Below are 144179 nucleotides of genomic sequence, written 5' to 3' on the forward strand. Positions count from 1 at the left end.
AAAGAATATTAGTAAATCTAAAAAAGGATACAACAATTACGTCCTTAAAAAAGCTTGAAACTGGTGTGTCACATGTGGTTCACTTTACTATTTTACTTGTGGTACTTTCCAGTGTGAAATATTGCCAAATTGCTACATTTTAGATAGCTCTGGCTAACGCGACACAACCAGAAATCGATTTACAGACTCTTGTAATAAATGCAGAAGATGGCAGTGTTTGATGCATTTCTGGATAGTGGGAGGAAGTGGAGACATGTCATCCATCTTTATACACAGTCTATGATTGGAACTCATATGAAATCAAACAGTGATATGTAATTACACTATGAACTCATAATTTAGAATTTTGTTTCAAATTGGTAGTAAAATCGATCTGGAAATCCTCCCATGCGGAGAGACATCTGAAGAAGTAGACGGACACGTGGAGCATTTATAAATCTTATTATTCAACAATATTCACATTACAACATCAACACTGCTCTGCTAGTGACAGGTTCTAATAATCCCAATATATTGTATAGTTACGTTGTAATACATTGTCGAGAGGCACTTCCAGTAAGTCTGGCAATAGAGGAGCTACAGTTTTGTGTCTAAATTACAAAACAGTAAAAATAAATATTTTCTAAAAGTTTTTTGTTATAATATACTTTTGAATCTGTACAGCATATACTTTTTTATACAAAGTCAAACAATATCTAGAAATAAAATGTCATATATTCCACTTAAACAAATACTGGTGAAACACACAATTTCCCCATCCTGTAAGTATTGCTACATGTGTTAAGTGCAAGATATTGGAGAGAAGAAAAGAATTGAGTGTGTGAAGCGCCTGCTATAGTAGATAAAAACATACCAGCCTTATTTGTCTCAGCCTTAAAGGTGGTGAACATTTTTTTGTTTTGGTTTCCTTTGTGACAAACAAGAAAAGCTGATGAATATCTCATTCAAACAATGTATAGGTACATACATCTACGTGGAAATGTTATGGCACAGACGCATAGCTCCCTTTTCAAATGGATGGAACAACAAACAATACAAAAAAGAAATGTTTTTGGTTCAAACCATCAAAAAGAAAGTACAAGGGCTTCAGTCTGAGAACAGAACGTTTGGTCAGTCCCATTGTAGTGCTACTGCTGCCTATTGACACGGCATTAAAACAACACACAGTCAAGACGTGGACAACCCATGAGCTCCGGTCCGTTAGATGAACGCTAACATGAACCTTGTGTTGCTTTGTCTTTGCACGAGAACAAAGTGTATTCATATACAGACACTCACCAGGTTCTGGATGACACTGACGAAAAAAGAAGTTGCATGAAACATGCTCCTTTTTATTAGGGCTCGTTTTGTGCAAATCTCAAAAAAACCACAGAGTTCAAAAAGTTTCTTTGGTTTGCACAAGTTAATCCAGTGTGCAGCAATCCCCTTCTTCTCGATCTTTACCAGAAAGCACTGATACTGGCTTTAATCAGAGCGGAAGTTGTAAAGGCTGGACTTTCAGGCCAGGTTTCATAAAGCAAGAGAAAGTTGCTTATGATTCGTAAAAAACATAAACCAGTGTACTTGTGGTGACATAGACCAAAAAGCCAACAAATGCTGTTCGCTTTTATGCAATTTTGTTTCAGAGTCTTGATCTAATCTACATTATTTGGATTTAAAAAAAATATTTTATGGGTCTCAGCTCATTTATTACAAATCAGTTGCTGTTTACTTTAACACATCTAACCATGGGTGCAGACCATGCAGGCAACTTTTTAAAATCATGTGATCCATCAAGTCTGCATCATTTTGCTGACTGAACCAACACAAGTTTTGTGGGAATGCTAATAACTTTCCATACTGTACAGAAATCCTAAGAAACCAATGGATGGGTTTAACATCTAAAGCTGATCAGCCTGCATTTAAAAATGGCCAGCAATTATGTTTAACATACAGTATATGTAGTTATGAAGCCCAAAACTGCAAAAACACTGCAATGGTAATAACCTGAAACCTGTTCCTAATGGATTGAGGGTATCAGTTTACCACTCCCCTACAACTTACTCCAATCACTCTAAATAACTGCACACGCAACCTCCAATAGTTTCAATCGATTATGACAAAAAAAGCCACTTCGAAATTCTATCACAGCTTTGATTAAGTCTCTTTGATTGCTGCGCTGTAGTGTAGAAACGTATTGAGGCAGGGCTATGAGTGGAGATCAGAGGCAGGAAGCGTTTTTTTTACGAACTTGATCCCCTGTGAGCTTTATTTTCTCTGATCACAGAACTCATGCAAGAGAGCTGAGGGGAGTCTGAGAACAAATGTCCAAACAAAGAGGTGGAGCATGTGACAGTACATGTGTTAGATGTGAGAAACAAAATCCATTGCATAAGTATGCACACTGAGTGAGGCAACGATATACTGTATTTACAGTGCATGGAGCTCAAGCTCCTTCATGTCAGCTCAAATGCCTTTTGGAGGCAGGAGGTTTAGAGAGATTTTTTACAGTCGTGGTTATTTTTAGAGTAACTGAAGTTTCAAAAATGCTCAAGTAAAATGTCCTACATGACCCGGAGCCATGTGGTTCTGTCGCGTCTCGGCTGATGTTTACGGCTAAATGTGCACTTGTTATGACAGGCCAAAGCAAGGGGAAGCTACTGGAAGACATCAGGTCAAGGAGGGGACATGTAGATCCGAGTATGACTTATTGCATACGCAACAAATACACGTTTGTGTGGGCAGGTACGATACGCATTGTTTCAGGGGTCAGACATCACTTTGGGTTTCCCTTTCTTTTGTCACCAAGCAACTTTAAACCAGGCCTTGCTGTCTGATTCACATCAACACTGGAGGTCCTTGTACTTTTAATTGTGTATTATGCTGGATTACAGTTTCCTTTGTTGTCTGCGATAGCGCCCGTAAATTAAAATGAACCAATAAACCGACTTTCAACACCTATTAAGAGCTCTCAACACGATACTGAAACATGAACGATAAGCTCAGGCTTTGGTCAGCACAGGTTTTCTTTTTCATAGCAGTAAAAACAGGTTGAACCACTGCACCCTTCCAGGGAGTAAGCAGTCAAGGGCATTATGTTGCACAGTTTAACCCTCCTTTGCACAATGGGCATTTTGATAACAGTGCAATGGATACAGCTGAGGATTTAGACAGTATTAACGTTAGCAAAAACTCTAATTGAGTTAAGAAATTGGGTCACAGCATGAAAAGTTCAGCCAGTATAAACAGTGTCTGCAAACACCTGCCTAATAGATTGCTTAGTCTGCTTTTACTTTTTTACTGATCACTGCTACTTAAATGCCTCTGACAACTAGTACTCCTGCGGATACAACCACACCCTTTCTGCTTTACTTATCCACCTCACCTCTTCTGTGAGACTTTGGCAGCCCCCTCTAGTACAGGCTGTCCAAGAAACTCTTTCAATTGTATTAACACGTGTCTTTGTTCGCTTTGTGGTTTTGATACAAAGAATCCGGAAATCTTTGGATCTACATCCATAAAGTGCCACTGCTGCTTAACGGTGTCAAATCAAATATACAGCACTGCAGGTCCCTGTAATACATTTTCTCCAACTTGGAAACATAGATCATCACATGATACTGAATCCGACTAAACTGGCTCGTCTTCAAAGAGTTACACCTCGAGGAATCTGCTGAAAAAGATCTAAGACCCCTCTGACCCCTCATAAGCAGCTACACATCAAGCTAAAAGGCTTCTTCTTCCTCTCCTCCTCCTCCTCTTACATTACTAAGCCTCATTAGCCAGGCTGCTCTCCTGGTTTACACTTTTCCTCCATCCCCACCAATCGGATCTGAACACGTCATAGCAGAGAGTGACACCACCTGTTAAGCTGCGTCACCAGTGAGGCAGAGAAACCGTCCAGAGGTGTACAGTGCAGACGTCATCGTCAATTGTGCAATTCTTACTTCTCTGTTTCTGCCTTTTGTTGCCTTACTCTTTTCATATGACTTTTTGTGCAACTAACCACTGAAAGATTGAATTATTTGGATTTGATTGCTCTACTCTGGTGCCACCCCTCGGCTGAATGTTGCTGAATTACCTGTTGTCTTGTTCTTAATATGTAGAAGGGAAATTCTGGAGAATTTTCAGACCCAATTGTTTATATGCAAACGGTTTATATGTGCCTGTGGGTGTGTCATCATGGCAAAATGTGGTCCTGGAGACCGATAAGTAGCAGGAGCTGCCACAGAGGGGGTTTTGAGCACTTTGGCACATATTTATATGTCTGTCTGTCTGTGGACAGATTCTGAAAAAGTGTCACAACTATGCAAGACACACTGACGACACTTTCAGTTGTGTAGTTATGTTCAAACAGAAGGCCAAGTTCCAAGATCAGTGTCGTCCAATTCATGAGCAGTGAGTTCACGTAGCAATAACTGCTGAGTAATAAACACTGAGAAGTTATGGGTCGTAAGTCAGACCTGGTGTGATCGGTAGATGTTGAGTTTTTTTGTCTTGATGTAAATCCTCTCGGGTAATTTTGAGCTGTGAGTCAGCGCTGGCCTGGCCCACTATGGCTTACTGGATTACTCACTTTCTGAAGCATTTGGCCTAAATACCAGGTTAGAAATTATAAAGAATTCTTGCCCAGCAGTGAGGACATTAGTTTAAAGATTAAGCAAACAACTTGTAAAGTGACATAAAACCCATTACCCTACTATACCTACAAATGTTTCTTGTATATTTGAATGTGATTAACAGCATAAGCTGCTGTGTTATAGTTTGTGGAAAATATGAAATAAAATGTTTACAGTGTAATCTGGTCATTAATTGCGGTTCTTTCGTTGTGCACAAAGGAAACAATGGATTTAGGGACATTGGTAAAATGAATTGCATCTCAAACTGCACAGAAAGAAAATCCTGAAGCAGTCACAAGTAAATGGGAAGGACGCTATAAGTCCCCCTTTAGTTTTTTTTAGTTTTTCTCTACAGGTCTCTTCCTTCCTGAGTTGTGTGTCCTGGAAACATGTAGGTGTACTGGACCGACTTTGATTAACAAAAGACAGAGAGAAAACATGCAACTGAGAACAAACATTGTTTGACATGAACAAAACATTGTTTTCAATGTTTTTCCTTGAGCGAAAATAAAGCTTTTATAGCAATAGGGTTCTTTGTTAAGCTTCCCACCAGTTCTGTGTGTGAGTTGTGTTTCTAGTGCAGCATTGTGTGTGTGTCTGTGAAACTCGTGTGGGTGTACGTCTGCATACACAATGCACTACAGCCGCCTCTTCTTTTTCCCGTCTTACCTCTGAAGCTTTTTTCCCCTGGCTTTCATCCCATTGTCCTCAAGGAGAAGGGGCTTGTTGCACATCCTCATCTAGATGGCATTAGACATGGGCTACACAGTGTGCTGATAGCAGGAGAGCAACAAGAAGGGTGGGATTGGGGAGTGGGAGGGGGTGCGGGTTGGTGACAGTGTTTTACTAACTGGTGGAGTGAAGGAGTGAATCAGCATGGTTGGCTCATAGTGCAGGATGGGCAGCCTGGGCGAGGGCAGGGCACCAGATCCAGACTAAAACAAACACGACAACAAATATGAATACAGTCCCAATCATTCTCTTTTTTTCTTTTTCAACTTATTTGCCTCTCAGTCATATCCTTGAACCCTGTGTTTGTTAGGCACATATTACCCAAAACATCTTCTACAGTGTTGTGTCAAAGTGATGTGCTGGCTACCATATCAAGAGTTTAGTTACGTAAGAAACAAACATTTTTTTAGACAATGTTCAGATTCCTAGTTTAAAAGGAGGTCCAAGTCTGTAATATCACTCCGGTTCTTCCTCTTTTTCCCCTGAAGTCTTTGATTGCTGAAGGATTTCCTCTTCGTCCAAAGCCGGCACCTCTTCCCTTTCATCAAGGCCGTCGGTCGACTCCTCCTCTTTGCTTGCTTGCTCTTCCTCTTCCTCATGAATGGCTGTGATTGGAACGGCGGGGCAGCGGTTTGGGTCCTCTTTCTGCGCCTCCTCCTGGGCCTCTGCAGAAATCACTTTCTTCCACATTTCGTGGTTTTCCAAAAGATGCTGTGTGATCTGGCAAAACACTTTCCTCCTCTTCATCTTTTTGTTTTCTTGTTGCTCTGTTAGACACAAAACCAACAGCATTATACAAAGAACGACCTTGTTTGCTTTATTACAGTTCGATGAAAGGATACCACTCTTGTGTCTGTACATTAACTTATTTCGCCAACAGGAAATAGCTTGTCTATAAAGTATGCAAAAACGTAAAAAAAGTTAAACATGTGGTGGTGTAGGTTATATGCTATTCCTTGGCTGGGCCAGTGACAATGACTGCTGAGATATTGTAAGAATTGGAGGTTGCTGTTTTTGCATTAAGCTTTAATTTTTTGCCAAACCTTCAAACAACAGGAACTGTTTCCCCTCAGTTTTCAGTATTATGCTAAGCTAACTGTCTTGTAGTTACAGCTCCACAATGTGTAGACTTTATATTTAGATGGACGACATGACGGCACAGTGAAGCCAAAGTATCTGCAGCTGTGCACACCAGAGTGTCAGGAGTGGGAGACAGAGAAAAGAGAAAATGACGACAGAAAATGTTAACGAAAACTTGAGCGACAGCGTTACCGAATAAGACACCCCAAGGGACACAGACCAAGGCTCAAAAGACCAGGACATTGTTGAAAAGAGGGGTCTGAGGAATTCGGTAGTGTGGAGATATTTATTTTGGCTATTAAGTCTGACAGGAAGCAGAGTAGCGCGCACTGCAAATTGTATCGAAAGCATGTTCCAACAGACAGGTAATACCACTAATCTGTTTTACCATTTGAAGCAGAAATGACAAAGAGTAATTTGATTAATTTCGTGATAGATATCGACTGATATGAAAAATAATTATCGTGATAAGATTTTTTCCCGTATTGCCCACCCCCAACTGCGTAAACTCTGGCTCCAAATGATGCCAACAGTGCAAGACGGCAGCTTATCTTGGATATATTGGCCTCATTTCTGGATAGAGGGAGGATGTGGAGACACGTCTTCAATCTTCATATACAGATACTTGTGTACCACAGATTGAAATGAGAGTGGAATCATTCATCTCATTCAACTCTCGGGAAGAAAATGATTAAAAATGAAATGATAAACGTCATCTTTAAATTGGCCCCTCAGTATCTGAGCAACATAACGATCAATGCAATCTCTGTTGGCAGCTTTTCCAAATGTAACGCAGCTGTATATTGTGATTCCAGTGGAAAATATGCCTACCAAAAATATAAATAAAACCCATTATATCTATTAACAATGATCAGAGACGGTCTGTAAGAATAAAATACTCTTTACTCTTCAGCAGCTGGCCTCGGATGAGAACCAGTTAGAGCGATACACAATGTAATGCATCATGAATAATGATTGTGTGGATATCGGCGCTCTCTTGCACATGAATGCTTTGAAACCACCTTTTCATATTCAATAAGTAACAATACGCCCTAATGTTCCATTTAGAAATGAATTGTGGTTCTCATGGTGAATAAAGCAGAGGTCAAACGGGGCAATTCCTGGAAATGGCTTCACAGGGACTTAAGAATTTGATCTTGTCCCTAAGAAACCTAAGAAAGAGCTTCAACAACAATGCTGATTTTGAGCCATTACTTGACCTTAATTTTACCCCAAAAGACAACAAAAACAAAAACTCTCCAGGTCTTCAAATCTACCCAGGTCTCACCAAGCAACAGTGATGTAGTCTGAATAAATTCTCACTTATGGCACATGCAACTCAACATAATCAGCAAAATATTGTCTGCAACGTGTATACTTAAGAGGTTGACATACGGGATGTGTCCAAACTCGATGCGTCCTCGTCTGCTGTATCTTCCTCGTCTTCCTCATCTTCCTCGTCTTCCTCTGTATCTTGTTCTTCCTTCGCCTCTTCCGGCTCCATCGGTCCCTCAGGTGGGTCGACCCAACGTCCCGGCATAAGAGCAGCAGAGTCGTAGGAAGAGCACAGAGGTCCAACTATGTGAGTGATGAACGACTCCTGTAGTTTAGCGAGCTGCGGAGCTGAGTGGTCCATGAATGGGCTGATGGGAAGACCCAGGTTTGCTTCTTCATCACCCTAGAATGGTACGAACATAGCAAAATGTCAAAATATAAATTGAAAAATTGTTCCTTGTTCAAGCAGATTGTGTATTTCAAATAAAGATTAGGGGGAAAAAATGATCACATGTATTGTTAGTGAATGACTACTAAGACCACTGATGGGTTGGAGGCACTTCTGGGGGTAAGCAGATATCAGCTAGGGCCAGTGCCCCCCTGGCCCCACCCCTGGTTCTGCCAGTGCTTCCTTCATAATTTTAATGTTGTTCTTTTATCTGTTTTCTTCATTAAATCGCTGACTAGGATCTGGCTTTTCTGTGATTTGCTATCTGTTCACTCATATTTTTTTTTGTGAATCACCTTGTAACTCTGGCTTTGAAAGGCAACGCTGTTGAATTAAAAGTTTATTATTTTTATTATTTCGCCCAACCCAACTTTTTTAGCCTTCTGTTTCAACCCAGTTAAAGCCACTACAAACAGCCTAAATCTCATTGGATCTTATATGATTTTTTTCAATTACTTGTATTTGTTTTTCCTGATGATGGAAACTTTAAAATCTTTCATGAACAATATGACAGATACATGTATGTGTACACTCAAGTGGTTTGAATGCAGATATACAGTTTGTCCCCTGTTACAACTCCTCTGGCAGGCACAGAAAGTCCCACATCCTCTGCTTCTGAGCGCAGCCTCCTCCTGAAAGTAGGTCAGGACGACTACAAATAGAAAATAACATCAATGGCTGATCTGCAGATATCAATCACATAATTCAGACTGTCTGCAGAGATTTGTTACCGTGATATAAATCTCATTATTTGCAGCGAAAAGGTCACCATTAATAAACGCAGGAGCACATTCTGATTGATTGTCTTTTACCACCACGTAACAGCCCCTCCACAATATATCAGAGGTTTGTAATGGAGGCCAAAATGGAATTATGCTCTTCCTGCCACGTCCTTGGGTTATTTGTGATTCACATTTTAGCCTTGTTTTCTATTTAAAGCTAAAGCTATGATAAGCACAGCCAAGATTATTGGAACCTCATCTCTGGGTTTATTCTGCTGCTAAAACCTGGGAACATTTATTTAAGCTTCAAAATGATCATTGCTGGTTCCACCACTGTTAATAGACGGTATGAATTTCGATTTTCTCCACAAATTGTAAAGTAATGAATCTGTCGAATTTTTCCCAACAGAGGCACTTTTTAAATGTTGGGATATTTTCCCTTTTTGAGTTTGTATTGGCACGTTTTGTGGCAGTCATGTATGTAAGTGCATCTGTGTATGTTTTCTAATGTTAGCACTTTCGAAGCTATTCAGTAGGAGGACAAAAGGGGCAAGGGCTTAAATTGCTATGGTAACCAGAAACCGTGCGTGCGTGCGTGTGTGTGTGCATGTAGCAAGAGATTGCTAATTGAATTGAATTTTAAACTTGTGAATTTCAGAGCATCGTGTGTGTACTGACAATCCCCAGTAACATCTTTGTGATTTTCCTCTGTGTGACTGTGAATGAACGCTGTCAAGGACGACCTATTTAGGTCAGCCACTTTCCCTCTGAAGAGGCCAACATATACACTGCTCTCTTTCACGCTTCCCACCCTCCTTCACTCCTGCTCATAGGATAGACTGTACATACTTCTCAAAGCTATTATGCTTAGCTGAATGCTAAGTAACTTATGCTGCAGTCCTTGCATCTATGCACAAATACAAAGGCTTTAAAGCTTGAATAACACTGAGGAAAAAAAATACGCATGAGTTTCAATTATGGCTTAAAAGTCTCAAATTAGTGCTATTCATTATTCAACATGTGGTTGCTAGGCGAGTAATCATATCTCTGTGGCTAATCAGATCTTATCTTTATCGACTGTATGAGCTGACCAGTCAGAGGCATTGTTAGTTAGGAGCAGGATTTGTTGCCAGGCATCCGTCTGCGATAGTTTCTAACAAATTAATGAGCCCTTAGCTAAGTGTTTTGACCATTCTCTTCCTGCATAACACCCGACTGAATGGTCCTTGGTCAAGAAATGAAAGACCATTTTGCAGCAATGCTGCCATCCAAGTGACTGTATCCTATGACCCCTGTAGAAGGAGGAAGGCAAAAGGATGAAAAGCTTGTTGTCTTCTATCTATCTCTCTATCTCTTTACCTATCCTTATCGGACTGTCGTATTAGACTGCATTTGTTTGAACTGTACCCAATAAACTTCCAAATTATCACAATCTTCTGCTGTGAATGTAACTAATTTCTTACAGTGTTTAGTCCAACGAATTCCAATCTATTGATGTTCTGTCTGTCTACATGCTCCAAAGTTTAAATGTGATGCTTTATTTCTCTCGGGACCACCCAGAAACTATTATTTTATATGAAATTACTGTTATTTTTATTACGTACTTGTTCGTAGAACTCGTTGACGATCCCCTCTGTCCACTGCAGGTGCAGGTCCTTACACTTCAGTGGTCCATTCACATCAGCCAGCTTGATGCACATCTGGCACACCAGCAATCGATCGTTCTCGTTGGTCCAGTCGATGCAAGACAGGCCTTCATCACCCACCTGGGGGTGCACGTATGTGTAAGAAAAAAAAAAAAGACCATTGGTAGTTTCTTTCCTCTAAATATTACACAGGAAAACAGGTTGAGATATCAAATGAAACTACGACAGCGGGATGATGGATGGATAGATTTTAATTCAGTACCTTTGCATTGAACTCTGCGAGGAAGTCAAAGTGCTTTTTGAGGTCGGTGGCCAGGATGGCTTCAATGACGAGAAAGCGGAAGCGCTTGAACTCCACGTGTTCGAGGTTGATGAGGAAGTTGTACTCGGGTCGAGACATGAACAGGTTCCAAGCTGAAGCTGCATGATGGTTTTCCAAGACCGATCGGTCGTTGTATAGAAGAGCCTGCAGGGGGAGAGGAGAAATCACCATTCACTTTTGTTTGGAGTTTGATTTCAGATGAAAAAGAAAAAAAAGAAGATTTAAATCACAGTGTGAAAGCTTTAAACTACTCTCCTGCTGCTCTGATTTTGTGTGGAATGGTTTTCTTACTCTGACTCTAATGCTGTATATTTGTATGCTGCCTTAAAATTGCCTTTGCACATAATACAACTCTGCCTCATTCACATGTGTCCATACGTGTGATAGATATGCAGCAAAGAATTACAATAGTTTGCTTCACTTATCCTGCTGCGACACACAGATACAGACAAACTCGTAGCTCGAATCAGCGAACAAAGGAGGTCTGTTGCTTAGCAATGCAACCGGACATTTCATAACAGAAACTGTATTTTCATGAGCTTAACATGTTTAAATGAATAATTATTTGATGCAGAGCTGAAGCCTGATGTCTTTGACTGCTGATGCATATCAGGCAGAGTCTGGATGTATCTATTTGATTCACCCATTACATTAGATGAATATTTTCTGCAATTAAGTCAGGTTGGCGTGTTTATTGGGTTGGAGTCACTTGTTGGTGGAAGTTTATATCCAGGATTACTCAAAAACTACTGGACGGATTAGTATGAAACTTTGTGGAACGGTGTGTTATGGGTCAGGAGGGAACCCATTAAAGTTTGTTGTGGATCCGGACCAAGTGGGTATAAATTCGTGCTGATCCCCAAAAAACTGGATCTAGTGGCTGTAAATGTGGTTTCATAGGGTTGTAGGATATTTTTCAGCCACTGTACAGTAACAAACGGAGCAAGAAACCTGTAACCACCACCCATGTGTAGACAAACATGTAATGTGGGCTCTGCTATAAGGCTTGTTTTAATTTAAGGAGACTGTTAGGCCTCAAGATATTTGCTCTATTAAGTGCAATTCTAGTTCATGCCTGAGATTGTGTAAAGTGGCTATACGTTCACTTTATTCACGTAATACACAGATTTATTGTTGGTTGACTGAAGTTGCAGCCGGTTAATTAAACTTAACAAAAATGTAATGAATTTATCATTCAGTTCATCAGTCAGAACACACTGTGTTATGTTTATTTACCTGTGGTGCACTGGTAGCGACTAGAAAAGCGTTGGTTCTCCCAGGATGGTCGTAGTCGTGCATGGCAGCAGCTACATACAGGGCCATGAGCTCCAGGCCGGGGATGAGGCCCGACAGGGAGCCGCAGCCTTCCTCCGGCTCAGGGTTCATCTTGGACACCAGGAAGCCAGTGGCCCCAGGTCTAATGCCGTTGTCTGAGTCTGTGGACAGAGAGACAGCACAAACCAATCCTGAGTCAGGAATGGGGCTCTCTGCTTAGACGCTGCCACTTCATTATTTACAAACTAGAGTAAAGGTGCCACTAGTCTATTTTATTCAGGAATGACCGGTCAGCATTTTCGCTTGTTTCACCTGGTCAGACGTTTTCATCGATGGTGTATTGTCTGTAAAATGTGTCACCATAATATCGAATGGCAACAGGACCAAACATTTCTGCAGTTGTGATGTGAGAGTGTGTGTAGCAGGACAGTTTGCTTTTACACTGTAAAAATACATATAAAGCAGAAACATTGACAAGGTTCTGGGTCAGGAACCATGAGGACGACTAAATGTAACCTTTAATAATTCAACTGTTGGGGACCGTTGTGTTATTTCTTCTACTTCTCATTTCTCACTCACGTTTATTTATGCACTTTTCCCCACCAGTTTTTTTTGACAAAGTTGAAATATGATATGACTGCCCTAGTATATGTTTTATCCGGCACATGTATTATCTCACAACTCAACTTCCGCACTCAATGTATGTAGGACGAAAAAAGACCTGAAAACCACAAAGTCATTTGACAAATCAACTTCAAACATGAGCTTTGATTTGTTTTCATTTTTATAATTATTTTTTTGGGGTGTCTTTTGACTCTTTTTAGAAATTGAAACAAGAGAGGCATGACAGGAAAAGTTAAAGGGGATAATAAATAAAGGTTCCTGGCTAAATCTGACCTTTTGTGGTCCACGGTTGGCATCTTAACCCCTAGTCCACAGGGGTGCACTGAGGTTGTGTTTGTTACGACAGGAAACCGTGATTACAAAACAAACTGATTCATGATTTACAAAACTAGAAAAAATGAAATGCTTTGCTAGAATCTAACAGAATGGAAACAAAATTTAAACGAGGGATCAATTTTGATGTTTAGTCATGAAAAGCCTCAGTGTGGATAAAATCCTCACCAGTGTGGATCCCATTCTCAGTGAGCAGGGTGGGCAGGCCCGGCACAGCCTGAGTGGTGAGGTACCAAACAGCATGCAGCACATCAGTGGCATGAATCCTGTTGTGATCTGGGGAGGGTAAAATACATGTTAATTTACAGCACTAGAGGGCGGTAAGACCACTGAGATGAAATATATATGATGCCACCACTAATGAAGTTGTAAAAGCTCTAAGTGAAAGTAGTAAACAGAATCTAACTATAGGCTTCTTTGTACAGGAGACTGGTTAAAATACACATGATGAAAAAAATTGTTTCAGAAATATAGTTGCTTTCCCAAAAGTATAAAACTGGTTATAACAGCTACAGTATAAAAAAATTATTCATTGTTTATTCAAAAATGTGCAGATCATGTAAAAAAAATACTACTGACTATTATTAATTATTCATACTTTGGTTTTACGCTGTTATTCAAAATGTCTTTAATAAGAAACAAGGTTTTGCATGGTCTAAAAACATATTAACAGCTTATGGTACATGTCAACTACATCTTCAGTCACAACATGAATTGAAAAAAAATATTTTAAACACCAACATTTAACCATCAGGATACTTTACATCCCTGTCAAGCTGATATAAGGCTTATTCGTGTTCGTGCTGCTTTATTTCATTGACTAAGCAACACGTCCACCTTGTGGCAGGTGAGGTTAATACTGGGCATCAATAATTCACTTGAACATTTGATAAGCCGGTGGATCCTCTACTCACAGGGGATGTCCCTGTATCCGTTCTCCAAAGCGTGGAAGTAGTTCATGAACTCTTGTATAGGGATCCTGAAGGTCTCAAACAGACCTGTGTCCTCAAAGAGCCGATAGGAAACCTGAGACATAAGAGAGGACCGTCGTCACTACTGAGGGTCAAGAAACATCTCGTGTTGAATTCACCAATTTATTTAAGCGTTTGCACAAACTATATTTACCTAAATTCATATATATATTCTAAGTTTAGTGGACAGATTTTTTGTAAATTGTACTGATTATAGTAAGTGATTCAACATTTAGTTTAAAAACATGTAGGGTTCAATAACGGATTAAAATCTGTTGAATAAACCAGATTGAAACATGCAACATTTACACGGGGTCAAAATCCATTTTTATATGTAGTGTTATTGGAGTACTGAGCAGTACTCGTATGACTGCTCAGTAGTCCGCTAACATGTATGACTAATCAGTAATCCAGTAACATGTCTGACTTTCCTTTATGGTCTGGTGCAGGGCCTGTCTGTGGATTTCTAGACACTCAGTCCTTATTGTAGTTTTTATGGCTTCAGAGAGTAGTGATCTCTATCTCTTTTTCTATTCTCTGGTGCTGTTGCAACTCTCTCTACTGCCTGCATTGATGGGTTGTATCTCTGCAACATTAAACCGCTAAATACATGGATGAGACAAATTTGCGTAAGTATTGTTTTTTCTGTATTGACTCTGTATTGATATGTTTCCATTAAAGAGAGGTCATTGGGGTTGTGACATCCCTAATTGTCCTCTACCTGACTGAGGATGCAGCCTGTCTTGCCGTGCGTCTTCTCCACCAGACTGAAAATTGGAAAGTTCCAGTTGTTGAGTTGACTAATCAGAGGCTCCAGACCCGGCATCACCGGAGTCTCCAGGGCCAAGATCGGCTTGTCCTGTCCGGTAAAGGCAGGAGGTGCAGAGGAGAGAGGTCAGAGAGGTACAGGATATTATCTGCAGGTGCAATAAAAGAAACTAAACTAAAATCATGATTTTCAGTCACCGCAAATGCACTATACTGCTGGGTTTCTAACAGTAAGGAAAAGCACAGCAAAATGTCAACGTAATAATATATATAGTAAACATCACTGTAAAATGTCCTAATTCGCTCCTATTGAGAAGGAAACACATCTTCTTTCTGCAGAAACCCTTTGTCTTTATTTCTTGTGGATCTATGGAGGGACTTACAGCAAATTAAAGCTCATAATAGAAAACGGAAACTTATATTCTCTAAACCGAATTAAGCCTGTTTGTTTCATCGTCTACCACTGGTGATGGCAGGAGTGGATGGAGAACTACGCCCTCTGTTGGATACTCTCTGCATCCTTCCCTTGCTTCTGGCAGCTTCTTGCCTCCTTCTCCCTCCTCTTCGTTCTGTGCAAAGTCGCTGCTGTCACTGTGGTTGGTCTCGTAGGTGCTGTCATAGGTGCTGTCGTAGTCGGATGACGCTACTGCACGCTCATCTGGGGGAAACATTACACGTGTTGGAAATTTGCAATTTAATGTAACTGTATTTGTGATTATGCAAAATTACTACGAGGATCGGGATGAGTGAATCCAACTATGAGGTGATCAAACTATAAGATGGGAAATAGTCTTTTATCACTGAGGTAAAAGTCTGGAAGTTTCATAAATTCAATCATATTGTTCTCATTCTCATTATCTACTCACCACTCTGCCGATGGAAGGGTGGGTGAAGTGTTTGAGTCCACAAAACACTTTTGGAGTTTCAGGGGTAAACAGTGTTGTAGCCAAAAAAAACATAAAATGCCTCCACACTGCTCCTGTCGTGTCATCCAAGTGTCGGTAAGCCCCGACATTCAAATTCGACTCGAAACGGTGTAATTTACACCATATCTTAAGCCCAAATGTCCGCTGTTATCCTCCTTTTAGTTACTGCAGTAACTAGGACACTTGGATGACACCACAGGAGCAGAATGGAGGCATTTAATGTTTTTTTCTGTTGTTTTTTTCGTTTGAAAAAGTGGTCGCCATTTACTACAATTGTCTTGGATATGGCTGGATTTTGGCAACGCTGTTCACCCCTGAAGCTCCAAAAGGGATTTGTGGACTTAAACACTTCACCCCCCCATCGGCATAGTGGTGAGTAGATAATGAGTGAATTTGACTTTTTGGCTGAACTATCCCTTTAACAATGTTAGATTGGGTGCTTTTTGACATGTCACTAATTTCACAGAGAAAAAATATCCGCCATGTTTAGAGAACTGATATTTATGAGTGTGTGTAATTTGGTGCGACCCAAATAAAAATCCAGATCTAGTGAATTTAAATATAGTTTAATAATGGGACTGTTGGGCCTCGGTGAAGGTATGAACTCTACTGAAGTTATCATTGCAGCTGAAATAGACAGAAATGTGTAATAATGACTCGACGCGTTGAGCTTGCAGGTTGCCCTCTGCTGTTTACCTGGATGAGGTATTCTGTCCCCTTTGTCGACAGAATCTACCCTGTGGTTTAGGCGATTGTTGAACGGCCTGCCACAGCTGATGGAGACAGAGCAGAGAATCCCTGACACGTTCAGACATCAAATTCTGACCAATTTCTCTAATCTGATAATTCAAACAGCTCCTGTCCTCACAATACAGACACTGGAGTGACTCACTCACGTACAAACAGATGCTTTAAAAGCCATGTTAGTGAATTTAATATTGAAGATGTTATAGTGTGATTGGATGTAGTACGTTACCTGCCGCAGAGTGATGGAGGCCGCCAGTGAGGGGTGGTGGAGCTTGGGGCGCTCTGGCTGTGAGTTAAGGCTCTGTGATGGCTCTTGGGGGCCACAGAGCCAGGGGGGCACTCGGTTAGCGGCCCAGCCGGCTCAGGAAGCTGCACTGAACATGTCTTTAACGTAGGACTGGAGGCGGGCGTGCCCTGGACGGGAGGAGACGGGCACGGAGAGCCCAGAGGTGATACGTTGGAGGGAGGGAAACCTGGAAAAAAGAGTTTCCAATTTACAAAATAAAAATAAAATAATCCTTATACCTTACTCACTACACACTTATACTGAGTGGGAATTAGGTATGCACACACACCGGGTCTTCCCATTGGTTTGCTGTAGAGGTGGTTGGAGGTGACGGAGGCAGCACAGGAGGCCGACATGGAGCGGCTCTTTGAGATGGTCATCATCACTGAGTTGTTCCACGATTCACTGGTTTGATGTAAAGAAAACAGATAAATAAAGGTAATTGTGTTGGTCTTGTTACAGTAAATGTGTGTGGACCAGTCAGTCAGTGTCGTTACCTGTCTGTGGTGTGTTTGATGCTGGCTGAGCGGTCTCGGCGTACAGGGCCCGGCTCGATGGTGGGCAGCCCTGTGGCTGAGGTGGTTGTGGTCCACGTTGATGAGATTCTCCTCAGCAAGCCTGGGGGCAGGCTCCGCCTGAGACGCTGGAATGCAGATGCACAAAGAACATGTGTATACACATTCACAAGTTTCTCAGACATGGACGAGGCAAGAGGACCACTATGACTGTGCATCGGCACTCGACAGAATCCCAGACTTGAGGACATTTTTGATGCCAAGTGACAAACAGTTGTGCGACAGAGTATTATGGCCACTGAAAGGGGAAATAAATCTGACATTACAAAAAATAGTCATCATTTTAGTCTACGTGTCATGTTTGACGGGGGATATCAGAAGCCTGTGTTCAAATGAGAAATGTGGAACATCTTGTTAAGTTATACTTTAGAATATGTTTCACAAATATCTAAATACTTAGTTAAATTGCTTGTGGAGGAGGAAATGATTATGACTGTTGACATCTGTGTGACACTTATTTCATATTTTCAAGTGTGTCTTTGCACATATTATTCTTCTAAATCTCCAACTAATACAAGGCACAATGTTTGCATGTCTGCATGTCTTCATACTAACAGCCTGTGATGTAAAAATAATAAATGAGCATATTACAATTTCTGTGCAGAAAAAAATCCTACTGGTCTTTTTCCACTTCTGCTCAAATTCCTTTATATTCACTTCTTAGTTAATTATTATAAAAAATTTTAAAACACTTTTTTATTATTTGTATAGCCCATATTCACGTCCTCTATCCTTTAAAGAAAAGCTACCATTCAAGTTAGTGATTCATAAAAGCAACAATCTCATGCTCCAGGATGGATGAAAGAAGACAGAATGGTGAACAGAAAGGAGACCTGTTCATTTCCCCGGTGGTGTCAGTCTATTCAGAGTTGTACATTTTATTGTAAAGCCATAAACTAAACTCAGTTATTTGTCAGCTTGTATCTTTTCACAGTCGGTTGAATTTTCTAAAAGGGACACACACACACACAAGCAGATCACAGGGAGAGAGTGGAATATAGAGGGCAGCAGAGGATTAAATATCACAGACTGCAGAATGAAAAATGATCATTCCATCATTCTTGATCTATTTACTTTTTGAGCGTACATACACACGTGACCCCACATGGGCTTTTCTCCTGCAGTGAAGCAAATCAAATCAAACGTCTCTAATAGTGAGTGTAAGAATGACAGGAGGAGAGAGAGAGACTGGCAGGGCACATGGTGGTGATCAATCACTGTGAACATCTTCTGCCATTCTGAATTCATTTATGGTGCGCTAATGCACTTTAAAGTGCAGATCTAAACCACTGCACTGCATCATTATGCAACAATAAAGTAGCTGACAAAAATAAAAGCAGCCCTGATGTTCACTATGATGGATTGCTGCATGTTAATCTCAACTGCTTTATTCCCTTAATATGATGAAATGAATATCTTATGACACTTGTGGAGAATTTGTGGCAGTTATATGAAATCATATAAACCTGTGCAGCAGAGGGTGGTCGCATGTTTGGCTGCCACGTGGCAGCTGCCACGTCAGCTAAATGTAATGTAATCCAATGTAAATGTAATGCTATGAACTAGACAAATAGACAGCAGTGGTGGAGGAAGTACTCAAACATTTGACCTTTTACATTAAGAAAAAGTACTAATAAACTGGAAAACAAATTCAGTAAAAGAAAAAGTACCACATTCACTTCTGCTTGACTAAAAGTAAGCAAGTCCTTGCTTTTAACTGCACTGAAAGTATTAAAAGTAAAAGTACATGACGAGTGTAGTCTATTTTCTAACCTGCTGCTGCATGAGGCGGGGTCTAATGATACCTGCCCTCTAATGCACCAATTCCCCTCTCATTATTGATTACTTATAGGAATATCAAAAATAATGTGACAGAAAGCTTTGTAAAAATGTAAAGGAGAGAGTACAGATATTTGCTGATATAGTGGAGGGAAAGTGAAAAGTACCTGAAAATAAATCTACTTAGAAAAAATACATGATAATATTAAAATCTATTATCTATAATAGCACTTCAAGTTACTAAGTGCTTCACAAATCAAATACACACAAGTAAAAACACAAAAAACAAGATAAAAACTAATCTAGACTCCCATTACAATAATACAATTTAGAATTGGTTAAAATCAGAGAATGTGGTATGACATAGTATGTTTTATGCTTTGGTTCATAGGAAGCTACTGTCTCAGCCTGTCGTATTTCCTCAGGCAGGGTGTTTCAGAGCCTCAAAGCTCTTCTTTCAAAAAGCTCTTCTTTTTCTATTTAGGCCTGTAATATGAGATAAAAGCATATAAAATAGTTTCTGTATCTTTAAAATGTAATATCGGACAAATGTAACAAATGATGGGAAAAGACACGTGAAAGCCAAATGACACTGCTGAAAGGAACTGAAGTACAAGCCACAGAAATTGTTCTCTGTGCTCTTTCATCAAGAAATGAAATGAAATGCTTTGCTGTCCTGTAAAGCTCAATTGAAATCTGCTATTTCTGTCCCCACCTCGAAAGGCACAACAGGGCGGCACAAGCGAGTTGAATCACCAACTCGCCAATGAGCTGAAATGTGGCAGCGTTTCATCGAGTTCAACTACATGGGCCGAGCGTTCAGGCAGCGTTAAAGCTGCTAGTCACTTTTCCTGGTAGACTATCCTGCATTGCATCACACGCTTTATTTAGTTTCCTTGCTGCCTTAAGTGCCTGCATACATTTTGAAGCAGCAGCCTTGTTAAACATTCAAAGCCCTCTGGAAGCCAGTGCGTCATTGTTTGCTACATTAGAGCCACACACTAAGGCAGCTGTGTGTGTATGCAGGGAGAGGTATACGTGTGTGTGTGTGTGTGTGTGTGTGTGTGTGTGTGTGTGTGTGTGTGTGTGTGTGTGTGTGTGTGTGTGTGTGTGTGTGTGTGTGTGTGTGTGTGTGTGTGTGTGTGTGTGTGTGTGTGTGTGTGTGTGTGTGTGTGTGTGTGTGGTGTGTGCGCACACACACACACACAGCAGAAGTCTTTTCCACTTCTGCTCAAATTCCTTTATATTCACTTCTTAGTTAATTATTATAAAAAATTTTAAAACACTTTTTTATTATTTGTATAGCCCATATTCACGTCCTCTATCCTTTAAAGAAAAGCTACCATTCAAGTTAGTGATTCATAAAAGCAACAATCTCATGCTCCAGGATGGATGAAAGAAGACAGAATGGTGAACAGAAAGGAGACCTGTTCATTTCCCCGGTGGTGTCAGTCTATTCAGAGTTGTACATTTTATTGTAAAGCCATAAACTAAACTCAGTTATTTGTCAGCTTGTATCTTTTCACAGTCGGTTGAATTTTCTAAAAGGGACACACACACACACAAGCAGATCACAGGGAGAGAGTGGAATATAGAGGGCAGCAGAGGATTAAATATCACAGACTGCAGAATGAAAAATGATCATTCCATCATTCTTGATCTATTTACTTTTTGAGCGTACATACACACGTGACCCCACATGGGCTTTTCTCCTGCAGTGAAGCAAATCAAATCAAACGTCTCTAATAGTGAGTGTAAGAATGACAGGAGGGAGAGAGAGAGACTGGCAGGGCACATGGTGGTGATCAATCACTGTGAACATCTTCTGCCATTCTGAATTCAATTATGGTGCGCTAATGCACTTTAAAGTGCAGATCTAAACCACTGCACTGCATCATTATGCAACAATAAAGTAGCTGACAAAAATAAAAGCAGCCCTGATGTTCACTATGATGGATTGCTGCATGTTAATCTCAACTGCTTTATTCCCTTAATATGATGAAATGAATATCTTATGACACTTGTGGAGAATTTGTGGCAGTTATATGAAATCATATAAACCTGTGCAGCAGAGGGTGGTCGCATGTTTGGCTGCCACGTGGCAGCTGCCACGTCAGCTAAATGTAATGTAATCCAATGTAAATGTAATGCTATGAACTAGACAAATAGACAGCAGTGGTGGAGGAAGTACTCAAACATTTGACCTTTTACATTAAGAAAAAGTACTAATAAACTGGAAAACAAATTCAGTAAAAGAAAAAGTACCACATTCACTTCTGCTTGACTAAAAGTAAGCAAGTCCTTGCTTTTAACTGCACTGAAAGTATTAAAAGTAAAAGTACATGACGAGTGTAGTCTATTTTCTAACCTGCTGCTGCATGAGGCGGGGTCTAATGATACCTGCCCTCTAATGCACCAATTCCCCTCTCATTATTGATTACTTATAGGAATATCAAAAATAATGTGACAGAAAGCTTTGTAAAAATGTAAAGGAGAGAGTACAGATATTTGCTGATATAGTGGAGGGAAAGTGAAAAGTACCTGAAAATAAATCTACTTAGAAAAAATACATGATAATATTAAAATCTATTATCTATAATAGCACTTCAAGTTACTAAGTGCTTCACAAATCAAATACACACAAGTAAAAACACAAAAAACAAGATAAAAACTAATCTAGACTCCCATTACAATAATACAATTTAGAATTGGTTAAAATCAGAGAATGTGGTATGACATAGTATGTTTTATGCTTTGGTTCATAGGAAGCTACTGTCTCAGCCTGTCGTATTTCCTCAGGCAGGGTGTTTCAGAGCCTCAAAGCTCTTCTTTCAAAAAGCTCTTCTTTTTCTATTTAGGCCTGTAATATGAGATAAAAGCATATAAAATAGTTTCTGTATCTTTAAAATGTAATATCGGACAAATGTAACAAATGATGGGAAAAGACACGTGAAAGCCAAATGACACTGCTGAAAGGAACTGAAGTACAAGCCACAGAAATTGTTCTCTGTGCTCTTTCATCAAGAAATGAAATGAAATGCTTTGCTGTCCTGTAAAGCTCAATTGAAATCTGCTATTTCTGTCCCCACCTCGAAGACGCACAACAGGGCGGCACAAGCGAGTTGAATCACCAACTCGCCAATGAGCTGAAATGTGGCAGCGTTTCATCGAGTTCAACTACATGGGCCGAGCGTTCAGGCAGCGTTAAAGCTGCTAGTCACTTTTCCTGGTAGACTATCCTGCATTGCATCACACGCTTTATTTAGTTTCCTTGCTGCCTTAAGTGCCTGCATACATTTTGAAGCAGCAGCCTTGTTAAACATTCAAAGCCCTCTGGAAGCCAGTGCGTCATTGTTTGCTACATTAGAGCCACACACTAAGGCAGCTGTGTGTGTATGCAGGAGAGGTATACGTGTGTGTGTGTGTGTGTGTGTGTGTGTGTGTGTGTGTGTGTGTGTGTGTGTGTGTGTGTGTGTGTGTGTGTGTGTGTGTGTGTGTGTGTGTGTGTGTGTGTGTGTGTGTGTGTGTGTGTGTTGGCATATATAGCATTACACAACAAAACTAAAACCTAACGTTATATACCGTCACTTATTGAGAATATTTTAATTTGCTGTTTAAGTAAAACAGAACTTCCTACCTGGAAACATTATTTTACTTTAAAGGGCCACTCCATTGACTATATATAGACATAAACGACATGACAGCTCCCAAAAGTGAAGCTAAATCATCTTGATCACCCCCTGGTGGTTGGCTGCAGTATGGGTCTAAAACCTTGCCTCCTTTATGTGACTGGATGGGACATGGATCAAACCAAAAAGTCAATATATACATTAAATAAGTTGTTCTCAAATATGGTTACTGTCAATTTAGGTAGTTCTTCTCACATTGCTGTTTGTTTTTCTGGAAAGTTTGTTTTTAATTAGTTATTTTATGCCATAAAAAAATGGGGTGAAACATCATGATTGACAGCTGAGACTGACCAGAGATAAATTGAGTCTCTGGCTCCACATGACATCAAAAGCACAACATTGCCGTGCCTGTGTCCTGGACATATTTTAGCTTTGTTTTTGTGCAGCAGGAAGAAGTTAATTTTACAGATTAAAGATTAAAGACAAAAAATGTTTTACAGGACAACTGCATATGTGAAACAAAAGGTTGACTAAAGCTTTTTGGGCTCTAGGGGGAGCTGTGTGAAGTGAGATGAATTGCTCTGGTTACGCTACAAGTTTTAAATGAATGAGTTTTACAGAGAAGCGAGTTTAGCAATGTAACAAGCTCCTCATCTCTGTTTCAGACTATCTGCGCGAGAGGGCATAGCCGCTACTAGATAACACATCCATATCTCTGACTGTCAGTGATCAAGTTGCACTGTGGGTAATGTAGGCACCAGGTTTTATGAAGGCAGAAAGCAGCCACTCTTTCTGTAAATAAATGCTTCCCGTTAGCTGGTGAGTGGACTTACAGTTTACATCCTTTGTCTTTGGAATTTGAAATTGTGGTTCAGCCAAGTATTTCAAACAACCTATAAAAGAAATGGTAAGAAACAAAAAAAAAAACATTTACCTTTGGGATGGCCAGTCTCTCTGCTTTGTCGGGCCCCTCCTCAGAGTCGGAGCAGGCTTGTGTGTCGGCAGGGATGCGAGGCCGGTGCAGCGGCTGGAGGCTGATCTGGGTGCTAAGGAGGTTGCTGACGGCCTTCAGAGAGCTGCAGGTGTTGGGGGGCAGTGAGGGGTCGGCCAGCAGGTCTGAGATCAAACCGTGGGCCTCACCCATCACGGCGATGTCCACTACCACACTGGTGCCCGACGACTAGAGAAGGGGAGGAAGAGAAGGACAATGAGTTAATCCTCTGTGATGTCATGCGATGATGACGCAGTAAACCGACGTCACCCCACACTACCACGCACACGTCAATGAGAAAGAGGACGTTGTACTGGAGATGTGTGTGTGTGTGTGTGTGTGTGTGTGTGTGTGTGTGTGTGTCTTTATTCTGAATTAAACATCTTACAGTAGAAAATAAATCTATTAACATATCGGGACATCTACGTTGAATATACAAGATTAATAAGGAGTAGTGAAAGTGTTATATATATTAAACATTACTCATATATATGCTACTATATCATATAAGAAAACTCAGCTGTCAAAGATCCATCATATTGACTGTTAAACCCAGAGGCCCGTCCACGTCAAAGGTCAACCCTGTTTGGTTGATGTCAATGTTGATGTTAATGTCAACATGTGCTAATCATCAGCTTCTTAAGCTTCTAATCAATTACAACACTCTGTGAGACACATGTACCCGCCCCCAATGCAATCATCAAATACTATACACACACACACGGACACACACTGAACGTTTACTCATCAGTGTGGCTGCATTTAGTTAAATAAACGTTATAAGCAGTTTGCATATCACATCGTGCGGATCATCTTTGCAGATCATCTAAAACTTGTTTATGTTAGGATGTGTTTGAAGCTTTGAGTGTGAACATATCAGAATTGCTTAATATGTTTGTTCTAATACTTTATTTAAACTCATTATATATATTGCGGATATTACCTTTTTATGTTAGAATGAATTAAGGCTAATAAGTCTACCAGGTAGAGTTTACTCAGTGCACTGTGGCTGATTAAATCTAGAGATAACATGAAGATCCCTCCTGATCGATCGATCAATTTGCTCAAGGTTCAATTTCAGTCGACCAAGGTTTTCTGTAGTTGACCTTAGCTCTATTTTTAAAATGTCACTTATTTACTGTCAGTAATGTGGAAATGTCATGAATGGTCACAGACTGACTCACTGTGGTTCAACACATGAAGCTGAGAGCAGACCAGAATATCACTGTAACTACAAAGAAAACGGAGTAAAGCTGGATTCAGTGAACTACACACTAGTGTCTAACTATGTTACTATAGTAACTATGATTTAAGGTGTAGACAAACCCCCAAAACCTTACAAGGCCAAAAATACTCATGTGGGACTAAACTGGCTGAATGAATGTATTTACACAATTTACACTTCTCTGCAGCAAAGTCTGTGGAAAGAGTTCTCCAGTGAACGATGGATGAACTGCTACAAAGTATTAATATAAAACTCATGGCAGATCACACAGTGTTTATGTTACTTGCTTCTGTTTCAAAATAATACTTCTCCCATTCACTTTGTGATGTAGTCACTTTTACTGTAGCTTAAATCATGAAAATAAAACGTGTTTAAAATAACAGGATAGAAAATAATGACAGGCAGCGACTGGACCTAGAAGCGTGCTGTCCTGTGTGTTTGTCTGTGGTAGAGCTGAATCTTATAGTGTGGAGTTAACAGGGATAATAAAAGGTGAAAAGAGCCCCCCCCCCCCCGTATCCAAACAAAGTGACAGATGATTCTCATAATATTCTTCCTTTAACAGATCGTATTAGCTCTTCAAACATGTCGGGGCTCACGGCTGTGATGTGATGAGTAAATGCATCAAGCGCATTGGACGACAGCTTCCTGGAAGTGTGCACGTACGAGTGTGCATGTGTCACCTCAACCTGAACAAAACCCATTAGACCACTCCAGAGCTTTATGACATCCTGCTATTGTGACATTTACCCATTACCTGGCAGTAATGGACTCTGTTCAGCTAATGTCAGGGAGAGACTGAGATAAAGGGAGCATGTGTGTGTGTGCGTGTGTGTGTTGCAGTAGTTTTTATGTCACTTTTCTCTGTTAGAATACTTTGCAGATTTTAGCATTTTACTTTAAAACAACCTCCAGTACGTGTGTGCATTTGCAAGAGTGCTCAGTGCAACGTGCATAAGCATTTGAGCTGATAAAGTGCTCCACAGTGCTGCTCTAGTGGAGACACAGCGGAGAGGCAAGGCGAGGGAGAAGGTTATCGATTCCTCCCAGCATAAAGGCCCACAGGAGACGGAAGGGTGAGCGATGGTCAATGAGTGAATCAACAGCGGGCACACGCAGATATGTGTACACACACATACATGCACACACACACACACACAGGCATGCATGCATGCATGTAGCAGCATCGCCCCTTGGGATCAGTCTGTCAGGCTTTCAGGATAATACAGTACACGCTGCACAGAGAACAAAGAGTCATATTCCCATAACAAATGCAACGCACTGTAACAGAAGACATTATTAAACTGTGGTCTGTGATGATGTGCACAGATAAGTAAAATCAGATTCATCAAGCTCCTAAGAATAGAACCACTGATTAGGATCAGTATCCAGGCCACATTATCATCCATGTTAAAAGGTAAACGGAAATGAATTCAGAGAAAACACATTTAGATGGTGACCGACTTTAACATTTTAGATCTACAGTACATTCAAAATGATCATGGCACTGTTGCATTACCAGAGTGGCTTTGTGTGAGGTGATTGATTGTGATTTATTGAATTAGAAAACTTGATATTCTTTTAGTGGCCAAGACACCTACACTAAAGGGAATTCCCTTGATATTTTTTTCTTAACTTATTAAAGTCATTTTAGTTTATATTCTGTTATTTAAATGTACAATATAGCTGTTGTCAGACATGACCTCCGGGTAAAATCTGTAGAATTAGCTATGGCGTTTACCCAGGCACAACACAGCGGGAGGTTCTCGGCACAGACGCGTTCACAGCAGCATCTAATCCACCGCATTATTCAGACCAGAGGTGGAGCAGCCGAGTGCAGCAGACAGAGGCAGGAAGTGACGTATTAACTCCGCTCCAAAGATCACGTGATTTTGTTTACAACACCCCGACACCATCATCAGCTCTTATCACCACAAACATTATTGACATCTTCGTCTGTGTCTTCTAAATGTATGTCACTGCTTTTTCACCGCAAGATGTTTTTTTTCTTTTTGTTTGTTCATTTTTGCGTCTGTAGCGTTTAAGCTACCCCCCCCCACCCCCCGAGACTTTATACTAGGAGGCCAGGCAGATAAAGTCTGCAGAAACTGCGGAGTGGCTCACTCTGACATTTAAGTTCCCACATGCACCTCCTCCGGTGAAAAGACGGAGGAACTACGGAGTCCCAGTGCATGTCTGAAAGCAGCTTATGTAACTTCATCCACCAGGGGTCTCTCAATCTAAATAATAACATATGACCTAGTTTGATGACGTTTTGAAGCAGCGTGTGATCATGGGAGTTCTTCACCATCGTTGCAGATCAAAGTCTGACGAGCCTCAGGTGCAAATAATGTTGACGGATGACGTAATCTACTAAACTTCTATTCATGTCCCCCTGCAATCGGCAGTGAATAATCGTGATCTGTTATGAGTGACCAATACAAACAGTGGACGGGCAAATTCACGGCTAAGGAGGATAGATTTCTCTAGGTTCAAAACATTGTTGGAAACATTTGGGATTATGTTAGCTCACATATCACATAAGTCTAGTTGTTTTTAGACATTTGAATGAATTAAGTTGTTTTTTTTGTTGTTTTTGTTTTAAAGGTAAGGAGCTTGAATAAGTAATTTCTGGACATATGTTTTTTGTAGCATGCATTTAAACTGCTTTTGATGTCGGCTACAATATCTACACCGTACACATTGTGTGACCATTCCCTCATGGGAGTGTTCACTATCACCAAACTCAAGTTCAAAGCTAATGCCATAGAAATGTCATCTTCTTTCCTCTTTTCCCTCCTGTAGCATCGCTGCTATTTCCCACTGGACCCCCATCCCCCAGCCCTCTCCAGAGAGCCAGTCGGGAGATATGTAGGCAGATCAGGCAGAAAGGCAGATGGTGAAAAGAGAGGGAGAGAGAGATAAAGAGAAAAAGAGTGATGGACACAGTGCTAAAGAGGAGCTGAGTCCACAGGCAGGCCATGGCCAGTCAAGTAAGACAGAGGAGAGCTCACTGTGTCAGGCCAGCAGAGCTCCTCTGCAGTCTTACTCTACAACAACTGTAAATACAGCACTACAGCGAGGAGCTGACCACCACACCAACAGTACAGAGACACTGTCAAACATACAGAATACCTCCGCACCTCTCCTATAGGCTAAGCAGGAGGATGCAGCCGAGCATGAGCTCAGAGCCACAGAGGCCAACTTCATGTTCTGGATACAGGAGGGTGGAAGCAGAATTGTAAACAGTTGCAGGATTGCAGAGCAGCGTCGCCTCAAAGTTGCAAGGCTATTAATCCTTAACAAAATCGATCGATTTCTTAATGATGATACATGTGTTTGTAACTGTCGGTTTGAAATACATTTACCTTTTCATCCATATTCTCAATGTGTTTAAATGATGCAACATTCAATAGAGTTTGATGCTAAAGTTTTAGGTGAAAAATAGCAGTGTCTTGTGATACTACACAGACGCCACATCCAACCTAACACGACAACAACACACAGTACCTAGTGTAAGAACAATAGTGACAGCTGCTCACAGTGATAGACTCTGTGAGCAGCAGCCTCCTCTCACATGTGTAACTGACCTGAAAACTCCACTGTATCAAGAAGCTTAATTTAGACATTGCTTCAAGTTGTCCTATTTAAACCAAACCATCTCATCATTACTGATTAAATGGCTTTCCTTGTACTGCACACACACACACACACACACACACACACACACACACACACACACACACACACACACACACACACACACACACACACACAGATGCACATACAGCACATTTAACCACACACACACACACCAAAGAAACTCCAATTAAACCAATACTGAACCTGTTTAGGAGGATGTGTATTGTCCTGATGGCGTCCCATGATAGTTGCGGAGTGTCTCCTCTGCATCGTTCGTGTTCAGTATGAACACAATCTAGATTCCTATAGATGCTATCTCTTTCAACCGTAGTACAAGTGTCCTTCAGAGTCTCAATCCAGAGCAACTGACATTTCAGTAATGTAGCCCACAGACACTTCCTCACACTCTCTTCCTCGCCTCGGCTCTTCTCCTCTCTGCTGTTTCATGAAACTCCCTCCGTCCTCTCACCCGCCCCTGCCTGCGCTTCTCTGCCAATTGCAAATGTTCACCGACGGCTCGGTGATAAGGAGGAGACCTGCGGTACATAGAAATCGGTTGTATTGAAAATACCTGGTTGCTAGGTTACGTCAGGACAAAGATCAAAGTGACTTGTCCGCGGACCATAAAATAGTTGTTCGGGGCTCAATTGGTCACAGTTACACTACGCCCACTACTCATCTGGCGTTTCCTGTGATAGCAGGTGATGCATGACAACCGAGCAGCGAGAGTTGTGCATTATCACAACGGAGGCTTTCTGCATCAGGAAACTGAGGCGCACATTGATTAATAAAAGTCAATTTCAAAACGATAGGTGGGTTGTTGGATAAAAGCCCGATGACCAGTGAGGAGACAATACTGTATGATACAAATATTATATCCACAATGTAATGCATAAAGACATTGCTTCTTCTGATTGTTGACAAGATGTTGCTAACTTTTAAAATCTGGGGGCAAGTGGTTCTTAAACCTTTGCTGCCATTCCCCCTGTGGATATAGAATGTTTTTACTGACATGGAGATGAGCTGAATGGTTTGAGTTAGTTTTGTGGAAATGAAAAATGTTTTTGAGACACCAGGCTTTCCTTGTATTAGTGACAGTGAAACCTTGTCCTGATGTGGCCCTAAGGAGCATCACCTGTTTTTCCTTTTCTTCTCAGTCCATGTCGTAATTTACAGGTCATTTTTCGGTCTGAATAAATCTTCAGTGATTGTATAATTAATCTACGCAGTAAATTGCATCCTTTTGGATTAAACGCACAATAGTAATAGTAACCTCTGCCCCTAGGGGTCTCTCAATCAAAACAATAATAAAAGACTTAGTTTAATGACGTCGTAAAGCAGCGTGCCATCATGGGAGTTGTTGTCTTCACCGTCATTACTGAGAATTGACCTGACGAGAATCAGGGGTAAATCATATTCATGGATGAGGTCATGTGAAAAAAAATCATTCTCCCCGGAAGTTATAGCAGAGAGGGGCAAAGCCAAGGGTAAAGCATGTGATGCACTTAAAAGGCGACCAAAAGGAAACATCCCTTCACCTTCAATAAAATTGAGATGTATCTCTGGGTTTGAACATCATTGAAAACATTTTGGATAATGTAAGAACACAAATAAATCATAAATATAACATAGATCTAGTCATTTTTTTGGGACATTTTGATGTAGAATTGTTACAAATTGTGTATTTTATTCATCTAAATTCATTAAATATGTCAATATTTTCTGCAAAACGCATCTCAACTCATTATCTCAAAAACAAAATAGAATTATTATAATTTTTTTAAGTAAGTGCTATTCTAATTCAAGCTGAGAAAGACATCAATCTCACACACATCCCGCTCATCCTTCCTCCTCTCCTTCTCTCTCTCTCCTGGCTGCACTGACCTGGGATCTGCTCAGAACTCTCTTGTAGTCCCATTCTGTTTGGCACATAATCAAGAGATGGAGAATTTAGGCTAATGTCAGAAAACCCGCCCGCTCCGAGACATGACAGAGTACTATCTGAGGACAGAACGTCTTCTACTGTCCCTCCTTCACTCACCCCTCCCTACGTCCCTCTCTCCGTCATCCCATCTAAAAATGAAACAAGAGCAGGTGCTGCTGATGAGAGAGAAAAAAAAAAAAGAGAGAGTAAAATACGCATCCCGTTAAATGCTGGAGGGCTGATCTACATATGGCTCTGCCCCTCACCCACCACCATGGCTCTCCTCTCGCTGCAGTGATTTTTCTGATTTCTTCAATATGAGAAAAGTGTAATTTAATTTCATAGACGTGCGATGAGTTTCCCTAAGTGTGGCAGCTTTGAAGTCCACGGATGGCAAATGTAACAGTGCCAGTCTCTGTGTTGAGCAAAACTGAACACAACACAGTCCAAACACAACATGTGCACTGGACACACAAAGATAAAAACTGATGATCTTGACTGACAAGATGGTCAGCACCTCTTGCGTTCACCATAATAGCAAAGGGTTTATTTAAAGTTGCAATAAACAACTAGTTCACTCAAATGGCAGTGAGAATTCTATTTGAATTCAGACATTTTGAGGACTGTAATAAATAATAATAAATAAATAGTGCGCTCCTCTGACCTACTTTTATGTTACCAACAGCTGGTGAAGTGAGGATGGGGTGTCAAGTTTAGACTAAAGAGAGAAACTACTCTGACTGAGCAGGTTGCGCATTTCCTGCCCATTTGATGTATCGTGTCATTGATAAACAGCTGATTTTTTTGCAGGTAAACAGAAAATCTGGCAACTTCTGAAGGATTTTGTACAGGGAGCACAACGGTGATAGACCAACTCAGTATAGGGCTAGAACGATATGGGATCTGACAATGTGTAATAGGCTTCTTTTGGGCATTATCAATAATTATCTATATTAATTATTTTAACTGGATTTTTTTCCCCATGCATCAGTTAAAAACTAAATAATGCAAATGTTGGAATGCATCATGTCAGTGACTACGTTTACATGGGCACCAATGTTCCAATATTAAGCTGATGAAGACAATAGTCTGAATAAGACTGCCATGTAAACAGCAGAAACAGATTGCCTGTATAAGGTCATACTTGGAATAAGCAATAATCAAAAATTAGACGTGAAGTATTTTGTTCATTATAACCTCCTATTAAACTTATGGCCACATTTTAACCAAATGCTTGATGCTATAATCAAACTACTGCGTAACATGAAGACAGGGTTTGGGTTTGGCTTGTCCTTTGAAAAGCCAAACACACGATCCTCGTTTAAAATATCAAATAAGAGTTTGGCTAGCTTCTCTAAATTCACCAGACAAAAGCGAGGTAACTTGGACCCCCAGAAATATGTAAGTTAGCTTCAGCTGTCATTTCCGGATATAAAAGTAAAGACTGCCCTCTTCACTTAAATGGAATTTGGTTACAAACACAGTAAAAGTATATTTGAACAAACATTGACCAAAAGTCTCAATGTCATTTATGTGAAGGTAAGCTTGACACATTAACTGTTAATGCTTAGACATGTTGGGTTTTCTTCCACCCGGTGTGCAGATAGACATTGTAACGACAGATAATGCTAATTCTCAATAAAACTAATGATAAATATTTGATTAATCGTCCCAGGACTAGTTTGCATGTCCGTGTGTAGCGTCTGTGGACTGCCCTAGCTGTCATAGTTCGTAGGCTGATGTCATAAAATGAGATGACCTGACAACCCAACAAGAGATGACTTTGCATTTTGAATGGCAGATGAAATAATCTGACTAATACAGCGGATTCATGTTTTATGTGAGCCCCTCAGGATGAGAGGGAGGTTGTTTGGAAGAGTTGTTTGTCTGTAATGCTGAATCGCACTGAGCTCCTGCAAAGTAAAGTATATACTGTATATAGGAGTCAGACTAGAGAAGAACCTAATGAGACTCTCTATCACAGTCTACACACACATTTCAGCTTCTTTTGTTTCTGTGCTCCTCTGTGCTCTGCCGTCCCTTGATGGCGTCCATTACGGTTCAAATGCAGTTCGCACATCAAGTGTATAGGAGGCTGGGAAATCGCACAGACCTAATGCAGTCCTGAACCACATAATCTTTGATGGCTCCATCATTCAGTGGCAAGTAGACTGCTTCTAATTTCACTCTGGCAACTGTAACACAAAGCTCTAAAGGTGAATGATACAATTTTAACTTATAGATATCACCAGGACCCGTCTTTAGTGTTTGTATTGTGCAAATGAGATATTATCTTTTTTTTCTCCTATATTTTCCAGAAACCAGGTTCAAAATTTTTGTTCCATTTGTTGATTTATTAGAGGTTTTTAGAGGTTGGTTATGGTCTTACTGAGGAGGTTTTGGGGTATCCCTCCATAAATCAGAAAACACTGTCCTCAGCCTTAAAAATAATCAATTTTCACCAGGTCTTTGGAATAAAAAGTTCTCTAAATCAAGCTATGAATGATACATGAACAAGCCCCTGAGCAAAATCCCTTCAGAACATTGACAGGAATCAAACTGCAAAGTTTGGTGAATGCGAGAGATACTGAAGTGAAGGCAAAATAGCCCAAAATCTCTAAATTCACCAGTGATGGAAAATTGTTTTTCCCTATAGTGTCTCACCGTGAACATGTTTTATCGTTATACTCCATAATACTCACTGCATGTCCCTAGAAATAGTCAATATCATGTACAAGTATGGTTCATCTAACCCACACACCTTCATGTTATATTGGTGGGATAGCCAACACATGCATACACACACTGCACACTGCAGGGGGAGCACTTTTTTTTTTTTACATGAACAAGTGTCATGTGTGTTATTGTGGTGTGCAGATCTAATGCTGTTAACAGGGACAAGCCTCTGTGTGTTAGAGCAAACAATTTAACAGTAACATAATAATTTAAAGCCAAACAAACACCACAAAGCTTCATTTCATACAATAACAATTTGGTTATCTCAAATATATATATATATATAACAGTTACCACATTGTTCACACTATGTGAACAGTTAGCAGTGTGTGTGTAACTGTGCATGTTATGACACCCTATGATAAAGTCATGTAAGGACTAAAGGGACTAAAGGCCAGCCTGGAGGAATGTGTGTGGGTCTGTCTTTACACCTGCACACACGCAAAGGCACAAGCATACACACACACACACACACACACACACACACACACACACACACACACACACACACACACACACACAGTGCCACGATTCAGACAAGCCACCCAGCTGTCCAGACCCAAACCCCCACTGGTCCGTGACTGCTCTTACTAGATTCCAGTTGAGACAGAAAAACAAAGAGCGGGGAGAGACATATGAAATATATGGAGGGAGAGAGAGAGAGAATATACCATGAATCAAAAGAAATAGAATCTACTGTAAAAGAACAGAAATGAATATCCTTGTGGTAGCATATAATGTATCTGAGGATGCATCTAATTTCTTCCTCTCACCTGGTGTAATAGTTGTATTTGTAAATGTAAATGCTGCTGCTATTTTACCCTGATAATTGTGAGTGATTAATATTTCAACAAGCAACATTTTATTATTGCAATTGACTCTTTTGCCAGCATTAATCAATAATATGATATTATATAGTTATTTATTTTTGTGTTCAGAACCATTCAATTGCATTAGAAAGATTTGCGAACAATCATTCATCTAGACTACAGAATTAAAAATGTCTAATTATATCACAGTCAATTTGCTAATTTAGTTATTGCCCAGTAATAAGATAATCTTAGGATCTGGAGAATGGTGCAGCACATACGGTTTTACAAACAAACTGATTCATATTGACTGCAAGAATCACTGTTTACTCACACAACACAGTGAGTGCAGATTGGGCAAAGCTTGGATTTGTGTGTGTGTGTGTGTGTGTGTGTGTGTGTGTGTGTGTGTGTGTGTGTGTGTGTGTGTGTGTGTGTGTGTGTGTGTGTGTGTGTGTGTGTGTGTGTGTGTGTGTGTGTTTGCGTATGTGGCGTGTGTGTGTGTGCGTATGTGTGCGTGCGAGAGATGGGACTCCTGGGCAGGATGATGACGGTGACTCATCCACCCACACACTCACACACACACACACACACACACACACACACACACACACGTGTATTTAGACATGCACTCATCATCAACATCACTCAAAATCATGTTAGCGCTGCTCACTGATGCTAATTGTTCCCAAGCAGCGTATCAGGGCTCCTGTCGATGCACAGTGAAACCAGACCACAATAGTGATTGCTTATTGATCTCATTACACGCTCACGTCACTCCGTCAAGCTAAGCATTTGTGTGTGTGATGTACTGACTGACACATCCATCTGATCTCTGCACCTAAGCCAACAACTATTTAAGCAAAAAAATGATCTATGCATGAAGTAAATACCAAACACGTTAGATCTGTTATATTTACTGAAACTAGACTAAGATTCTATACCCACGATGCTAGCAGCTATGTGGAGCTCAGTAGCCGTGCCTTAATTTAGCCTATGTAGCAAGCTACAAAGGCTAAACACTCATGGTATTGTTTACTTCTGCAGATATTTGGATTTAGACCTAAATATTGTACGAAAAAGATCACCAATGTGCTGGGCTGATATTTAAACTCATTGGGGAACAAAGGCTAAATGTCCAAATGCATGTACTGTATATTCAAAAGCTATCAATCCAATAGCTGTTGAAATATTTCACTATAAATCAAAGATGTCGACCTCTGGTGGGCGCCATAGAAAAAAATTATGCAGCTATTAAAGTTGGTAATGGGGCTGTCACTTTGTAGTTCAAAGTTAAAATTAATTTAAATGAATTGTGTGTCATGTAAAAGTCGTTCGAACTTGATTTTTGGAAAAAGTGACAACACTTGTCAGTCGGCTTAATTTTTCTGGGCACCATGAAGGTTAGAGTAAGATTCAATGGAAATCAAATACAGTAGTTGTGAAAGGACACTCAAATATCGACAGACATTGTCATCACTCTCCCACACTGCTCAAAAAGGTAACTGAGTAAAGGGTCATTTAAATGTGGATTTTCAGATAAAACAGTTTTTCCAATTATATTGCATAAAAAAGGCATTTCGAGTACTTAAATGTTTTAAGAATGGTTACTGTGTGGTTTCCCCAATGTAGACTAAAAAATTGAAATTAGACTTTTCTTGGTTTAAAAAAAAAAAAGGTAATGACGAAAAAGTAGTACATACATGTATGTGAAAAAAACGACCTAATGCTGAGTGAGAATATGGAAGAATTAGGATTTGAATTGTAGTAAAAGAGCGTAATTCTTTTATCATTTCATTCGTATCTCTGCCGTGTGTGTGTGTGTGTGTGTGTGTGTGTGTGTGTGTGTGTGTGTGTGTGTGTGTGTGTGTGTGTGTGTGTGTGTGTGTGTGTGTGTGTGTGTGTGTGTGTTTCACAGTGGAGTTGCATGTACTGTCAAGCAAACGCATGCATGCATCTGTCTTCAACTTTAGATCCCTACATCTCATCTTCACATTCTCCTTTTCATGTTTGACGCATGAACTGTAGCATGTGATCATGTGTCCTGTAGCATGATGCCCTCGGCCCATTGATGTGTTTAATGCTTAACATAACTGCAGCCTGACTCATAAGACAACATGCTCTACAACACGGGACATTAAAATGGCTCGTTTCCTGCAAAGAAAATGCCAGAAAAGACATTAAGATGTGGACTGTGTGATTTATTTTTGTATAATGTTGAGGGGCAGGAGGCAGTGATGTAGCTGGTGGATGCATATACAACAGTATTCATTGCACAACAGATTCACTGAACGGCTACATTATGCTTTGAAGCTTTAAATATTTTCAGCAAGGTGCTTTTGCTGCCTGGAAAATACTATAATCCATCATCTAAAAGGCAAATTGTGTGTGTGACAGCAGATACAGTGTCTCATCAGTAGTCTGAGTTTCCATATACTAGATGCATACTTTGCACTGTCACTTTTTTTCCAAAATTTAAACGTTCATCCATCTATTCACAAGTGGGGAAAAGTTGTTTTGATAGTCACACACATCCTTACACTAAATTCACTATGTTCAATACAAATTTATGAATTGTATTGTTCATGGTGTGCTTAGGTGTGACCACTGTGGGCGCCGTAAAAAACGGCTATTCATACCACTGTATTGCAAAGAATGAAGGAGTGAGTGAAGGCATGCATGAATCATGAATGAATAACCACCAATACAACATTGAAGAGATAAGGGTAAAAAATAAGATGAACTAAACATACAAATTTAACTCCTTCATTGAGAACTGTTAGAATGATAACAGTGTGCATTCTAATTTTTTTGCATTATCTACTTGTTATCTTTACTTCACTGAAGAAGCTGCATCACATGCGAACGGGCTCTCATGCATGCACAAGACTCATCTGAAACACACACACACACACACACACACACACACACACACACACACACACACACACACACACACACACACACACACACACACACACACACACACACACACACACACGTCATTTCATCCCAGTCTCCTCCTCCCTCCAAGGCTCCATGGCTAAGTTGAGTGCTTTTCCCTCGTGTTGTTGTACCCATGTAAGGCCACTGACGCCAGCTTCACCACATCTCTCTGTCAGCTTCCTGCTCCGGCTGATTGACACTGACGTTGCCGGGCGTTAGTATTTCAGGCGGAGTCCCACAGGAACAACGTGATCGTCCAGACACCGGTCTTCCATTTGGAGATGCATGCATAATGACTAACGTCCCATTTTGTGTCTGTGCCTCTTGAAGCTTTGCTCTTTAATGTTTCCCCTTTTGAAATCTTCCAGATGACACTTTTTAAAGAGGATAACTGATATCAGACATCTCTGCTGAAGCAAAACACTTTCTGCCACACTTCACATTTAGAATAAGATAGAAATAGAGCCCCTGTCTGGTAACAATGACTTAATATCTCATACTTAGAGAAATGATCTTGTAATTAAAGGTTTTGATAATTGTCGAGCATCTATCTAAGACAGAGGCATTATATCGTGCCTGATTGAATGAGTTTTTTAATTTTCTCCTTGTTTTGAGACAGTGAAAGATGGCGGTTCATGTTACACAGATGATCGATTTTTAATAGGAGCGATTTTAGTTACCTCTGGCAAGAAGGTTATGTTTTTACCCCTATCTGTTTGTTGGTCGGTTGGTTTGCTTGAATTTCAGCAGTATCACGCAAAAACTGCTGAATGGATATCCATGAACTTTGGTGGACCGATGAGACATGGTCCAAGAAGGACTCCAATAAATTTTGGCTTGGATTCAAAAGGATAAAAGGGCAGATCCAGACATTTCTTAAATTAGATGGTATTATGCGACATCTTCACCAATTTCCCTGGGAATATTTCATGGATCTTGATGAAAGACATCAGGCTTATTTTTGGGACCACTTTACTGAGTGCCATTATCATTTCTTTGTCTATCCTTTATATCTTTATACTTAATCAATATCAATATTATATATTTTTTGAAAGTATTTTGGAAATGTTATGATAAACTTTAAAAGTCTTAAATTGTTCGGGCAGACCTAAGAGTTATACAAGTAACATGTTGCCATTGGTTTAAGTGAGTTACACTGTGAGCTGATGTCAATATCAAAACTATATAAACCTGTATCCTATGCAACAACAAAAACACAACTACTTTTAGACTCTAAGGCTACATTGCCAATTGTAAAACCCACAGACAAAATCCTCTTTATGGTTGTTTATCTGAACGATTTCTCCAGGGAAACATCAACCCAGACCTTCTAGTAGAGGCCTGCAAATACAAAATGTACACTAAATTACATTTGATATGATTATTTCTCTACATCATTTCTGTCTGTCTCAGCCTGTGATACATACAGAGACTACTGAAGAGGTCATTTAAACCTATGGTACGTGATAATGTGTGTGTATGTGTTGTGTGTACACAGGAAAAGTAACACACTGGTCTGAGGGATCAACAACAGAGAGAAAGACACCAAGTTGTAAATTTGAAGGAGAACAAGAAAGAAGTGGCTCTTCTGGGTAGCCTTGTCTTCAGGCTAAACCAAAGATACTCAGCTTCATCCAATAAGGGCTTACTCATTGAATTCCTTGTTGAAAGAGATTGGAGAGAGAGAGAGAGAATGAAAAAAGTGGGAGGAGAATAACAGCAGCGATAGACGATGAGAGAAAGTAAGCTCAATGAAAGAATGGAACACGTTGACATTAGCACAAGATGCAGCTTGTGCTAATGTCAAGCCTAAAGAAACCGCAGGCCGCACACACATGCACGTGTGTGTTTGTATGTATGTGTGGTCGATCATGAGTGAGCAATCGAGACGGGCAGAGATTGAGAGGGAGAGATTGTGTGTGGTGTGTGTGTCTGTACCATCCTGTACACACTTCACAGCCCAAGGCTCCCAACTCCTTCGTCTGCTCTTCAGATGAGAACCAAGTGCTCGCTTTGTGATGCTTTAGCACAGATCAGAGAAAACAGGGTGCCATTTTTAGAATGGATCCAATTATTTCTGAATATCTGAAAACTTGACCTGAAGTAAACCTGTCCCCCACATCTAGTCTGATAGTCCTGAGAGAGAACAATCCACTGGAAGAAAGACCGATATGGTTGATGATGTAGGTTTTTAACTGATGCAAAGTGGGACATCTTTATTCCCATTTTTAAATTAGATACCAATAAACAATTTGAGTCATTTCAGCACATTGTGGTAAACATCTTAACGTGTGTAGATATGAAGTTGGCTTGCTAAAAGGAAGGCAATGCAATCAGGCAAATTAGGCCACCACGGTTCACTACACACACTGCTTTACTGACTGATAGAAAATGAAAACTGTTTTTGTTTGTCATGACAGTCTGGTGCATCTGCTCATGGTTACAGCCAGAGCCTCTCAATAAAGACATCTCCACTTCCTCCCACTATCCAGAAATGAAGCCAAAATATCCTGGATACGAACAGTGCCATATTTGAAAGAGATGGAGCCAGAGTCCGCATGGTAGTGATTTGAGGATGGTTGCAAGGTCACGCTAATAAACATGCTCGACCAATCGCGAGTCTTTGAGAGATCTTTGAGAACAACTTATTTCATGTGTATTTTGACTTTTGACTTTGGTCCTTGTCACATTCACTAACGTGGAGGAGGTGGGATTTATGTCCTATATTGCAGGCATCCTCCAGGTGGCGATCGAGACACTTTGGCATTGCTTTTGTCTACGGTTTCCATGCACATTCTACCTGCAGGGTGACGATATTTCTTAATTAAAGAAATTAACCAGAGATGTATTTAATTATTATAATTGTATGGAGTTACACAATGACAGTTGCAATACATGTTGAATAGACATCAATAACTACTATATTGATAACCGGGTACTCCATGCACTCCATGGCCACTTCATGCACCTTTCATTGGATCTGAAATCACAGAGTTGTGATGACAGTTTTTACATTGCATGATGACAGCTGAGGAAATTTTGCATTGATCTGCAAGAGAAAAATCTTCTTTTTTACCTGTTCACTTCTATGCTGGAAAAACCTGGATATGAACTTTCCCCCACTTGTGAATAAATGGATGAATGTTTGAATTCTCAGAATAAAGTGACAGCCCTGCATAGTCTTTTGCCAAATAAGCACTAGATTCTCTGTACTCTCGTCTTGGTGCCGCTGCCTATTATTCTATAGATCATAGATTTAAAACGCAGTGTGGCTGTAGCTCAAGAGGTCAAGGTTGAAACAGATCACACATCTGGAGTGGTAACCGGTCTGGCCTCAGCTTGGATACGCTGGGATGATTGAGAATTCAGAGAAGGCATATCATGACTGAAGCCAGGCACACACACACACACACACACCACACACACACACACACACACACACACACACACACACACACACACACACACACACACACACACACACACACACACACACACACACACACACACACACACACACACACACACACACACACACACACACACACACACACACACATGCGTGCATGCATCAGCAGTGTCTTACATAACACAGTGAGTGATGGCAGCTGAGGACACAATAATACAGCCTTTGGCATTTGTCATGTGAACGTTGGACGGAGAGGAAATCGGGTGAGTGGGAGAGAAAACAGAGAAGGACAGGCAGGCAGAAAAATTGACAAAAACGCAAGAGAGAGAGAGAGAGAGAGACAGAGAGACAGAGAGAGACAGAGAGAGAAAGTGGCAGAGAAAGACTCATGGAAAGAGATACAAAGAAAGTTTTTTTTTTCTTTTTTGACTACAGATGCCCATGAGCCTGAGGCAAAATGCCCCGAGGGAAAATATTACCCAAAGTTAAAGCTGCAGTCATTTTCATGTCTTCCAAGTTTTCTGTCTCATCGAGAGAAGCTAAATCTCCCCCCTCAGACAACTGCATGTTGTATATGACTATGATGCACCAAAGCAGTTTTTTACATGACTCTATTTCATGCACCATCAAAGATTAAAGCAAGTTCTGCTCAGATACAAACTAAGTAACATCTGAGGCGAGTATATTCTTATCAAGAGGTTGAACTATCATGCATCAGGCCCGGGGTACTTGCTGTTTGACCACACATACAGTACGCGTAGGCAACCGGCTGCACCATTATTGTTCACATATTTGATAAGGTACTACACGTGTACCAGTAGAGGGCACACCCCAGAACTAAAGACTGACTCAGACCGATCTGTCTGAGTTTGCGTGTGGTAAACATAAACAAAGATGGCTAGACTCAAGGAGATCAACATTCGGCTAATGTTACAACCAAGACAGAAAAGACACATGATACAAATATGGGTCATTTCAATCCTGGTCAAACATCTTGTCTTAAAAATAATAATAAAGAAATATATGGAGCGACACATTGAGGTTCTGTTTTTACCCTTGCCTGTTTGCTTGTTGACTTTTTAGCAGAATTATGCAAACATTGCAGAACGAATTCCCACGAAATTTGGTTGGAGGATTGAACATGGGTAGAAATGGAGAAATTTAACCATTTTAACTTAAATTTCAGAGAATAGCACATGGATCTGGATGAAAAAATGATTTGAAGCATTGAAATGTATGAGTGTGTGCAATTTAGTGCAGATCCAAATAAAAATCCTGTTCGGGTGGATTTAAATAAGGCGACAGTTTGGCCTTGGAGGAGATATGCACACTCCTGTGCTTTTGCTCCTTATATGAGATGAGAATACCTTTTTGAAAGTTTTATCAAACTAATAGACTTCCAAGCTAATTAAATTACATCCCACATGCATGAATAACAAATGTTCTAAAATGGAAAAATTATATAAAAACTGGTGTATTAGAACAAACTAAGAAAATTAGTCTGTTTTGGAAAAGAGGACTCATTTCATTAAGCCCATCAGAAGCAAAGTAACATTTTATTATCTTATCCATCATGTCATGGTCCACTCCCTCATCATTATAATGTCTCCAGACCCAGTTTCAGAGGAGCAGGTTCACCACAGTCTCTCTGTAGAAATAGTTTCTGCTCCCAGTGATTCTCAACAGATAACAGCAGGTAAAGACACAGTTTTTTACATTTTTATATCCAGATGAGACCACAGGTGAATTTATTGTCTCTAAACACAGGCGACCCCCTGGCAATTAGCTGCTCCATGTACGTCATCAATGTGTGTCTGCAGCATGCGTGTGTGTGTGTGTGTGTGTAACGTGTAACGTGTATGTGTGCATTATGAGGGATAATGGAAGGGAAAAACACTCCCAGATGCATGTGATGCAATTATACCCTTGATTATCTGATTGGGTAATCTACAGGCAGGCTGGAAGCGTCCAAGACAAACACACTGTCGGCAGACTGTTGACCGAGTGTAAACCACTAACTAGGACACACATACACACACACACACACACACATACACACACACACACAGACACACACACACTGCTGTATTTGAGTTTGCTCAACGATGCATAGATATAGCGAACGTCAAACAGAAATGCGGTGAGGAGAGCAGCAGTTATTTGAACTCATCACAAAAAAAATTGTATTTGTGTCTTCTGGACATGTACTCAAGTAAATATTATATTATATATTAAATTATATGTGTGAATGTGCTAGAACAATGATGCTTGATTGGGGCAGTGATCTAACCCACAATGACATCCCAACACGATCTGAATAGAGGTCCCACTTTATGGGGACACAGCTCTGGGAGCTTCTCCAAGGTCAGGCTCATTGTGTGTGTGTGTGTGTGTGTGTGTGTGTGTGTGGGTGGGTGGGTGGGTGTGTGGGTGGGTGGGTGGGTGTCCGTGTCCTCACATCAATGAGTAAAGAAAAGGGAAGTGGCTCAACATTAATCTCACCAGAGAGACATTTGAGGCAAAGCATGGGTAAATACAAATTAAAGATCACTGGAAAATCCCTATTTATGACGAACACAGCAGAGTAGCAGTTAAATTCTCTTTTTAATTCTCTTTGAAAAGACATCAAATTATCTTAAAATAAACTTTTGGTGCTTTTACACATTTATCTATGATCACATGAGACTCTGGAAAATGAGCTGGGTATAAATATTTTTATGAAATACTGACAGCAGTGTTTATAGCTGCACTCCCAAACTAAATATATATACTGTCATATATTGCTCTCGTTTTCACAGTCTTGTAACTTTCCATTTTAGCAAATAGCCCCATTGAATCCAAGTCCTTTTTCTCAGCTTTGCAGCTTAATGACACTTACAATTTTCCTTGAATGTAGTTTCAGTCATGAGCAGAGGTGAATGATATGCAAAAAATCACATTGTGACAGATTTTGCAATTGCGATATGAGTCCCAATTTTGTTGTTGTATTTTCAATGAAAAAAAACAAATTCTTTTAATAAGAGCCTGACCATCGGTTGGCCGATAAAATTAGGCGACATGAGCCTTCCACAGACTTATCAGTATCTGTTAATGTTTGCTGGTATGAAAACTTTTATTTTCTTAATTCATGTTCTATATATCTGGTTGTATTTGTGTGATACATTTACAATTAACCTATAAAATATCAAACCTCAATTACATTTCTTTGTCATAAGGGTTTGATAACGACATCCTAGGAATCTTTTTTTTTTTTTGTTATATAGATATTGTATCTGTATTAGAACTTTTTTTTGTCTCTAACATCAATACCAAACCAGCATCTTTAAATAATCTCTGTTTCACCACAAGACTTCTTTTATATTGGCATGTTGTGACATATTTGATCTTTTTCAAATAATTGCAGCTGTGTAATGTACATATTGTCATTTTGATAATATTTAGATTAATTGTTTATCTATTATTTCGGATGTTTTCTGACAGTGTAGTTCCAGTCATGAAGGTTTTCACTGACTGAATTACATGGTAGTGCGAATGTGTTGTGAATCAATAACCCCACTTATCTATTCAGAGGATGTGTGGAAAAATGATTGAAATAGAACACAAGAGCTTAATTCAGAATTAGTAACAACAGTAATAATCAGAGGGTCACACTGCGACACTGTAGAGCTATTGGGCAGCTCTCAGGTATGTCAGGTCAGTGGGTATGAACTAAGTCTACAGAAGCAGCTGTGGAATACCATCTCATTCCTGCATAAAATACAGTTTACACATATTTCCTCTTATTCCAAACAGCTTGTGCTCCACAAAAGACAACAGCAAAGTTGGGGAATCCCTAATTTAAATTTTAAATTAAAAACTCGAATTCACAAAGGTCATGAAAATAAAAACAGTCCAAGCAGCACTGTTTAGAACTCTCCTGTGCTGAGAGTCCATCACATTGGTGAGAGTGTTTACTGTGGTGAGAGAGGAGCAGACAGACAGACCTATGGACACATCCAGATTCTGCTCGTCCATGCTGCCCCCTGCCCGGCCCAACCACCCTCTCCCCCCTCCCGCCTCTCACCAGGCATATTTTGGAGCTAAAACACGCCATTGACTCCAGTAACAAGGCAATCCTTGTCCAAGGCCACCAAACCTCATGTGGACAGCTCGCAGAGACGCCACTGTGTGTGTCGGCGTGTGTGTCCAGGTATTCCTCATGTTGTTGGGGACCTAAATCTGTCCACATTGTGGGGACTTGTCTTCTTCATGGGGATAAAAAGTCCCGATAAGGTGAAGATGTTTTAAGGTTAGGGTGAGGTTATTGTGAGGATAGGTTTAGATTTATGTCTCCAGGAAATGAATGCCAGTCAATGGAATGTCCTCTCAAGTCATGTAAACATGACTGTGTGTGTGTGTGTGTGAGTATATGAGCACGTGTATACAGTAGTGGCCCAGCCAAGGTTAAAATATTTTGCTGTTGCCTTTCAGCAGCAGCCATGACGATTACTCTCACACACACTTCCTTTTTTTTTTCTTTCCCCAGGCCTCTCTACTCTCTCTGTGGGAGCATATGGCAAAGAGCCATATTCACATTATGAGGACACCAACACACACAAATACGCACACACACACTATCTGTCGCACAAACCATATGCGATCGACACAAACTTGCTTCCGCGGTGTGCGAGTCCATGTGTGAGCTGAGAGCGATGGTGTGTTGGAGGCTGAACACAGGGACCAGATAGTTGTCCTTTCACCATCAACACTTCTGCTGTGCTTGGCAGCGAACCTCCTCTCACTCCTCGTCTCTTCCTCGCCCTCCCCAACAAATCGTTCAGCACTCTCTTATCCCCCTCCTCTCTCTCTCTCCCTCCCTCTCTTTCATGCAGTCGCTCCTGCATTAGGTCCCCTCGAGCTAGATCCCCCCCCCCCTTCTCTCCCTCTCTCACACACACGCATTTGGCTATCTGACTGCAGCTTGAGGCTGGATGCAGCCTGTGCTAATGTCAGTGTGTTCTTTTCTTTCAATCACTTTTTTAAGACCCATCTTTCCTCATCTCAGCATCTGTCACTCCGTCTTCTACCTTTGCTGTTTTTTCTCCTTCTTCCTCTGAATGAAACGATCCATTCAGAAAGGCTTCAGCTGCACATCTGGTGACGCACATCCAAATTCCAACATCGTTTTCCTTTTTCTGTGCTCTACATTACTCCTCACTTTATTTATTTCTAAATTCTTTTATTACTTTCTCAAGCCATAAACAATCCAGACTCCCTGAGAGCAGGACAGCTGATATTTTATCCGATTACGCTCTGCTGCTTTTGCCCTATGATTGAATTTGCATTCATTTGTCTTTTTGCACATGTATTTACATGTATTTACATGCATTTTGGATGAACGTATAATCCCTTTAACTGCATGTCCTTACTTCTCTGAGTGGAGTGTATACATAATGTGCAGTACATAATACCTACATGCTATTTGTTATATATAAAGGTTAAGTTTAGTTCCATAACTTTTTTTCCTTATTCCTACCTTGAACTAGAGATGTTCACATACCGATACACGCATCAGAAATACCTCTGACACTGCAGAAGATTCCAGGTTGTGAGTCAACGAGTACATAGATCTATGTACTGATCCAATACCACATCATTAACGTTTATTAGTCTGCATGAGATAAAGAAAAACAAGACATGAATGTAATGATGTAAAATTAAATTGTTAAATTACATGATTCAAGAAAATACAGAAATTATCTAATTGGTGTTTGATGGTAAAAACATATATATATGCAATACAATATTACAAATAATGTTAACTTCTCTGTCTAACTGACTTGTCTAACATAACCATACTTTATTTGCCCTGATAGATTCATATTTAGTTCTTGAACGTATGCGGGTCTTGAATCATCCAGTATATCACAAACCTTTCTGGTAAACGTTGTTAAAACCTGATTATTATCTATTTTCCAAACATATTAACAATATTCTCCATCATCTCGGTGCAGGTATAATAACCCTGGAGGCCGCTCGGAGTCAGATACTGTAACTCTGGCACAGGGAACAGGTTGTGTGTCTCCCTGGGAATGAATGTGCGTCAATGAAAGAATGTGGGCCTTCCCTCAAATAGATTCCAGAGCACATGTTTCTGCTTTAAAATCGTCCTCGCTCCCTCCTTCTCACCTCCCGTCTGACACAGATACTGTATATGATGATGAGATGGTAGAGGTTATGCAACACGGTGTTCAAGGTCTGACCTCCATATTCAAAACGAGAAGAGGAAACGAACTTGTTTCACATCACTCGGGCTTGTGCGTCAGCATGGTGCGACGTAGTGCACACGATCTATTTTGTTGGTCTTGTAGTAGCATTTGTGTCACGAACAATTTGCACTGTGTGTTAGGGAGGAAGAGAAAGCTGCATGGTGTAACGTCCTGCAACAAATCGCTTACAGATTTTTTTTTTGGGACGTTCTATTTATGGCCGTAGTTATCTCGGAGCGAGTGCTTTTCAATTGCACGTGACCCCAGAAAAAACCCACGAGCAGAGGCCTTTCCCCCCCAAAATCTCCATCCCTCAGAGACCCCGGCTGAAAGACAAACAACTTCTGTCACAACACAAGGCCTCTGTGTGGAGTCAGGCCAAGCAAGCGAAATTCAGGTCAAAATCCTTGAATATTAACGCTCAAGACATCATGTTGGTGAGGAAACTTTCGTTAATTCAACATCAGCTCATTTGTTCTACATAATATTACAGCAGCAAAACAATAAATCCCATTCACCTTAAAAAAGAGAAGGAAAAAAATAAAAGCATGTAGAGAAGCCAGTGATATTTTCCAGCTTACAGTTCAGCAGAGTGCCTGTCTTGCCTCTGGCTCTGGAGGCTGCACCAGCCTGCTTCATAAATACTGCACACACTGACGCCTGATGAAAACCCCCCACTCCTCTCAGGTACAACTGCACTCTGGAGAGCGTCTTTATCGACAGTATGGATCAACAGTACCTGTACAAAGTGTCCATGTTTGTGTCAGGGAGACACTTTGAGAGAGAGAGGAGGTGAAGGAGGGAGAGAGAGAGAGACAATGTGAGTAATTGATTTGACTAATTTGTTAAATGCCTTGAAATGTCTGCGCTGTGGTACCTAATGAGAATAGACAAAGGTCAGGTTCCAAAATAGTCAAATACAGATTCAGACTCCGCTGAAAAAGAGTGAGTGTGTGTTCATGCAAAGGTAGAATCTGCAGCCGTAGTAGGAGGCATAAGGAAAATGTTAAATATATTCTTACATACTGAATAATTAGGGTTTATTAACTTTGGGCTCCTGATCCATGCAGACTGGGGCCGTGTCCCAAATTGTCACTGACAAGCAGGTGAAGTGTTTCATAACTTTATTTCCCACAATAAGTGAAAGCAAAGAATTGCATGGGACAAAGTAATGTACACATTCAGTTATGCAATTTTCTAAGAGCAATACGTAGTGAACTAGAATAGCACTCAGTAGAGTGCATACCTCTGCCAAGGCCCAACACTCCACATTGCTCACACACACATACCAGTCCCCTGATTATTTTCATCATGATCCAGGAGGATTTATTTTTGTAACAATCATGTGTAGGAGTTTTAGACTTTGGCAGAGCTCTGCCCTCTAGTGAGTGCCATTCTAGTTATTACTATAATTATTATACCCCATTGTTTATTATTTTCATTACTGTTATCATGATCAGAATAACTATGGTAGGTATAACAACCAGTCGGACATTGCTTATCAGTATCCCAACTGTTTCTGCGGTTGCTCTCCTTTATCTCTCCCATCTCCCCCATTTCTCTCCTCTCTCCCTCAACCCTATTATAAGGTCTCGACCTTATGATCTAACGCATTTGCGATATGTACTTTGTGATTCGGCACAATACAAATGAAAAGGAACTGAAAAAGTGAAAATGTTGCACGCATCCATTTACAAACAGAGATTTATCTCTGAACAGCTTTGTAGCATCATTTGATGTTTGCTTCTTGTTGTGTCCTTTCAGACTTTTATTGTTTTGGCTCCTGCTCACGACTGTCATGCAAACTCTGTGCAGCTGCAGCAGGCAACTGCTTTTAACTGACAGGCTCTGACAAAGTACTGTATATTATGATGCACCAAACAGCCGACAGGAAATGTTATACCATATGAAAGGACAGAATTTACGGCAAAAAACTGTGGTCATCCATTATTTTGCATATCTGCACACTTTGTTAATGTATATACTATGAAAGTATTTATACTTACAATTAAACTTAATAATACAAGGACATCTATAAAAGGGTTAGTAGTTGTAGTATTTGTTTATGTTATGGTAGCACTTTGTTGGCTCCAAAAGTAAAATCCATTTGTTTGTGTTTCTACTTCCCTCCTACTGGTCCCAGAGATCACACAGCAACGCCACAGGAGGACACGCTGTCCTCAGCATCTGGTCAACTGTGAGATTCTTTTAATGTTAAATTTCTCATCACTGCTGTTCCACACATGACAGGGTGGAATGGCTAATGGAGCCATTCTAACAGTTCAGTTCACCCACTAACTCAGCGTTCCCTAGATACCAGCTAGAAATGAACAACCAGGCATCGAGGGTTGGATGTGGGGTCGGCTTGAGTTTCCAAATGAGGGAATTAAATTTGTGAGATGGGACAAAGTGTGTGGTTCCACATCGGGGCACTTGATGGGGCCCTTGCTGGCTCAGAGTGAGAACAATCTCAGGTAAACTGTGCTTCTAATGGAAACGCTCATTTCAGGCTTACAGTTCTGAATCAATGGGAATGGTTATTGGTATAATCAATAAGACTGATTACACCTTGATTAGAAACATCACAAGAGTGACTTTATTTAAAGAGTTTAGTGGCGGGGGACATATTTATGCTACAACACAAAAATTAAATATAAATCACATTTTTTTCTGAGCTGCACCGCATGAGTTTGGTAATTTTAAGCTGTGATACCCAGTGTCCTCTCTGAAAAAACTGACAATGTCTACATACAATGGGACATTAAATCATTACCTCGGCAAAGGAGATTATGTTTTTGTTTCTGTTTGTTTGTTAATTATTAAGATTATGCAAATACTACTCAACCAATTTCTATGAAATTTTGTGGAGGGCTGGAGCATGACCCAAGGAAGCACCCATTATATTTTGGTGCAGATCCGGATCAGGGGTGGAACCAGGATTTAATTTTTTTATTTTTATTTAATATCATCAGATAGGTCGTTTTTCAACATTTTCCTTGATTTCTCGATGAATAATTTATTATCTTGATGAAAAAAAATCAGGCATGTTGAGGGAAGTGGTATTTAATCAGTTTGGGCAATTTGCTGCTGAGCCAAATAAAAATCTGGATCTAGTGAATAAAGTTTTATTTTATAAGGGAACTGTTGGGCCTTGGCGAAGGTATGTGCTCTACACCCAAAAAAATAAAATCACTAAAACATCCATTAAATCTTACGTAAAAATTTGTATGAACACATAAATTGCTTTGTGTGAAGGCTAGTGTGCAAGTACACAAGGTTGTGTGAGGTGTTTATACCTCTGAGCGTTTGGCCTGTCAACTACAATTACTCCACAAATCACAAGGAGAGAAGTGATGAGCCATTTAATTACTGCTATTCAGGTTTTCTTTTTCTGTTTTCCATGGTTGGCGTTCCAGCTAAGACATATTGTACATGAGTATGACTCACCCACTCAGGATGATTACCATGAATCTCTACTGCACATACATCCACTGCACATACATATGTATAGATCCCCCATCATTGTCTCTCATGTGGCTGTAACATCAGCAGCTTTTCTCTTACTCCCCCAACGTGTCGTGGTTTTATCTCCGGCTGTCACTAGAGGGCATGATCACAGTTTGGGGCAAGAGAACAACCTTCGGTAGAGGAGACGTTCATGGACATGAAGGGATGAGTTTCAAAGGTCAAAACCCAGACCTTAAATAATTTCTTATCCAAATATGTTAATAATGACATGTTAGCTGCCAGGAGCGCAGTGCGTGAGAGAAAAGGAACCTGCCCACAAGTTAGTGTTGAAACAGTTGCAAGTTTCACTGTAAACCTTGGTAAAATTCCCAGTGGTTAGTTCATATCATTTATAATTTTAATTACCAAGTAAAACTTTAAGTTACTGCACTTTGGTTAATACTATACAGCACAAACCCAAGTTAGCATCAGTCTCCCACTACAGGAGCAGCGTGCAACATAGCTTTTGTTTGCTTCAATAAAAAAAAATGGCAGAAGACAGAGACCGTGTTCCAGAGATTTTTCAGTCCTTCTAAAAGGAGTTTAGTCTGAAGTGTGGTCGTATTTTGGATTTATAAGACCGCTCAGGGAAACTGGACCAAAGTCACCCTGTCTGCAGCACATACAAATAGAGAATTACTGAGAAAGGGGGCAACACTTAAGGGCATAAATAAAAAGCTCAACGCACGGTGCCCCAATGATTCAGACTGGGAGAAAACATCCTGGTTTATGTGTCTAACTTCCTAATAGGTCATAGTAACATAAACTAAAGCTAACAGTGTTAGCTCATGTTAAAACACAACACGTTGTGCTGCTGTAGTTGCCTATTGCACACGTCACATAGTTCAGTCAACCAACCAACATGTTTTGTTTATTTAAATCTGACAGTTGAAATATTTGTACATGTGCTCCACTGTGTTCTTACTCTTGGTGTGACTGCGAGTTGTACATGAGGTGATTGCATACACACAAATGCAGTGAGTGGATGTAAAATAATAATCCAAAATTTTTTCAGCATCTCTCAATAACAATATTGTGATGATACTGATAACCATTATAAGTAGTTGTGTAAATCAATACATGCTAAAAACACACATTCCACTCTCTGTGCCTAAACAAGATTATTAACATTATTTTCTTTCTTTCTTTTCCGGCTTCATCTGATGCATTATACTTTGTTCTTGAATCATTTTTCTCACATTTGTGTTACTAAATAGATTCCGTTTCACCATTCTTCATTAGTTGTGCATATAATAAAATAGCTGAAGTGATATATATAGATATGATATTGGATATAGGACTAATCCTGCATGTATGACACGTCTGAAAGTGGCTTTAAATTGAGTTGCTGTTTTTATTGAACACTTAACTTTATATCAAGTCATAGTGTGACACTAATAAGTGTACTGAGTGTACAGGGGATACTTGTAACTGCAAAGTAAACAGTCTAATTGGTGTCTTGAGGCTCAGTATTGATGTTAAGGCAAATATTGTAGATTAGGCACATGAAGAACCTCACAGGATAAGTACAGCACAATTAGTAAATTGTTTAATTCACATTTGTAATGTTGCCTATGTACAAAAACGGGATCATACAAGAATGTTTTTACGTCTAAATGTAGGCCAGTTATTATAATTTTTTTCAGTTTTATTTTGCAAAGAAATTATTCATCAACAAACCGATATATGTTTTGGCGTGCTGTTAAACGATCATGAATAAAACACAGTGAAAAGCATTTGATGGCGAGGATGCTTTAAAATTCACACTCTCACAGTCGCATGTTTGAGTCAGAACATGAAGAAGATGATGCTGATTCCAAAATAATCCTGAACAGTGTTATGTTTAATGTATGTAAAAGTGTGTTAAGATGCTGAAATCAGTTATATTTTGTAAAGCACCACCAATATATTGTTTGGCCAATATCAACAACCGATATTGGCATATAGCCATGGGTATCTGTATATAAACGCTAATATGAAACGTTTTTTTTTTTAAATATAAAGATGCTTAGGATCATTTTAAAATTGTGAAATTACATAATACATTGAGCTCAAACAGAAGAGAAAAGATGCTTTGTAACAAATTTGGTTACTAAAGCTAATTTCCATTTGTTAGGGGCAATTGAATAGAAACAATAAAACCCATAAACTACCATCTCCACTACAAATGGATCAATACAACCTATAGCCAGCAAGGGTATACATACCCTATATTTATATAAAAATAATTGATGTGTTGACTGGTGTCTGCATTGGCCCCGATGATCCAGTATAGTTTGGATTCTATTGGGATGTGAACATCTGAAGTCTGTTAAAAAGCAAAGATGTGCCTCAAGCTCCAAAAGAGCCCATTGAACCCATAATCAGGGAACAGCATCCACTTCATTCACACATGTAGGGTCACATCCAGCTGAATAGCCTGGGTTACATTTAACACCTCTCATTCTATGATGTCCATACATATCCATGTACCTCCAGCAGTCCCTTTAATTTCCACATAAGAGCAACAACAGAGAGATATATGCAACATAACCATTCACACCCCTTCTTTCCACTGCAGTGATCATTACGCACAACACACCATGAGGGTATAATAAGGTCACAGTTGAATATAATGTGGCTCCATTATGTGTAAGTTTGGGAACACGTGCGCCACGCCACTGGCCAGCACCCTGATAAACACACAGAGGCTTTCAAAATATTTAGATGTGACCTCACACCGATGCAGACAGACACACATACACACACTTAGGCGATCACGGGACACACAGTAACTTGGCATGCTAAGTGCACCTTCCATTTGCTTATCAGCAGCACAAACATAGCGCACAGCACGGTGGTGATGACCAAACCAACAGCAGTGTTTGCACGGAGCGCATGTTGCAATACTGGACCAGTGATGGGTCTGAGAGGCTGTAGACGTGGGCCTGTAGCGCAAACAAACCATTACCATCATCACAATAAAGCGTGATGGCTACAAGCTCTTATTATAACATGGCCCGATGTCAGGAGCCGACGCGCGTAAAGCTGCCACACATGCCATCAGACACAGAGGAACCCAGAGGCCCGCAGTGTTCAGAAAGGTCACAATCACAGCTGTAACGGAACCTTCTCTGTGTCCAGATGTGCAAACTTGGACATGTCTTACCTGGTCTCGCGGAATGCATGGCAGCGAAGTCCTGCGGTGGGACTTGCTGTTGTTGTGACCATGAGCCATCATTTCCGAGGCCGCTATGGAGCTGGACCTCCGTCTCCTTTTGAAGACAGGGATGTCCTCCTCCTTCGCCCCGGTCACAGAGCCACAGCACCCCGTCCCGCTGGTCCCTGGGGCCGGCAGAAGCCGGTCAGCATACCGCGCAAGCAAAACCCCCAGCAGCCCCAGCAGGTAGGCCAGGTAGGGTCTCCAGCTGGCCCGGACCCTGCTCAGAGAGACGAGGGACACGGCCCGGATGACGCTGACGAAGACGAGGATCGACACTCCCTGACCCAGCCGGACGACCAGCAGAGCCCCGCTGCCCAGGCAGCCGAGGACTACCAGGGTCGCGGGGAGGGACAGCAGCTGCTCCTCGGCGCCGCGCAGGAGCGACTGCGCCGCGGCTTCGCCCAAGTGGCACACCGCTAACAAGAAGAGCGCGGTGCGGACGAGCACGCCGCAGCGGATCAGATACAGTCCGACCCAGAAGAAGGCACATACGAGGGTGAAAACCGGGGAGACGCTGTAACACACAGTCAACAGCAGCTCCACTGCGCAGCCCGCCGCGGAGTGAAGACCGGAGCCGGAGCCGCTGCTATTTCCTCTGCTGCTGCTGCTGCTGCTGCTGCCTGCGTCCCAGTCGACCAATGTGAGCAGCAGAGCGAGAATAACGGAGACTGAGGCGACGCACGCCGCAGACGACAATCTTCTCCTGCAAGTCCATGTCACGGCGAGTCTCAGCCACGACTGGCTCCCTGCGTCCTGCTGCAGCGGGGTGACACATGTCCTCACGTAGCCGTTGCGCTCCAACGCCGCCCGGGGATATTTTTCATGAGCGCTCCTTGATGAACCTCTGTGGCCGTCCGCCTCCAAGGCCATGGCTGTGTCACTCAAGCGGAACTTAGCGCTGACCGTCCCGGGGAAACAATGGGCTTCAGTCTCTGAGTGGATGTCTACCTGTTCCACCTGTATTTCCCCATGTTGGTGCGTGTTGTCCGTGCGCCACTGGCACAAAAACACCGGACAAGTGATGGTCAAACTGCAGAACAAAACCTGAAGAAGTGTTAAAACTGCTAAATGATGTGGTTCACAACTTTTCTTGAAGTTCCTGTTGCTCAGAACTTCCCCATCACATTCGGTCAAAGATTGAAAAAGTCAACCAGTGAACCAAAAAAAAACAACAACCCCTGGCGTTTCACACATCTAGGCCACTGCCTGCACTCCTGCACATAGTCTCTCTCTCACCCTCTCTCACTCTCTCACTCTCTCTCCCCTCCCACCATAGACATCATGGTTCCTTCCTCCCTCACGTTCCAGCTCTTCCCTGTGTCTCTCTGTTCATTCTGAGCCTGGATGTGACTCAGTTCTCGGTGGATGGATGCCCATGTTTATATGAACATTTCCTGGCTTGTGCTGGAAGATGGAGCAGCCGTATTAACTGTAGTCATCCTGTCATACACAGCTCTGTGTAAATATGACCAAGGGTTTAAAATGGAATAACCTGTCACACAACTTTTAAACAATATCATTTATCAGTCTTAAGTGCACATGTTAAGGACACGTTAAGGGGACATGAATGGATTTGTTATTTAGGCCCATGCATAACATATTCAATGCCAAGGGGAAGTTAGGTGACTTCATTCACTTTCCTGCCTGCATAGGAAAAAAGAAAAGTATTGGAACAACAAAAAATACTTAAGTGGTATAACACACAAATCAGTTTTTTTCAAGTTAAAGCTAACTGTTGTGTTAATATAACTAACTTTAAAGGTTCAGTGTGTAGAATTTAGTGACATCTAGTGGTGAGGTTGCATGTTGCAGCTGAATACCCCTCACCTCACCCTCCCCTTCCAAACATGAAAAATAACCTTTGGCAGCCTTCAGTTCTCATAAAAACTCAAAAGGTGTTTAGTTTGTCCAGTTTGGGCTTCTGTAAAAAACATGGCAGCCTCCGTAGAGAGGACCTGCTCCTGATGTCTTCATTGTCATATGCACAGTAAAAACAGGTGTCGCATCGTACAGTCAAATGATTACTTTGCTTCCTAATATGATATATTAAAACATTCATACATACACAAATTATCATTTATATATTCAAACACACAACAGCATGTATTTTGTGCAAAGAGCAGCAGCAGCAGACTTGTACAGTTGCAGCAGGATCGTAAGGTGAACATTTTTTAAGCATGTATTTTTAATATGCCCGTCCAAAACAAACCAGGAAAAAAAAGAAAGGCAGAAACGTACAAACAACAAAAAGCTGTATTTAGCTCTGGCAATAATCATCTCGCTACTCATAATTTTTTTATTTCCTGGATTAAAATCCTTAAATCACATCATCCTCTTCCTCCCATGCGGCAGATTGCACGGTCGAGGACAAGTTAGCAGCCTTCACCTGCTTGCCCTAGATTTTATGAGAGGATTTTTAAAAAAGGACGCAACTCGGTCACATAAAGCCATTTCAAGTCCGTCATCTAATTCAACGAAATTATATAAATTGGTTCTCTGAAAAGAAAAAAAGGATTCAAAAGCTTTGCTATGTCTGAATTCCTGAAAAACAGTCAGTCTAAACATCTGTCCAATAGATCGGCCACAGTTTGTTTTCGTGTATATGCATCAGAATTGTATGAGGTGTCTTCTTTCCCCCCATTAGCAGTTTGAGTTATGATGTAACGTAAGAGCTGTGTTTTATTACAGTGGTGTTATACAACATGGGTCAGTGCAATCAGGGCATAAATCTCATGTTTCAGTCATCCCATCACAATGGACAGTGGAAATGTGCCAGTATATGATTTCTACATTTTTATTTAATCTGCAGTTTGGATGTCAGAGGGGCTGAGGGAGGACATCCTTTTTACTTCATGTTATTTGATTACTTCCTATGTAGTCAAGTAAATAGATAAAATAATAGAATAAAGTCAGTAAGCAACTGTACATCTATCACTCGGCTGTGATGTGGTCCAATATGGCGACCCGCAGGCGCACTATAAGGGAACGGCTTCAGTCTGTGTCCAGCAGGGTTCAGTCCTGTCGTTGCTGTACATCACCCTATAAACACCCTATAAATCACATCTGGCAAAGGTAGCCGTGATAATAGCATTCTTTGCCCTTTGCCCTTGGAGACGTTGTCCAGACACACTCCTCCAGTTGTAATGAGGAAGTGTTGTAACAGTGTCATCTATCATTGTGAAGTTGTTGAAGAGAACTGGATGTTTTTGTGTGTGTGTGCGTGCGTGTGTCATAGTTGCCTCTCATCAGGTTATCTGTATGAGGCTGCTTACACAACCACTCTTGTACATCCTGATCGTATACATATACTGTCGTTCTGCTTTATGTTCTGACGTGTCGGAGCGGACGACGGGCATTCTTCACAAAGTGTTCCTGTATAGGCTTGTGTCATGTCTGTCGCATATAACAGGTCATACTGTGCTGCTGTATAATCTGATGCTGTTTTATTCATGTACACATTGTTATGAATAAATGTCGGACGCCATTCAACCCATATCACTTTACACTAAGTACTAATCCTGTGCCTCTGCGTCAATTGTTCATGTATCATGTGCTAAATGGTTAATATTTGTCAAAAATCACATATTTTAGTATTTTCTCTTCCTCTGAAGTAGTTTTGATGCATATAAATAAACCATGTGTTTTACTTTAGAGGCAGCACTGTTTGTTTGGATCAAAGAGAGGAAGATCTGAGCAACTAGAGAACAACTTAACAGCAACTGAGATAAAAAAGATTTAAATAGATATTTTGTAACAATTCTTCATTCAAATGTCTTAAAACACTGAGACCTAGGTTATATATGTTGTTAACTTGTGTCCAAGGTGTTTCCAACAATGTTCAAACACAGAGAAATTCCAAATTTGTTTCATTTTTCATTTTCTCTACATAATGTCAGTATATCCACTGGTTAATTTGTCCCTTTCTGCTGTAACTTCCAAGGTAAAAGATATATGATGAAGGAAAAACACACTGTTAGCTAGTTAGCTAGTCAGCAGTTCTTCACTTCCACTGTTTGTATCGGTCACTCATTATGGATCAGTGTGACTCATTGCCGTTTGCTGCATAATGTGAATGCAATTTGAATACATGAACTCATCAGTGAACCCGATTTGTGCCTGAGTCGCGTCAGGTAGATTTTCATCAGCAAATGGTGGTAAAGAAAACAACTCCCATGATTCCATGCTGCTTCACGGCATCATCAAACTAGGGCTTTGGTTGTTGTTTTGATTGAGAGACCCCCTAGAGGCAGAAGTTACATATTGTATGTTTAACTTCTCACCTTGCTGCAGCATTGAGAACACATCCAAGCATCTAAAGTACAGGGCGATGTAAACATTTATTTTATGCCTGGTTTCAAGTTAGTCTTCATCTCACAGTTAGTGTTTGCGTATTAAAAGTACAACAGGTACAATAAAGAACACAAAACACTATAAAACAGCCAGCGTTTTCAAAACACTGCAAGTGGTGACTCATGATAATGGTTTTTTTTAATTTTTGTTGTGGTTGACTAATTAGCTTTGTCGTGGTTTACTAAGACCTCGGGGCTCTGAAGGTTTGGCACGCACAGAGAGGTGCGAGAGACGAAGCACGATTTAAGACCTGAAATATCATCCATAGCACAGAGGTCTTCTCCCCTCCTCTCCTCTCCTCTCCTCTCCTCTCCTTTCCTCTCCTCTCCTCCATTTAAATTCATGAGGAACAGTAAAAAGTTGTGAAGGACAAATCATGTCAATTCAAGCAATCGTCTGTTTTCAATGAGTCAGGAATTTCCAGCTGTCTCTCACACTTACACACACACACTCGAACATACCCGTGTAGGATTTATTGTTACACACTCCACTGACACATCTCTTTGTTTTATTTCTCGTCTGTGAAAATGTAAACACAGCATGTCACTGCTTTTGGTTCATCGCCAAGTCACACACAAGTGTACAGTTTGCAGCCTCGTCCTGCTCTAAGTGTTCTTGAGTAAACTTCTGCTTTTCAGACATCATGGGATGTGTTTCTGTTGTCATAACCTTTTTGGATAATGGCAATTTAAACTATCCATCATGTTCTGACACACCGAGAGACGTCATTGGCTCGTTGTTTGGCAGCCAGAGACAACAGACTGCCCGTGCTTGTGCCTATTAAAGGAGAACACAGGCTGCTGCCCTGTGTGTGTTTGTGTACACACACACTCTGTATGTATATCTGTGCCACAGTGTGTGAATGTGAGGAGAGAGGAAGGACTGTGGAGCAGCGAGGTGACTGTTCTTCCCTCTGCCTCTCCGTGTTTTGCCAAACACCAGAAATGTTGTTTGAAGGTGCTGCTTTGACCCTTTCCAGCTCAGAGGGGGGAAACTCTTTACGTTCGCCCGTAGCTTTCTACGGTTTTAGTTGCAGCGGCACATTCACACTGAGGAGAGCCTGTACTCCAAGGACAAATGACTCACCGCTCTAAACAATGCATACCGAATTAGTGATTGCCCGTGGATGTCACAGAAAAAGCTAAATTTGATCAAATGAAAGGTTCAGAAGGCTTGTAAAACCTTCGAAGAGGAAAAAAGGAGGATGAGTGTTCAGTGTTTGTTTTTGTATGTGTGGAGCATTGAATCTCCAGTTCCTCCCAAAATCCATTTGGGATCCATTTCTTGAAGCCTCTCTGACAGAGAGAGCCAAAAATCAAGATATTTTTCGATTTGATAAACAATAGCATGTCTGATTTCAAGGGTAAAAGTCAAGGAATTGTAGCTCTAAGTTTTACGGTCAGCTACAATGATGCAATAATATTATGGTTGCAATGGTCAGACATTAAAACTCTTATCTTTACTTTTTCTCTGAAAAAAATTCAGAATGTGATTTCAGCGCCTGCCTCAAAATTAATGATTGATAGCAGGAAAATGGAATTATCACTGAATCTTAACGACAGTAAAAACAAACCACCAAAGTTATTTCAGAGGATTGACGATAAAAAGTCATCTGGCAGAGAGATATTTTTGAGAAAGTAGTTTATTATTATTCATGAGTTACTAATATTGACTAAATTGCAAATTATGTGGGAACCATTGGAATGCCTCAGAGTTAGCTCATTAGTATTACCTGAGATCTGTTACACAAAAGCAAAATACATTGATGCATAACACGTCTACAAGAGTAAATGGCATCAATGAATTTCAGAGGGACAAGTTACATTAATTTACACACGTTCTCTCCGTTCCTTTCACATCTGACACCTCTGACTGATCCTCTCTCGCTGTGTGTTTGTCCAACCATCTGCACACCACACGAACAAAATGAAAGTGGCTACTCATCCTTCAGTGCTTCACGAGTCCCAGAACCAACAAACCAACCCACCAACAAACCAACCAGAACCAACAAACCAACCAGAACCAACAAACCAACCAGAACCAACAAACCAACCCACCAACAAACCAACCAGAACCAACAAACCAACCCACCAACAAACCAACCAGAACCAACAAACCAACCCACCAACAAACCAACCAGAACCAACAAACCAACCCACCAACAAACCAACCAGAACCAACAAACCACCAACAAACCAACCCACCAACAAACCAACCAGAACCAACAAACCAACCCACCAACCAACAAACCGACCCACTGACTGACCGTCCAGCCAATCAAACAACCTTTGGCTATGATTATGTGATTATCACTATCAAAATATCAACATGTTTCAATTTAATCTGATGGACATGCACAGCTAAACAAGAAAATATCATTATTACAAAATATCTTTTTTACCCGTGTCTCTCATATGATGGCTGCCAAAAAATGCACCATATCCTGTTTGTTTCTATCCATCCAGGTTAAATCTTCAACATCAGCTTGTCAGCACCATGATATGGATCTTATAGCTCAAATACTCTTATCTTTATTTGTGTGTGTGTGTGTGTGTGTGTGTGTGTGTGTGTGTGTGTGTGTGTGTGTGTGTGTGTGTGTGTGTGTGTGTGTGTGTGTGTGTGTGTGTGTGTGTGTGTGTGTGAGATAGCTGGGAAGAACAAAATTATATTGTGATCGTAAAATATGCACTTAAATGTTCCTGTATCCTGCTCCTCAGTTTTACAAGGAGGAAAAACACTTGGCATAAAATCGGTGACATGAGTAGAAAAGCTGCAGTGTCGTCTGCTCACTCTCTTCTTTCAAACTGAAAGAGGCGTCCAGTCGGATACAAGTGTTGGTCCTAGATTTCATCAGAGCAGATCAGGAAACGCAACCAAACCAAAGTCAGTCCATGTTGGTCGAACTTGAAAGAGTCTCTTTACTGGGCCGCAGGATGGCTTTACGTCAGCAGCATGATAAGCTGTCTGCTAACCCTTGAGGAATCCATGGATAAAAAACCTGCTTATCAGGAACTGAGATAGCGGCCTGCGTGTGTGTGTGTGTGTGTGTGTGTGTGTGTGTGTGTGTGTGTGTGTGTGTGTGTGTGTGTGTGTGTGTGTGTGTCACTTTAACTCAGGTAGTCAAAAGGCCTGGGAACTGGAAAGGGCCAGCCTGTGAAAAAATGAGTGCACTTCCATGCTTGCCATTGTAAAGTATAGTATGTTTGTGTGCCTGTAGGTATGTAGCATGTTGTATGCTGTGTTATACACGCGTGTGTAGTATATAAATGGGATATAGAGGATGTGGTTACAGTATGAGTAATTACCGGCTCCTTTACTTGTATGCATGCTACCATGAGACCTCACAGGGAAAGAAAAAAAGAAAGTTGTGTTATCAGCTGTACGTACCTGTGCTTCACCACCGGTCTCAGTCCAATTTATTTGCACACGTTTTCTCCGTTCTTGTACGTCTTCCATTCACATCTGACACCTCTGAATGACCCTCTCGCTGTGTGTTTGTCCAACCATCTGCACACCACTCACGAACGCAGAGAAGGGGCTACGCATCCTTCTGTGCTTCACAAATCCCAGAACAAACATACGGCCTAACCTGGTGTAACTGCATCAGTGGTTTTAGATGAAGAGATGCAAGGTGCTGTCTACGGAAAATACCAGTACATTATATAGAAAGGCCTGATTTTATGAATATCTGATATTGTCTGTCAGCTCATATGTAAAGTGCAAGATCGGACAGCTGATGAGGCTGCTGAGGAGTCTGTGGTTTTGTGTGGGATTAGCTGACTGTTTAAAACTTGTTGATATTTTAAGTAAATTTACAAAGTGAATTCTGTGTGTTTTCATTGATAAGTTGTGGTGGGTTATGGGCAAAGTCTTACTTGAATCTGTAAAACACATGAATTTAAGATGTTATGAAGTCAGATCAAAGTCAGATAAAAGAAGGTAGTTCATGTTAAAATGACAAATTCTCTTAATTGTCTATCCAGCTAGAGAAGCATTTGAGCCTAAATGTAGTTGTTCCATTGCATGTCAAATTTAGCGTTTTCAGATTTTCTTCTCTCTTTTATGTTATATAAAGGTTTTTTCTGTATGTAAAAGGTCTGCAAAGTTGACATCAAAATGTCCCACATTTGCACATTGGACAAGCACAGCCTGGCACGCGCTCTAAGCCATGCAGCTAAAGTGAGAGCGAAGGCTGACATTTCCTACGCGCTCTAGAAGCAGTTAACCAATCACAACAGAGTGAGTCAGCGAGCCAATCAGAGCAAACTGGGCTTTATCGGAAGAAAGGGCTTAAAGAGACAGGAGCTAAAAGTGTTGGACTGAAAAGAGGAGCTGCGGCAATGAACAGTATGAGGAAAGACATTATGAACTTGAGTATAAGCATATAATGTCTCCTTTTGCAAGAAACTCAGTTTTTAAAATGTATTTTTAAGATGCCTTTGAGTGACATGGGTTTATTTCCCTGAAGTTTGGTATCATGAGAGCAGAGCTGCTGGTGTGCGAGGGTGCTGTACATGTACATGCTTTGTGCGTTCATGTGTAGACACACACAGCTGTTTATGAGTCCACCTCATAGTGGGCAGGATGATGCATTTCTTTCATGATGTGATTAGACAGAACAGGGCAGCACCAGAGAGCTTGCTTGTACCACAAGTAATTCATATATAGTAAACGTATGGCCATGCAAGCATGTAAGCGTATGTCAAAGCCACATATGTGCTAATCCTGCTCACACACACGCATGCACTCACACACACCTGAAATTGACGTCATAATAAAGAGCAGTCAGCCGCGCATACCCTACATAATTCATTATTATTACAAAATCAGACATGAACAATACACTGCATTGCCTCCATTAATATGTAAATGAAACATTTTTGCATTTGTGTGTCCGAGCCCAATAAAAAAAATCTTAAATTTGGTTAATGTGAGCTCGGATGGAGACGAGACAGGAAGGAGAGAGCAAGAGAGGAGGAGGAGGGCCAGTATTCATAGGCCATTTGTGTTTGTGTGTATTTATGTGTGCAACTCCAAGAGCCTCTTGTTGTCCTTCAGACAAGTGTCCCATCCAGTGTGAGTCGTTCTTTGCTTTTGAACCTTATGCTAATACTCTATTTATACCTTTTTGCTATTCACAATAATGTTTTGTTTGTTGTTTGTCCCACTACAACACATGTCACTGTGTGTGGGCAGCTGATAATTGTCAGTACTTACCTAATCTGTAGTTTCACAATACTTGGTGCGTCACATTAAAGTTAGGAAACAAAGAGTCTTTGCAGTTATTATAGAGGTAAACGTTCCCAAGAACATGTCAATGTCCTGACAACACAAGACAAAAAATAGGTCATAAAATGGTCCTGACTAGGGTTGGGTACAAATACATAGAGTACGGATTTAGGTCAAATCAAACAAATTTTCAAACCAGTCAAGCAGCGCATGAATTGTTAAAGTTAAAATATTCATCAATAAGATGATACCTACGTGGAAATTATATCTCTCCTTACGTCTGGTCTCAGAAGTTCTGTCCCATAAAGGAACTGATTTTGCGTGTTCACATCCATCCATTCTTTATCTGTACCACGTATCCGTTGAGGGACATGGGGAGGCACGCCCTGGACACACCTACGCTCAATTCAAAGTCTACAATTACCCTAATCCCCATCTGCATGTCTTTGAACTATGGGTGGAAGCCAGAGTACCCAGAGAAAACTCAAGTGGGACCAATATTTGTAATTTACATAGGTGTGCATACTATGTTAGCAGGTTACCAGCCACTTCAATGTCAAACCTTGCATTCCAGATGCTAAAGACGTCCCTGATAGTATCAGTAAGCAGCTTTTTGTTCTCATTGCAGAACTGGCTTCATTCCTGTAACAAATCTGCCAACTCATATTTTTGAGTTGCCATATTGAAATGATCCTTTCATCTGTTTTTTGTTTTTCATTATTACATTTTACAGGGTTTTCTTACGACTCGATACAGTGTCATAACATTGCACGGAAGCCCAAAGAGCCGTGTAAACTTTTGACCCATGAGCATCGAGCTGGTTGACAGAGATGGTGGAAGGGAGCAGGTGCAAGACAGTCAAAGAAGGAGAGAGAGCCTGTGGGGCCAGTGAAGGTAATGTAATCGTGCCAAGCTTGATAATCGTCAAACCAGCTCCATATCCCTGATGACCTCCTTTACACAGCGCTCAAGCACTGACACATATATACTCATATATACGCACAGTGATAATTACTACCACTGATCACCTCATCTTAAAGTGGGGCAAGTGGATGGTAATATATTCTAATTACCAATGGCTGATTTGTTCAGTCATGAAGAGCAATACAGTAGATTATCCAAATGAATTGTTCCCCCATCTTGTTAATAAGGTGTCTCCTGAAAATAACATGACGAAATCACAGCACGCAGCCGCATCCTCAGCGCGCAAAGACCAAGTGCTGAAATGAAGATGTACTTAGGCAGACATGGAAAGACACTTGTACACTTGTACATGACACATGTATGCATGGGTGCACCTGCTCGTACAGAAACGCCAGCTCAAAAAAACACACAGCTAGCAACAACACACGCGACCGCGTGCACACACTCAGAGGAAAATTGAGATGCAGAATTAATACAAACAGCTCCTGCTCCGGGATCTGAATCAGCCGAGGGCGTAGATGCTAAATGTCTGACTTTCTGTAACAATTATCCTTACAGGGACTGACGGCATGTGTGTGCTATTTTGTGTAAATGTACGTGGGTCGGGTGGGTGGGGGGTTATATTTTCATGCAACATTCATCCTCGCTGAGAAGGCCCAGACCTCACATCCCTGCTGATCTGACCATTACTGACAGAACCAGTCCATTTCGCACAGTCCTCCCATCATCCTCACATTGTGCCCTCCCTTCTTGCTGCTGTCCTTGGTTGAACTCAGATCAGAGCAGAGTCCAAATCCTCCTGTCCATCTTTATTATGCTGGACCTTGCCGGCCTTTTTAGGTCCTATACCTCACTACATTCAGCTTCGTTTTTTACATATTCTTACCAGACATTGCTCTATTGCAGCACACACACACACACACACACACAGGGTAAAAAATTCTGAAAAACAAACCAATGACTGTCAAAAGCGCTGGGGAAAAGCTGAATCCTTGAATTCACAACACAACAATGTAATCATGGCTACACTCCATGCTGCCGATAGTTTCTCTGTAAATACAGAGGTTCAGGTGTGTGACCAGCCTCCTTACATCTTGTACATGTTGGTCACTCAGCTTGGACAGAAATGTTCAGGGGTTCATCACCATGCAACTACAGTAAACATTGATCAGCGGTGAATGTGCATGGCCACACTGGCTGTGTTAGCAGTGCAGCTCAGGCGCAGCTGTGTTATTGTTGTGAACGTGTCTGAGCAAAAAATCTCCTGCTGCGTTCTTGCGTGAAAGACAAACTCTGGGCAAAGTCTCGACCCAATTATGCGGACGTTCTGTGATATTCATGTCTGAAAACAGCTCTTACTTTTCACCATCGCTGATCCTTGTTTGTTGTATTTTCTGTTACCGAGCAACCAACTGCAGAGAAGACATTCTGCTTCCTGTCTACACTGGCCCAGTGCATGTACCTGGTCGCTTTGAATAGTTTTTTTGGGGCACATTGAATCTCAGAATGTTTTTGGACCATTATGCTTCTTGTGTCCCCTGTCTGGTCTTTTATATAAGTACAGGTGAACTTCAATGATAAAGCCAACAGTCGTTGTGGGTCAAAGTGCCATAACAGGCTGGTTTATTAGAATCAGGGTCACTTCACATCAGTTCTATAAAATAAATTAAAAGTTGGAGTCTTGCTACAGTGGTGCAGCACACCAATCTACAGGCTGGTGCACTGGAAGTATGCTATCAGTGAGTAACTAAACTATACACATGTTAAACCCTTTTTCCCAACAAAAACACCCAAACTACCAGTGCCACAGCAAACCGCTAATGATAATAACCACAAAACAGGTGAACTCCCACTGCACCAGCTGCTCCCGTGACTGGGGGCCAACAACAGCTGATGAATATAAAATAAACGGCAACCAGCACTCTGCCTGTGAAATGAACACAGCACATGTTATTTTTCAGTATAACCACTTAACACAGTTTAATAGTAAAAGACATTCTCATACCTCGCCACTGCCACTACTCCTGGACTGTTATGTCCCTTTACAAAAGAAACAATAAATTCTTGGCAGACCCATACTTTGTAAAGTGTAGTAAAACAAATTCAATATTTACATTAAAAAATCCAGTACCTCAGGGTGCATTCGCACCCCTACATTACCCCAACAATTACACATTTCTAATTAAAACAAAAAAAGTCACGTGCTCCATGAGCCTCTTTACTGCTGCGGTGCTCTCACCATAATTTGCTGTATTGTGCCTGAGTCCTAGTGTCCCCCTCTAAATTCTGTTTCAGGGCTAAGATGTATTTAATTTGACTACACAGATGATGTCATTAGTAGTTAAAAAAGATTACTCTCTGGTAACATGTACTGATGATGTTTCATTCAATCAAAGCGAAGAAAAAGGCAAATTGAGCATCTTTACAGCTAGTGACATGCAGCTCAACTGGATGATATGCAGGGATGAGTGTATTTGGATTAAGTTTACACTCTTAGTGGAGTGTTGTGGCGAGTGAGCTAATAGCTAAGAGGCTGAAACCTCATTTAAAAGGACAATTTGTGAAAGTGTGCTTTGTTGCAGTTGTGGAGCCGCTTGCACCTGACAAAGTAAAATTCCACATTGTGAGCAAACACTGCGTTTTCCTGCTCTGCAAGAACAAAACGTCGGCTTTGACGTCTGAATATGCAAACCTCCCAAAGGACTTTTGGTGAGACGCTTCGGGACATGAAAAGTCAACAACAGGAACTGAGCATATTTGTTTAGCTGATGAGTCTGAAAACCTACAACACGAAAAGACAAAGCCTCATCGATCTCAAAGCTACTGACAACTTCCCTCTGCCCGAGTTCTGTATCCTGATTTTGCTGGATTTGCATCCCTCTTTGATAAAATCTCATGGTGTTTGCAGCTCTTTTGAAAACTCGTGCCAAGACCAGATACGCCTCTGGACCTACTGACCCATACCTGAAACACCAGCTATACATGTCATCACCTCTACCGTCTAACATCACACTTGCCAAAGAAAAGCAGTTCCAGCTTTCTTTTAAGAGACATTAATATAATGTGTACAATAATTTACCATGGCCTTCAAAGGATGTTTGAAGCCCTCCCCCCTAACTTGGATTTGCTCAATCTCTGCACACATAAATTGATGCACTATAAAGACAGAAAAAGCAAGAAAGTGGAGGAGAGTCATGAGGGAAAAGCCCGCTCCATTAAGTCATCATCCTTATGGGCTTATTGCACAGCAAGAGAGCCATTATTGGCCCATTGTACCAGTGTCACACCGGCTCCCAGAGAGCAGGCGTACCCGGAAGCATGTGTAATTGGCTTTATTTGTGAAGCCATAAACCCAGCAGAGTGCACCCAGAGAGATGAGGAGAGAGACCCTTGAAATGATTTTGAGTTGAGATGTTTCATCCTCTACCAAGATGTAATGGAAGGAGAGCACATACAGCACAATGATACACAAAAGTGGAAAAGGATCTTCTCTGTTTTTTCTTAGGACAAGACAAAAACAACAGTTCACCATCATTAAAGATGAATCAATTGGCTTAAGCCATTTGGAAAAAATTGCGACACAAACACGTTTACACACGATAAGTTTCCTGTACGCCACAGTTTGCAGCTAAGCCCGGTCTCTAACATATGTGTCTTTTTTAATAAAGACAGAATAAAGTAAGACGTAAGAAAACTTCCAACTCCCTCTCTCTCTTACACACACACACACACACACAAGGCATGATGACGCTCTGCCGTTAGGAAAGTAGGAGGTGAAGGTAGACACGAGGTTGAAAGCTGCTCTTGTCCAGAAAGTTGCTCCCTTGAATCCTCAGAACAGCAGCAGAAAGCTACAGAGGAGAAAGTAAATGAACAAACGCTCCCCGCTGCCACGATGGCACTAACTCAATGGTGAAAGAATGTGGCTGTTCTGGGCAGCATCCCGGCCATGTATCCATTTATGATTGTTTTTCTGACCCGGACAAATAAAGATATTACGGCATCATTACCTCATGTGGCTCTTCATGTTTCTCTTTAATGTCATTTCTTTAGAATTTGTATTCAGTCTCTCTGCAGAACACCATGTCAAAGTTACCACCTGGTGCTCTGGCTCTCAGAAGCTAGATGCTACATTCCCTCACCGTGTATTTAACAATTTACTGATTTATGCTTTGTGTAACTGTGCGTATACACATGCATGTGGACTTCCTCTAAACTAAGATTTGCCTTACAAACATCAGGGATTCCAAAATGGGAAGAGAATAAAGCACCAGTCACAGCTGTAAAGGCCCCACCACCGCTCCGCAGCACTCCCCCGCTCCTTTCCTGCCTCTCCCTGCTTTCCAGACTGTCTGTTTCTTATCGTCCCAACACCTTCCCATAGGAGCTGTGGGCTCTCAGCAGCAGAGGGCGGGAGTGATGGTGAGAAAGAAAGAAAGTAGATGGAAATGTAGATTAATGTACAGTAAAATCCCAGGGGTCTCCTCCATAGAGAGAGTATTTTCCTTCAACAATCACAGCAGTGTAAATAAGTGACCATGGAAAAAAATCACATTATTATTCTGGTTGGTGTGAACCTAATACACATTGTTTTTTAGCAGTGCAAGTGCAGACAGATGTGTCATTTGTTCCCAACACTTCAGATTCATGTTTTGTAACCTATTACAAAACATTTTCCTCATCCATTATTTATATGATGAGGCCTATTCTTCATATTCTTGTTGTTCACAGTGTACACGGAGAGGGATGGTCTTCATAAGTTGTTTCATATGTTACACAGCTTTTGTTTGTCTCATATCTTTCCATAGAAAAATTGCAAAAAAGAATTGTGTATCACATCAACAATGTGGGAACAAACTGGGCGAGTTGGCAGGCTCCTCCGATCAGCCACTTCCCGGCCTCATTCTCACAAGTGTCCTATGAGACAAATGGCTGGTTCGCAGCAGTCAACCGTGACGTCATCAATTTCCCACAGTTCCCAGAGGTTGTGCTCAACTAAGTTTTTGAGATTCTCTCCCTGTTGAGTCACACTGAGCCTGCAGTAGTGTTGTTGTGGAACCATGAACACTAAGAAGTAATAATGATGATTATTAGCTTTATTATTGAGGACAAATCTGATAATTGATTGGGTTTATTCAGTCTACTCAGTGGTGCAGCTTTTTTGATCATCTTTGCCAATAATGGCAAACATTTCTGATGTTTTCTTGTTGAACTTTGTTGTGGAGTGAGCCCGAAGAAAGAAGTGCATCAGCAGAATTTGCATGTGTGGCTTTTTATGAGTGTCAGGTAGCATTTCTGTGGAGTGCCACATGCTAGGTCTGCTAGTGAGGGTGTGTTTACAGGGTGTATGATGGGACTGGGATCCGATTCACTTTCGAACAGTAAAAGTTGCAGTTTTAAACATGTCGTTGTTAAAGTTGATATGGTATTTAAATCATAAACAGCCATCAACTCACCTCACTAGGCAGATCAATCCAACAAATTTTTCTTAAATCTAGCGCTAAAACCCTCCTATGTGCCTCAGACAAGCCACAGAAGTGTTAAGGCCTGGTAACACATATGCAAATGTGGAGCGAATATCGCAGGTCAAAGTTCACCAAAGTTGAATTCTAAGCAAAGCCACCCTGCGATTTACCTCGCCACAGGAAGCGATAGCTATTCGCCTCCTAGCTCACTCAGATTGGAAGTAGACAGGAGGCGAGGGTTTGCGCCTGATACATTTGCGTATGTGTGACCACCTTAATACTGGACTCACACTTAGTGCATTGGGTTAATGCTTGATGGTGGGCGTGCCGGACGCTTGCGGCTGCCTCTGCCTCCTCTTTCACATTAATGTAATTTGATTGTCCAGTGCTGGAGTGTCTGTCTGCACATGATTTGATTGGCTGGTGCTTCCATTTCCATATAAAAAGTAGTTCAAGCAAAGTGACGCAACGGAACCACACTGCAGTTTGGCAACGCATGACGTCACCCCATCCAATGATTGAATGAACAGAGTTCCGGTTTGACGTGTCCAACACAAATACGTGTGAGTCCAGTGTTTGCATGTGTGTATTGTGTCTGCTCATACAGTAAAGCATCTATGTTTGAGTTTAGCCACTGTCAGTACTCCAGGGATTAACGCTGCTGCTCTCTGCATAATAGGTAAGATTTAAAAGTCATTACAAGTTGTCATTGATTTCCATCTATTTAAACGTGAAGGTCAATCAAAAAGGTGTGCATGTGTACGAGCATGTATGTGTTTGTGTGTGTGTGTATAAAGTAAATGGGAGCATGTCTCCCTACACTCCTCTCTCTGGGATCAATACAGTTTTACCATCACCAGTGTTGAAGCTATTGATTCACCTACCACAGAAGTGTGTGTGCACACGTCCATTGATATTCATGAATGATGTATGTGCACACATTCATGCTTGCAGATTTGCATTGCATACAGACATGCATACATACCTGGAGCTCAGGGGTCATTAAGGGGGGAGGAACCCTCCCTATAGACAAATGTGTTTCCCCTCCGCTAGAATGAGATTTCAAATGTCAGAATAAATCAGGAAAATCTGTATTTTCTCATGTTGAGAAGCGAAATCTAAATCTAGTAAGATGCAACATAAGATACTCTATGGCTTCTGTGTCAGCATCATGCATCGCCTGCTGTATCTTTGGGTACATATTATTGATCTGGACTTAAGGTTTTCTGTTATGTCCACATCATTTTCACATGATACTGAAGGCTTCCAAGGTCCATTTTTTCAAGGGTGTTTATATTAGTCAACTGGGAATGTGTATAGTGATGTGTTAGTGAACCTTGTAGAAAGTTTTTCTTTTCCTTTTTTATTGAACTTTGTTACACATTTTGAGTAGTGCATTTCAACAGGAGAAGCAGATACTTAAATATTATAATGTAAGGAAATGCTTTTAAAAATAAAAGTTTCAATTCATTTGTAATAATGAAATAATAGCCTATCAATAATTAATAATAAAATAATAATAATGCAGAAATGTTAGACTCTGCCACAAAATGACAAAATGACTCTGTACAAATGTACATGCTTTTGTGACAGTTGCACAAAAATTACAAATACCGTAAATCATATTATCTTGGATGTAGCTTCATGGAAATATTACAACATATAAAATATATTATTTTATTAATTATCATTCAATGAATTCTTTATCAATGACCACAGTCTTTCCATAAAGAGGTTTTTAGCTGCTTCACCATGACAATTACTATATTGTACATTATAGGCACAGCAAGTTTATTTGATTGCACATTTCAAGTGTAGTATGAAGTATCCAAATGGGAAACAATAATTGCACAATATAAGCGTTCCATGTATTATATTTAAAAAGACAACCCTTTGTAATTATGCTCAATTCTACATGCATTCTTATATAATGCAAAACAGCTGCATACACGCGTGTGAATGAAAAAAGAAGAAGGCACCAAACATGGATTAGAAAGCAGAAAGCAGATGATGGGTTGTGTTTTTGTATTGCTGATAATTGAAGTATCAGTGTATGCAGCTCACGCCGTCTGTCTACTCATTGGAGAGCTCCCTCATGCAGGCAACTCTCATGCCATGCCAGCGATGATGTCACAAGTGGCCCCATTTCTCCTCCTCTCATTGGCCCATCCGGTGTGACACAGCTCTCCTGTTTGACGTACAGTTAACAAATTCACGTCACTGTAGTAAGTGGTCTGATCTCTCTCTCCCACACACACACACCTTTCAGCATCTCTTTTTTTCCTTTCTAGTCGGCCCTCTTCTTCTTCTGCCCTCACGCTGCAGTAAAAGGAAACACCCAGTGAGCCATTTGCTGATTGGCTCAGAGGAAACCTGGCCAGTGATGCGTGTAGCTGTCAGAAACAGGAATAGACCTCTACACAGCTGAACCCATGTGTGTATATATGTGTGCATGTGTGTTAATTTAATCAATTGAATATGATCACTAAAATCCTACTAAATGTAACCACAAGACCGATCTAATATGATTAAAACAAAGAAATAAAAACAAAGGTAGAATTACGTGATAGAATGTTGAAAATGGGAGGCAACCTGAGAACACGCTGAGAGAAAGACAACGTGTTACAGTCTCAAAAGAAGCTTCCAAGTAAAATACATCGGTCGGAATATTGGTACAAATCTATTTACAGATATATTAGCAGTTATATAGTATAATCATATCATACATAATGTACAGTATGTGGGTTCAAAAGGAGCTTAAATCCAATGCAATTCAACAGTGCCTATATTCATAGTGTCTCATAGTGGAGGCTGTGGCTCAGGTGGAAGAGCGAGTCGTCCACTAACCAGAAGGTCGGTGGTTTGTATTCTGAAGTGTCCTTGGGCAAGACACTGAACCTCACATATAAGAGCGTTAGATGAAAGTATGCGTGAATGAGACTTTTACTGTAAAGCCCTTTGAAATAAATAAAGTCCATTTACCATATTGGAGCCAGCAAGTGAAGTTAGTGTACAGTTGGAAAACCGGCTGATCTTTCATACTCTCCTTTAAAACATTTAGAGCAGAAGTTCTTTCACAGAGAATCATCGACAACTTGTGTCTTAAGTTTAACATATGTGTCAAAGAAAATGTTTGATTCCATATATAAAATATGTGTTTTCTATTAAATACTTTTTTTTGGACAGCTGTGGCTGAGGGGAGTTGTCCACTAAACTGAAGGTTGGAGGTTTAATCCCAGTATTCTCCATCCTTGGGCAAGACACTGAAGCCCGAATTGTCACTCATAGAAAAAAAGCTGCCCATAGATGTACTGTATGAATATATGTGTGTGAATGGCAATAAACTGTTCTGGAAAGAAATTTAGTGGCTTCTTTGAATGGGGTGTGGACTGTCCTGGTTGCTGCCAGATGTTTTAGTGCCACTTCAGGAACTGCAGTTCACTTTTCCCTGATGTCTCAAAAATGGCCAATCATTCAGCTGACAGGAGAGTAACAAGAGGCCCGCAGGAAGCAAAATATTGATCACGACAGACAGGCCGTGTGTGCGACCAAATGCTTGAATGCTACAGGACAACATCAATGCCAATCAAATGTATCGCCGCTTGTTCGCATCAATCTGTAGATGCATTTCCAGTCAATGGTGGGGATTAAGTATTTGTAAGATGGTTTGTACCCAGCTTCTAATTTCATAGGTTAATATTATCCTGGTGATGTGCATTCATATCATATGGTCTGACTCAGTGTCCTATTTCCTTTCGAATGGTGATGAGGAAGAGCACATTATTTTTGCTTCAGCGGACATGAAGCTGGTGCATTTGTGTGCGTGAGAACGTTGAATACTTACACGAGAGGTCCATTGCATGTTGGTCTGTTTTAGCAGTCATGCATATGTGAATAAATGTTTGCATGGCACAGGATGAGGGCACGCATGAGGAAGCACAAGCTCGCTTATGTAGGTTGCTGCGTATGCTTATCAGGGATAGTGTGTTTCTTAAACAGGTCGAATAATTTCAGACTGATTACTCACAGGGGGCAGACACTATGGAGAATAGGTGGAAGTTACCTGTATGTAATGCCATTTCTATCATTATGTATTTAAACAGACTTCACTATTGGTTCAGCTGATTGGTCGGGAGAATGCCCTGCAGATTGTGAACTCAGTGAACCAGGAACAAGTGAAGGCAGCTGTGCATCTAATTAAAGTATCATGTATGTCTTCGTAGAATCCAGGTAACATCCTGGTAACTTTGGTTTATATTTTAAACAATACATACTTCATCGGTTATAATGAAGGCAAAGGGATAACTCCATGAAGGTGTTGGAGATTCAGTGGTGGAGGAAGTACTCAAATATCTTACTTAAGTAAAAGAAAAATAAATGAATTAAAATGTACCCAAGTTAAAGTAAAAGTATGAATACATTTTCTACTTGAGTAAAAGTGAGTACTTGCTATTAAAGTACTAAAAGTAAAGCATTTGCCCTAACCCTAATGCAATGTCCCACATCACAACTGTGCATACAGTATATTTTGATTAACACCAGAATAATACATACTTATGTCATATTAATAAAGAAGATAGAAGACAGTGCGACTGTAAATACTTGCATTGTGATATTAATTAAATACTTATTTTGTTTAAAGGGCCCATACTGTGTAAAATAAATTTACTGGACTTTTACTATCCGTAATTACTTGAAGGGGGTCAGTAGGGACCCTCAAAGTATGAAAACAGTCACTTCGCAAACTTTTCCACTCAGTCCATTCTAAGAAATATGTTATCAAAACGTCTCGTTCCGTGCTTCCTCCCCGGTATGAGTCATATGGGTTCGCACTCATCTTTCAGCCCCACCCAGCCGGTACCAATCCTGCCTAAGTCCAGAGTAAAGTCTACGTTACTCCGTATTGAAACTCCGTTGTGAAACTCCGTACTGTAACTCGGGACGTTACTTCTACATTGGCCGACTGTCCTGCTAAAACTGGGAAAAACATGAGGACGGTGTAACTTACCGTTCAGAAACATCCTGTTGTAACCGACTGTAAATATGTGGCTGGTCTTCTATAGCTGCAAACATAACGTGACTTTCAGCTGGGTTTACAAGAGAGATCGTCAATGCGTCAGAATGAGACCGGTGATAGGCCTGGTCGCGTGTCACTCAAAGTGCAGTCAGCCAATCAGAGGAGGGACTCAAGAGGCAGGCGAAAACAACCTGTTCTGTCTGCAGCTCCAGATAGAGACAGAGGAGAAGACATGGAAATACACATTGCAGCAGTTTTTTCGACTTTAAACCACTGATATATCATCTTAGGGGCACTAATACCTCAAATTAAATACCAGAAAGGTGTAAAATATGGGGCCTTTAATTTATTGAAGAAATCAAACAATTTTGATCGGATTTATATAATTGAATTTACTAATTAAAATTAATTGAATTCAATTGAATTTACTACAGTAAATTTAGTAAATTAAAATTTATTTTGTGGAATTTTACTAAATTAAAAAAAGAAATGCAATTAAATTAATTGGATTTGCTGTTAAGTATATATTCATGAAAAGTCTTTTTATGTACTGTAACGAAGTAAATGTACTTTGTCACATCCCATCACATGGAGAATGGTCCCATGGAGCAGGACATAGGAAAACCTCTATAACTGTCCACATGATGGCACCATTGGTGTCACTGTCAAACATGTGTGAGTCATAATTTCTTTATTTCTGAAAATAATTTTGATAAAGCAACATTGAAAAGCTAAATGTTTAGAAACCCCAACACGTGAAAGAATCTAAACATGGTTAAATGTGGATAAAGCTTGAAAGCATATACAAGCAGTACACTATAGAAGAGTAAGAGGACAGAACCCTGTGTGCACACGTGATATGATATGAATACACAGTGTGTTACAATAAATCTCCTTCATGCAGAGGTAAGCATTCTTATGTCTATCCGTTCCTTGTTACTCTAATTTGTTTGTTTTTCACATGAACATCTAGGAGCTGCCTCAGTCAATGATGATAATGAGGCGCCTCGAGGCAACTCACTGCTGGGGGTTTGGTCTAATGGCAAAGTGAAACACAAAGCAAATATTTTCAATCCAGTGTAGTAGAAAATTGGTCACTAATATTATTACCGTATAAATACTGAAAACCTAGTAGCCTACAATACATTTTCAAAAAGAAAGGGTCCTCAAAAATAATTAAGAAGGTATGTGTGTGTGTGTTAATTAGAGATAATATTTTAAATCTTCCCTCTCAGTTGTTCACTTTTATTTCTGTGCTACAGTCAGTCAGGCATTCTGTGATATTTTCTTGGGTCAGAGTCCATCTAACCTCAGAAAATGTCACTGCATTAATCTGTCACTCTCCTCAAAGCAGACATCCATATACATAGAGCAGCACTAATGCAGTTATTGACCAATTACAGTGTTGTCTCAGCCTTAATGGGTTGTGTTTCCTGAATTATTATAAATAAACCTTTAGACCTTTAAAATATACTGGACAAATCACCTGTTTGCATGTGCAGTACAAGATGACGACTGTGAACATAGAGCAATTTGTGCAGTAAACCTTTTTGAGTCTTGTTTTGTTTTATGATTTCTATCATGTTTCTGGGCACCAAAATACATATCTGTGTGACTTAAATGATTTAATATATAGTACTTTACTTGAGGAACCAACAGAGCCACAGTGAGCCACTAGATGACGCTACAGGGCAAAACACACAGTGAGCTGTCCGTCTCCACAAACCAAGCATTTCACACTTTTCTAAAGATTTTTTAATAATACTAATAATGAAACATTAAAATCAAGCCATGTACCTGGACTGAAATGCAAACTGTCGGACTGCTGACCAATTTTATTTTATTTTATGAATTCAATAAAAATAATTTAGACAATTTATCACAATTATAATGTTTCATTTTAATTCACTGAATAAAATTTTGTTTATTAAATTAAATTAATTTATTTGAATTTATAAAATTAATTATGTTAATTCATATAAATATGTTTTTTTGAATTAACAAAATAAAATTATGTGAACATAACATAACATAAATATTTGATTGACACCATGCACTCTCAGATGACGGAGGAGGCTTGCAGGATGGTTTGGTTGTGGATCACCAAGGTCACTTACTCAAGTTGTTCCTCCCTGAGTAGTTTTAGTTTTAACTTCTTCTGTTCATAAATTGCAACTCTTTTATTTTGATAAATGAATGTAGATTTTTTTTTGTCTTTTAAAAACTAATGGATATTTGTATTTATTACCTCTTATAGCAGCAAGGTCTTAATCAAACTGTTGCACTGTTGTTATAGCAACAAATAGGCAGTCATTCCATTTTTCCATTTCACGCACTTAAGTGTGCGTGTGTGTTTGCACGTGCACTCACAGTGTCTAGATCAATTTGTGCTCTCATTGGCCTCAATCTTCCCCAATTGCAGACAGTTGCTTGATGTGCTACTTGAAAAACACACATACACACTCACACACACACACTGGTTAGGCCTCAATTACAAAATGGCGCCATTTGTCTGTCCAATGAATCCATCGTGTAAATGCGGGATCGCCCCTTCGCCCTCGTTACACGACGCCGCCACAGCGTCCTCAGTGAGCCATGTGATGTCAAAGAAACTTCAATGAAGTGGAAAATGTTTATTTTCATGTAAAAATGAAGAAATGATTCATGTTAACAAAGCAGCCACAAGATTTTAGAAGTGAACAAAATATAACTGAGATTTGAAAGAGACGTTTTCTTGACAATCAAACTGGATTTCCTGGTTTTCCTGCAGCAGTTGAATTAAATGAAGAATTGAAGCTGAGATTTTCGACCTACTACCATTAAACTGTGAAACATTGAAACTCAGAAACTCAAACAGATCATTCAATTAAACACTGTAAAATAATTTTGGTATAATTTAAACTGTAAATAAAGATGGACGACATGATGGCTCTCAAAAGTGAGGCCAATTTATCTGGATCACACCCTGCTGGCTGGCTGCAGTATAGGTCATAAACCACGCCTCCTCCATGTGTCTGATCAACTGATTATAGAATCACAAATTCTCGGTGTGTTGTTGCTGTGAGAGGTGACAGACGACATGTCGCTCAACAACCAATCACCGCTTGACATTTCCATACAATATTACAATATTCTGGTATTCACCAGATTAAGACAATAATCAGAATAAGACACTGACATATAAACAGTATGTTCTGATAAACTTAACCTGAATAAGATCGAACTCAGAATAACCAATAATCATTGATAAAACATTAAAATGTTGTTTATAACACTGACTGCCCACAGCTTCGTGTCCCTACCAGTAAATATAATGTCACTTTTTAGATTTGAAAGTAAAATTTGCATTAAATTGGCACATTTTTCTGCACATAATTTTGAAATATTTAGGGCTTTGACTTTTCTGTGTCAAAGGACAGAGCAGCAGCAGAGCAGAGCAGATACACTGATGGTGCTGTGTCACATCCACAGGAGCACACAGGAAGGATGGTGGACTGGACACTGTGTGAGAGTGGACCTGATCTCAGAGCAGCTCACCTCCTCTGATTCCTCTGGAGCTCTGTCTCCACTCTGCCTCCCAGCAGCAAGGCCCAGTCAGAGCCGCTCTATGCACAAGCTGCTGCTGCTTCAGCCTCTGTGGATGATCAGGACACAGCTCAGCCTCCATCCACACACACTGTCCTCTTCACACTCACCTTTACAAAGATGACTTCCTAAATCTGTTGATAGAAGAACACATCAGTGTTTACAGAGACTCACTTCATCAGCTGTGAGTCAGTAATGCAGCACATCCAGTATAAAGAGCAGCAGGGACTTCAGTCCTGTTCAGAGGATGCACTTCAGTACCCTGAGTGCATTTGGTATTTTGGTGACTGGATGAGTCTGGAGAGATTGAGATGTACTGGGTGTGTTAGCGGTAGAGATCGACTTAACCAACCAGACATTGTTTTAAACTTCCCCTGTCCTTCCTTTTAAGGAGAGTGTGCACCACACAACAGTGTAGAGTCACTTTGGTCAGTGGGCGGAGCTTTTATACAGGTTGTTCACAGACTTAACCTGCTCCGGAGCAGGTTAGCCGTTCATCATAACTTACCATGGTGATTTACCCGATAAGAAGTGAATGAGGTTCGTAGGACTGAAAAAACTAAACCTGAAGTTAACATGAAGGTGGTGTGGACTGACTCACCTCACAGTCTCCAGTCGACAGTCTGAAGACTGCTTTAGATCAAGCAGCTCTTTCACTCCTGAGTCCTGCAGCTTGTTTAGTCTCAGATCCAGATTTCTCAGATGAGAGGGGTTTGACCTCAGAGCTGAAGCCAGAGAAGAACAGCTTTTCTCTGACAGACTGGAGCCCTTCAACCTGGATAAAGGTTCATTTGTGAAAATAAATGTCAGTACAGACTCATAACATGGAAGGTAAATATGAAATCAGGACTAAAAATGAGTCCTGATTCAGTAAAAATATATTATTTGGACCCTGTCTCTGTCCTGCAGATCAGTTTAGGAAATCCAAAACTAAACACAGATGTGTTTTAACAAGTAGCTGACAATTTAGAATTCAAATGGATAAATTGGGTATAAATGCTGTATTATAGATATGAGATCTACAAAACTCGGTCGGTGAACTGACCCCAGAGTCTCCAGTCGACAGTTTGGACTCTCTACAAAACCACACAGCTCCTTCACTCCTGAGTCCTGCAGGTTGTTTCTATTCAGATTCAGTTTTCTCAGATGAGAGGGGTTTGACCTCAGAGCTGAAGCCAGAGAAGAACAGCTGATCTCTGACAGACTGCAGCCCTCCAACCTGAATAAAGGATAGTGATTGTAATATAAAATTATGTATATAGTACTTTTTAAAAACAGAGTTTACAAAGTGGTTTGACATCAAGCACGAAAAGTAAATAAAAACGTGACTACATAAAAGCAGTAATATGACAATAGAGATAAATGAACAAGTTAATAAAAGGTGAAAATGATAAAAACACAGTAAAAACACAACATCACATAAAAGCTATAAAAATTGGTTTTAAGAAGTGGTTTAAAAGAAGTCACTGACTCTGCCTTATCTCCTCAGGTAGGCTGTTCCAAAGCCAAGGGGTCCTGATGGTAAAAGGCTGGGTGCAGGCACATAAGGGGTCAATAATTCTGTGATGTAGCTGGGGGCCAGATTCTTAAAAAGTGATCAGTAAAATCTTAAAATCAATTCTTAAACAGACAGGGAGCCAATGGAGAGAAGCAAGGATCGGGGTGATGTGATGTTGCCATTTAATACCGGTAAGAAGCCAAGCTGCTCTGTTCTGAACTAGTTGGAGGTGGGACTTTTGGCTGACGCCAGAGAGGATGGAGTTACAGTAGTCCAGTCTAGAGAAGACTAGTATAAAGTATAAAGGATTAAACTTAACTGTAAATTAAACTGAGTTCATGTGGTAAAATAAAAGACTTTGACTAAACATCACTGTCGCTGTTTTCAGACCTGCATTGAAGTCTGAGTCAAGTTGTTCTGGACATTTTCTGGAACTTTTCCTGCCAGCCTCCACATGAGTCCATGTGAGAATAGAGCAGGTAAATGTCCCGAGGATTCACAGTGAGCGAGTGGAAGTGTTGATGACGGACACAAACACGCGAAGGACATGAAACTGCAAGAATACAAATTTCTCAGGATGAAGAAGAGGAGCCATACACGTAGAAGACGAAGACGTCAACTTGGAAAGACGAGGAGATTCCAGAGCTGTTGTTGATAAGGGCCAATGCTGGTGTGGATGTGCTGTAAACAAAAACACTGATCTTTCCAAAGCAGAATTTATACGCCATGTCCGGCCTCCTGCTGTCCGACCTGTTCTCCATATGTGAAAGTCAAACTCCAGAAAATGTCCAGACACTATTTTACAGAGTTCATGACTGAAAACAGCTTCAAAGTGCAAGTGTTCAGTTGTTTGTAATATGTAACTTCACCACTAGATGTCTCTAAATATGTTGCTGGACATCTTCAGGAGTCTAGATGTGAACAAGTGGACTACGTTCACATGTACGACACCTGGTGACGTCACTAAATCTTTCACAGTGAGTCTGTAATTTAACATAACTCAATGTAACGATGATTTTCATGGAGATATGTGTTTTGGCTCCACCCCTCGTCTGAATGTTCCCAAATTTTCCTGTTGCTGTGAACAAGTCTGACCCGGACAATCTCCTGCTGCTTCTTCAGCTCCAGAAATGGTCTGCACCCAATTTTCGGAACATTTTCCACAGTTCATGTTTGAAAAGGGCGAGCAGTTATATGATCATGGTTTCATGAAGGGGCGATGATCTGAGCAGCAGTTTTTTTGACCAGTTGAATGTGGTGCAGGGAGGCCTGAGTAACACGTGTGTACAGGGTGGTACAGAAATCTAGTGTTGAAAAGATAAAGGCATGGACGACCCTGTGTAAGTCCTGATACCATAGGAAGGATTTCATGTTTGAAATGAGCCCAGTCCGAGAACACGAACGCAGCACACTGTCATGTGGTCTGTCCACAGGACCACCAGGACAAATCCTAGTTAGCTTACAAAGAAGCATTACATGTACACATTGTCCAGCATTGGATTTTTTATCTCTCAGTAAAACTTCAGTCACATTTTACTCGGTCCTCAACGCTCATTCTACAAACATCTCTCAGTTCAGTATCAGTGTTCACTGTGAGGAACAGATGTTCTGCACTATGAACTTAAAGCTCTAGTGTGTAAGTTTTAGGTGAAAGGATCTATTCTTAGAAACTGAATATAAAATAGTAGTGATGTTTTAATTTCTTTATCTAAATTGTACAAATTGTTTTTGTACATACAGATAAAGCAAAAGTTTAGTTTGCTAAACTAAACGTTTGAGTTTCTAATATGACTGAAGCTACCACAGGTTCTCTGTCATGTTTGGAAGGGGAGGGGGAGGTGAGGCGTATTCAGCTGCAACATGATGCTTCACCACTAGATGTCACTAAAGTGTACACACTGAACCTTTAACATTAACACACGATGGCTGACCTCAGAGTCTCCAGTCCACAGGTTGGACTCTCTAGAAAACCACAAAGCTCCTTCACTCCTGAGTCCTTCAGGTCGTTGTAGCTCAGATCCAGTTCTCTCAGATGAGAGGGGTTTGACCTCAGAGCTGAAGCCAGAGAAGAACAGCTGATCTTTGACAGACTGCAGCCCTTCAACCTGGGTAAAGAAACATGAATATTTGAATTTGTCCTCCTGTTATTGTGGATTGTCATCATGTCAACACAGACTCTCAACATGCTGCTGACCTCAGTCCAGTCTGTGACCTGAAGATAAATATCAAATCAATATGTTGGACCATTATTTAATTCATCACATGACCTTCTTCTATGTGTGATTGGTCACTGAGTAGGTTTTCTGAATTAAACACTGTTTAAAGTAGGGATGGCTCCTGACAGTCGCTTCCTGTTTGTTTCTATATTTATCAACTGTCCGACGTGTTTCAATAAGAATGTGTCTTATTTTTGAAAACCTGAGGAGAACGGGTGCTCGGCCTCAGTCCACATTATTTACTGATACTTTATTACTGATCAGGAGCAGGTGTGTGCAAGTGAATGGAGTTGGGCTGATGAGGTGGACGTGACTGACAGGCTGGGTGAGTGACAGATGACTGAGGGACAGTGAGCAGACTGGAGCAGAATCGTGACAATCCATTTCAATTTTAAATAAATAATGACGAAATAAGAAAAAAGTAGGAAAAGTGAACATTCAAGGTTTTAAGGACCTGACCTCAGAGTCTCCAGTCGACAGTTTGGACTCTCCAGTCCAGCACACAGCAGCTTCACTCCTGAATCCTGCAGGCTGTTTCCACTCAGATTCAGTTCTTTCAGATGTGAGGGGTTTGACTTCAGAGCTGAGGCCACGACTTCACAGTGAGTCTCTGAGAGTTCACAACCATTGAGTCTGTAATTAGAGAAAATATAAAACCTGTTAGGAATAAAAAACATGATCATTTCACCCTCCCCGTGGTATAACCCCTTTTTGCCTCATGAACATGTTATCTTAAAAACACCTCAAGAGAATCCTTTCAAATTTGGTACAAGCATTCATTTAGACTAACAGAAGAACTCATGAAATTCGGGTGGTCAAAGGTCAAAGGGCAAGGCCAAAAAACATGTTTTTGGCCTCTTGAACATGATATCTCAAGTCTGATTTTAGGGAATTTCTTCACATATTGACAATCTGGACTCAAAGATAAACTGATTAGATTCCAGTGGTCAAAGGTCAAAGGTTACAGTGACCTCATATTATTGTGAATGCAATATGTCAGGAACCTGGAGAGACTGACACTGCACTGGTTTGTGGTGGCGCACAAACGCAGGGTGATAATTCTAGTTTGACAAGAAAGAAGAATAATTGATATTTCCAGTTCTGCTTCTTCAGTGATTGTCTCCTCACACTGTGCTAAGTGTGCTAAGTCGGAAAAACGTTCCACCCTCATAGAAAGGCTGCACTAACAGTGTTGACCACTGCAACACCATGCTGCCCAAAAAAATAGGAAAAAGTTAATACAGTGGGTATTTGAAAAACGACTAATCTACACTGATCGAATGTGTTATTGATCATGTCTGGACTCACAGAGCTTTCTTGCAGTTCCTCACAGCTGGGATCAGTCTCTGTCGACCCTGTTCTGATGTGTTGAACTTCTTCAGGTCCAGCTCATCCAGAACCTCCTCTGACATCTGCAGCATGTAGGCCAGAGCTGAGCAGTGGATCTCAGAGAGTTCCTTTGATTTGTTCTTTGACGTCAGGAACTGTTGCATCTCCTGATTTACTGAGTGGTCTTTCATCTCAGTCAGACAGTGAAAGATGTTGATGCTTCTGTCAGGAGAAATGTCCTCACTCTGCATCTCCTTCAGGTTGTGGATGACTCTCTGATGATCTTTGGATTGTTCTCTGTCCGACCCAGCAGGCCTCCGAAGGCTCTCTGGAAGATCTTTGATTGTTCTCTGTCCAACCCAGCAGGCCCCCTAAGACTCTCTGGGTTGTGGCCTGACTTGAGGCCGTGAAGGAAGCGAACAAACAGGTCCAGATGACCATTTGTACTGGTGAGGGATTTTCCATGGTTCTCTTCAGAGGTCATCCAGAGAGAAGTTATCGCTTATGCTCCCATATGTTCCCAAGAAGTTTTTGAGGGCCCTTCTGTGTTCTTGGTGTAACAGTGGAACACATAGACTGCAGCCAGAAACTCCTGAACGCTCAGATGAACAAAGCAGTAGACAGATTTCTGAAGATCTCACACTCTTTTCTGAAGATCTCAGTACAAACTCCTGAGTACACTGAGGCCTCTGGTGACATTAAGACCACACCACTTCAGGTCTCTTCTTGGTAGAACATGATTCCTTCCCTCAGATGTTTAAGCGCTCAGCCTCCCCCAGCTTCAGAAGAACGCCTTGTGTCAAAGCCTCCGTCCGCTGCTGAGAGGAGTCGCCCATGTCCCTCACTGTACTTGTTTTTCTTCCTTTGTCTGAACCATCAGAAAGTGTGAGACAAGTCAGTCAGGGTCTTTTAGTGTTCTTCACTCTGGTCTTTGGGTCAACATGTGCTTCAGAACTGTAGCACTGATCCAGCAGAAGACTGTAGATCACGGCATGATGTGGGAGTGCTCCTGGACGTCTTGATGTGTGTGATGCATCTGCTACAGCATATCACTGAATTTCTTCCTGAAGTACTCCTCCTTCTGGGTGTCAGTGAAGCCTCGTACTTCTGTTACCCTGTCAACACATGTAGAAGGGATCTGATTGGCCGCCGCAGGTCTGGAGGTTATCCAGACGAGAGCCGAGGGAAGCAGATTCCCGTGGATGAGGTTTGTCAGCAGTGCGTTGACTGATGACTTCTGTGTGACATCAGACACAACCTTGTCGTTGAAGTCCAGAGAAAGTCTATTTTCATCCAGTCCGTCAAAGATGAACAAATGTTTACAGAGAGCGAGCATCTCTGCCGTGAGCTTCTGTAATGTTGGATGGAAAACACGGAGCAGCTTGAGAAGACTGTAATTCTTGTCTTTCACCAGGTTCAGCTCTCTGAACGAAAGCACAATCAGCAGGCCGACATCTTGGTTTTCTAAACCCTTTGCCCAGTCCAGAGTGAACTTCTGCACCGAGAAGCTTTTTCCAATACCAGCGACGCCGTTCGTCAGGACGACTCTGATGCTGCTCTGCTGGTCAGTTGCGGCTTTAAAGATGTCGTGGCAGTTGATCGGAGTGTCGTGGAGGGTCTTCGTCTTGAAGCCGTCTCAAGCTGCCTCACCTCATGTTGAGTATTAACCTCACTCTGTCCCTCTGTGATGTAGAGCTCAGTGTAGATCATGTTGAGGCAGGTTCTACTTGCTGTTTTATCAGTTCCTTCAGTCACGTGTTTACATGTCCTCTTCAGACTGATCTTATGTTCATTTAAAACCTTCTGCAGAACCCGATCTTCTGAAAGACAAGAAACAATGTCAGACTAAAGACAGAGAATCTGAGAATCTGCTGATTATTTTCATCAGATACAGAAAAACGACAGAAAATAAAAGCTTTTTAACTTTGTGGTTTTATACAAATGTTAAATGTTAATGCTGTATGAGGGAACCAAATAAAACAACATGTACTGTTGTCAAAAGTGAAGACATGAGCAGACAGATGTACAGTGCTGCTCTGACCGGCTGTCCGAGCTCCAGGTCCTGTTCTGGATCTTTGTCCACAGCTGGGACAGGAGGAGTCTCCTGAAGAACCAGACTGGACGACCTTCAGGACATCCTGACAGGAAGCACAGCAGGACGACTGCTCCTCCTCAGAAACATGACTCCTCTCCCTCTCTCTGTGAAGACATTTCCTGATAACTAAAATGTCACAGTCAAAGGTTGTCACTACTTCTGTCAAGGAGGTTTTGTTTTCACCCCTGTATGTTTGTGTGTTGGTTGGTTTGTTTGTTCGTTAGTGGGATTATAAAAAACGAATGAACAGATTACCAGTAAACTTGGTGGAAGGATGTGGTCTGTCAACCAGATCACTTTTACAGACATGTTCAGGGGACCGATGTTTATGTGTTTGTGAAATTTTGTGCAGATCCAAATAAAAATGAGTCTCTAGTGACGTTAAAGGGCCCATATTTTACATCTTTCTGGGATTTAATTTGAGGTATTGGTACCCCTAAGATGATATATCAGTGGTTTAAAGTCGAAAAAACTGCTGTAATGTAAACACATCTTCTTCTGCATCCCCACGCCATAGGTTTCTTCAGTCTTGTTTGTTGGGGTTAGCCTGTGCTAACAAGCTGCTAGCTCAGCAACATGTCTGCTTGGTGGCCTGCTCGGGTGTGGAGGTGGTGGTGGTGGGAGCGGGGGTGGTGGGTTCGGAGGCTGGACTGGTACCGGCGGGGTGGGGCTGAGAGACGAGTGAGATCCCAAATGAGATCATACGGGGAGGAAGTACGAAACAAGACTTTTCGATAACATATTTCTTAGAATGGACTAAGAGAGAAAAAGTCTGTTTTCAGACTTTGAGGGTCCCTACTGACCCCTTCAAGTAATTACGGATAGTGAAAGCCCAGGCAATGTATTTTACACAATATAGGCCCTTTAAAAGTGGTTTTATAAGTAGGGTGTTGGGCCTTGGTGGAGGTCTGAGCTCTTTGAGTGATTCTGAGAGATTAGTCACCAATTTCAATGAAGCTGTGTCCTAATGCAGGGGCCACACTAGTGGAAACTAAATCCTCTTCTGATCAGTTCACAGTAGAAACAGTCTCTTACTCTGCGTGTGAGGGTCCAGGTTCATTTCTGAAGTCGAGTATTTCATCTTTGGACATGTTACTTTCATAGACACACATCTGAACACTGGAGACTCCGCTCTGTCCTCTTCCTTCTCATAACCACTCATCTTCAGTCTGAGAGGAAAAACAATGACACTGACTGTTAGCTCAGACACACAAACAATGAAGCCAGATACCTAAATTCAGTGTTTCTTCAAATATAACAAAGTCGACCCTCCTACACAGTTTACCTGTTGTCATGGTAACCTGAGACAGTTGTAGGTTTAATGTGATCGACTCAGCCGATCATAGAATTGAGTCAAACTGTTGATTGACAGAAGTTCATCCTTGATCTTGTTCTCTCGACAGTTCACGTGTAGAAAAACTGACTCAGAGTCTCCGACAGTAAAATAATATTAATTAATAATTTTAATGTTGATATATATCTACCTATGTACCTGGCTCTGCAGGTCGATGTTTCTCACACAACCTCAGCCAGTGAGTCCAGAGCTGTACGGGGATCGATAGTGAAGACTGTCGACGAGTTGGTGACCACTGCTGTAATGTATGATTCTGAAAACACCATTCTGTTTTTAAACACTTGATTAACAGATGTGACGAAGATAAAAAGTGAAATTGTGAGTTAACTCTGTTAATTAGTCATTTGAAGGCACTTTGTTCCACACCTGGTGTTCACATCTGTCCCTGGTGATCCGATCACATGGAAACTATGTCTGTCACCAGGTGTGAACTGACAAACTTAGAGCTGTGTGAACCGCAGACGGATGTTAACACCAGGTGTGAGTGTGACAGTAAAACTTTCTGGCAAATGCGTTAACACTCTCACCTACTCACTTTTCTTCCTTCTGCTCATCCAAGTGAAAATGGAGTCTGACACGTCGCTGTTCTCATGCTCCTCCAGTGTTGAGCCTGTTCACACTTGACAAAAACAGGTTCAAAGTTCAGTTCATATAAATGATAAGGAACCAGTTTTCGTTGACAGTTCATTTTTTATTGGCATGATGATGTAGATTATAAACTTATGATCATGTATTTAGTTATTAATCGAGGTGTCGGATCACAAATCAAGATCCTCTGCTCACTTCAACACTGAGTCCTGACTGTGTGCGCCACGTGTTGTACTGAGCCGTAAAATGTTGGCTGGTCATTTTTCATGATGTCTAAATGCAGCCTCATAAACTCTGGAGTGAATCAAACAAACTCTGAGTAACTTCATGTACTGATCAGGTCCTGATAACTCGTGATGAGTGTTTATTAGTTAAAGTGAGAGCAGAGTGGAGGAGGACACAGAAACTCCAGGTACAAGCCAACCTTCTGATCATTGAGCAGCTGTGGACCAGAGAGAAACTAAAACACACTCTGCTCCTCTTATCTCGTCTCAATGTGTGAGTCACTGTGTGAGTGAGTGGGGACGGGGCCTGTGTGTGTGAAAACTCCTACTCGCTCTCAGTCTGAGGAGTCTGTGAGCACACACACACACACACACACACACACACACACACACACACACACACACACACACACACACACACACACACACACACAATGTTACACAACACACACCTAGATTAGCCTTCATAATTACACAGCAGTCTTCATCCACCTTTGTTGGTTGTGGCAGAGGCAGGTGGCGGAGACTCTGTGTATCTAATTGCCTGGTTTGGCTGCAGATGGATCTTCCTCCTCCCCGAGTCGCCCAGTGCTCTCCACCTGCTCTCACTGCGGCTCCAGGGTTCTAATGAAGTTACGCCACCCCTCATTCAGGCTTTTAAAAGCTCCCACTGTCGCCTCTGATGGCAGGTCAGAGTGCTCCCCAGCTCTCTTTGCCCTCCTATGCCCCACTAAACAGTCTGTCGCTTTCACATCAGCCAGCAGATTCATTGTTGCTGCTGTGTGTGTCCACAGCTCATGCACAAAGCTCTGTCTGTCTAATGTATTTTTTCATAGATCATATAGTTCCTCTGTTCTTTCTCTATTCCATGCATGTACAGTTTTCAGACTTTCAGCTGGTATGGGGTTTAGAATAAATCTATTATACTAGTGGGTGTAGAGGCTGCTTGATTTCTCACCTCCTTCTGGGTGTATCAGCAAGTGAAGAGTTTCTTTAAACCATGTAACATCACAGCTGATTGACTTAACAGATCTGAAAAGGGTCAAATTCTGTCCAAATACTTTTGATGCGAGTAAGTACTTTCACAAATCCTTCAACACTGCGAACCCACAGTCAACTGGGTCTCTGGGATGACGTTAGTTATCTGCAACACCTCTGCAGACACTGCTTGATGGAGTTAAGGGAACAAGATAAAATGTTCATTTATACAAATACAGCTTCCAGTGTAGGACATTTTCTCAGCTGATATATATTCTGTGGGACATATTGACTATATTTATTCCCCCAGTGCACAAACAGGATGTTGGAATTATTTTCTGGCACTGCTGACTACTTCACCTTCTTGCATTAGGGGCATTACACCTCGTATGATAATCACTTGTTTGTCAATGGAGAGCACTGTCCAACACAGCTGTGCTGACTAGATATTCATAGATATCTATAGTCCTCTAAATATGCCTTCTGTTCTCTCACTACATCTATGAATTATTCCCTGGGAAAATGTTATCTCCCAAACTTAAATAAAGTGAAATAAAACTGTAGAAAACCGGTAGAAAAATTCAATCAGAGTCTCCGGATAGTAAATAATATTAATTAATAATATTAATGTTAATATATATATATCTACCTATGTACTGTTCTGCAGGTCGGTGTTTCTCACAATAACCTCAGCCAGTGAGTCCAGAGCCGTAACGGGATCGATAGTGAAGACTGCCGACGAAGTTGGTGACCACTGCTGTAATGTATGATTCTGAAAAACACCATTCTGTTTTTAAAACACTTGATTAACAGATGACTTAACATAAAAAGTGAAAATTGTGAGTTAACTCTGTTACCTAGTCATTTGAAGGCACTTTGTTCCACACCTGGTGTTCACATCTGTCCCTGGTGATCCGATCACATGGAAACTATGTCTGTCACCAGGTGTGAACTGACAAACTTAGAGCCGTGTGAACCTAGACGGATGTGTTAACACCAGTTGTGAGAGTGTGACAGTAAAACTTTCATAAATGTGTTAACACTCACCTACTCACTTTTCTTCCTTCTGCTCATCCAAGTGAAAATTGAGTCTGACACGCCGCTGTTCTCATGTTCTCCAGTGTTGAGCCAGTTCACACTTGACACAAACAGGTTCAAAGTTCAGTCTATATAAATGATAAGGAACTAGTTTTCGTTGACAGTTCAATTATTAAGGCAAGATGATGTAGATGATAAACTTATGATCATGTATTAAGTTATTAATCGAGGGTGTCGGATCATGAATCAAGATCCCTCTGCTCACTTCAACACTGAGTCCTGACTGTGTGCGCCTAATGTAAATTGAGTTTCGTAAAATGTTATTGGTCATTTTTCATGATGTCTAAATGCAGCCTCATAAACTCTGAGTGAATCAACAAACTTTGAGTAACTTCATGTACTGATCAGCGTGAAAGTTAGACAAAAAGCACATATTTTCAATCCAGTGTAGTAAAAAATTGGTCACTAATAGTATTAGCATATAAATACTGAAAACCTAGTAGCCTGTAATACATTTTCAAAAAGAAAGGGTCCTCAAAAATAATTAAGAAGGTATGTGTGTTTGTGTTAATTAGAGACAATCTTTTAAATCTTCAGTTGTTCACTTTTATTTCTGTGCTACAGTCAGTCAGGCATTCTGTGATATTTTCTTGGGTCAGAGTCTAACCTCAGAAAATGTCACTGCATTAATCTGTCACTCTCCTCAAAGCACACAATCCATATACATAGAGCAGCACTAATGCAGTTATTGACCAATTACAGTGTTGTCTCAGCCTTAATGGTTTGTGTTTCCTGAATTATTATTAATAAACCTTTAAACCTTTAAAATATACTGGACAAATCACCTGTTTGCATGTGCAGTACAAGATGACGACTGTGAATATAGAGCAATTTGTGCAGTAAACCTCTTTGAGTCTTGTTTTGTTTTATGATTTCTATCATGTTTCTGTGCACTAAAATACATATCTGTTTTATTTAAATGATTTAATATATAATACTTTACTTAAGGAACCAACAGAGCCACAGTGAGCCACTAGATGCCGCTACAGGGCAAAACACACTGTGAGCTGTCCGTCTCCACAAACCACGCATTTCACACTTTTCTAAAGATTTTTTAATAATACTAATAATGAAACATTAAAATCAAGCCATGTACCTGGTTTGGACTGAAATGCAAACTGTCGTACTGCTGACCAATGTTATTTTATTTTATAAATTCAATAAAAATAATTTAGATAATTTATCACAATTATAATGTTTCATTCTAATTCACAAAATTTACTTTATTAAATTAAATGTATTTATTTGAATTCATAAAATTAATTATGTTAATTTATATAAATATGTTTTTTTGAATTAACAAAATAAAATGATGTGAACATAACATTACATATATATTTGATTGACACCATGCACTCTCAGATGAAGGATGTTTTGGTTGTGGATGACCAAGGTCACTTACTCAAGTTGTTCCTCCCTGAGTAGTTTTAGTTTTAACTTCTTCTGTTCATAAATTGCAACTCTTTTATTTCGATACACATCTCAAAACTAAGTGAATGTAGATTTTTTTGGTCTTTTAAAAACGAATGGATATTTTGTATTTATTACCTCTTATAGCAGCAAGGTCTTAATCAAACTGTTGCACTGTTGTTATAGCAACAAATAGGCAGTCATTCCATTTTTCCATTTCACGCACTTAAGTGTGCGTGTGTGTTTGCACGTGCACTCACAGTGTCCAGATCAATTTGTGCTCTCATTGGCCTCAATCTTCCCCAATTGCAGACAGTTGCCTGATGTGCTACTTGAAAAAAACACACATACACACTCACAAACACACACACACACACACACACACACTGGTTAGGCCTCAATTACCAAATAGCACCATTTGTCTGTCTAATGAATCCATCGTGTAAATGCGGGCTCGCCCCTTCGCCCTCGTTACACAACGCCGCCACAGCGTCCTCAGTGAGCCATGTGATGTCAAAGAAACTTCAATGAAGTGGAAAATGTTTATTTTCATGTAAAAATGAAGAAATGATTCATGTTAACAAAGCAGCCACAAGATTTTAGAAGTGAACAAAAAATAACTGAGATTTGAAAGAGACGTTTTCGTGACGATCAAACTGGATTTCCTGGTTTTCCTGCAGCAGTTGAATTAAATGAAGAATTGAAGCTGAGATTTTCGACCTACTACCATTAAACTGTGAAACATCGAAACTCAGAAACTCAAACAGATCATTCAATTAAACACTGTAAAATAATTTTGGTATAATTTAGACTGTAAATAAAGATGGAGGACATGATGGCTCTCAAAAGTGAGGCCAAATTATCTGGATCACACCCTGGTGGCTGGCTGCAGTAAAGGTCATAAACCCCGCCTCCTCCATGTGTCTGATCAACAGATTATAGAATCACAAATTCTCGGTGTGTTGTCGCTGTGAGAGGTGACAGATGACATGTCGCTCACCAACCAATCACCGCTTGACATTTCCATACAATATTACAATATTCTGGTATTCACCAGATTAAGACAATAATCAGAATAAGACACTGACATATAAACAATATGTTCTGATAAACTTAACCTGAATAAGATTGAACTCAGAATAACCAATAATCATTGATAAAACATTAAAACATCCTGTCGGAGTTAACACAACATTTTGACATATGACAGTTACAACTGATGACATCATGTCCTGGACGTAGTGAGGTCTGTGCATGAAGTACGATCATAGACTGTATATAAATGATTCATCTGAAGTTGATCATGTTGTGAATTGAAAAATGTCACTTTAAGGGATATTCCCTAATTTCCTTTTATTTCATGTACATTTGTGAATAATTGTCCGATGTTGTTTAAACGCTGTACATGAAAGAAAGTGAACTTATATAAAACTTTCTAACTCTTAGTACACGAGCAGGAACATGCAGATTAGTTATTAACACATGTGTGAAGAATCCAGAGAGAATACAAATCATGAAAATGTGAATTCACATGTTTTTCATGAAGTTATTGAACTGATTAGATATAATGAGTCCAGACGTTTTCATGCATTTCCTCAGTGACAGCAGAGCTGCAGGCTCCCTGCTTTAAACTAATTATCTCTGTGTTTCTAAACGTCTTTCACCCACAGACTCACACCACTTTAAATTTGAGTGATTAGGTGAAGCAGGTTATTAAACTATGTAGATGTCAAACTTTACTATTTGACAAATAACATGTTTCACATGATTAAATTAACTTTGAACAGAAAAACATTTTAGCTTCTCATTAGGTGAAAATATTTTTTTAATCTGAAGAAGTTCTTCACCTCGTCATTATCCTTTCTTCTTTAGTTACATCGACGCTTAGCAATCACTGTTGACTATACAATTTTATGTAATGACAATTTTATTTACAGCATGGTCTCATCAATCTGTGTTCAAATAACAAGACTTTACCCTTTCTGATTACCTGCAGTGCTAATCCACGTGTTTCCTTTAGTTTTCAACACAACATGCTAACATGCTTCCATCAGCAGGATCAGGGGTGAAATTGTTTTAAAATATAAGACGCTGGTCTGAACTCAGCAGTTATCTATTTGTAACACTGACTGCTCACAGCTTCGTGTCCCTACCAGTAAATATAATGTAACTTTTTAGATTTGAAAGTAAAATTTGCATTAAATTGGCACATTTTCCCACACATAATTTTGAAATATTTAGGGATTTGACTTTTCTGTGTCAAAGGACAGAGCAGCAGCAGAGCAGAGCAGATACACTGATGGTGCTGTGTCACATCCACAGGAGCACACAGGAAGGATGGTGGACTGGACACTGTGTGAGAGTGGACCTGATCTCAGAGCAGTCACAATTTCCTGATTCCTCTGAGCTCTGTCTCACTCTGCCTCCAGCAGCAAGGCCCAGTCAGAGCCGCTTATGAACAAGCTGCTGCTGCTTCAGCCTCTGTGGGATGACTGCACACAGCTCAGCTCCATCCACACACACTGTCCCTCTCTTCACACTCACCTTTACAAAGATGACTTCCTAAATCTGCTGGATAGAAGAACATATCAGTAAGCTTACAGAGACTCACTTCATCAGCTGTGAGTCAGTAATGCAGCAACATCCAGTATAAAGAGCAGCAGGACTTCTAGTCCCAGCCCAGAGGATGCACTTGTGACCCTGAGTGCATTTGGTATTTTGGTGACTGGATGAGTCTGGAGAGATTGAGATGTACTGGGTGTGTTAGCGGTAGAGATCGACTTAACCAACCAGACATTGTTTTAAACTTCCCCTGTCCTTCCTTTTAAGGAGAACAGCTAACCTGCTCCAGAGCAGGTTAGCTGTTCATCATAACTTACCATGGTGATTTACCCCGATAAGAAGTCAATGAGCTTCGTAAGACTGAAAAAACTAAACCTGAAGTTAACCTGATAACCACAAATCCTGTTTCGTAGTACAGACCCTGGATCTTTACTGTGATACTGACCATGTTTAGTAAAATACTGATGAAAGTGGTGTGGACTGACTCACCTCACAGTCTCCAGTCAACAGTCTGAGGGCTGCTTTAGATCAAGCAGCTCTTTCACTCGTGAGTCCTGCAGGTCGTTTAGTCTTAGATCCAGTTTTTTCAGATGAGAGGGGTTTGACCTCAGAGCTGAAGCCAGAGAAGAACAGCTTATCTCTGACAGACTGGAGCCCTTCAACCTGGATAAAGGTTCATTTGTGAAAATAACATAAAAATATTCACGTCAGTGCAGACTCATAACATGGAAGGTAAATATGAAATCAGGACGAAAAATGATTCCTGATTCAGTAAAAATATATTATTTGGACCCTGTCTCTGTCCTGCAGATCAGTTTAGGAAATCCAAAACTAAACACAGATGTGTTTGAACAAGTAGCTGACAATTTAGAATTCAAATGGATAAATTGGGTATAAATGCTGTATTATAGATATGCGATCTACAAAAACTCGGCCCGTGAACTGACCCCAGAGTCTCCAGTCGACAGGCTGGACTCTACAAAACCACACAGCTCCTTCACTCCTGAGTCCTGCAGGTTGTTTCTATTCAGCATTCAGTTTTCTGTGATGAGAGGGGTTTGACTCAGAGCTGAAGCCAGAGAACAGCTGACTCTTGACAGACTGCAGCCCTCCAACCTGAATAAAGGATAGTGATTATAATATAAAATTATGTTTATAGTAATTTTTAAAAACAGAGAGTTTTCAAAGTGGTTTGACAGCAAGCACTAAAAGTAAATAAAAACGTGATTATAAAAAGCAGTAATATGACAATAGAGATAAATGAACAAGTTAATAAAAAGGTGAAAATGATAAAAATAATAAAAACACAACATCACATAAAAGCTTATAAAAATTGGTTTTATGAAGTGGTTTAAAAGAAGTCATCGACCTGCCTTATCTCCCTCAGGTAGGCTGTTCCAAAGCCAAGGGGTCCTGATGGTGTGTGCCCAGTCACGGTTTGCTCTTCAACCCGACTTTGGGATGTTTCTGCAGGATCCACCTGAGGATCTAAGGCTGGGTGCAGGCACATAAGTGGTCAATAATTCTGTGATGTAGCTGGGGGCCAGATTCTTAAAAAGTGATCAGTAAAATCTTTAAATCAATTCTTAAACAGACAGGGAGCCAATGGAGAGAAGCAAGGATCGGGGTGATGTGATGTTGCCATTTAATACCAGTGAGAAGCCGAGCTGCTCTGTTCTGAACTAGTTGGAGGTGGGACTTTTGGCTGATGCCAGAGAGGATGGAGTTACAGTAGTCCAGTCTAGAGAAGACTAGTATAAAGTATAAAGGATTAAACTTAACTGTAAATTAAACTGAGTTCATGTGGTAAAATAAAGGACTTTGACTAAACATCACTGTCGTTGTTTTCAGACCTGCATTGAAGTCTGAGTCAAGTTGTTCTGGACATTTTCTGGAACTTTTCCTGCTAGCCTCCAAATAAAATTTCTGAGTGAGTCCATGTGAGAATAGAGCAGGTAAATGTCCCGAGGATTCACAGTGAGCGAGTGGAAGTGTTGATGACGGACACAAACACGCGAAGGACATGAAACTGCAAGAATACAAATATCTCAGGATGAAGAAGAGGAGCCATACACGTAGAAGACGAAGACGTCAACTTGGAAAGACGAGGAGATTCCAGAGCTTTTCAAAGCAGAATTTATACGCCATGCCCGGCCTCCTGCTGCTCGACCTGTTCTTCATATGTGAAAGTCAAACTCCAGAAAATGTCCAGACACTATTTTACAGAGTTCATGACTGAAAACAGCTTCAAAGTGTAAGTGTTCAGTTGTTTGTAATATGTAACTTCACCACTAGATGTCTCTAAATATATTGCTGGACATCTTCAGGAGTCCAGATGTGAACAAGTGGACTACGTTCACATGTACGACACCTGGTGACGTCACTAAATCTTTCACAGTGAGTCTGTAATTTAACATAACTCAATGTAACGATGATTTTCATGGAGATATGTGTTTTGGCTCCACCCCTTGTCTGAATGTTCCCAAATTTTCCTGTTGCTGTGAACAAGTCTGACCTGGACAATCTCCTGCTGCTTCTTCAGCTCCAGAAATGGTCTGCACCCAATTTTCGGAACATTTTCCACAGTTCATATTTGAAAAGGGCGAGCAGTTATATGATCATGGTTTCTTGAAGGGGCGATGATCTACAGCAGTTTTTTGACCAGTTAAATGTGGTGCAGGGAGGCCTGAGAAGGTCAGGTACAGGGTGGCATGTAGAAATCTAGTGTTGAAAAGATAAAGGCATGGACCCACCCAAGTCCTGATACCATAGGAAGGATTTCATGTTTCAATGAGCCCAGTTCGAGAACACGAACGCAGCACACTGTCATGTTGTCAGTCCACAGGACCACCAGGACAAATCCTAGTTAGCTTACAAAGAAGCATTACATGTACACATTGTCCAGCATTGGATTGTTTATCTCTCAGTAAAACTTCAGTCACATTTTACTCGATCCTCAACGCTCATTCTACAAACATCTCTCAGCTCAGTATCAGTGTTCTCTGTGAGGAACAGATGTTCTGCACTATGAACTTAAAGCTCTAGTGTGTAAGTTTTAGGTGAAAGGATCTACTGTTAGAAACTGAATATAAAATAGTAGTGATGTTTTAATTTCTTTATCTAAATTGTACGAATTTTTGTACTTACAGATAAAGCAAAAGTTTAGTTTGCTAAACTAAACGTTTGAGTTTCTAATATGACTGAAGCTACCACAGGTTCTCTTTCATGTTTGGAAGGGGAGGGGGAGGTGAGGCGTATTCAGCTGCAACATGATGCTTCACCACTAGATGTCACTAAAGTGTACACACTGAACCTTTAACATGAACACACGATGACTGACCTCAGAGTCTCCAGTCCACAGGTTGGACTCTCTAGAAAACCACAAAGCTCCTTCACTCCTGAGTCCTTCAGGTCGTTGTAGCTCAGATCCAGTTCTCTCAGATGAGAGGGGTTTGACCTCAGAGCTGAAGCCAGAGAAGAACAGCTGATCTTTGACAGACTGCAGCCCTTCAACCTGGATAAAGAAATATGAATATTTGAATTTGTCCTCCTGTTATTGTGGATCGTCATCATGTCAACACAGACTCTCAACATGCTGCTGGCCTCAGTCCAGTCTGTGACCTGAAGATAAATATCAAATCAACATTTTTGACCTTTATTTAATTCATCACATGACCTTCTTCTATGTGTGATTGGTCACTGAGTAGGTTTTCTGAATTAAACACTGTTTAAAGTAGGGATGGCTCCTGACAGTCGCTTCCTGTTTGTTTCTATATTTATCAACTGTCCGACGTGTTTCAATAAGAATGTGTCTTATTTTTGAAAACGTGAGGAGTACGAGTGCTCGGCCTCAGTCCACATTATTTACTGATACTTTATTACTGATCAGGAGCAGGTGTGTGCAAGTGAATGGAGTTGGGCTGATGAGGTGGACGTGACTGACAGCTGGGTGAGGACAGATTGAGGGACAGTGAGCAGACTGGAGAATCGCATAATCCATTTCAATTTAAATAAATAATGATGAAATAAGAAAAGTTGGAAAAGTGAACATTCAAGATTTTAAGGACCTGACCTCAGAGTCTCCAGTCGACAGTTTGAACTCTCCAGTCCAGCACACAGCAGCTTCACTCCTGAATCCTGCAGGCTGTTTCCACTCAGATTCAGTTCTTTCAGATGTGAGGGGTTTGACTTCAGAGCTGAGGCCACGACTTCACAGTGAGTCTCTGAGAGTTCACAATCAATGAGTCTGTAATTAGAGAAAATATAAAATCTGTTAGAATAAAATCTGAAAACACAACATTCACACAAAACATGATCATTTCACCCTCCCCGTGGTATATCCCCTTTTTGCCTCATGAACATGTTATCTTAAAAACACCTCAAGAGAATCCTTTCAAATTTGGTACAAGCATTAATTTAGACTAACAGAAGAACTCATGAGATTCTGGTGGTCAAAGGTCAAGGCCAAAAACCATGTTTTTGGCCTCTTGAACATGATATCTCAAGTCTGTCTTTAAGGAATTTCTTCACATATTGACAATCTGGACTCAAAGATAAACTGATTAGATTCCAGTGGTCAAAGGTCAGCGTTACAGGACCTTCATATTATTGTGAATGCAACATGTCAGAACTCCTGAAAGACTGACACTGCACTGGTTTGTGGTGGCGCACAAACGCAGGGTGATAATTCTAGTTTGACAAGAAAGAAGAATAATTGATATTTCCAGTTCTGCTTCTTCAGTGATTGTCTCCTCACACTGTGCTAAGTGTGCTAAGTCGGAAAAAAAAAACGTTACACCCTCATAGAAAGGCTGCACTAACAGTGTTGACCACTGCAACACCATGCTGCCCAAAAAAATTAGAAAAAGTTAATACAGTGGGTATTTGAAAAACGACTAATCTACACTGATCGAATGTGTTATTGATCATGTCTGGACTCACAGAGCTTTCTTGCAGTTCCTCACAGCTGGGATCAGTCTCTGTCGACCCTGTTCTGATGTGTTGAACTTCTTCAGGTCCAGCTCATCCAGAACCTCCTCTGACATCTGCAGCATGAGGCTGGGAGCTGAGCAGTGGATCTCAGATAGTTTCTCCTTGATTTGTTCTCTGGAAGTCAGGAACTGTTGCATCTCCTGATTTACTGGAGTGGTCGTCATTCTAGTCAGACAGTGAAAGATGTTGATGCTTCTGTCAGGAGAAATGTCCTCACTCTGCATCTCCTTCAGGTTGTTGGATGACTCTCTGGATGATCTGGATTGTTCTCTGTCCGACCCAGCAGGCCTCCTATGCCCCTCTGGAGGATCTTGGATTGTTCTGTCCAACCCAGCAGGCCTCCTAAAACTCTCTGGTTAGACTTCAGACTGAGGCAATGGATGAAGCGAATAAACAGGTCCAGATGACCATTTGTACTGGTGAGGGATTTCTCCATGGTTCTCTTCAGGAGGTCATCCAGAGAGAAGGTATCAGGTGCGCTCCTACATGTTCCCAAGAAGCTTTGAGTTCTTCTGTGTTCCTTTGCAACAGTGAACACGTAGACTGCAGCCAGAAACTCCTGAACGCTCAGATGAACAAAGCAGTAGACAGATTTCTGGAAGAATCCACACTTTTCTGAAGATCTCAGTATTAAACTCCTGAGTACACTGAGGCTTCTGTGACATTAAGACCACACCACTTCTGTTCTTCTTGCAGAACATGATGATTCCTTCCTCAGATGTTTAAGCGCCAGCCTCCCCCAGCTTCAGAAGAACGTCCCTGTCAGCCTCTGTCCACAGCTGAGGAGTCGTCTCGTCCTCACTGTACTTGTTTTTCCTCCTTGTCTGAACCATCAGAAAGTGAGTACAAGTCAGTCAGGTCTTTGGCAGCTCTCCACCTGGTCTTTGGTCAAATATGTGCTCCAGGAACTGTAGTGCACTGATCCAGAAGACTGGGACGATACATGATGGAGGCTCCTGGACGTCTTGATGTGTGAGATGATTCTGCTGCACAGCTGTTCATCACTGAATCTCTTCCTGAAGTACTCCTTCTTCTGGGTGTCAGTGAAGCCTCGTACTTCTGTTACCCTGTCAACACATGTAGAAGGGATCTGATTGGCCGCCGCAGGTCGTGAGGTTATCCAGACGAGAGCCGAGGGAAGCAGATTCCCCTGGATGAGGTTTGTCAGCAGTGCGTTGACTGATGACCTCTGTGTGACATCAGACACAACCTTGTCGTTGAAGTCCAGAGAAAGTCTACTTTCATCCAGTCCGTCAAAGATGAACAAAAGGTTGCAGATAGCGAGCATCTCTGCCGTAAGCTTGTGTAATGTTGGATGGAAAACACGGAGCAGCTCGAGAAGACTGTAATTCTCGTCTCTCACCAGGTTCAGCTCTCTGAACGAAAGCACAATCAGCAGGCCGACATCTTGGTTTTCTAAACCCTCTGCCCAGTCCAGAGTGACCTTCTGCACCGAGAAGCTTTTTCCAATACCAGCGACGCCGTTCGTCAGACGACTCTGATGCTGCTCTGCTGGTCAGTTGCGGCTTTAAAGATGTCGTGGCACTTGATCGGAGTGTCGGGAGGGTCTTCGTCTTGGAAGCCGCCTCTGCTGCCTCACCTCATGTTGAGTATTAACCTCTTCACTCTGTCCCTCTGTGATGTAGAGCTCAGTGTAGATCCTGTTGAGGCAGGTTGTACTTCCTGTTTCATCAGTTCCTTCAGTCACGTGTTCATATGTCTTCTTCAGACTGATCTTATGTTCATTTAAAACCTTCTGCAGAACCCGATCTTCTGAAAGACAAGAAACAATGTCAGACTAAAGACAGAGAATCTGAGAATCTGCTGATTATTTTCATCAAATACAGAAAAACTACAGAAAATAAAAGGTTTTTAACTTCGTGGTTTTATAACTTACGTTAAATGTTAATGCTGTATGAGGGAACCAAATAAACAACATGCCGTTGTCAAAGTGAAGACATCAGCAGACAGATGTACAAAGTTGCCTGACCGCTGGTCCGAGTTCCAGGTCCTGTTCTGGATCTTTGTCTCACAGCTGGGACAGGAGGAGTCTCCTGAAGAACCAGACTGGACGACCTTCAGGACATCCTGACAGGAAGCACAGCAGGACGACTGCTCCTCCTCAGAAACATGACTCCTCTCCCTCTCTCTGTGAAGACATTTCCTGATAACTAAAATGTCACAGTCAAAGGTTGTCACTACTTCTGTCAAGGAGGTTTTGTTTTCACCCCTGTATGTTTGTGTGTTGGTTGGTTTGTTTGTTCGTTAGTGGGATTATAAAAAAACGATGTTTATGTGTTTGTGAAATTTGGTGCAGATCCAAATAAAAATGAGTCTCAAGTATTTTACATCTTTCTTGGATTTAATTTGAGGTATTGGTACCCCTAAGATGATATATCAGTGGTTTAAAGTCGAAAAAACTGCTGTAATGTAAATACATTCTCTTCCTTGCATCCCTCCACGCTGCAGTGTTTCTTCAGTCTTGTTTGTTAAGTGCTAGCCTGTGCTAACAAGCTGCTAGCTCAGCAACATGTCTGCTTGGTGTCGCGTTCGGGTGTGGAGGGGTGGTGGGTGGTGGGGAGCCGGGTGCGGCCCGGGAGGCTGGACTGGTACCGGCGGTGGGCTGAGAGACGAGTGAGATCCCAAATGAGATCATACTGAGTGAAGTACGTAAATACACTTTTCGATAACATACTTCTAGAATGGATCTCAAGAGAGAAAGTCTGTTTTCAGACTTTGAGGGTCCCTACTGACCCCTGCAATTACGGATAGTGGTGCCCAGGCAATGTATTTTACACAAATATAGGCCCTTTAAAAGTGGTTTTATAAGTAGGGTGTTGGGCCTTGGTGGAGATTCTGAGCTCTTTGAGTGATTCTGAGAGATTAGTCACCAATTTCAATGAAGCTGTGTCCTAATGCAGGGGCCACACTAGTGGAAACTAAATCCTCTTCTGATCAGTTCACAGTAGAAACAGTCTCTTACTCTGCGTGTGAGGGTCCAGGTTCATTTTTGAAGTCTTGGTATATACTTTTGGACATGTTACTCTTCATAGACACACAGCTGAACACTGGAGACTCCGCTCTGTCCTCTTCCTCCTCATAACCACTCATCTTCAGTCTGAGAGGAAAAACAATGACACTGACTGTTAGCTCAAACACACACACAATGAAGCCAGGTACCTAAATTCTGTGTTTCTTCAAATATAACAACAGTCTCTTACTCTGCGTGTGAGGGTCCAGGTTCATTTCTGAAGTCTAGGGGTATTCCTTTGGACCTGTTACTCTTCACAGACACACAGCTGAACACTGGAGACTCCGCTCTGTCCTCTTCCTTCTCATAACCACTCATCTTCAGTCTGAGAGGAAAAACAATGACACTGACTGTTAGCTCAAACACACACACAATGAAACCAGGTACCTAAATTCAGTGTTTCTTCAAATATAACAAAGTCAACCCTCCTACACAGTTTCCCTGTTGTCACGGTAACCTGAGACAGTTGTAGGTTTAATGTGTTCTATTCAGCCGATCATAGAATTGAGTCAAACTGTTGATTGACAGAAGTTCATCCTTGATCTTGTTCTCTCGACAGTTCACGTGTAGAAAAACTGACTCAGAGTCTCCGACAGTAAAATAATATTAATTAATAATATTAATGTTGATATATATCTACCTATGTACCTGGCTCTGCAGGTCGATGTTTCTCAAACAACCTCAGCCAGTGAGTCCAGAGCTTTACGGGGATCGATAGTGAAGACTGTCGACGAGTTGGTGACCACTGCTGTAATGTATGATTCTGAAAACACCATTCTGTTTTTAAACACTTGATTAACAGATGTGACGAAGATAAAAAGTGAAATTGTGAGTTAACTCTGTTAATTAGTCATTTGAAGGCACTTTGTTCCACACCTGGTGTTCACATCTGTCTCTGTGATCCGATCACATGGAAACTATGTCTGTCACCAGGTGTGAACTGACAAACTTAGAGCTGTGTGAACCGCAGACGGTTGTTAACACAGATGTGAGAGTGTGACAGTAAAACTTTCATAAATGTGTGTTAACACTAACCTACTCACTTTTCTTCCCCCTACTCATCCAAGTGAAAATGGAGTCTGACACGTCGCTGTTCTAATGCTCCTCCAGTGTTGAGCCTGTTCACACTTGACAAAAACAGGTTCAAAGTTGAGTTCATATAAATGATAAGGAACCAGTTTTCGTTGACAGTTCATTTTTTATTGGCATGATGATGTAGATGATAAACTTATGATCATGTATTTAGTTATTAATCAATGGTGTCGGATCACGAATCAAGATCCTCTGCTCACTTCAACACTGAGTCCTGACTGTGTGCGCCACGTGTTGTACTGAGCCGTAAAATGTTGGCTGGTCATTTTTCATGATGTCTAAATGCAGCCTCATAAACTCTGGAGTGAATCAAACCAACTTTGAGTAACTTCATGTACTGATCAGGTCCTGATAACTCGTGATGAGTGTTTATTAGTTAAAGTTAGAGCAGAGTGGAGGAGGACACAGAAACTCCAGGTACAAGCCAACCTTCTGATCATTGAGCAGCTGTGGACCAGAGAGAAACTAAAACACACTCTGCTCCTCTTATCTCGTCTCAATGTGTGAGTCACTGTGTGAGTGAGTGGGGGCCTGTGTGCAGAAACTCCTACTCGCTCTCAGTCTGAGGAGTCTGTGAGCACACACACACACACACACACACACACACACACACACACACACACACAATGTTACATTAAACACACACCCCAGATTAGCCTTCATAATTACACAGCAGTCTTCATCCACCTTGTTGGCTGTGGCAGAGGCAGGTGGCGGAGACTCAGTGTATCTAATTGCCTGTTTGGCTGTAGATGGATTCTCCTCCTCCGTCGAGTCGCCAGTGCTCTCCACCTGCTCACCAAGTGCTCCAGGGCCTCAATGGAAGTTACGCCACCCTCATTCCAGCTTTTAAAGCTCCTACTGTTGCCCTGATGGCAGGTCAGAGTGCTCCCAGCTGCTTTTCCTTTGCCTCCTATGCCCCACTAAACAGTCTGTCGCCACATCAGCCAGCAGATTCACTGCTGCTGTGTGTCTGCCAGCTCATGCAATAAAAGCTCTGTCTGTCTAATGTATTTTTTCATAGATCAGCACAGTTCCTCTGTTCCTTTCTATTCCATGCATGTACAGTTTTCACTTTCACAGTGGGGTTTAGAATAAATCTATTATACTAGTGTGTAGAGGCTGCTTGATTTCCTCACCTCCTTCAAATGGTGTATCAGCAAGAAGAGTTTCTTTAAAACCATGTAACATCAACAGCTGATTGACTTGAATGTGGGTCTGAAAAGGGTCAAATTCTGTCCAAATACTTTTGATGCGAGTAAGTACTTTCACAAATCCTTCAACACTAAGTAACTCACGTGTGTCAACTGGGGTCTCTGGGACACGCACATATCTGCAGACACCTCAGACACTTTGAGTGAGTTAAGGGAACAAGATAAATGTTCATTTATACAAATAGCAGCTTCTATGTAGGACATTTTTCAGCTGATATATATTCTAAAAGGACATATTTTGACCATATTTATTCCCAGTGCACAAACAGGATGTTGGAATTATTTCCTCTGGCACTGCTGACTACTTAATTTTCTCAATAGGGGCATTACAATCTCAAGTATGATAATCACTTGTTTGTCAGCTAAAGGGAGAGCAATTGTCCAACACAGCTGTGCTGACTAGATATTCATAGATATCTATAGTCCTCTAAATATGCCTGTTTTTTTTCACCAAGACCCATGAATTATTCCCTGGGAAAATGTTATCTCCCAAACTTAAATAAAGTGAAATAAAACTGTAGAAAAACTTGTAGAAAAACTAACTCAGAGTCTCCGACAGTAAAATAATATTAATTAATAATATTAATGTTAATATATATATATATCTACCTATGTACCTGGCTCTGCAGGTCGCAGCCACACAACTCAGCCAGTGAGTCCAGAGCTGCAATGGGATCGAGAGAAGACTTGTCGACGTGCTGGTGACCACTGCTGTAATGTATGATTCTGAAAAAACACCATCTGTTTTAAACACTTGATTAACAGATGTGACAAAGACAGTATGAAATTGTGAGTTAACTCTGTTAATTAGTCATTTGAAGGCACTTTTGTTCCACACCTGGTGTCTACATCTGTCCCTGGTGATCCGATCACATTGGAAACTTTTGTTCAGTCACCAGGTGTGAACTGACAAACTTAGAGCCGTGGTGAACTGCAGATCGATGTTATCAATTCAGATGGTATGTGACAGTAAACTTCATAAATGTGCAACACTCACCTACCTACCTTTCCTTCTGGCTCATCCAAGTGAAAATGGAGTCTTTGACACTGCCGCTGTTCCTCATGCTCCTCCAGGTGTTGTTTGTTCTCACTCTGAAAAATACAGGTTCAAAGTTCAGTCTATATAAATGATAAGGAACTAGTTTTCATGATGGCTCATTTTATTGGCAAGATGATGTAGATGATAAACTTAAGATCAATGTATTTTAGTTATTAATCAGCTGGTGTCGCTCATGAATCCAGATCCTCTGCTCACGTCAACACTGAGTCCTGACTGTGTGCGCCACTTGGCTGGTCATTTTTCATGATGTCTAAATGCAGCCTCATAAACTCTGGAGTGAATCAAACAAACTCTGAGTAACTTCATGTACTGATCAGGTCCTCGACCACTTGTGACTGAAGGCTGCCGTATATATACAGTAGTAATTTATATCAAAATAGTATGAAATAGAGCAGGGGGGCAAATTGTAATGTATATTGTAATTATGATGTGTATTTTATATTTGTAATTAGTTGCTTTCATTTGGTCATAAAAACCTATGTAAGTGTAGCATTGTTAAAAGCTCTATAGACATAAAATATATTCTTATTATAATTGAAAATGCACTAAAAATATCTGCAGTTCAGTTGAAACATGCAACCTTGGATATTAGACTTTTTTAAAACCTTTGTATTACTTTTTACTCAAGTAGCCGACAGTTTTTTAGGTCTTCTACTTCACTACATCTGCTATAATGTAATTTATACCTGTGTTACAACTATGTCTATCACTGAACTGAAAATAGCTGTATTTTCTGCACGGATACTATGCCACAGTCTATGAAAGAATGTTTGACTAATGTGAGCCAAACATTTTCATGAAATATAGATTAATTATGCTCTCAGTATTAAGAGTTAGAATAAATGTGCAGTAATGTCAGTAATGATCGTGTGCTCCCTGTCAAGACAGAACTTAGCCCACATGTATCCAAATCCTCATAACAATATTAGTTACCAATCAAAAGTCACCTAAGATGTTTTTGTATCAGTGCAAAGACTCTAAGTTAATATTCCTACCATGTCTAGAAATTTACAGGAGGATTAGTGTTCAGATTAGCCACAGTTTCTTTATGGTCTATAACAGAGGTCTTCAACAGGGGGTCCGCGACCCCTAGGGGGTCCGTGGAGGTACTGCAGGGGGGGTCGCGAAATATTTGGTTAATTAGACAACTTTTTAAATTTTCTTAATTTTAAATTTTTTTTCCAATCAATTGTTTTCCCACTAATTTAAATGTCTTTAAATACACATTAACATGAATCCAACATATTGTAGCGAACGGATAAATGGAGGCAGAAGACGTTATCTTTCAGTCAGCAATGCACACACTGCAGCTCCTATACCTTGCACATGTTTAAAATAAAAACATGAATATATGAACCTGTGTATTATTTGAATAGCTTAGTGTTGAATGCACAATAACAGGGTAGCTATGTTTATACATGGCACTAGGCCCAGTTTAATATAAAACACAATTTTATACAATATATATATTGCTCCATCTCTCCATCAGTTTGGGGGTCCTTGGCCTGAAAAACTGGTCTATAACATTGAAAGCACATAGTCTACAGCGCTGGGATATTAATTCTTAAGGTGAAACAGTCAACCCACTGAATCACATATTTACAGTAATATATTTATTGAACCTGTTACATCAAATTTCGACGTCTCAAAATAACAGGTTCAATATTCGGACTCAATGTCAGCGTTGTTCATGTAAACACGGTGACCTATATAAAGACAGGAGAGTGTGTTTTTCCTATACTGTAAAAAACAGCCACCCTCAGAAAGCCTGTTAATGGACATCAGTGTTGTGAGTCCATTAGTTTTTACAATCTATTACCCATACTGTGTCTATCTGTCTTCCTAATTACGGAGCCCTTATCACGCTGTTCGGAGACGCTGCAGGAGAGAGGATGTCTGGGCCATTGACCTCCCTGAATAGAGCTCTTAGTGAACCATGGTCTCTTTCCAGTTCATTACCATGACCTCTGCAGCTCCAACCAACAACAGGTTTGATTCAGCAGCATTAGCCCAGAGAGGAAGACTGTGAAAGAATTAGACTGAGACCTTGTCATTGATATTAGCGACATATTATTGACTGGAAATAAACAAGATACTGAATTAATACGATTCTATCATTGTGGGTTTATAGTGTTTCCATTATCACAAAAAACACTTTCTCCAATATAAATCAACAGCAATGTGAATAAATGAAACGAAAATAATACAGAGGTGGATTTCAATGCACCTTTTTTCCACATGACTTTATTTCTTGATGCTATCGGGATGTGAAGAGATTTCCACAAATAAAGAAAAAAAGTGTTTCAGAAACAACTGAAACAACCCAACTTTTAAGCATGATGCGATTACGTTATATACGTTAGATATAAGGATAAAAACAATTGTGCCTCAGATAAAGATGGAGACAACAGCAAGTAATGATGATCTGCTGCTTTTAACTAATAAAAAGAAAATTGGGTGTTTGTATCCATGAATATGTTTTTTCTGCACAGCACTTTGATTGTGTGAAGACACGTAACTTTCCATATTATGAACTTCAAACAGTTCTTTGAATAAGATGTTTGTATATGAGCTAACCCCACGATGAAACTTCTGAATATCTCACAGGTAATATCTCAAATGATTGTTTTTTGTTGAGCATGAATCCAGAGCTGGTCCAGTGACATTGTCACTGGGCCAAAAATCTTTCCTTGATTAATTTCCATAGGCAGAGAGAGAGAAAAGAGTGAAATATTAGGAAAAAAACGTATATTTCTGAATTTATTCCCACGTCTTATATTTACAGTCTAATAAATGTGTGTGTGGGTTTGTTGTGATCTAAGTTCACAGTAAGCGACAGTATATTAATGAACACCTGTTTCTGCATCACATCCAAACATTGGGAACAGCAGAGCATGAATATTCTTTTTTTATTCATCAGGTGTCATTGTTGTGGTGATATGAATGAATAAGCTATCCAGTGTCCATGACTTTTAATGTGGGTAAATGTTCTGTCTGTCGCCTATGAGCTCAGAGTCTCTTTTTTTCACTCCGTCTCTCACACACACACGCACTCACACACACACACACACACACACTGCAGCTGAGTCCATTTTCTATTTTGGGAAAGTTGATCTTGTCAGCCACAGCTCAGTCTCTCTAAGATTGTATAAAGTGCATTAGTCTGATGTAGAAGTCCTTCAATATCCTTCATTATGGAGCATACTGGAAAAGAGGGCTGCACACTAATGCATCAAATCGAAACTACGTAGCGTTCTTACATGATCTTACAAATAAAAAGATAATTTCATAATAGTAGCTAATGTAGAAAAGGGAAGCGCACCTCTTTTAACAAAGGGTCACTTTAAAGTGTTTCTGAATTTTGAGTATTTTGAGAACTTTGAGTAATCTCTTCAATTATTTTTCACAAAACTGTTTTCCTTTCCATTATGATCCTTTGTGTTGTCTAACTGAAACTGCTGGCATTACATCGAGACAAAGAGAAATACAGGGCGCTGTTTTTTATCATGATATAATTTTACTTGCATTATACATACATAATGCATTTTTTAGTATAATTTTATTGACTTATCTGAGACAACTTTGATACCACACACAAACAGAAATGATTATTTAAAGATATGGCAGGTTTCACTGAACCAATTGTTTGTTTTTCTGTTTTCTTGTTGCTGTTTCTATAGATTTCAAATGCTTCTTTGAATAGGAGCTTATTACTCACTCTCGATTTGGATGGCAACTTCCTCCATATATGAAAATAACATTAGACACTGAGGTTTATCTTAACCTCAGGTTTATGTTGCTCTAATGTTAAACACTGTGAATGAACCAGTTTTCCTCTAAACTGTGTCACATGTTCAACCAAAAAAACAAATAGCAGCCTCCTGGCTAACTCTTGCACATTTACAGCAATTTTATTCATCTTATTTGTCCCTGCTAAATAAATCAACCGATTATAAATAATAAATCTTGTATTTTGAAGCAGATAGATACATTTTTGCCATATCTTTGGGGCTTCACTCAGAACACTAAATTAAACATCAGGTTCCACATGTGACAGTTGTTAGCAGAGCTTCATTATTCAGATCAGTCTCATGGGGGATATTTAGTGCAGCTTCCCTCAGCTGAACAATGGCAGCTGAACAACAACATAATCCTGCATTGTGATTCTCTGTTTCACTCTCGAGGTCAGATGACTTAACCTTGTAATTGTGAGCAAAGTAAAACATTGACCTGACAATGTATCACAAACACAGTTCTTCTTGATTTTTTTTCTTTTCAGCCTGAGCATCTCTGTGAAACGGGCACACTGTGTCCATCTATGTGTCCATCTGCTGCACAATAGCTGACCTAATTTTTTGTAAAACCTTGATATGTCATTTTTCCAACCAAGCAAAATAAAAGAAATACAGCAAAGTGGACGGTAGTGTAATTACTGTTATAGCCCATAGTTTGCAAATAGTTTAAACCATAATATAATGTAATGTAATGTAATGTAATATAATATAATATAATATAGCACACACGGTATGATTATCCTCTCATTGTAGGACTGTGTGTGTGGTCTGTTACATAGAGAACTGCAGTACATGGGGCTCATATCTGTACTTGAGCAGTATTTATCCCTCTGGAGTAAAACAAACCATCTCATTATGTGTGTGTGTGTGTGTGTGTGTGTGTGTGTGTGTGTGTGTGTGTGTGTGTGTGTGTGTGTGTGTGTGTGTGTGTGTGTTAGTGTGAGTGAGCATTGTAGAGTTACCAGGATATATAGTTTACTGAGGCATGATGCCAACAATGGCTGTGTCAACCTTCGTGACTGTTGCAGTGGAGGTGGTGTGTGTTTGTGTTTTGTATCCACAACTACACAGAGATTCAGTGATGTATTTTTAAATGATATAAAAAAGAAAACAGAAAGCAGACCGCCTCACTTGTAACTGAATGATTTGTTTTGTTGAGTCTTGTTTGAAAATCCATGGAGATGAAGCCGTGCCCTTTTGGGAAGTTTGACTGTGTGTTGACTGCAAATAGAAAGAAAATGAAACCCATAACAGCTACAAAGTAATGTCCAAGAGGTTAGAGGTTTTGTTTTATCTTAAAATGTAATAAAATTATGGGGGAAATCAGTGACCTTATATCCAGTAGTTTGTGTGTGTTCTCACACTCTTCGAGGGCATGTCAGGATTATGAGGGAACATCTCAGAGGATTGTTTTTGTCCAGTGAGATCAACTGAAACCACCAACTGAACATAAAGGTCCTTTCTTCTTGTTCCTAAAATCTCAGCTGTGAATCAGGTCAGCTCTGGAGTTTGGTGTGTTCTCTTCCATTGGCTGTAAAGTGGCCCTGCAGGGCTTTTATTGTTGTTTTCCTGCCTCCCATGGACATTGCCATGTGATGGGCTCGTGTGGCTCCATTGTTGTCCGAGACTCCGTTAAAGGCCATTTTCTATGTTCACAGATGCTGAGACTTCCTTCCTGCCATTCAGTGATGATGTCACTGGAGCTATTTCAAGAGCACATCACGAAACTGTCATGAAAAAAACAAATGTTTGGTGATGTGCATGGGAGGGTTGAAACTGAGGCGGGTGTGTGCAGACGTTGGATAAAGCAAAGTGAAATCCACGGGAAGAAGAAGAAAACAATGAGACAAAATCCACATGCCACTCTAGATACAGTCGTCACAATAATGTGAAATAAAAACATCACCCACTTTTCCTCCAGCTTTTGGAAAACTGTGAATTAACAGGTGACCTCAAATGTATCTGAGCACAAATAGCATCTCTGAAACCTCTTTGTTGTTCTCAACTAAAGGCAAACATCAGGTTATGTAAAGGTTTGCTAGAAAGCTACATGAGCTCTTATCATGCCCTTTAGTCTCCTTCAGATTCTGCCAACATGCTGTTATCTGGTCACCATGTTTGCACAGGTAACTTTGATCAAATCATAACATGACTACAAATCAAATGATTTATTGGTGACAGTCACAGGACAAGTGTCATATTCTATTCTAAGGTAGGTGAAGTTTGTCTTTTTTTGGTTCATCAACACGAATTGGCAAAAACCTACTGAAGTGATTACCACAAACTTGGTGGAGGGTTGAGTTATGGGTCGGGGAAGAACCAATTACATTCTGCTGTGGATCCAGGATTTTTTTTAGTACTTTACTAACATTGCGAAATAGGGCATTTTTCAAAATTTTCCAAAAAATCTGACACATTATGGGAACTGATATCTATTAGTGTGTGCCATCTGGTGCAGCTTGATTGCATTTAAGTGGACTGTTAGGCCTTGCTGGAGGTAAGTGCTCTACCTAGTGTCATTCTAGTTGTGATTTATTTTGTCTGCACGATACAAATTCAGACATTCTTCAATGGGGGGCTTCTGCAGTCGCAGCAGTGGGGCTGAGGGGCCATGTTTACTGTACACACACACACACACAGAACCCGCGAATAGAAGCTGCTCAGTTATGCGGCTCAGAGAGAGAGTGACCATCCATGGAGCAGATAAACAGAGCAGCATGGGTTTACCGAAGCGCCTCAGCTGTAATTGGATGAGATCCAGTATAAACATATAGGATTGGCTTTCATCTTGTTAGTTGCATATGCTGCAGCGACAGAAGCTTTGGGACATTTATTGACCATCGTGCTTTCTCTGTATATAATTGTCGATGTCATAGCCATCGACGGGGTGGAGATCAACTTGGATCGTGACATTGATACTCTATAGACCTGAGTTCATAAATCATTCTTTTTTTTAGAGCACTCGAGAGGTATGGTCTACTACAATGCTTCACTGTGGGATTAGTGCAGGAGCTGCATTTTTAACCTGGCTTTCCAGTGTAGGGTATGAGGCTGCGTTAAAATGTGGTACATCGCCATGGTAACCTGCACATTGAGATCTGCATGTCAAATCCAAATGCCCCCTCACCGAACAGCACCCTGTGAAAATGGCCTTTCCAGAGGATCACGTGGTCTTGATTAAAATAACCTTTAATGGAGCTGATGTCATGAGGAGACCAGAAAATGTGACAGTATGAGACAAACACTAAGAAGAAGTGCAGAGAGGAAGTAACAGATGGTGCATGCATGCTGGACTGTTGAGGCAGAAATCTGAATATTTATACAGTGTCAGTGTCATGACTCTATTGTATCTATAAAACATGTATAAACACTATAAAAGTCAGTAAACACCCACATGCTATGCAAGTTCACGCTCCATTTACTAACATGTTTGTGTTGGCAAGTTCCTCTAATGGTAAATGTAATCATTAATATTTAATCTTCAAATTTGGGGATTTAAACTGTAATCTGATATAAATCACTTAAAATCAACTTGAACAAAAACATGAAATATTCATTCAACATTTGAACTCTTGTATTACAACATGAGCTGAAATCTATTTTGAGCTTTATTATAAAAAATATTTTTTGATATGATCTCAATTGTCTTGTTAATATTATGAGTCCCACAACAGGGGAAGAAAATCAAACTCTTAATGTTTTTGTGGCTCAGTTTTATTTTTAGTAAAAAGAAAACAAGTCAAAACATGTCAAGCTCCAAACTGGCAGCAGAACCGAGTGTTCTGACAAATATTGATGGATTGATTTTTATTGGATAAATGTATTTCTACCCAACCTGCTAAACTGATTAGATGATTCTAAATTGCATGTGGTGGATTAATAGCAACAATAAACTGTGTGTTCTGAGGAGGGAGAACAATGTTACTGACTCATTAGTTCACATAACTCATATGACTTAAATTCAGCTGCATTATGGTTATTTAACTTTTAGTTCACCACTTTCTTTCGTATCTGCATTATGATGATTTACACAATTTGAGATTTAAAATATACAAAATTATGGCCAGGGTGTTGTGACCCACTGGATTTTTATTTGTTTAAAAAGTATTCCTACAGTAGAATTGGAGAACAGCCGGCTCAGGGTTTTGGGTTTTCTCAGTGACCTCAGGGTGCTGTCAGTTCAGAATACAAAGTCCAGAAGAAATTGTTTGAACACCTGGAAAAGAGCCGTCAGTGAAGCGGATGATTCACAATCCCATGTCAGCTCAGGTGAGACGTAGTGAGGCAGTGAGCCAGATGATCGTTCAGGCTGAAATACGCTGTGACAGCTACTGTCAAACGATCTTTGATTCGGCCTTTCTCTCATGCATCAAATTACATTGAAATATTATGAAATTTGTGTTGGGTTAATAGAAGGACTTGATTCCACTGTCTGATTCTAATCCTTCTGTGTTTCCCATGTGTTTCTGTTGCCTGAATCAAAACCTCCTATCAGTAAGTCAGTAACTCCCTCAGGGACCTTTTATGTGAGGACGGTCTCATCAGCTGATGATGCCTAATTCACCCACGTGACGAACAAACGCGACCATAGAGGATTAAGCCAGAGATCCACCTGTGACCATTTGCTGTGTTGGTTGTGCTCGTCCAGCTCTCCACCAAAGTTGAATGGGTTCTTTTTCGGTCCGTGTCCTGTCCCTCCTCCAACCTTATTGGAAATCTGTTTAGTTTTTGCTAAATACTGCTGACAAACCAACCGACAAGAAAACAAATGCAGGGATGGACACATAACCTCCTTGGTGGAGGTAACAGTTAAAGCTAAATATAGAGGAAAGGTAATCATTGGTTTTTATGCATATAGGATTTAAAGGCCCTAGAACCCATTGACAATGATAGTAAATGAACAACACCATAAATTAAACAATGAGTTTAATCCGAAATACTTACTACAATACTTACCATACTAACCCACTTCACAATATCAACCTGTTATTAACACTCATTTCACATAGGTTACTTTTATTTTGGGGTCAAAACAACACATCTCATTCTGATTGATTCAAATGATGCTCATTGATGAAATGAAATGTGTGATATCACCTTTTTCAAACCTCAAACCAAGAAAAGAGCCAAGACAAAACACACTTATTTTAAAAAAATAAGCAAAACTGTTAAACTGCAAAACTATACAAAAAGTTATGTTTTTCAGGCATCACTCATTAGGAGCTGACTGAGAATAGGAGCTGATAGCCTTTTTAGAAAGGTATGTAAAGCCTCTCCCTCAGTGTACCATTGGGATTAACTTGTGCATCTACATTTAATGCTTGACAACACTTTGTCATAAGCGCTCAGTATGTGACCTGAAATGCCCTCCTGATGGTTTAGCTGAGAGAAAGAGACCAGGAGAAATGACCTGTTGTACTCACATCGAAGACTCGCTAATCTCCATCTAATCTGTTTTCCAAGAGGCAACTCATTCAGCTCAGCACAGAAGGTCAAGAGGCCCTAAAAAGCACATCTGCATAATTCTCTGATATTTTTGTCCCTGTCATTTGTATTGCCTCAGCATTTAGGTGATAATTCTTACTGTGGTTATTATTTTTTAACTTCTCTCCTTTTGTTTTAGTATCTATTTTTTTCCAGTTTTATTTTATCTTCTTGACAATGCTGCATGGATATAAATCCCTCGACAAAAAGCTTTTTCCTTTTTACAATGGCTTTGGGACCACTGCAGGAATTAACCTCAGTAACAAACACAGGTTTATGATACTCACACATTTTGTACAGTAAGATAATCCTCACAAATGAACACCACTTTTGTGATTTGTGAAACTGAAGTAAAAAACTCATGTTAGGTTATAAACAACAGGCTGTATATTAAGATGGTTGACGCATCTCCATTTCTTCCCACTACACAGAAATAAAGCCAAAATATCCTGGATACAAACGCTGACATCTTGCACATTTGGAGCCAGAGTCTACTAGAGTCAGTCTCAGCTGTCAATCATGATGTTTGCCCCGTTTTTATAGCATCAATTAAGGAATTAAAACCAAACTTACCTGAAAATTGTACATGTGGATATACATCAGTGTGATAAGAACTACCTAAGATGACAGAAATCATCTTTGAGACAAAATGATTTGAAGATGTGTACTTTGACCTTTTTAGTTTGATCCATGTCCCATCCACTAATATGGAGGAGGAAAGGTTTATACTAGTACTGCAGCCAGCCACCAGGTGGTGATTATGTCGCTTTGACCTATCTTTTGTGGAGCTGTCATCTTTATTTAAAGTCTACCTTATAAAGAAAAAAACACACCACTGTTTCATCCGCCACACAACTTAATTATCTGTTCTGCAAAAGCCTTTTTTCCTGGAAAGTTAGTAGTAGTCTGTAAGAAGACAAACACAGTGAGGCTGTTATGGTGAACTATTGAGTACATTTTGTTTGCGTTAGGTATCATGACTAAAGCCCCTTAAGCCACTAGTTAGCAACACATACAAACTTGAAACCATAAAGTAAAGTTAAAGATTCAAACGATTTGCAGTTTTTAATCCCTGAGTTGCTTCTACAATATCTGACTTACAGTTCAATCTTAACCTTGATGGCTCAGCCTGCCATGTCCCTCCACACACCATTAGGTTATAAGTAGCAGGCTTTTTATGCCTCTGCATGAAATGCTAATTTTTATGTCGCAGGAAGTTTAAATGGTGCAGGAAGGCCACCCCTGAGGATGTGGTCTTGTACTGACATGTGTCAGAGGGCGGTGATGAAACGCTGCGGCTGGATGTGGCTGCTCGTGAATTAAAAGAGCTGCAGTTAACTTGATATACAAGGACACTTGTGGAGGACAATGTTTATGCTCTATATTCATATGTGATTTATATTACTGAAGCAAGTTAGTGAAACTGGAGACGTGTGTTTGGATTTGTCTCTCTTTGTCCAGCAGACTGAAGTGGACACATCTGTTTGATCATGGTTAAGACTCTTTCAACTCTGGACCTACGTCACAGTCCAGGTTCAAAGGGAGGACATGTACTGTAACATAAATAAAGTTTGATGTTTTAAAAAGGTAACGCCAACTTAAACATGGATTCTGCTCATGGTTGCACTTACAGAAAGTGAGGGGACCAGCGGTTTAATTCACCCATAGGTGAGACGTTGTAGTTTTCATTTACAATAAGCTTGGCCCTAAAACAATCAAACATCAGTCCTGAGAAAAGCTAAACCAGGTCTGTGCCGAGATGTTGCTCCAGTCGCCCTGAATAACAGTAATCTGTGGGGAGCTGTCCCGCAGTTTCTGTTTGTTTTGATGTTAGAGGTTGTGGCTGTGCCATGGTGACAGGACGGGAGGAGCCGAGCCCACAGAGGAGGGGGAGGGACAGGGGCGAGGAAGGATGAGGACAAAAACACTCCACTCTTGCCGAGACATGTGGGGTCAAACTTTTCAGTCTCAATATAAAATTTACTCACAATTCTCCGAAATGACCACAGCTGGTTTGCATCCCTCTCGAGTAGGGAATGAGAGTATATTTTAAAATGCTGAAGACGATTATTGGTTTGGGCCACAAATTAGATCTGAACATATGAAACCATTTGTCATAAGGCTGCATCGAATGCTGTCTCTCTCCTCTCCTCCTCGATGACGTCCCTGTTTCACTCCTCTTCTCTCCTGCTCGCTCCTGTGCTCTTTTAGTAACTTGAATTAAGCCATTTTGTCTCAAATTGTCACTGTTAATGTGATGACGCACATGTTAAAGTGTTGTTTAAAGATGTCAAACATTCATTGAGTGACAGCTCACCTGGTTAGAGGCTGAGTTTCTACTGTTGCTATCTCACTGGTATCATAAAAACACCATAAACTCATTAGGCAATGACACAAGACATTTTGGAAAACGTGCTAATTTGGTGAAGTAAAGATTGATACCAAACTACAGACAGAGACCATAGACTGTATATAAAGATGGAACATGCGTTTTTTCTTCATCCCACTATCCAGACATGAACAAAAATGACAAAATGAAAAGACCATGTTTGGGAAAATATATTTAATTATATTTTTTTAATGTAATGCCCCATCCGCTAACATGGTGGAGGCAGGGTTTATGACCTATACTGCAGCCAGCCACCAGGGGGTGGTCAAGATGCTTTGGCCTAAGTTTTGTAGAGCTGTGTTGTCCTCTATCTTTATATACAGTTTATGATTTCATTGATGAGGACCATACCAACACTAATAACAACACGTGTTTTATTGTTTTTTTATTCAGGCCAACAAGTTGAACAGGGTCAGGTTGTGTCGCTAATCTAGGCTAAGCTAACTAGCTCCTGGCTGTAGCTTCATATTCATCATACAGACATGAAATTGATATTTTCATAACTCTATCAAAAATCTTCTGTCTTTCTGTTAACGTCTTTGTGTTGATTGTACTTTTACGCGGTCACAGTGAACATTTCAGCAGAATCTCAGCCGGGAGACTTCATTCATTAAATATCCGGTTAGAGAAAGTGCAACCTCCAGGCAACGTCTTCATTTCGACCCAGTACTTTTCCTATTCTGTCAGCACTCCTGGGAAAATACTGCACATCAAAGCACAATGTTTGATCACAGAGTAGGTGTGTGTGTGTGTGTGTGTGTGTGTGTGTGTGTGTGTGTGTGTGTGTGTGTGTGTGTGTGTGTGTGTGTGTGTGTGTGTGTGTGTGTGTGTGTGTGTGTGTGTGTGTGAGTGTGTGCCTTTGTTATCTGGGTTTATTGAATTGCTAAAGTAACTGGGTTCGGTCGTTCTTATCTTACTGCCACTAATGGAATAGTCTTTTGCGTTCATGCATGTATCTGCTTGCATTAATTGAACACAAACAAGTTATGTTTAAATATAGATTAACCTGCCTCAAGGTATTTGAGTAAAATTGCAGCCTGTGTTGTCGCCACCATCTATGTCCTACCATCCAACTCTTTGTTTCCCTTATCAGTTGTCAATAAATAGAGGGATGAGGGTCAGGGTTTTCAAACACAGGACAGCAGTGACTGTTTGTTTTGAGAAAGCATGTGTGACATTTCCCTGTGGCCTTTCACTCTGACAAGGATCTCTGACCGTGTGTCTGCTCTGCTATCTGGTCCAAAAGTTAATGTTGATTTAGTGACCTTTTTTTTTCTTCCTCCTCGTCTCTTCCTGTCAGTGCAAAACATAGTATTGTTTTCCATGTTTCTCGATCTCCTGTGGCCTTTTTGAAATCATAGACGGTTTGAACAGAGACGGCATGTGAGTAACTTGAACAGTTTTCTAGCATGAAACCTCAAAGATGTTTTCTTTCCAGGGAAATGCAGAAATTTGAGAATAACAAGCCTCTTATCTCGGCTTTTGACTTTGGCACAAAGATGAGGGAAAGAGAGAAATGGAATCTTTATAGAAGGGATTGAAAACAAGTCATCACAAATTAGATCAGTAACAGTTGGTGTGGAGCCCCACAACCTTGCATTCACTTCAGAACATATGATACAGAATGTGATATAAAAGGGAATAGGGCTGGGGCTGGTGTCATATGGAAGGTGGCTGGGCCTAATCAAAGCAAGCTGAAGCGAAAAAAATCACCCACAATCATCTTAAGCATAGATCACCAATAGGCAGTCCGGACCAGACCCAGACCCAGACGCCGTTCTATGGACCCAGACCTGTTATTAGATTTTGATGGAGCGTTTCTATTTTAACCTGCGCAACTTTTCTTGCATTGACAGCAGTCTTATTTTAACCTGTGCAGCTTTTTTCATCTTTACGGCAGTGAATCCTGGCATCACAGCGTAGTTTACTTCTCTCACTGAACAAGAGAAAGTGGGAACAAAGAGAAAAAAGGAGTGTTAAAGCTTTTTAGTTGTTCATTTTAGTTGAGTAAGGGAAAAGGGAAACTCAAACTACATCTTTATTTTTCTTCTTTATTTCAAGATGCCTTTTTCAAAAGCTCTTTATTTTGTTTTTAAATGCAAACCTTACTTTACTTGAAACGAGAAAAAAATATTTATTTTATTATTATTATTTTATTATTAGATTACCCTCCATTTCAATGTGAAAATCTATAATAAACATTGTTGAAATACTAGTGAGTTGTTAGGGTTAGCCTTGCTTTATTTTAGTGAGTCAGTTTTTGACTTCATACAGACATTGATACAACTACTAGGCTACTTCAAAATATACAGTATGTCACTGAATCATAACAATAGACATTATGATGTTTCGGATCTTTGCTTGAGGAAATTATCTCTAACTTGACCTCAAATTTTTTTGGTCGAAGGTCAAAGATCAAGGTCACAGTGACACAATGTTCTCAGGAATGTGATATATCAGGGACAACCAGCGAAGGGAATTACTTCACATCTGGCACAAACATTCACTAAGACTCAAAGATGACCTGATTAGGAATTGGAGGTCAAAGGTCGAGGTCACGTGACCTCAGCAAACTCTTGTTAGAATCCTTTCCAATTTGGAAGCATTTATTCACTTAGACTCACATATTAACTGATTACATTTCGGTGCTCAAAGATCAAATTCACTGTGGCCTCAAAAAACATGATTTGGGCCTCTTGAACATGATATCTAAAGTCTGGCTTTCGGGAACGTCTTCAAAATTTGTTCATATGTCACAAAGATGAATTGATTAGATTTCAGTGGTCAAAGGTCAAAGGTCACAGTGACCTCATATGAGTCTGTAAAAAATGTTGTGTCGACTGAAACTGCACTGGTTGGCGGAGACATACAGCAGGGTGAAACAAGTTATTTATATGATCTTGCTTAAAAAATGCTTTCCTCTATATTTACTTATTTATTTCCCAAAGAATATACAACCATAAGTAAGTTTTACACCCACATATGAGATGATTTTGCCAAAGACTTCCAGCAGGATATGTCTCTCCTTGGTCACCTGGTTGCTCTCAGTCATTTAACTCTGGCTTTGGCTGTAATTGCATTATGTCAAGGTCTATATGACAATTAACTAGAAAAGAAAATCCAGCTCCCGCAGTTCTCAGACAAACTGTAGCCTCTGAAAACGTCTGTCTATCCTGGAAGAAAAGCCCCATGAACTCAGGTTTGTTCTTGCTCATCTTTTATTCTTTTTAACACCACATGTCTCAGTCAGGTACATTTGACAGTGTTCTACTTTGGGCAAAACATGTTATTGCATGTTTCCTAGAATCTTGAAGAGCATTCAATTTGTGTTATTCAAATAACATTTCTAGGAATTAAACATCTCATTAACGTTAATGATCAAACTGTTTTATAGACCCTCACAGAACCTCTTCGATCACACAGCGAGAGATTATCTTTCCCTGTACCCTGCACAATGGGTAAATTAACCATTCTCTGCTCGCTCTTGGCATCTCCTACTTTGCCACTTGTTTACGTTTTCTACTGACTAATCCACAGGAGCAGAGTGGCATCGAAAAATGGAGCAAACAGATTATGATCTACTGTCTTGTCATTTTTCCATTAGGGTTTGTTTCCTCTCGCTTGCTCGCCACCGGTCCACACTGCCATCAATTTATGCTCGGCGTGCTGCTGCACTTTGCTTTGCTGCCAGAGTCCAAAACAACATGCTCCTGACATACAGATGACAAAGCTCACTTTCCCTGAATTCATCAACCTTACTAGAGCAGTACCACTAAAGTCTGTTTGTGACTGACTGGGATGGTGGCGGGAAATTGCTGCGTCTTTGAGTCATGCACAATAACAACTATGGGCTTTACTCAAAATGTGAAACTTACAGTAATGTGATTAAGTCAAAAGAAAATGTTATTTTAACCTGGTGCTCAAATGCCCTACACACAAGCCAGTTTCAGACATGAACTCCGGAGAATGTCTGCACAATGGGGTCCCGACATTCTCTGGACGTTGCCTTTCGAACATAAACAATGCAGCAGGAGATTCTCCACAATAATACAGAAATCTCTGGTTTATTGCAACAGTAGAACAGGTTAGTGTTTGGCATCTCGGCTCCGACTTAATCACTTAATCTCCCCCAGATATGATTACAAAGATATGATGTGAGTGATGACCAAATACTTATACCCCCCACCCCCAGAGAGAGAGAGAGAGAGAGAGAGAGAGAGAGAGAGATGAAGTTACCTTCTTGCATGGTTCATATTGGAAGTATTTATTCTTTTTAAAAAGGTCCTTATCAGCAGAGGTTCTCTCGTGCACGCGGCACCTGCTCTCTCGCAGGGGGGTGGACGGGATGGGAGGCGGCTCCGCGGGTCGCTCCTACTCATTTCTTGCGCTCCCAGCTGTTGGTGGGGAAGCACCGGTGGAGCACACACACAGTCGGGAACTAAGCTCAACAATGAGAGACTCGCATCCTTTATTTTAAAAAAGATGGAAACATGACGTCGGATTCGGAGCGACCTGGAAACGCAGAGTAGGCACGACGGCACGCCGGTGACGACGAGGAACTGGTGCGTCTTTGGCTCCGTAGGCACCAAACTTCAGTAAGGAGCTGATTTAGATATAAAAACAAGCACCTTCTCTGCAAGACTGAGCATGTCTCCACTGACTGTTTCCTCTCATGCAAACACTTGACTACATTGTGCTCTGAAGTGTGGAAAACGTGCGTGTTGAGCTCATCTTGTCCCCCCCCCCCTCTAACCGTGCAAATGCTGGGATGGCTCGTGGCTCTGTGCATTGTGATCCTGGTGGTCCTGATATGGCCGGGCTCCAAATATTTTGGCACCGAGAGCCCCCCGGATGCTCTGCTCCAAGGACTGGGGATTCCACAGCAGGCGGTGAGGGACAAGACCGGGAGGTGCGTCTCGGAGGAGCGGGAGGAGAGGGACGGTGCCCGGGCCGATGAGAAAGCGCGCACCGTGGCACTGATCTGCAAACCCTCCGCGCTGGCCAACTACCTCCTGAAACACTGCAGGACTTTCAGCCATTACTCGCCGTGCGTCGGCTGGACGTGGCGGGCCAGCGCCTTCCTCCAGAGCGCGTACGAGGCGTGCTGGCCCTACGACTGTCCGGTCCAGTTCGTGCGGGACAACCTGCAGCTGAGCGACGACGGACTGGTGGCCCTGGACTGGGCTGTGCCATCCTACCAGAAGCGACGCAGAACTTCCAGTCACTCCACCAGTCCGATTCTCCTCATCATCCCGAACTCCTTTGGGAAAATCACTAGAAACGTGTTGAAGGTAAATGCACGCGTCTCACTCATGGACTCCACTGCATTTACTTTATTACAGAGATGAACGTCCTACCAGAAATAACCAGAGCTAATCAGATTGGGTACCTCAATCATCTTCAAACTGATATCTCGTCCATCTGCAGACTCTAGCATCATGACGCTGCTTACAAAAAGCCATTTGTGTCCACTTCATTGATAAAGATCAAGATCCCCTCACTAGATGACTTTGTAGCTGCTCGTGTGTCTTGAATCTATTATGACATCAACAAGATGAAAATGGTAAGCTGCAAGGCACTGCGTGTTTGTCATTGCACCAACAGTAGCAGTTCTTCACTTAAAAAGGTACATATGAGTATCTTTATAGCTGAAATTCAAAGAAGTGATTGGCACTTGGTATAAAGTGCATTCCTCTGCCAAGGCACACCAGTCAAGCTAAATTTAAACAAGTTAAATCAAACTACACTAAACTACACACATTTATAGAGAGCAGTTCTCTTAATGTTAAATCAAGGTCCATGAATTAGTCTCTGAGAAATCCTTGAAAACTTAAAAGGATAAAATCTCACACTGTTTAATAAAGAGATAAAAAAAATCCCTGATAAAAGGGCAAACTGATTTCAAATGAAGAAATATAGAAACCATGAAATGCATGATACACATTTACACACAAATGTTATCTGCACAAAGTGTTTTAACAAGGAAACCAATCAAAAGAGACGTAATAATCATTTAAAGAAGTATTGGGAAGATGCTTGTGCAAATCAACAATGGCAATTGGGCAAAGGAAATCACTTGACTTTTAGCAATGGTAAACTCAGTTTACAGAAAAAGGAAAAAAAAAAAAAAAAGGAGCAGAAGCATTACGAGTCTTTCAACTGTTCTTTGAATGCCCTGACTGAGGTAATTGAGTGAGGGATTACAAAGCATCCCTTGACTCGAGGGGCCAGTGGGAGTGCAGTGCTGCTCCACATGAATGCCTGTTGGCTCTCACATCACTCTGGGCACCTGGCGTCGCGCTAGCTAGCTCATTTCATCTGGTACTGTAAACTCTGTGTGCAAATTAGTCATCGGCTTCCTGTCAGCTCCATGTCAGAAATAACAAGTGTGCAACAACTGGATTGTCCCAACACAACAAAATGGGTTTGATATAAGCCTGGAGTTAATAACATCTTATATTAATAGGGGAAGGCAGGAAAGAGGAGGAAAAGTGATGAGGCAAAAATAACAGTTTTATAAAAACGTAAACATGTGGCTACTTAAATAGTCACCCAGGAAAATGATAAAGAGATGATGAGCAACTCACGTTCAGACGGATTTGTGCCTCTTTTTTGGGCCTTTATCAGGGTAGAGAGTATTTGTGACGGAGTCAGCCAGTTACGCTTGGGAGGACAGGAAGCAGAGGCACCACAAGGGATAGACACCAATTAAGATTTCTTCTGTCACTGGTGATTTTCACTGTATAAAGCAGTCAGCGTGTGCGTGGAGGACAGAGATAAAAAAGAGGTCATGTTTGCATGGGCATACACACACGAGTCTATATCTGTGACACAGAGAGGAGACAGAGGAGGAAATGTCTCTTTTTCACAGCACTCTGCAGGAACTGATGAATTTATAAATGAACCATCTCCTCTTAAATCATTCATATTTTTACACTTGGTTTGTCGTTTGCTTCTTATTTAGTCTGCTGCTGTCCACATCAGACAGTTTGAAATGTGCAGAGACGATACTTAGCACTTAACAAGTCTTTCAGTTGTTAATCAGTGAATTTACACTGGTCTCTCTGTCTTGTTTCTTCTGCTCCATCTCTGTCCTTCATCATTATATATTCATATTTTTATATTTCTTAAAGTGGTCACTAAACATTAAGCCAAAATTGGTCTTTTGCTTTCTTGCTGAGGGTTAGACGAGAAGATTGATATGTCACACACATATCTTTGTGGTAGATATGAAGCTACAACCAGCAGCTGACTTGCTTAGCTTAGCATAAAGACTGGAAGCAGAGGGAAACAGCTCGCCTGGCTAAATCCATAGGTAACAAAAACTTCCATATATCCACAGCTCTAAAACTCATCAAGTGAAATGTTAGGTAATGATCTTATTTGTTTAATCCAAATAAAAACTTTAGCGTAGTGTAATGCACACAACCCTGCTGTAAAATCAGAAGGGAGCTAAAGACATGAAGCAGTGAGTCTCTTATTCAGTGGCTTGTGATCTGTGTTCAGAGCAACGTGCTGAAAGGTCGTAGATGTTCACATAAGCAGAAATCCAGCTGTGTCAGATGTTGTGCGTTACGGCCATCGTAGTTTCCTGAAAGAGCAGATTGGATCGTTATAGTTTCACTGTTCTGTGACCATTCTTTTCACTTCATGCGTTCTGAGAGAGCAGTTTTGGAATTCCTCAAATTCCATGTGGGAAGTGATAATAGCTTTAGACGTGTGCAGTAAAAGTTGTTACATTTACAGTCTGGAATGGATCAGCGAGGGAAGTAATACCAGCAGAAATACATCATCAAACCTAGTTTTGGAAATGTCTTTATTGTGTAAATATCACCAGCGACAAAAGGCACATGATCCATTTCAGACAAGGCGTGAATGTCTCTGGTCATCAAGCATCTGTTCATGTCAGAGTTTCAACTGGGCAAAGAAACAGGGATTAGATCAGGGCAATGTCTTCTTCTCATCTCTTTGGGAATTTTACAGCTTGGTGTCGATGCACTGAGGCGAAAACTGTTCATTAAGAGCAGCAGTACTTACTCAGGGATGACAGTGAACAATAATGAATTTAGTTTGAAGGTGTGTACCTACATCTTTGGTGAACACTGTAGGAACTTTCGCCCATAGGTGCCCTCTTGTACTATTCAACAATAGCTGGGAGCTTGTCGAGTGGACACAGGGGACACTGAAGACATTTTTCCCACACGCTCAGCAAAATGCAAATTTGTCTCCCCACTTTTTCCTACATCAGTGTCTGGCCCTACATCTGATTTTGGCAGCAATTCTGTCAATGACTCATTGGATATGTTTTTTTTTTCTCAGCTAGAATGAAAAGGTATTGACATTTTACCAACCACTTGATTCTCATTCATCTTGGAAAACACTAATTCAGCAAACCCTCTGTGACAAAATACAGTTTTATGGAGGCTGGTATGAAAGGAGCTACCTTGAAAAATAGTTAGTGCTCCTTGGTGTTTTTAATTGTGGTGATGTTGTCTTCAAATTATTCATAGCTCCTCTCCACTTCGAATGTGTGTCCGTGATGCTTATCTTCATACTGTATAGGGCCTATACAGTATGAAGTTGCAGGAAGATTTAAAGCAAAACAAATATTCAACGAAATAGATTTTCAGCAAAGATCGCCATAATTCCTCTCAAATGTCTGCACCGATTGCCCTGTTCCTAACTCAGAGGAGTAAATCCATGTATGGCCCTTGTCACAGGCCTGTTGAAGAGTATTTAGGCAAACTATTGACCTGGATAGATGATGGAGCACTGTAGTGAGATGCTTTGTTGCTTTTAATCGAATAACATCCTTAATTTAACTTGGTGTGCCAAAGTTAGTTTGACAGAAGTGGTGGTCTCACAGAAACAGATCACATTACACTGTGATTTGAGAGGAATATTGTTGAACTTTTCAGGGGCCCTCTTTTATTTATGTTTGTCATTGTTTCAGTGGAGGGGGATAAGAGTAAGAAATGCGACGCTCAGTGTGTGTGTGTGTGTGTGTGTGTGTGTGTGTGTGTGTGTGTGTGTGTGTGTGTGTGTGTGTGTGTGTGTGTGTGTGTGTGTGTGTGTGTGTGTGTGTGTGTGTGTGTGTGTGTGTGTGTGTGTGTGTGTGTGTGTGTGTGTGTGAGGGACAGCCCTGGCATGTTGTCCAGCGTCTGGAGTCCCTGCTGAAGGAATTTATCACTGCACTGACACTGCACAGTCTATCAGCTCAACAAAAATAAATGCACAGCTCAAAATAACACACGGCCTGAAACCTTCTGTCTGCAAATCTGGTTTAGAACAAAGCTGAAGTATCTTGTTTTTCAGTAATGTACACAACCTTTAAAATAACATCTCATGATCGGTATCGAGTGTTTAGCTGCATGTGTCATGTGCAAATCACAGGTTGTATGAAAACATCAGTTTTGTAATTTATCCATCCATCCACTATCCCACATTGAAAGTCACAGTGGACTGGAGCCAATCCCAGCTGGCATCAGGCGAGAGGTGGGGTTTCCTCCTGAACAGTTCACCAGCGTATCACAGGGTCATCGTATACCTCTTTTACACACAAGTATATTAAACATGAATAAACATGCAAAATAAATGTGATTAACTCAGTTAATTGCCAGTCGAGGAGTTTGCCTTTTATTTCCCCGTGTGACTAATGTTCGACGTCACGAATACGCCAGAAACCAACTCGTCAGAAACCTCGCTGTCTTGCGAGTGTTGCATCTTGCGTGATACAAACAAGAGCTGTTGCACGTTGTTAGCAAGATGTAAAATACAATAAGTACACAAATGTTTGTGGCTGTTTATGCGCCAATGTCCGAAAGTGCAATGGACATCGTAACGGCACGCGGCAAAAGGAGCAGCAGAAAAATAAAAAAGAAGAAATTAAAGCGTTAATCCTGGTGTCACGTTAAAACCGACATCTACTGCAGAGCCATCAGAACAGGGAGTTAGTGCTGATTGTTTTCATTCCCATTGCAGAGATAAGCCCGATCTTACACCCATTTTACACCAAATATAGTGAGTATACGCAGATTTTCCATATGCAGGTAAACCAGCTCAAAGCAGCCAATTGACGGCGATTAAAACCCCTTTTCTACTGCAGAGTCATTAGAGCCGGGAGCGAGCGCTGATTGTATCCATTCCCATTGCAGACAAAAGCCAGATGTTAGTGTGTTTTTTTGAGCAGTAGAAAAGGGGCTTTAGAAAACCCACGCAGACACAGAGATGCAAACTGCACACTGAAAGAAGCAGGTTTGTCTTGCTGTGAGGCGATAGTGCTATAACCACTGCCTTCACAATCACATCTTCAAAATTATTCCTCCTTGGTCATGAGTCATTGCTTCACCTCCAGACCAAAACTTTCAGTGACACACAATGTAACAGATTTAGCCGTTGCAATATCCTTGGATGTGGTCAATTCTCCCTGACCACTTTCTTCTTGTGTTCCATCCACTCTGTGTTTAGTAGTTAACGCAGTGCAGTACCTCCTCATCGCTCAGTGTGCCTGGGTGACTCACACAGTGCATCACCACACTGTGTGACCGTGGTTTACACCGTGCAGCTGTAGCTTGCTAATACTGGAGCATGCAGACATAACCGGGGCAACATAACTTCACCTGATTCAATCTAAGGCACAACATTCATCACCCGGCTGCAGCTCCTTTGAAATGTTAAATATCTCAATACCTGTGGGAAGGAAACTGAACTGAAGTGATTCAGGGTCATTTAGAGCTGCTCTCCACTCCCCCTCACATGTTCCTCTTGAATCTCAGTGATCCAACGTTATCTTTGGAAGAGGCTGATGAATGAGTGAGTGAATGAATGAGGCTCCAGTGTATTAGATCTGCTCGGAGCTTTACTCACGCTGCCTGTATCTGTATCTGGAGTAAATCCTCTTTTTATATAGAAAGGGGCAAAAATACGACTGCAGTGTCTCTGAGCTGTTAAATATTTAATGCCGTGATTCTGCAGCTGCTCCGGCAGTATCCTGGGGTTTCTGTAAATCTAAAGCAAAAACGAAACTCATTTCAAATCGGACATTTTATCTGCTTATAAGCACCAAACCTCTGAGAAAAAGAAGAAAACTTTTCTCTGTGGTGAGATGAAGCAGATTGACGCTGCAAATTTACAGGGAAGACAAGTTGCCTGCATTAGTTTCCAGACACTGACGTGGAAAATTTATTCTAAAGGTAAATTTCTGAGGCTCGACTGGAATAATCATCAATTCTTCTCTGCAGGAAGAGCCTCGCAATTTATACATGGGGGATGTCATTTCTGCTCAAATCAAAACGTTGCAGCCCTGCCAGATTTATTTTCCCCAGCTCATGCAGTTTTAAGCTGTAGGCTTATTAAGATATTTGGATTATTGCTAAATGGACTGTATTTATAAAGCACTTTATCTAGTCTTATCGACTGCTCAAGGCGCTTTACACTACTCCATTTACCCATTCATACACGCATTCATACAGTGCTACTATGTGCTGGACTTTATGGGGTTCAGCCTCTTGCCCAAGGACACATGTGGACTGGAGGAGATAGGGATTGAACCGCCGATCTCTGCAAAGTACAAGCCGCTCTACCTCCAGAGCGGATTTATGTTACTAACACTTAAAACTACTGTGTTTATCAAGATCAAGAATTTAGTGAATGAAGTAAAGGAAGCTAAGTTGCAACCCAATGTGACAAAGATCCTCACCTTACCATCACGTTTCATGAAGCCTTTGAGGCTCTGCTGTTTCCTCTGAGGATACATCATTCTCCTACAGCCTCCAAAGATTTCAACCATCGTAAAACTTTTATTTATGTGCTGAATAGAAGAAAAATGTTGCATCAATTCCACATTTGCGCACACATTTTAATTGGCATTGATTCAGTTCAGCACCAATGACTTTATACCGCCCTGATATCTCATGTTGTCACATTCATGCAGCAGAGTAGTGATATTTCTCTCCGGTGAAAGTTTAGTCTTCCTGCCAGAGACATGAGATCACAGGTTTCCACACTCGAGTCCTTTCTGCTCTCCTGCTGCCAACACCGCTCCAAGTCCTTTTCAGGGAACGCTGCACCATGCAGGTCGAGGCTTTTCTCAGCAGCTGACTGTGGGCTGCATGGGCATCATCTAAACAAATGACATTGTGCATAATAGCCTTCATAAATCCCCCCACTGTGTTTGACAATTGCCTCTATAATGCCTGTACATCTTACACTTGCCAAGTGCATGGAACCACCCTGATTTGTTGAGAGATGAATCTATATATATATGTATATATGTATATGTTTATATATATGTTAAACAACAGTGGGTTCCATGTTATTCAGTGGTATGACAAACATTTTTACTGTGTCAGTAAAGTGATTGCACTTAATCCAGCTCATATTGTATGACTGTGTACACGGATAGCATGGATAAACAACACAGTGAAAGGGAGCAACACTTAACCTTGGTGGTTTACTGTGATTTATTTTACCTCTGCCAGCAAATGGTTATTTACTTTTCCATGCAATAAAAAGCACTACCATGCATGTGCAGGCAGCGACGACATTTCAGGGAGCAAAATGGAAACTGACTTCTAAAAGGAGGCATTGTTGAATTCTGAGATATAACAACTAAGTGACCAGGCCACACAAAATCGACCATGGGGCACAAAAAGGGACAAACAACACCCTTTTCTACAGTCAGAAAACCAACTCGCACCCTCTAACATCTGGCTTTTGTCTGCAATGGGAATGGACACAAACATTTACTCCCAGATCAAATGACTCTACAGTAGACACAGGTTTTAATCGGCTCTGGCTGGGATCAGCATTGATGGATGGCAAGACAGCGAGGTGAGACAGCACCTCAGTTTTTGAAGCGTTTGTGACATCAAACATGAAGAATCAGAAAAGCAATTCCTCTCCTGGCAGTGGGAAAGAAGTCAATCACATTTTTAGCAGGTTTAACCCTGTTTGAAGACCTGCATATATGTGCTAATTTTGGTGTAAAAGATGTATAACAGGATTTTAAAAAAAAGAAATTCTATTTGAAAGAGTAAGCTCCCCAGCAGGTCCTCCCATAAAGTATGTGGATGTAATAGAATAAATTGTTGAGACCAGTCTACTTGGGCTGGTCAGAGCTGTCTGAGATGGATGTGTGGAGAGCCATTTGTTCCAAGGCACATTAGTGTGCATTGCTGTGCAGAGTTGGAGATAGAAAAATAAAGATGTCCCAGTTAGATTTAAATGTTTCTGGATATCGTGAATTGCTTGGAGGCTGACAGGTACAAAGGACATAAATTGGTTGGCCTCCCAATTGGAGGCTGTTGTTATGAACAATTTGAGAGTGAAGACAGTTAAACAAAATTTTGCAATGCGGCAAGAGACCAGATAGAGCTTTCTTAAGTCGTTATCGAGCCAAATTTCCAGAGTCAATAATCAGGAAGGATTATTGACTCAGTGAAATGTTGAAGTAGATCATATATTGTAACATGTGAAGGGGACACTGTGTTCTCTTTTACTTGCTCCAGGGCACACAAGAAGCAGGATTTAACCATTTGGAGGCCAATGATATCACTGGAAGTTATGTAACCAAGATTACTTTGGCGTTTTTGTGTTTGGAGAGTCGACCATTTCAGTCTTATATTCCCTCATATAAATCCAGATGTTGAAGAAAGGCATCGTTGAGCTGAAACATTTCTGGAGATACATTTACTTTACCTTTACCTTTACTTATTTTTCCAACCCCTCTCTCCAGTTGTGTGAAGCGGCACTGTCCCACGGCTACCTGCCTGCCATCTTCAACCGCCGCACCCACAACAGCACCCCGCTCACCACCCTCAAGCTGCAGCAGTTTGGAGACCCGGCGGATCTGCGCGAGGCCGTGCGCTACATTCGCTACAGGCAGCCTGCGGGGAGACTGTACGCAGTGAGCGAGAGCAGCGGGTCAGGCCTCCTCCTGTCGTACCTGGGGGAGTGCGGATCGTCGAGTTATGTGACGGCAGCCGTCTGCCTGTCGCCCATGTTCCGCTGCCAGAGCTGGTTTGAGAACGGGCTGTGCTGGCCCCTGCAGTGGGCACTGGTGCTCTACCAGAAGATTTGTCTCAGCAGGTATTGAGATAAAGATGACGCTGTTAATCAGTTAGATAATGAGAAATGGGTCCAAAATATGGTCTTAAAAGCTCGGAGCAAAGTATGTATGTAAGATTGATTCTACTTTGTTTTCTATTAAAGTTGCAGTGTGTAGAATTTAGTGACATAAAGTGGAGAAGTTGCATGTGGCAGCTGAATAACGCTCACCTCATCCTCCCCTTCCAAACATGAAAGAGAACCTGTGGTAACCTTTCGTTTTCAAATGGTGTTCAGTTTGTCCAGTCCGGGCTACTACAACAAACTTGGCGGCCTCCATAGAGAGAACCCCCCCGATGTAAATATAAAGTATTTCAATATAAAGGGCCCATTCTCAGGTAAATTAAACAACAATTTGTATAATTTAGATGAAACCCACTCGTGAAAACATCACTAGGATTATTTTATATAAAATTTCTGTCAATAGATTCCTTTCACCTAAATCTTACACACTGGACCTTTAAAGAGTAGATATAGATTATCACAGAGGATGTGATATGAACAGGATGGTCTAAATTCTGAAACCAGCTCAAAGGAGATTGTAATGAAAGCAGAACCTCACTAACCATTTATTGGACAGGCCGAGACAAAATTAGGAAACAATGAAGTTTCTGTAGCAACAGATGGGCAGGTCATTGATTCTGAGAAACACCGTGACCCGGGTGAAGTTTCTTGAATCAATGTCAATAGGGAATGTGAGAACAGTGCAGCTCCTCAGAATTGATTTACTGGTATTTTTGTCTTGTTTTCTCTGTTTACCTGTGTGTGTGTGTGTGTGTGTGTGTGTGTGTGTGTGTGTGTGTGTGTGCCCGCGTGTGTGTGAATTCTATTTTGTTGTGCAAATGTGTGTGTGTATGCATAGGTACAGGACGGTGCTGGGAGAGACCATACAGACAGACACCCTGTTTTCTAGCTGTTCCTTGCGCAGCCTGGAGGAGGCGCTGTTCTGTCAGACTGGACATACAGGCCCTGCACCATCAGCAGCAGCAGCGACAGGAAGCAGTGGTAGCACCAATACATCAGGTACCTGGGAGGCTTACTGGGAACGTAACGAACCCTTGAGAGACGTGGACGAAGTGGCCATTCCTGTTCTGAGCGTGTGCGCTCGGGATGACCCGGTCCGCGGGGACACTTACTCCACCATACCCTTGGAACTCTTTGAGACCAACCCACATTTTTTTCTCCTCCTAACGGACCGTGGAGGTCACTGTGGTTTCTCCACCCAGTCTCAGGGGAGTGGTGCTGGTGCATTCGGTGCAGCCGGCTTTCCAGCCGTGCCGAGCCGTGGGACCAGTTGGAGCCACAGAGCTCTGCTGGAATTCTTCAGGGCGACCACAGACTTCTTTGCCGCTGAGGAGAGAGCAAAGCAGCTCGCAGCAAGGAGGAGGGGGCTGGGTGGAGGGGCAGGGGGCAGGTTTTTCCGGCACCGCAGCGTCAGTACATGTAAAAGGGTGCCAGAGTGTTCCCATAATATCCACGCCATTTACAACTGGCAGAGGTCCTACACACGATGAGGGAGCTTAATGGAAGTTAATGGACTGCACTGATGCACTGGGATGTGACGCTTTGCCTGTGTGACACTCAGAGACAAAGTCTTATGATTACAAAACTAGAAATGGGCTGGGATTGTAAAGTGCTGAGGTGATGGAGTACTTTAAAGTGAGCCATAAAACACTAGGACTTAAAAAACAAGACAGGCCACAAGTTGGCAGGCAGATGTTATGTTCAGCTGCTCGGCAGTTGATACTAAACCCTCAAGATGAGCGGCTGTATATTTTTCTATGGACTGATTCAGGTTTCCTCACTGCCAGCTGTTAGAATGAAAAGATTCAGTTTTATTTACACAGTTTTTGATTCATCAGTTCATCTGCCTAACATTTTACACAGTTTGCTATATTTTGTAATGTGTAATGTTTAACTGTTAATGTTTTAATTTCCAAAGGGATATTATTCAGGAGAAAAGTCCTGTGCTTAGAGAGTAGAAGGGGAAAAAATCCAGTGAAGATTTCAAATTAATTTGAGCAAAATGTCAAATGAGTCTGAAGGACTTGTGCAGTGTTATTGTAATGAAAACATTAAAGAAAGTTTACTGTGTTAATCATCACCATGTTCTCTTCTTTATTGGGAAATGGTCGTGGTTCCCAGAATAGAGAAACTTGTTGCAGCTTTTAGAGGAAAGTCTGTGTCATGAGGTTATGATCTGTTAATGAGCTGAGGAACTGGAAGCGTCTTGTGAGTTTTCCCATCTCATCACTTCAACTCTGTGCTCCAAGGTTTCTGTGGTTTTCTGTTCAGATCTAATGATGGTGAAACTGTGAGAATGGCAGGTTTTTTGTTTTTGTTTTGAAGTTCAAGTCAGACCCTGAGTCCCTGGAGAGCTTGTTATTGGGGTTAATTCTTGGGCATTAAGCAAAATACATTTTACAAATTATGTCACAGTATAATACATCTTCTGTTCTAGTGCTCAAAACTATTGCACCATTGGAGAGGGATCCCTTACGTATGTCTCTCTGTGATTTCTACTTTTTTCCCTCTCCAGTTAAACGGGTTCTTTTGGTAGTTTTTCTTCACTCTAGTCGAGGGTTAAGGGCAGAGGACGTCTCACTAAGCTCTATTTGGCTATATGGGCTAAACTATATACGTTTTTACGTAAAAAGTAACTCTTCTCTCTTAAATTCACTGGATCTGGATTTTTATTTGGACCTTCACCAAATTGCACTCACTCATAAATATCAGTCCCTTAAACATGCACGGTTTTCTTCCATCAAGATCCATGACCTATTCTTTGAGAAATCAATGACAATTTTGAATTCTTGCAATGTTAAAATAGGTGGGGAAAAACGTCCGTCAGCCCACTGATCCGGATCCACACCAAAATTGATTGGGTTCTTTTCTGACCCACACCACAACACGTTTGATGGTAATCTGTCCTGCAGTGTCATTCTGCTAACAGACAACATGACCTGGTGGTGGTAATGAGACACTCGGAGGAGAAACTTGGATTAAATGGCATTTGTATTTATCTTGTTCTGGATTTCTCATTATCTTTACTTACAATCAATGTTCATGTTTAAAGCACTTTACACTAATGTTGTAATCTGTGGTCTTGTCACACTCCTGCATAGTCAACACTCACAGACACTCTCTATTATAGCACAGGCCCCCGAGCCATTCCACGCTGTGTGTGAAAGTCACTTCAGTGTTTGTCCACCCACTGTGCCTTATACACTCAGACAGCTGGAACACAGCAGTGTACACAAAGACAGACACAGAAAATGTGCTGGCAGACACACTGTCAACACACATCTTTGCCATCACACACACAAACGGATCAAGACCCCACAAAATACACACTTAAGACACACAACAGTCATGAAGCTGTCACATAGATGGAGGATATTTTTATACTCGTTATCTACAGAAACCTTCACTGTCCTGTGACACACACACACTGACACACATACGTGACAATTGCATGTAAATGACACTGTTCGTATTGTAGACAGGGCCTATGTAAGAGTAACCTGAAGCGATACCAAGATAAAAAGATATGGCTCATTCTAAACTCAACTGAAATATGGAGTATTTTTGAAAATGTGATTTTCAAAAAGTGGAGATTGAAACAAAAAAACCTTGTATCTCATTTCCTATTCATTTTCTAGTACAAATTGTACTGACTTGTTGCCATTGTTAAATAATGTAGACCTCTCAAGACATGACAATGACACTGTTTTTGACTGTAATGACATAACAATCCACACGGGGACAGGGGAGAGCAGATGTATTTTATCCTCTTCACTGTCTATTTTTCAGTCTTGATCAAACTTTGTTTTTCTTTGTTTTAAACTTTTTTTTGTGTAATTATCAGGTTAGATTTATAATCAAGACTACACAAAGACAACACAAGACTCACAAACCACACACACTCCAGATGTTGCACACATTGTTATTGGTTGAGAGCAGTATAGTTCATTAGTCCTAGAGTATGCATATAGGGAAGATAGGTAGACTGCAAGCATGCACCAAAGACTAGCATCTGTGCCTTACACCTGTAAATACATGTGGACAGCACATGCTGAGAAAGAGGGAACTTCAGGGGGAACATGCAAAAACGGCTTCACACAACCTGTCCTGTTTTGTTGTTGACATTACGTTTCATAATTTATGTCCAAAAGTAGAAACTGTAAACACTGGCTTTCATTGGCCCCAAGCAAATTAAACCAATAAGATTGAATTGCCCTTTCCAACTTTGCTTATTCAATTCAGAGCCAATTGTCTCCCTCAATGTTCGGCGACTGATTTAATTAAAAATGATGGATATTTAATCAACAGAGAAACGGACATTTCCATCACTTTGATTAGACTTAATCACGGGTTCCATTAAATTGAGGAACGAGCTTAATTGGGCATTTGTTGACGTGGGAATAAAGAGGCAGGAATAAAGAGGCGACCAGGTGGTGAGAGGCTGGTTAATGAAAACATTTATTTAATAAATATACAACAGAAAAGTATAAAACATCAAAAGATGATTTAGATTTAACAACTGGTTGTTTTCCCAAAGTTTTTCTGATAGAATAAAGTTGAAGCATTGTTGTGTGTTTTTGTAGTTTTGCTGCTATAAAGCCTAATTTGTCTGGTATAAACATAAACTTTCTGATATGTATTGAGGAAATTTTGACCATCCTCACACATTACTGTATATGCAACTAAATATCATGTATATAGTGTATATGACACATTATATCTGTACACCATTAGGAGAATAGTGCCTGTCTAGTTCACAGATACTCCCTTCAGTGCCCAAGGTCAGGTTGTAGATAAAGGGCCGACCAACAGTACATTGTTGTGTCTACACTTTAGGACTTTCATATCTAATTCAGATGCGCCAGACAGAGACACTAGCGGCAAGACGTAAGGACACAATGCGATTAAGAAATGCACACTTTGGCCTTAAAGGTTCAGTGTGTGGAATTCAGTGATATCTAGTGGTGAAGTTGCATGCTGTAGCTGTTAGTTAGCAAAAAAACTTAAAATACATTAACCTAAGTCAGTTTTGTTTGCTTCATGGTTGTCCTCTTCTTCAGCTCTTACAGCATTTATCCCACAGTTGCCAATATTTCCACTTCAGCTCACGCTAAACAGGCTCACTTACTGTACGATACATGTAGGAAACATGGTGTAGATGACGCAGTTTCAAGTCAAATTTTACTTATCTTTAAATCTTACAGGCACTTGGATGACACCACAGGAGCAGTATGGAGGCACTTTCTGTTTTTCTTTATGTTGTTTTACGCTTGAAGAAGTGCTCACTGCTTACTTCAATTGTATTGGATTTGACTGCAATGCGGTTTACTCCTGAAACTCCAAAAGTGTTTTGTGGACTCAAACAATTAACCCACCCCTCCATCTGCATAGTGGTGAGTAGATAATGAGAGAATTTTCACTTTTGGGTGAACTATCCCTTTAATGCATTTTGATAACTGTGTCTTCACTGGCTGTCTTGACAGCTCGAAACCACTCTCCCCAAAATCTAACCTAAAATCAAACTGCTCAGCATAGTAGATCAATCATGAAAATGTCCATTGTACAGGATCCAACTCTTCAAATGGGGTTCGTCAAGAAAATCTACCGTATATTTTAGCTGGTGTGGTCGTGTTTTTACTTTGATTTCACAGACAATAGCTGGAATGCCAGAGAGTTAGTACAGTCACGTTAGAGAAATTTTAGCTAAAAAGTGTTACGTTACCAGAGTCTCCTTGGAGCCAACACAACTAAAAGTAATCAGAGAGATCTTAGCAACTAGCGCGCCAACAATAATACGAACCAGATGTCCAGCTTTGGGTCAGTGACAGTTTAATTGTACTATAGTTTGGATGATAATCAGCCAGTGAGGAATAGGAGTGTTCGGTGTTTCGTTGTTGGCCCTGCTCCTCTGTAAGAGTTATTCTGAGCAGTGGTGGTGTTTATAGTGGAGGACTTTTGGTATATCTGGTGTTTACATCATCGTATAACTTAAATAAAACACCAGAGATAGTTCCTTTTTGTTATATGACTCCCAGTTTTCTGTTTATTATAAAAAGGTCGCTCCTCTGTGGTATATACATTTTGGCTGATGTTAATTCTGTGTGACATGTTGGCTCTGCAGCTCCAGAGCTCAGCATGAAAACTTAATTATTATCCTTGACATACAGAGTTGAGTTGAAAGTTGGCATCAGCTATTAGCACATGAAAAAAAAACTGGAATAAACCAATTCAGCATTTCAGTAATTACTTTAAAACCCTCATTAACATTTAAGGTTAGTGGGATATTTACTATTTATAAAAAATAACAAGTCTTTTGCATTATAATTTTTTATGAGTTGGAAACCCTGCAGTATTTCTAATGGAGTATTTACCACAACACAGCTCAGAGGGATTATAACGTGAATTTGCCACATCGTGTTTATTTCAATAAGGTTACACAGTCTTGTGTGAAATAGTCCAGTCAACTGTATCAGAGAAAGATCGGCCTTGTTACCTTGTTAGTCACATTTCTTAAGAAAAGGTAATCATGTAGTCTATTACTTTATGTGTATGGTTCAATAGATTTCTGATTATTGCTGAATTATTGAAATTTTGATTAGAACTGCCACAATAATTACTTTTAATCGGTGTTGGGGGGATTATATAGGCAAGTGTCCGACAGAGGCTGGTTTCATGCAAGTTCCAACCAATCTCACCTTATACCTCTTTCATTTTTATTATTTTTTCATAGCTTTGGAATATTGGACACATTTTTTTTCACATCTGCAATCTTTATTGTCCTATAAATTCTATAGTGTTTAACCCCGCTTCATGTTGAAAGACACCACAACCTTCTTCTACTTGTTAATTAACCTTTCACCTTCTGATGAGATAACAATGAGTGAAAAGTACGTCAATCCTGGACTATTACGTGAGTGAAGGTCTGAGTCATTTCCTGCTGATGTAATATATAATTTCTTCCTTTTTTAATCAGGTTTAATCAGGTAGTGTTTTTGGATGACCTCGGGATCTATTATCTCGTTCCTGTTTTTCATTTTGTTCTCTTAAAGAAGTATTCAAAAGCCCGGCGAATGAAATAAAATAATTGAAATACCCACTGTCAGTACAACCTGAGAGATACAGTTGAAAACTACTTTGATCATGGGCGCCATCTTGTGGATTACTTTACTTCAAGTCCCTCTGTGAATATACAAACATGTATTAAATATATTGCAGTTGTAAGTAGATACAGGGGCATTTTCAGAAATAATAATAATAACAACAACAACAATAATTATAATAATAATAATAATATGTAATGTAGTATTTCCTAATATTATAACTTCTTCATTCTCTTATGCAACAGCCTCCATCTATGGGAGTTGTTAAAAAGCTAACTGCTTACTAGTAAGTTATAGCATGTTACAACCCATTCATTACTGCTTTTTAAAAAGGGAGACTTAAAGCATCATTGTGTTTGTATGAATTTAATATATATTTTTAATTATTTTAGTTGAATGTGTACTGTATTAGTAAGTATTAGAAACTACTGGTATTACAATATGATATATAATGGCATTGATAGTTGGTTTATTAAGCCGTTATAATGTTAATTTGATTTAAAAGTTAGTCGGAACATCATTTAGCCCCTGACATTATAAAGAAGCTTTGGAAGATAAATAATGAAGATAATACATTTAATCACTGCAGAGCTCTGAGTCACATCCTTATTTAACACTGCTTTACATTCATAACCCATTAAATAGGTCTGTCTGCCTTTTCAATGATGCCTTATCAAGACCACTTGACCTACTTGCTCATCCAAATTATCTAAGCATGTCATCCAACGTCGCCATGGAGACCTCCTCCTCCTCCTCCTCTTTATCCTCTGCTGTGTCGGCCCGCAGATGGCAGCATCAACAAAGGTTTCTGTGTGGAGTGTTCCACGCTCCGACTCCCCCAGGGGTTGACTCTGCTCTCACAGACACAATGACGCAGCTATCTCTGCTTTTGGCTTGGAAACTGTCTGTATATTTAGCACCTCGTTTAAAATTAGAGCTCAGCACATGGGGAATAATTTTAGCTGGCAGTTAAAATAGATATCTGCCAAGTCATTCAAATTGGACTCAGCGCACACATACTGTATGTCCATAAAGACTACTGTGCAGACGGGAAGGGAAGAAGTTAAAACTTTCTGACTGAGCTTTTAATTTGCTGCGTATCCAAAATGGATCCTTAGTTGCACAGAGTCATGTTCCGTGTATATTGTGCATTCATGAAATGTGTTACAAAGGTTACTTTGAGTCACGTGACTCCACAGTGAAGAAATGGGAACAAACTAAGCTGTTTAGAGCCAACTGATTAGTTAAAACTGTTGCATTGCTACAAGCCAAATAATGAAATTGATTGTATGCAGATATAGTTTCATGTGCATGTCCATTGCTGATAATGACTCATTATGAATTGTTTTAACTGTACAGAGGAGACTTGAGGAGCACAAAGACAGCACCTGTATGTGTCAATGTGCAGTGTAAACAAACTAATGTGTTATTAAGGAGTTTTTGTGTCTGAGCAATAAAACTTTAAGTTGAATTCCAATGATCTTTTGTGAATAATGAGATCTTTTCGATCTCATTTATATTTTTGGTCTAATCATCTCCAGCGAGGAGGTAATGATTTAGTCTGTTTGTAGCTTTCATAAGGGGACTGCTGGGCCTTCATGGAGACTACTAGTTCCTCATAATTTGATTTTATGTTCAGTTTTTTTTCAATATATTTCTCAGTATTGGATGGTGTCCTATATTTGTAGTTTGTCTCTTATCATGTGGTAGTGAAGCCTTTGTTTGCAGTGTGTCAGCATTAGTGTCACATCATCGTATGTGACTGTTTACCTTGCAGCTCATTCGCATGTTAGCATACTGTGTGGCTGAGCCTCAGTGTGAATGCTCACCTTGTATTGTGACCTATCTGATCATGAAATTATACCCACTTTGGTGTTTATTTCATGTTGACACTTATTTGCATTAAAATCTAATTAAATAGCCCTAAAATAGCATCGTATGTTTGTGCAGTTATTGATCACTGAAAAAAAAACACATCAAATAGTATCTGAAAAAGGTTTGACAGAGATTAATCAGTTTGTGTCTGCTTTTAGCCCATGAATCAATAGATAATTGATGGCCTGATAATGGACAGTGAGCCACACGTGTCAGAGCTTGCAGGACTGACATTCTGCAGAATCGGAAAATGCACAACGCAAGACGAGGTCAATAAAAACCTAAAAAGCACGACAAGACAAAAATGAAAATCCAATGAAGAGAGAAATGATGTCTAACAAACAGCAACATAACCCAATTTTCTATTCAGGACATGAGAAGAAAGGATTAATTTAAGAGAAACAGAACAAATACAACACAGAACAATACATATACCTACTTTGAACTCATATCAAATAAGTATGCTGCAACTGCAGAGTTAAAATACATTTCAATAATATTGAATACAGTGGAGTCAAAATGCAATTAATTCCGAAACTTATTTTCGGTTGTGTGTGTGCCAGGTTTCCACAAGGGCAGATTGGTGAGCTTTCAGCTTTAGTAGATTTAGTAGATTAAATGCTAGTGTAAATCTGAGCTGATCAACTGGTTAATGCCAAGGTCATCAGAAAGTATGAGGAGACATGTTCTCCACCAATGTTTTAGGTTTAACACACAACACATGTACCAGTTGTTTTGAGTTAACCTGGAGAATATAGAGGAAGTGTAAAATCCTCTTGAAGCAACTTTAAAATGCATGAAGCTCAAACTTTGCAAACTCAACTGCACAACATCTGTTCACAGACCTTATGGTCATGTGGCTTCCAAACGTGTGGAAGTGCTGTTCTATTTACACATTGAACCCAAATTTGTTCTTGTTAAGTAAATATGTTTTCAGTTTTTTTTACAGAATTTTTATCTGAACAACCTCAGGCAACAACAACTCATATTTCCTGATACAAGTGACAACATGCTACAGTAAATATCCCTCTAAATGTATTCAAATGAAAACCAGTCCTAATTCAGAGATCACTATCTATATCACATAGACAGCAAAGAGGACCATGCTTGCGAATCTCACAGTAAAATTATGCAAATTCTGTGAGTTTCAGAGAGTCTGTTTACAAATGCAAGTATCTCAAAAATGACACACATTTATTTGAGCATCTGCAAATGTCGAAAAAGCTGCGAAAGGTTTGTAGATCGTGTTCAGCAGGCCTGACTCCCGGCAATTTTCCTGTCATTTACACCACCAGTGACGTGCGAGCATCTCGGACTCAGGCTGCAAGTATTTGTGGCTAACCTGCGGCAAATTCCTCAGCTGTCGCATTACAACATGGGTTACACTGGGTGTGGCTATACCCTCCGCTGGTGAGGAGCAGAGCAGCTCGGCTCGGCGTAGCCACCAGTGGGAGGATGTATGCTGGTGTCGTTTTGTTGTTTGAGGCCTGAAAAAGGGCGAGAGAGGGGACAATGGAGACATGAGTGAGGGACACGAGAGGGGACAAAGACATTCATATTGCTTGTTAGCATGTGAGTGCGTGTGTGTATCCGGGTCTGCACATGTTGCATGTGTATGCATGTCCTTCTTCTATGTATAATCTGGGGCTGCTGGTAGGTAACCACCTCTCCTTCAGGCTAAATTGGAGTCAGCTAACACTGAAAGATCTAATGCAACATGACAGTTAGCCTGGTCTGCCCAACTGTCTCTGCACACATTCCAAACCGCCCTGGCAAATAGAAAGCAAAGCATCTTTCTAGATAAGAGAATAGGACAAGAGTCACCTGCCAGCTGCTTTAATAAAGAAGCCCTTTAAACAAATCAGCGGAATTAAAATGCTGCCTTTCGTAACGTGTTTCATCTTTGAAATGAGTGTCACGTGCAACCACTTATACCGTGTCGAGTTATTTCTGCTTTTCCACTTAAAAGGAAAAAAAGGAACAATGTTATGACTGTGTATGTGTGACAAGAATGAGCGAGCTGCAGATCAGCACCCTCCACTTTGAATGCAAATTAAGATTTTACTGTAAAATTATGAAACGTGGTTCGTGAAAGAACAAACCTAGTCTGTGGCGGAAGGAGATTGTGACTGTAAAAGATATACAGTCACAGAAAACTGCGCAAGTTTAAAGGGCTCCGTTTGGAGAGGTACATCAAACTCTCTGATTTCCACTCGTTTGTATTCCTGTTCTCTCTGCTTGTAATGCTATCTTGTTTTCCCTCCGTCTCTTCTCCTTGTGCAACCCGTGGAGTCTTGTGCAAGGGAGTGTGATGTGTGACAGAGCAGTAGTAGATGAAGGCCGGAGAGCAGCAGGTGATCCACCAGGGCACAGTGGGGCTCATCTTTCCCCTCCTCTGCAGCGCACCGGCCGTGTACAGTGTGACCCATACAGCGCTCTAATCTCCAGAGGACTCGGTGACTCTAATTTTCATCTTATGCCTCTCTCATTTTGTGTCTCCTAAAACGCAGACAGACAGAAACACACACACACACACACACACACACACACACACTCACGTCTGACGGTGCAGCAGTGAGGGCAGGGCCTTTGTCCCGGGCAGCCAGTTTGTTCTTGTTCTGCTGCGTTTTACAGTACAGGCTTACATAAGCAAACAGCCCGAGAGCAGCTGCTTTCAAAATGGACTCCAGGATGCATTCTTTTCTACAAACAATCACACATAAAGACACACACATGTCGTAACACAGAAACTGAAGCTGTCTCAAGATGCTCAGCCAGGAAAGAAAAGATTCCTTCTTATATTTTTCAGTCTAAAACCATCATATCAGTGTGCGATAGCAGGGCGTCACTGGGGGATGTCTCCTTGCCCTTGGTGTCTGTCTCTGCTACAGGCGGCTCTGACAAAGGCCACAGATGGGGACTGAAGGGGAGCTGGGGAGTGAGGAAGGACTGAGGGAGAATCGGAGAAGGGAATGTGGGAGACAACAAGGGAAATGAAAGTGGAAAGAGTGAGGAGGAGAGGCAGAGGGGAGATAGAAAGCGAGGAATGGGGAAGGAGACAGAGGAAAAGGGAGTGGAGGGAAGCACTGGCAAGGAAGAGAGTGAAAAAATAAGAGGTTGGATGGAAATATAGGAGCAAGATGTTGGATGTGGAGACATGAGAGGAGCGTGTGTGGCTGTAGTGCTTTGTGCGAGAGCAAAACCTCCGTGGAAAAATACCAGCCTCCTTCCTTAGCTTCCTTCACTTATGCGTCTCATCACAGTCCATTTGGCTGTCCTTCTGCACACCCACACACCCACCAGCACCACTACTAACACCCACCCACCCATCTCGGCGTGCAGTGGAGGCGGTGGTGGTGGTGGTGGCACCCTGCCCTTCTCCTCTGCCCCCATTCTTTCATTCCTCACATTCTTCTTCTCCCCCCAGGTCTCCGCTTTCCTTTCACGGGAGTGTAAGAAAGTTGCATGGCCTCAGGATGTCACTGTTTTTGATTTGCAATCATGTGCAAAAAGTTACATCGGATAACTTCTGGAAGCTTTAATGTTTCTATTTCCTATTAAACAAAAGAGCTGGAGCTGGTAAGACAAATGAGAGAACTTGACTGACTGTGGATTTGAAACTATGAGGGAAACTAAGTAAACTTACGCTCATATAAGGTTAAAGAAATGTTTTATATAAACAACCCAAAGATCTTTGTCAACAATTTCCTTTATCAAGATTCCTGCTGCAGAAAGTGTCCATATCCTTTTGAAACTGCAGCCTCAAGTTGGATATTAAAAGGTTCTAAATAAATTCTTATATTGGATCTATGAAGTATAAACCACTCTTTTCTGTTTAATAGGAAATGAACAAGTCATAGACAGATCCTTAGGTTTCCAGAAAACAATGAAAAAAGAGATGGTTCTGTCGTCTTATTGGTTCATCGTGTTCAATCTAGTGAATAACTGGCTATTTATAGAAGCAGGAAGCAAGCCTGATGAGTCACAGCTACTTCCCAAAGACCTTACTGCGGGCCCAGTGCAATTCACATTCTTCTAATTACCCACATACTGTAGCTAGCAAACGACATAGAGACCAAATAAATTTATACAGAAGAGAATCAGAGCTTCAGTCTTTGTATGTCAAGTATTGAGATATGTTCGAGTAAATGTGTCCCTCAGGATGAGTCATGATTATGTGCTGAAAAGCCTCGACTGGTTTGCTTAGTATGCTCTGATACGCTCATCATGGACAAGGATCGCTCAGCTCTGAGAACAATCACCACTCAGCCTCTGAGGGTAAACTGATTATCATATATATATATATAGATAGATATATATATGAAGGAGATTCAGACACATGCACTTCTGCGGAGGATGTTTGAATGAAACAAACACTTAAATAGAACATGAGTGGTGACTTAATCAGCTTAGTGTAATGCGAAGTCAGACAGGTTCATGTGGCAGGAAACCAGGATGGGGTTCACCTCACTCAAACTCTGTCTCATACTGTAATTCTGTCTGATTGTTCGTGTTAGGAACATCACATAACATTGTATAGACAATGTGTGTGAGGCTCTGAGGGTTGAGACTTGCTTTTAGGGTTAGGGTAAGAATTAGGTTTAGCTTAGGGTTAGAGTAAAGGTTATGGTTAGGCACTTATGTTGGGATGGCTAAGGTTCGCCAGGCAATGCATTATGCCAAAGAGTGTCCAGACTACTGCGTGTGTGTGTGTGTGTGTG

At 40.7% G+C, this 144179-nt stretch overlaps 2 protein-coding genes and 1 pseudogene across 2 annotated transcripts; 1 reads left to right on the forward strand and 2 right to left on the reverse strand.

Annotated features, from left to right (window-relative positions):
- Positions 1-426: 426 nt before the first annotated feature.
- On the reverse strand, positions 427-54559 carry LOC118106567 (cGMP-inhibited 3',5'-cyclic phosphodiesterase A). Its single transcript, XM_035155229.2, has 15 exons — positions 53322-54559; positions 23671-23916; positions 17251-17396; positions 17043-17158; positions 16697-16940; positions 16417-16493; positions 15256-15452; positions 14748-14885; positions 13970-14081; positions 13224-13331; positions 12060-12259; positions 10764-10967; positions 10460-10621; positions 7806-8088; positions 427-6097 (listed from the first exon to the last, which is right to left on the reverse strand). Exons 1-15 carry the CDS (start codon positions 54243-54245, stop codon positions 5787-5789), a joined length of 3468 nt encoding a protein of 1155 aa, XP_035011120.1. The 5' UTR covers positions 54246-54559; the 3' UTR covers positions 427-5786.
- A 23983-nt stretch (positions 54560-78542) lies between these two features.
- Positions 78543-104690, reverse strand: LOC118105691 (annotated as a pseudogene).
- A 15938-nt stretch (positions 104691-120628) lies between these two features.
- On the forward strand, positions 120629-132563 carry abhd15a (abhydrolase domain containing 15a). The gene is made up of 3 exons (XM_035153518.2): positions 120629-121644; positions 130089-130441; positions 131322-132563. Exons 1-3 carry the CDS (start codon positions 121114-121116, stop codon positions 131971-131973), a joined length of 1536 nt encoding a protein of 511 aa, XP_035009409.1. The 5' UTR covers positions 120629-121113; the 3' UTR covers positions 131974-132563.
- The last annotated feature ends 11616 nt before the right edge of the window (positions 132564-144179 follow it).

The sequence above is a fragment of the Hippoglossus stenolepis genome, chromosome 4 (assembly GCF_022539355.2).
Source record: "Hippoglossus stenolepis isolate QCI-W04-F060 chromosome 4, HSTE1.2, whole genome shotgun sequence".
In the NCBI taxonomy this organism is placed as follows: Eukaryota; Metazoa; Chordata; class Actinopteri; order Pleuronectiformes; family Pleuronectidae; genus Hippoglossus; species Hippoglossus stenolepis.

Coding starts and splice junctions, on each gene's coding strand:
- LOC118106567 (XM_035155229.2), bottom strand. CDS start 54,245: ATGGCCTTGGAGGCGGACGGCCACAGAGGTTCATCAAGGAGCGCTCAT. Junction 13,332..13,969: donor CGGATACAGGGACATCCCCT/GTGAGTAGAGGA, acceptor TACCCTCCCCAG/ATCACAACAGGATTCATGCC. Junction 6,098..7,805: donor ATCGAGTTTGGACACATCCC/GTATGTCAACCT, acceptor TGTGTCTAACAG/AGCAACAAGAAAACAAAAAG.
- abhd15a (XM_035153518.2), top strand. CDS start 121,114: ATGCTGGGATGGCTCGTGGCTCTGTGCATTGTGATCCTGGTGGTCCTG. Junction 121,645..130,088: donor TCACTAGAAACGTGTTGAAG/GTAAATGCACGC, acceptor CCCTCTCTCCAG/TTGTGTGAAGCGGCACTGTC. Junction 130,442..131,321: donor CAGAAGATTTGTCTCAGCAG/GTATTGAGATAA, acceptor GTGTATGCATAG/GTACAGGACGGTGCTGGGAG.